The 116725-nt window shown below is 43.6% G+C and overlaps 1 protein-coding gene and 1 pseudogene across 8 annotated transcripts; both read right to left on the reverse strand.

The window, feature by feature from the left end:
• Positions 1-5689: 5689 nt before the first annotated feature.
• Positions 5690-109524, reverse strand: CRTC3 (CREB regulated transcription coactivator 3). Of its 8 annotated transcripts, none has more exons than XR_012330289.1 (18): positions 109171-109524; positions 101341-101439; positions 49305-49424; positions 41724-41785; positions 40342-40404; positions 38136-38236; positions 30735-30770; positions 27780-27865; positions 25831-25880; positions 20154-20371; positions 19390-19688; positions 15022-15222; positions 14854-14934; positions 13312-13414; positions 9182-9373; positions 7719-8041; positions 6926-7173; positions 5690-6034 (listed from the first exon to the last, which is right to left on the reverse strand). XR_012330289.1 is itself a non-coding variant. In XM_033852181.2 (15 exons), the coding sequence occupies exons 1-15, from the start codon at positions 109360-109362 to the stop codon at positions 12664-12666; spliced, it is 1857 nt and encodes a 618-aa protein (XP_033708072.1). In that variant the 5' UTR covers positions 109363-109524; the 3' UTR covers positions 9404-12663. The 8 variants fall into 8 exon arrangements, 5 of the variants coding, with proteins under 5 accessions (XP_033708072.1, XP_073657517.1, XP_073657516.1 ...); XR_012330287.1 differs by having other exon boundaries at positions 5690-6086; XR_012330288.1 differs by having other exon boundaries at positions 5690-6086; positions 6926-7233.
• Positions 49441-59632, reverse strand: LOC141278129 (cytochrome c oxidase subunit 7C, mitochondrial pseudogene; annotated as a pseudogene).
• Positions 109525-116725: the final 7201 nt, after the last annotated feature.

The following is a 116725-nucleotide window of genomic DNA, read 5'->3' on the forward strand; positions in this document are numbered from 1 at the left end:
TTGGTGCACCCCAAAGGCCAGCCCCTCCCTTTACAGAATCCTCTTCTGAACATTTATGGCTGGACTTTCACCTTCAACTCAATTCCAGCTATTTGCCTTTCACTCTTCAGCATCCTTTACTCCTCATAGTTTCTGATAATGAGGATATCCCTTTGTAGTTTCTAGCCCATGATAGATTTTAAAAATATATATATATGTAAAATTAATTAATTAATTAATTTTTGGCTGTGTTGGGTCTTCGTTGCTGCGCGCGGGCTTTCTCTAGTTGCAGTGAGTGCAGGCTACTCTTCGTTGCGGTGCTTAGGCTTCTCATTGCGTTGGCTTCTCTTGTGGAGCACGGGCTCTAGGAGCATGGGCTTCAGTAGTTGTGGTGCGCAGGCTCAGTAGTTATGGCTTGCGGGCTCTAGACCGCAGGCTCAGTACTTGTGGTGCACGGGCTTAGTTGCTCCATGGCATGTGGGATCTTCCCGTGGGATCGAACCCGTGTCCCCTGCATTGGCAGGTGGATTCTTAACCAACGCGCCACCAGGGAAGTCCTGATAGATTTTTTAAAAATACATATTTTTTCGATCGGGTTGAAACAGGTGCTCAGGCTGCCATCTTGATTCAATCTCTCCACCATTAATTCTTACCTAATCACATAACTGATTTCTCCTGTTGTTTCTTCTGGTTTTATTTATTTATTTATTTATTTATTTATTTATTTATCACAGGCTCTAGGCGCGTGGGCTTCAGTAGTTGTGGCTCGCGGGCTCTAGAGCGCAGACTCAGTAATTGTGGAACATGGGCTTAGTTGCTCCGCGGCATGTGGGATCTTCCTGGACCAGGGATCAAACCCATGTCCCCTGCATTGGCAGGCGGATTCTTAACCACTGCACCACCAGGGAAGTCTGTTTCTTCGGGTTTTAAACTGTATTTTCTCCAAGATTTCAGGTCTAAAATCATTTGGTAAAATGTTTATTTTACCCAAGACATTTTAACAAGCTTGCATTGTCAAGCCACACTCTCATTCACACAAACCAGATGACCACGGAGACGTTTTTGAATTGATAAATGAGTGAATGAATGAATGAATGAATGAAATCAGCTTCTAGACCAGAGGCTGCCAATCAACCTGTCCTGGGCTGGGCGCCCGGTAACCCTGACCACAAGGAGGTGGAAGAATGCCAGGGGGCGCTCTTTACAGGCCACAGCCCCTTCTCCAGTTAATACTAAAGTCTCAGGTGTGGCTTCTTGGGCAGTCATTTATTTGTATTAATATTGGCCATCAATAGATGTAATAATAATATCCCTGAATTGGTCAGAGGCAACTCTCAGGCTTCCTGGAGCCTGGGCCCACTGGATCTTCCATGTTGGAAACTCTGGGTGGCTTCTCATCCTTTTCTTGTGCTCTTTTCTGTGCTCCATCCTTTCCCTTCTCCTTCTTTGGTCCTCTCAAAATCTGATTCTCCTGCTCTCATCCATCTCTACCTGTCTCCATGCCTTTCCCAGTGTGTTCCACAGAACATCAGATTCACAAGATGGTCCTGACAAAAAGGACCCAGGGGTTGAACACATTTGAGCAATGCCGACTTAGTCAACCTCTTGGAGGTGGGTTGGCACGTGAGGGCCCCTTGCGAACTCCTTCAGTGAAGACAGCTTTTCACTGTGCTTAAGCAGCCAGTATTCCAGGCCTGCAGGAGCACTGCTCTGTGCACCCCTTATCAGCATTCTGCAGAACTAGCATTTGCCAGGCCTTGCCATGGGGAGCGCTGGTTCTCAGGCCCCCCGGGTGGGAAGTGATTAAACAGCGCTATTTGCAGTGGCTAGAGGGGTGTGCTGGTGTAACCATGGATGCCCAGGGAGTTCTTTCTTCAGAAAGAACCTGGAGCCAGAAGTGACACGTTTTACCAACTCCCACTGCTACCGGCTGATCTGAAAGAGAAGGCAGAGTCAGAAGCAGGAGCCCAGATGGCAGACCAGCCCCCCGGGCTGGGGAAGACACAGAGCTGCAGAGATTCCCAGGCTGCTTCTTGGGAAGTTCAGCCTCACAAGCTGGTGAACTGAAGCAACTCTTCGCTCCAGGGGACTTATGAGAAAGTTAGTGAGGCAGCACACAGCCTGGGAGAACTGCTGAACAACCAGGCCTCCCGATGGCAGAATAATGGCCACGCAGGGGCCTGGGGAACCTTCTCTCCAAGGCACTGCCATTAATGTGGCTCAGTTTCACTGACACTCCACCCCCACCCGGATCTCCCATTCAAGCTTCAAAGTCCTGGGAGGGAATATCTGATTGGCCAAGTGGATCAAGCAAACATGCCAGGGGGCCCTGTGTGCGCTGGCCTGGCTTCTGGGAGGGGAGGGCCCAGCAGCCTCCAGTTCGCCTGGCTCCTCCTGCAACCAGTAAATGGGCCCCTGGCAGTGTGCCAGGCTTGTTGGAGGGAAACCAAGGCCCTGCAGAAAGCAGTTGAGGAAGATCCAGTACTTACAAGGCCAGGTTTTGAGCAGGTGAGGAATAAGCATCATCTGAGGTTAGTCCTGAGGCTCCTGAATCAGGAAAGCTGGTGCGTCCAGAAGATCCAAGTTTGGCTGCAGGTGCCCTGGCCAGACTGGTCAGTGTCAGTCACACCAGCTCCTTAGAGAGGAGGGTGGAGGTACCACAGGAGCCCTCTGCGTGGCGAAAACTATTCAGGGCTCCTTTCAGAACGTGGGCTTGTTCTTCTCAAGAAATCCTTTTGTTGTGTTTCTGAGATCTAGCAATAAAGGACCCATTTAGTGAAAAGAGTAACAGTTAAAAGGATAGCTAACATTTAGGAAGTGCTTACCAGGAGCAGGCACAACCCCATCATCTCTGTTTTATAAATCAGGAAACTGAATCACACAGAGGCCACTCGCTTGCCCTGGCTTCAGAGCCACAAAGAGGCACATTTGAACCCAGGTCTCTTAACTCTGGAGCCTACACCCTTGGCCCCTGAGCAGTACTGCGTCTAGGTCTTGGTCCGATACACAGGCCTGACCATATGTCCCTGCTTATGCTGGTTGTCCTGGCACAATTATTAACAGTGTCTCCTTTCACTCACCAATGTGTTCTGGTTTGGATGACCAATTTTAAGGAAAGTAGGGTAGGTGGAACCAGGATTAGCATCGCAAGATGCTGATGGGCAGAGTTTGGAAAACCCAGTCCACAGCTGCTCTCCTTGTGCCAGAACCCTGGCTCTCCGTACTCATTCTCCCAGGGTGGGTCTGTATTATATTAGTGACATGGCCTTCACTGCCCCTGGATACTCGGGCACTTTGTAAGGAAGGCTTCCAGGATTTCCATACCCCAAGGCTCTTTGTTTCTATTTGGACAAAGAGCTTAGTTTTCTCCCACCCCCCTACATCTACTTACCAGGGTCTTCTCCCTGTTTTCATACACTACCTGGCTAGGAAAGCAGCCACTGTGGTCCCTGGTGCTCCCAGGTAAGAGCAGCTATGCCCTGAGTGTTTTCCCCAGCAGTGGGTACCGAAGATTAGGACTTTGGAACCTTCTTGTCCATACTTGCAGGTGAGTCCTGGAAGCAGAGGCCTGGGCTCTCCACTTGGACTTGGCTATCCTGGACAGAGTGCTGATGGAAAGAATGATATTGGGTGCCATCTAGCTGGGTACTGGGGAGTCAGAATTGAATGAGAGGCAGTCCTTTCTTCAAACTGTTCACAGGCCAGAGGGAGGGCAGACTCTGCTACAAAATCAGCCCTACAGTTAATAAGTAAAGCTGTGGGCACAAAGTGCATCTCAAGCACAAAAGAGGAAATGAACAGAGAACGTGTATCAGTCAACTATTGTCACAACAATGCTGCATAACAAATGACCCCATAATTCAATAACTTACTGTTACAAGCATTTATTTCTGGCTCATGTGTCTGCACACTGACTGGGGCAGCCCTGACAATTTCAGCTGGGCCTGGTTAGACTGGCTCCTGGGCATGGATTACATGGAGGTCTACCCTGCCTCTCATTCTCCTGGAACCACTAGGCCATGCAGGGAAAGGTGTGCTTGTGGCAATGGCAGAAACACGAGTGGGTGGGCTCTGCCACCAGCTCATGCCAAGGCTGTACTCCACGTTTTGTCTCCAAATATCTCATTGGCCAAAGCAAGTCACATAGCAGAGCCCAGGAGCAAAGGGGCCTGGAGGTATACCACTGCCAAAGTGGGAAGGCAGAGAAGTAAATATTTGCCAAGCAATAATCCAGAACATACAAAAGGCTTCACAGAGGAGGTGTCATTTGACCTTGGTCTTGAAGGAGAAGTTGGGTTTTTCCAGGTGAATATGGGATTAGGCACTGCTGTCAAAGGTATGAAGTGTGTGTGTGTGTGTGTGTGTGTGTGTGTGTGTGTGTTGGGGGCGGGTGCTGTTAGGGTAGTGGTGGTGGCCTGGTCACAGAGGCCCCCTGAGCCAGAAATCTGGCATGTCCTTTCTTTGAAAACAAGGCACTTCCCCGGTGGTCCAGTGGTTAAGACTCTGTGCTCCCAATGCAGGGGGCATGGGTTGGATCCCTGGCTGGGGAACTAAGATCCTACATGCTGCATGGTGCGGCCAAAAAAAAGAAAACAATACTCTCTGGGTTCCCCACCCTAGTCATTTTCTTTATTTCCAAATTCTAAGACTTCAACTATGTGCAACCAAATACAAGTTGAAGACTCTGTTCAGCAAGGAGTCACACTGGAAAGTATTAGTGCTTGTTCCTACATTGGGGATTTATGCCAGTTTCACTGGGCATAAATCAGCCGATTTTATAGCCCGCCCACCCCCTTTTCAGAATTGAGGCCTCCAACCTTGCTCCTAGCAGCCACCCCTCTTGGCTGTGACCACCAAAGCCCTCCCTGAACAGACTTCTTGGGGACAAGTCAAGTCAAACATGAGGTGAATCAAAGTCAAGAACTCAAGAATGGAGGGCTGGGAAACCCACTCTAAAAGGACTGGCAGTGAGCAGGGGACCCGCGCACGCACAGAGCAGGGGCCAAACAATGGTGGGAAGGATGGTTACAGGACAGGATGCAGGTAGTTACAAACCTTGACAATGTAAAAATAAGAACTCACAACATTTGGGAGGGGGGAAGAGATAGGAAGTGGGTGAGCTCATTTCCTCATCCTAAATCCACAGGCTGTCAAGAGATGCCATCTACAGTTGAAGCATATTTCAAGAATGAATTCAGTCCCTGGGTATTTTTCTTTCCTTTTAATTATTTGCAGCTTGGCAATTTCTTTAGTTACATTTAGGCTTCTTCTTTTTTTTTTTTTTTTTTCCTTTCTGTTAAACACTTTTCCCAAAAAGAGCACGTACCGTGTGAACACTTTTTGGTAAAAATTTCCATCAATCTACCTGTCCTTTTCTCTGAATAGGTGCATAGACAGATGTCTCCCTCGATGCTTCTGGGGGTGCTGGCCTTCCAGAGCACTTGAAAATTTTCTTTTTTGTGCTCTTCAGTGTTACTGGAAGTTCTTTCTTTTTATTTATTTGGCTGCTGCTGGGTCTTAGTTGCAGCACGCGGGATCTTTTAATTGCTGCATGTGGTCTCTTTTAGTTGCAGGGCTCTTTTAGTTGCAGCATGTGGGATCTAGTTCCCCCACCAGGGATCGAACCCGGGACCCCTGCATTGGGAGTCTTAACCACTGGACCACCAGGGAAGTCCCTTGAATTTCTTATAATGTGCGTTCACTATTATTGTAGAAGCAAAGCCTTTTATTTAAAAACTGAAAATACATTTCTGGAAAAGAGAAAATCGGGTGCTCCCTTCTGGCTCGTGCTTCCTGCGTGCGCTGCCGGACCGTCTGGTTCCCGGGTGGGTGAGGGGGTCAGTCCAGCCCCTGGGAGGCGTGGGTGCGTGGCCCGGGCACCGGAGGCCCGGCGGCGCCGCTTCCCCAGCTCCACCAGCACGTTTGAACCTTGGGGACCCGGCCGCGTGCAGGGTCTGTGCTCCATGTGTCGCCGGGTGACTCTGTGCTGCTCTGGGCCTGCTTCCTCATCCGGAAACCCGAGAAGCCGTCCTTGGCCTGCCTCACGTCCAGGCTGCTGTGAGGGATGTGTGATGTGCAGGGTCTGAGTGTTCACAGTGGAGCGGTCACTAGAGAGACATTAATACACTCTGCCATCATAGGATTCGATTCTAAGCCACGGTGCCGCCACCCCAGGCTAACGGTTAAATTGGAGAGGAGAGGGTCAGGTGGCACTGCCGGCTTTTTCCAGGTCCCAACAGCCACTCTATGCTGCAGCGCCATCTAGTGTCCACATGGGGACACAGGCCCATATAACTGGCTTAGGGTAAAATTTCCATACTTGCAAATGGTAAAGGGCTCATTAGGCAAACAGGACCTAAATACGACCAGTTTAAAACACTCCTCCCCATACAAAGGTTTGGTATTTCAAAGCAAGCATTATACAAATTCAGCACTTACAAAGATGTGTGCATCCTTTGTTTGAAAGGACAGCAAATTCGTGCAACAAGTGATATTTATAATAATTGACATTTCTTGAGTGTTTACGATGTGCTTGGCACAATTCTAAGTGCTTTCATTATGAGTTCATTGCACCCTCTACAAAGCTGTGAAACCAGGGTGGGGTTGGAGGTACTTATTGTTTCGCTTTAAGATAAGAACCCTGGGGCACACAAAGGTAAAAGTAAAACCTGTCACTCTGCTAATTTCTGAGGGGAGGCAGAGGCTGCCTAGTGGGCCAGGGAGGAGGAGGGAGCCAAATGGGAAGCTACTGCCAGGCTCAGGAGAGGGAGAATGGGGGCTGAGGCAGCCCTTAGGGACTCAGGCTGGATCTGAGGGGAGGAGGAGAGCTATGCGGAAGGGCTCGCTCTCCAGCTTGAGCATCAGGGTAGTTAGAGGCTGTGATCTGAGAGGGCGGACAGTAGTTAGCAGTTTGAACATATTTACAGTAAGTCCCCTACATACAAACCTGCAAATTGCGAACTTTCAAAGAGGCAAACATATATCTGGTTGCAGCAAGGAACCTGTGCCATCAGCGTCTGGTGTGAGTGAAATTGCAGCTTGCCCTTCGACTCCTATTGCTGACGATCCTTCAGCTCTACCGTCTCCCACCTCCTCTCCCTCCTCCAGTCAGTAACTCTTCTTTCTTGTTCACTCGATGCCAGCCCCTGGATGCCAGCTGTTGTACTGTACTACTGTACTTCTCAAGGTTCTGTACTGTAAGATTAAACATGTTTTCTTTGGGCTTCCCTGGTGGCGCAGTGGTTAAGAATCCGCCTGCCAATGCAGGGGGCACAGGTTCAAGCCCTTGTCTGGGAAGACCCCACAGGCCGCGGAGCAACTAAGCCCATGCGCCACAACTACTAAGCCTGCGCTCTAGAGCCTGCGAGCCACAACTACTGAGCCCGCGAACCACAACTACTGAGCCCATGCACCTAGAGCCCGTGCACCACAAGAGAAGCCACCGCAGTGAGAAGCCCGCGCACCTTGTGCACCGCAATGAAGAGTAGCCCCCACTCGCCGCAACTAGAGAAAGCCCGCACGCAGCAACAAAGACCCAAGGCAGCCAAAAATAAATAAAAATTTTTTTAAGTTCTATTGTTTGTTTTTGTTTTTTTATGTATTATTTGTGTGAAGAGTATGATAAACCTATTACAGTACAGTACGATATAGCTGATTGTGTTTGTTGTGTACCTAGGCTAACTTTGTTGGACTGCGAATCAGCTCTCGGAATGGAACTTGCTCGTATGTAGGGGACTTACTGTATTGAGCACCTACTACATGCCAGGCGCCGTGGCTGTAGAATTCAGGTAGAAGACACGGCCCCTGTCCTTGCAGAGTCGAGAGCCCCGTGGGGAAGGCCGGTGTCCCAGGTGATGATGAACGCTTGCCGGTGTCCACAGACCCGTGAAGGATGGTGCAGCGGGCCGCACGGGGTGGAGTGTGGGTGGGCCTGCGCTGACAGGCACGTGGGGTAGGAGGCTGGATGTGGGAAGTCATCAGCTTGGAGGTGACGGCCTGGGGACAGTGGGTCTGAGAGAGGAGATGGCAGGGGAGGAGGGTACACATCGGAGATGGATATGCCCTGAGAGAACAAGAGGAAAAGGATTTACTAGAGCTGGAGAGAGGATCTGGGGGGAAAGGGAGCGGCCTCAGGGCTCAAATGTCAGGGGAGGGCCAAGGAGGAGAGGGACTGGACAGGCCAGAGGAGTTGAGAAGGGAGCTGAGCATGAGCGACTCTTCCAGGAAGGGAGGGAGGGAGGCAGGGCCATGGTTGGAGGAGAGTGTTGTTTCATTGTTTGTTTTTAGCAAGGAGGAGACCATCTACAGGCTGAGGGGAAAGAGCCACTGGAGAGGATGAGAAGGAGGCCTGGCGGAGGGCAGGGAATCCTTGGAGGGAGCACAGATCAATCACACATGAAAAAGGAGAACCAGGTAAGGCAGAGGGGAAGGTGGGAAGGATGGGTATAGATTTGGGCAAGTTTACCAGGAAAAAGAATGGAGTGGGGAGCAGGTGGGAGCAGCTGGGACGAGGAGGGAGCTGCCCCCCGAGGGCTTGGAGTTCCTGCTCATGAGGAGAGCAGGGCCCTGATGAGGGCCTTGAGGAGAGGAGAGGTCTGGAGTGCCCCTGGATGGCAGGAGAGGGACGGGGTTAAGGGACAGTGTGTGGTGGTTGGTTCTGGCAGGACTCCTGGCAGAGAAATTTTCAGGATCAGAGCAGAGGAGGGCTGGTGAGGGTGTCATGAAGGCCTCTGACCCCGTGGGCTAGGCCGGGGAAGGAAGGGACAGGAGAGGACAGGCAGACTGAGAGGAGGGACAAGGAACAGAATCCTCGGTTGGGTCAAATAACAGGGTGTGTGTGGACCAGAGCAGAGATGGTGGCTCAGGAAGCTGGGGTCAGAGAAGGGATTTCTAGGATTTCAGAAGAGTCACCTTTATGACAAGCCCTGCATGTGGCTGGGGAAGTGGGTCTCTGAAGGCAGCCGAGGCTGTTTGCTGTTGGATAGGCTGGGGCTGTGGGCCCTGCTGGGACATGGGGAGGGGGTCTGGGGGTAGAAAACAGAGTCCAAGTCTTTGGTGAAACGGGAGAAAGGGCTAAAGACCCAGTACATGAGGCAGAGTAGCATCAGTGGCCTGAACCTCAGAAGGGGAGGGGTGTTAGGGGAGGGCAGGCGGGGGGTCTGGAAGGGGCACCAGCAGGGGGAGCAGAATCCTGAGCCCCTACAATGATGTCTCTGTCCTGGGTCCACGCGGCTTCAAAGGAACAGCGTGCCTCCACTTCCTTCTGAACTTCTCTCAGGACTGGGCGCAACAGCAAGTATTAAGCACACGTGAGAAGCGGGCCACGGACCAGAAATCTCTAACTGCAGGCTGAGCTGAGCGAGGAGGGCTCTCCGCCAGTTCACCTCACCCGAGGCTGAAGAAAAACACCAAATGCACAAACAACCTTATTGTGCTGCTTTTAATTACGAAAGATGTAAAATGACGCATTATAAAACTTGGAAGCTACTTTGTACAAATTCCAATCTTTAAATATTGTTTAACAAGGAACCTGGGAACTAGGATACTGGCGGGAAGTCTGATTAGTTGCTGTGATGGTTCCATCACGAAGCAGTGGAAGACACACGCTCGGAACCGTCTGTGCATGAATCAGAAGAGCGATGAGAGGCGGAGTTGGAAATGTCTTCAAATATGCAAATGGACTGGAATATAGATTTCAGCTCGGGTAATATACAGTAGACTTAGGAGAAATGAAACAGGACAATGGAGAATTCATGTTGATCTTGACATCATCAAAGTTTCTCCTGACACCGTATGTCCTGAAAACCACAAACGTACAGAAGGGAAAAATAGAAAATACAGATAGGTTTTTAGTGCTATGCTGTTTAACTGCTAGTAAATGAGAGTAGTACAACCATCGATTTCTTGTGAAAAACTAAATACTGAAAAATAGTTTACTCTGAAGTCTGCAGCCACTTCAGATGCCGAGGACCACGCCTGGTTTGTTGCGAAGGCAGCAGTGAGAAGGTCAGGGCGACTCCTGTCCATGGGTGTCCTTGACACCATGTAAGCAACGTGGGTTATATAATGCCCAAAACCTTTTCACAGGAAAAGATGGGATGGATGGACCTCAGGACAAATTGAATTCAGTGCTAAACCTCACTGTCATCATTATACTACCCCAAACAAGTCACTTTTCCCAGGAGCCTCCATTTCCACGAGTCCCTGGCGAATGCCCAGGGGGAGCACACTTCGTCCTGTACGTCTCAGGGTCTCCAGCTGTAAGACTGGGCTGCTGTGCAAAGAGAGTTGGGACCCTGACACTAGTGATCCCCGTGGGTAAGGCACTGTGTAAAGAGCAGATTATCCTGGAACCTCCATTGTTCAAAAAAAAACCTCTGAGAACATCAGCACTCCTCCCTGTCTGAAAGGCCAGATCGGATCTGGGGGGCTCTGACAAAGGAAGGCAGCCAGGATCTGGCTTCTTACGGCACACTGGGGTGCTGGGTACGATGAAAGGCCCTTTTAGTTTAACAAAAAGTCACTGCCCTCTGAGATTGGGAAGTTTAACTGGAAATATGGCTTCGAAGGGGAGGCCAACTGCCTCTCCCTGAGCCAGAGCTCAGGCAGGGAGGACTCTGGTTTGACTTCCTAATTCAGTAGCAGGGGTTCAGGGTGAACGTGAGGTGGGAAGACTTGGGCTCCACAGTGAAGATGGAGCAGTGCACGATCGAGGTTACTGGAAAGACTGGAGGGAAGGGATCCCCCTGAAGACAGAAGGAAATGGGACAAGGTCTAGAGAGGTTAACAGCCCAGGACGCTGTGACAGACCCCTCCGGCCACCAGGCACACGTGTCAGATTCAGACCCACAAGGTGCAGCCTTGCTTCTTTGGGTGGGAGCAGTCTGGACCCTTCAGCAACACCCCTGGTGTCTCCTGGAAGGACACCGGCTGTCTGGGCAAAGGCTCCGGCATCTTCATCCCTCCTTCAGTGTGTCTGTCCTCTCTGTGCTGTCTACCCATGCCCGCATTTGGCCCCGTTGCCCACCCTCCTCCCCAGACGGCTTCCAATCCCACCCATCATGTTTCTGGTCAAGGGCTGGCCTGGACTAAGTCAGAGGGGGCAGGTGGTGGTGGAAATACAGTAATACTGTTTTGTGCTAAGAAACTGATGACTAATGATGGTTTCATAAATTAGGCCTTCATTTTACTATAGACTATTTCTTCAACCTCAGAGAATGAATCTCTTCCTAACACAATCGAGAGCAAAACCTGGGTCTGAGAGGGAAGATCTTTTGAGATGGCCAGGACCCCCGAGGTCCCGGCAGGTGGGAGGCCTCAGTTTGCTGACCCACTGTGGATGCACTCAGAAGACAGTTTCCACCTACCTGCATACTCTGGAGGAGCACAGGGCGTGCAGTCTAACCGTGGATTTGGTCACCTAGTGTTAAAAGCATATTAAAGTGCGTGCTTAACTTAACCACAGGCACAAGTGTTAGAAAAGCTGAAGCTCTGAGAAGATTTGGTAAGGAACAGAAACAGTGAAAGATTAGACTGCCTCACAGCAAAGCAGATTCATTCATTCGTGCATTCATTCACTCATTCACGTGTGCATTCAACGCACGGTTCTGCAGCACCTGCCCAGCGCCAGGCACTTGTTAGGTGCTAGGGGTTCGATGATGACTAAGGCACAGTCCCTGCCCTCAAGGAGCTTACGGTCTAGTGGGGTTATATGAACCACCCCCATTCCAGAGAGAAACAGCTTCCCTTTGCTGCTGCGCAGCTGCTGGGTGGGCCCAATCCAGACCTCCAGCCACCCCCTCCAGCTGGTCTGTAGAGAGGGAGGCCTGTACGGTCCAGAACTTGTCTGGAGGACTTCGTGTGTCTCTGAGATAACTGCAGCCCCCTTTCTCTCTTCCCCAGCCTCTAAGAAGAAGCACCGTTCTCTTCAGGCTCATCTATCACCAGGGGACTTTTTTTTTTTTTTCAGTGACTGAATAAAATAGTCTTCCTTTTCCTCTTGTCCATAGGAAAAGGGGTTCTGAAGCAGCAGAAAAGAGATTACAAACTGAGGGGGGGGGGACAAATTAGAATTCAGTTTGCTTAACTCAAGTCTGTTCTTGGACTTGTGGTAAAAAGCCTTCTTCATGTTAGAATTGAGGCCTCTGAGAGAGCCCTGGCCCTCCGCTCTGCCCTGGAACATCCTGCCGCCGCTGAGGCACGATGGCTGGATCAGAGAAGGCATCGTGGGGCTGTGGTACCGTTGCTGGATGCTGAGCGAACTTCTGAAGGCCTGTGGCCCCTAACCGCCCCCCACTCCGGGTCCTTTCTTCAGTGTTGATTGAGATCAGTGGTTCTGAGCACTACACAAGGCTACTGAGGCCTCTCGCTATATTTTTACACATTGACCCATTAGATGGCCAGTAAAAGATGTAACGGTTGTGGTGACGACCAATTCATCGGAAGCCCCAGAGCAGCCTGCCCGCAGCAACAGGACCTGTGCCGCAGGCCTGAGGGGCGGCGCCCAGCTCTGTGGTCTAGAATGAGCCACGGCGTCTGAGATGGGACCTTGTCTGCGAGCTGGGAGCCAAGGAATTGGTTCTTTCCGTGTCAGAGCCCGTGATAACTAACGCCCAGGGCTGCAGCTGGCTCCGTCCTATTCCGTTCTGTCTCAGAAACAAGCCCTCCCGCCCCGTTCCTTTCTGTTCACAGTCGGTCAGCTCGAAGTGCCTCTTCAATAGAGGGGTCGAGCAGGCCCAGGCTGGAATCACTTAGCATGCTGAGTCCGTCCAGGCTCAGGGGTTCGATCTGGAGCTCTTCTTCCAATGGAAACGGAGTGTCCACGTTTAGGTTGACCTCGGGCATGCCTGCCAGAGCACTGCCGAGGTCTTTGAACAGGCTGGTGCTCGAGTCTTCTGGAAAGGGCAGCGGGAGGGGAAAACAATGCGGATTAGGAGGCGCGAGGGCCCAGGTCACTAAGAGGACACAACTGATGACAACCCCCAAAATGCCGTTCCTGTCATCTTCCCAACCAGGACAGTCATCACCTGTGTCCCAACCACTCCTGGGCCTACGGTTTTGCTCTGGAATCTATGTTCTTTTCAGTCAGTCCCACAACTCCCAGTTTTGCAGGTTTTCTCCCTTGGAACAGTTGTCAATCACAGGAAGTTACGTAGTTCGGAAAAGACTTGGGTCACCAGGCCCCTTCCCTACTGCCTCACAGTCTCTGAGGCTGGACACCTGCATCTCAGAAAGGTAAAGTTTCATTTTCTGCTTCATATAATGTTATGTTGTCTAAACTATCTTACAGTGGTATCTGTAGAAACACAGTGAAATAAAAGAAGCAGCACTCACCTGTCAGGATGGTGTTTGGGAAATTCCCGCAGTTGGAATACAGGTTTGGTCTCAAATGAAAGGAGTCCTGTGGTTCTCGGGGACACTGTTGCACCAGGGGCACCTGGAAGCAACAAAGGTCACGTTGTAAGGGACGGTCTCTGTTTCCAAGGACAGAACAGTGCAGTGTGCTCCCGGAGCAAAACCAGACGTGAACGCTCTCTTACAGTCCCTTCTCTCTAGGATCCCAGAGTGCCTGGCCGCTGTGACAGCCTACACAGAACATTCTGCTCAGGCAGGGGGATGCTGCGGTAGAGGAGGGGTCCCTGAGGGCCACACTTGTCCCTGTTTGCACACTGCCAGGCCCTCTATCCCATCCCAGGAGACACCACTGGCCATGGTTTCTGCGGGCCCTCTGGTCTCAGCCACCTCCCCTGCTCAGCACACAAAGGCCTCTGGAAACTACCACCTGTGGAGCCCTTCAAAGGCCCTGTCTGTAACCAAGGAAGTGATGGGCTCTTTTCCTCTCTGGTTTCTAGAAAAATGAGAAAGCAGAACCTTCTCCTTCTCTCACTCAGAGGGAGGAACCACAGGCAAGCCCCTCTTTGTGAGAAAGCCTCTATGAGGATGGGTTAGAACTGGCGCCTACTTTATTTTTTTTATTTTTATTTTTTTGTTAATGAAAATTTATTAACTATATAACCTTTGAGTACCAGAGAAACTTCAATATGTACAGATCACCATGAAGTTCCCAGTTTCTGGGGCCTACTTTAGGTGCCGTTCCTGAAATTAATTTTTAAACCATTTAAAAAAATCTTTCAAAAGTAGGAGTTTCCATCATTTTTTCAGAAACACATTGACTCACCTAGACTCAAATGGCTTCTTTAGAAATTGGGGAGGCAGGGACTATTGGTTCTTACCACGAGGCTTCCCCATGGCCTATTCAGGAAACATCTGTCTTTATTTATTTTACTGTTATTATTATTAAGTTCTGGAAAGTGCTCTTCCTTCTCTCCATAATATATCCTGGAGCCCAAACCATAATTATTGAATATTATAAAATCTAGGGATATTAAAAAATGGTCTGTGTTAGGGAGAAATTAAAAAGCAAAAGAAAAAGCCTGAATGAAAGTACCTTCAGGATTGACCCCTGCCCCAGCCAGGACGAGCTCCCAGGAGGCCACACACTGTGCAGGGCACAGCAACTCAGGCCGAGGCAAAGCCCCTCCCTGGGTCTGAGTCTCCTCAACATGATAGATAGATCTGTGAATTGCTACGGTTCCTTCCAGCATCAATGACTCTACAATTCTATGGCTAGAGTGTCATCACAAGTCTTCTACCACTTGTTCAAACAGGTCCTCTGCTGAGGCCTGACAATTAACTAAGGCAGCCAGCACCAGCCTCTAGGGCTCGGGGCGGTGCCAGGCTCTCCTAGCCGCTGAGCACACCTGAGGTCAGAGAAGTGCAGTACCAAGTCTGTTTGGTGTGGGTTCCACGCACGGAAGAGGCCTGACTGTGGCAGTTCCTGCTCCGAGGAAGAGGCAGGCCCTGGCGACCACTCACCTGCTGAGGAAAGGCTGGGCCTGGCCTCATGGACGGCTGGTCAAAGCTCACATCTGGGAAGAAGTTGGTCAAAGATGAGCCCTTCAGGAAAGAAGGAGGGGACCATTTAGCTTGGAACTTGGGGCGACCTAAGCGTTCCCTCCTCCTGGTGTTCCCGGTGGGACTCACCTGGGCCGCGAGGAGCTGGAAGTCTGACTGGGGCAGCGATGGGGCTGCCTGGGGCTGCTGAGCAGCGGGCTCCTGGGCGTGGGGCTGCTGCAGCAGAGGCTGGGGGAGGTCCTGGGGCGTGGGGTAAGGAGGCGGGGGTGACACTTGGGCTTGAGCTTCTGTGGGCAGGAAGGAGAGCGGGCTTCGATCTGAGGACACCATCTGAAAAACAAAGCCACCAACTACTTAGCTTCTGAGTTTCTAGCAGTAAGTCCTTTATGATTAGGAAATGTCAAAGTGAGGAAAAACCCTGAGATTTTCCTCACCCTGATAGTCTATACTATGCTCTGAGAAGCCCAGTTCTGTATCCTTCAAAGTATATCTCAAATCTCACTTCCCCACAAAACATTTTCCATTCAACGACAATTTCTATTGTCTTAAAAAACAAACAAAACAAAACCCAGCCAAGTTAACCAGTTTCATCTCAGTTTTCTCAGTGAAAATCATGTTTGTTTTTTCACAGCCAAAAGTTCTGGTTAAAAATGGAAGACTGAAAAAAGCATTTAGCTCTGCTGTCTCCCAAAACTCTCCTAAAACCCCTAAAACAACATTAAACAACCATAAACATTAATAAACAACACTAAAACATAAACAACATGAAAGGATAAGTAACAACACGAGGACAAAGATAATGAGAAAGAAGAAAATGGCAACAAAATTTGGAAAATGAAAAGCAGATGGACAAGTAGTAGCAGGCTGAGCAGAGCTGAGAAAGCCAAATGCTAAGCTGGCAGTGGGGAAAATCAAGAGACACTCTGGTTTACATCACAGAATCCCTAAAGGGGTCTGGAACCGGGGCAGCAGGCAGCAGCGGGTGAAGATGGAGCTAAACCTGGAGGAGCTCGTGGGCAGCAGTTAGGTTCCAGGACCCTTGCACGGCGGGAGACTGAGGGCTGTGCTCTGGAGAGAGTACAGCTCAGGGTCTCTGGCTGGGGTGCACCAGACCCTAGAAGGCGAGGCACTCCTGAAAACACAGGGCTTATGAGAAAGCCCACTATCGCATCTTGAGTCCTCCACCTCTCTTTCCCAACTCAGCTCTCAGAGTGCTGGGATCCAGGCACATGCCAGGAGCAAGATCGGGATAGCATCCTTTGGGGATCTGACCAGGCTGGGAGAAAATCCAACTTATGACACCAGAGGTTCCCTAAGGAAATGGCTGAGCTAGATCACTCTACCATGAAGACCATACTCAACAAGCCCACCCACCTACACAGAGCTTCCAATCAGTTTTTGTGTGTGTCTGTCCTGTTCATAAACACGAGCAGGGTGCCAAGGATCACCAGACCATGAGGAAAGCATGTGAATGAAAGTCAGAGACCCAAGCAGACAAACTGAGAAAAGAAACTTGGAGAAGTCTATGTAGGAAGAAGGAGTCATGAAAAACAACATTATCATTATAATATTTAGAGCTATTAAAAAATCCTTATCTGTTAGAAATACATATTAAACTATTTGTAATATGTACCTCCATATACATTTTTTTAAAGTAGGGATATGGAGGACTTCCCTGGTGGTCCAGTGGTTAAGACTCCACACTTCCAATGCAAGGGGCGTGGGCTCGATCCCTGGTTGGGGAACTTAGACTCCACGTGCCGTGCGGCACAGCCAAAACATATATACATATAAAAAAAAGTAGGGATAAGGATAAAACAAGATTATAAAAATGCTGATGATTGTTGAGGCTAGATGATGGGTAAGAGGATTCATTATATTATGTTCTCTACTTCTATGCAATTTGGAAAATTCGTATTACAAAAAATAAAAATAAAAGAAACTGGAATAAAAATTACCACTAAAAACCTCAAAGAGATCAAAGATGATATGGCGTCCATGGAATAAGTATGACGCTATAAAAAAGGAACATTCAGAGAAGAAGAACAAAAAAATTCTTGGCAATTTAAAAGTATGAGAGCAGACATGAAAACCTCAACATAAGCATGGAAAATAATGGTGAGAAACTCTTTCAGAAAGAAGAGAAAAAAGACAGAGAGAGAAAAGAGGAGAGAAAAATAAGACGTTAGAGGAAAAGTACAGGACATCCAACATTCATACATTCAAGAGAAAACAGAGAAAACTGAAGAGAAGAAATCGTTGAAGAAATAATTAAGGAAAATTTCCCAGAAATGAAGGCAATGAGTTTCCAGATTGAAGAAACTCACCAAAGAGCCAGACTCATATCAAGCCACATTATCTTCAAGTTTCAGAACACTAGGGACAAAAAGAAGATCCCACAAGCCTCTCGAGGGGAAAAAAAAGGAGATTTAATTCAAAGTATTAAGAATCAGAATGGAAAAAAAAAAAAGAAAAGAATCAGAATGTCATTGGAATTCTCAATAGCAGCTCTAGAAACTAAAAGGCAATGGATTAATACCTTCAAAATTTCAAGAGAAAATTATTTAAAATTTGAATTCTATGCTTAGCCAATTATTAGTTAAATGGTGGGCAGAATGAAGACATGGTGAAGTCACACCAGGTCACATGTACTCTTTCTTGTAAAGCTACTAGAGGATTCATATTTAACTGTATTGAGAGGAGATCTACCCAACCCTGAGAGTTTGGGATTGAATAAGTAATACATACAGAGAAAAAAGTAAGACATTTATTAACTCCCAGGAGAAAAAGATGTTCATTTTGTTATTTCACAGTAAACTATGGTTCAACTCTGATTGCATTATTATAACCATGAAAACACTAAACACTGAGTATTGCCCTAAACAAAACTATAATAAACCACATTGTGAAGATGAGGAGGGTGAGTAGGAAATACGTGTGGGGAGTGGGGAGTGAGGGGATTGGGGGAGTTGAAAGAGAACTAACCCCTAATCTTCCATGGTAGGATGTCATTAGATAGTACCTAACACTAAAAATCTAGAACAAAACAAGCATGAAATAATGCTGATATACCAAAGAGAGTAGCTAAAATGGTCAAAAGTAGCCATCTCCAGGCAGTGAGAAATATGGCTAGTCGGGGAGGGAGGGGAAGACAACTGTAATTTCACAACAAGCCCTTTAGAAGTATTTGACTTTTTAAATTATGTGCACGAATAACACTGATTTAAAAAAAAAAATTTTTAAATATTAAGCAAACAAAAATATCTTTAAAAGGATGCTTTTTATCTCTCCTTAAAATGTAACTAGAAAGAAGGAGTAATATTTTTTTTTTTTTGGTTTTTTTTTTTTTGTTTTTTGCGTTACACGGGCCTCTCACTGTTGTGGCCTCTCCCGTTGCGGAGCACAAGCTCCGGACGCGCAGGCCCAGCGGCCATGGCTCACGGGCCCAGTCGCTCCGCGGCACGTGGGATCTTCCCGGACCGGGGCACGAACCCGTGTCCCCTGCATCGGCAGGCGGACTCTCAACCACTGCGCCACCAGGGAAGCCCTGGAGTAATATTTTTATATCCTATAAAATAATCGTGCAAAATAGAACTAAAGGCAATCCAATAACATGAAAATAAGCACTAAAAAAACAATTATGAAATACCCTCTTACCCTCTCCCGAAAGGGATTACTCATATAATAAAAATCCCGTAGCTACTAATTGGTAAAGAGTGACTAATAACTGGACCTGCTAACTCCTTCTGCTGTGCTCTGTCAACTCTTTCTTGCTAAATCATTACTCATTTATAGTGAAGTGGTAAGTGATGTTATAATGTATCTAGAGAGTGACCAACAGGTTAAAAACATATTCATTCATGATGGTAGTAAGAGCCACCCTAAGAACTTAGAATAGAAACAAAGTCAACAAGTCAAAATATGACCTTCCCACCCTAAATTTCTGTAACAGGCTTGTGACTTCAAAATGTGCCTCTTTCTAAACAGATTTATTTGGGTCCTTTTACAGAGATATGATCCTATTGTACCTAGCATTTCATCAACAATAGAAGTATTGTTGATGAAATCTGTTGCTGTAATTAGGGAAGAGGTCTAATCCAATATCAAAGCTTCAGGAAGGTATTTAAATGTCTTCCGTGGCTTTCCTCTGTGGCTCAAAGTGCTCATAGAGTCAATTATTGATTTTCCATACCAAATTTAAAATCCCAACCTGGCTTCCCTTAGCTATTTCAGACATGCCTGGATTGCGCCCTCTACACCCGACCCTTCCCTCCAGCTCCAACTTCACCAGAGTACTGCAAACTGTTCAGCGTTTGCTTAAGAGCAATCAACACAACAAATCTGCTGTTGGAAAATCATTAGTGCGTTCTGAATCATTTGATTTCGCACAAAAGTGAGAACTGACCGCATTTCAGACCTCAACAGACAGCGCTCGGTGTGAGGACCTAATCCAATTCCTAACTGCTTCAGTCTGTTTCACTGTTCGTTTGCTTTTACCTGCGAGGCAGGATACGGCTTCAGTGGGCTGGTTGAAGAGAGCTGCCGGCTGAAACTTTGATGCGCTTCGGGGCCAGGAGAAAGCGTGAGAGGGCTGACGGGAGGCTGCCTACGCCGAGAGGGGCCACTCAGGTTTGTGGTGGAAAGAGACGGGTTGCTAAGGGAGAAGAGACGGAGCGAAGAGTGAAGCGCAGAGGCGTTGGGAGCAGATGCCTGTGGGCGGCTGTTTAGGGAAGAGGAAAGCGCTGTCTTATTGAGCGTGGCCTGGATGGAGGGGTTGCTTCGAGAACTCTGCAGACCTAGAAGACAACACATTCACAAGTTACTTGTCATAATTTCAGACCAAATCTTCTGTTTTCCAAAGATTAGAGAAAACTCGACTTCCTACTATTTGTATTTGATGATGATTCTGTATGAGAAGGAGCTCTGGGCAACTCTCCTACTGAAAATGGTACCAACGGCAAAGAAAAGGTACACTCAGACTGAGAGGGACGATGCCATCAAGATGAGAATGGCTTTTTCTCAGGAAGGAGACTGTGTAAATCACACTGGGAGAGCAGGACTAGGTAAGCGGGGTGGGGGCAGCAGAGGTGAATGTTCAGTGTACTCTGTTCCCACCCAAGGAATAGACCCCAGGGCTGGACAACCAGTTCCGCGCAGGGCCCCTGGAAGCCTCTGTCCAGTGTACCACCTGGCCAGGTACCACCTATGGTTAAGCCACCAGGGGACACAGACAAGGTCCTTATGGAGTGGGGAATACTTACCAGAAGAGCTTCTTATGCCCAGGTGAGTCATGGCAGCGGGAAGGTTGCCCACACTGTTCCCCACACTCATACTACCAAAGAGGTGGTCACTGGTGTCCAGGGAGGCAGGCAGGGGCACTGAGTAGTGGAGGTTGGTTAGATCTGGCAACGACCCCCCAGTGTTCAGGGTTCCCAGAAAGGGTGAGAGGCCCATGTTTTGACCACTGTGTGGAAAAGTGCTGAAAAAAGAAAGATAAGTATTACTTTCTAAAATGCATTCCGCTGCTCTGGGGAATAGGACATGTATGATACTTTTCCTTGTTCAATAAAAACAGTTGGAGCCAAAGATCTAAGTCCTTGTGTAGACTCTGCCTCTTCCTTGTCCCGAAAACTTGCATCCTTGGCTTAACCTCTCTGAAGTGCGATTTGCTTACCTGGTATGTTGGACTAAGGATGCCCACGTTACAGGAATATTTTCCGAGATAAGAGTAGATTATTGATGCAAAAGTACTCTGAAAATTATAAAGCACTACATAAAATGTGAGGCACTTCTTTCTATTTATTCCGTTCCTTTTGCTACATTGCTAAATTATCTTTCCTACCAAAAAAAGTATCTCTGTATCAACCAGATGCCTTCCAAGATATATTTTTTCAATTACAGTTTTCATAAACTTTAAAGTGAGAAAGAGATGTGACCATTCCTTTGTCAGAATCTGTTGGGTGGTCACTCTGTGCCCAGGCACTGGGCTAACTGCTGGAGGTGGGATGATGAATGAGCAGGGTGTGTGCAGGCCTGGAGCAAGAGTACAAACGGAGGCCTAGTACACCGTCTAGTTTAAATTTTTTAAAGTTATAAATCAAATCAATAAATCTTTAAATGAATTATGTTCTATGTTTCTGTCTTGACAAATTGTACCTTTGTAATAGCCTGGAAGGCCAGATTCAAGTTCAGAATTCTCTGACTCCTTGGAGCTCCACACTAGAACGTGCAGAGAGGCAGCCCCGACCCTCAGTCCATGCCACCATCTCTCCCCCCAGCCCTGTTCTGCACCGCAGGGCACGCTTATGGATATCCCAGCCTAGGGGCCAGCTCTGGCCAAGCTCCGCATCCCCTGTGGCTCCTTGGACTCCTTACTCCACGGGAGCAGAGACCTCTGAAGTGTGGGCCCAGGGAGGGGCTGCGTGGCCCAGGCTGAGGGGGCACTGCCCTTAGAGCTCACGGGCAGGCCAGAGACAGACCGGTAAGGCAAGCGATTGCAGTACGGCAGGAAGCTCGCTGGGCCAGGTCCGATACAAGTGACGCTGGGAACGCAGAAGCAGGAGTTGGGGTTGTGAGGATGGGTGGGGAAGGAAAGCCTTGACCAAGCACATGACCCTGTGCACATGGAACTGCAAGCAGCGCAGCACGGCCAAGGTGTCGGGGCAGAGTGGGGAACAGGGGACAGGAGATGAGGTGGGCGAGGCAGGTAAGGGAGAAAACAAGGGCATGATGACATGATGCTCTGAAGAGTCTGGGTCAGGGAAGGCAGGAGACAGGGAGCCCAGGATTAAGCTGGAGCATCAGAATCACATTTTAGAAACGCCACTGTGGTTGCAGCGTGGAGGATGGCTTAAGGGGGCAGAAAGAGAGGGGCGGGGAACCAGTCAGAAGTGCCTGTGTGGTTCAGGTATGATCTAGGAAGAGAACAAAGAGGCTAAAGAGGAGGAGAATGGTTGGAGGAAGTGCCGTTAGCCAGGAATGGGGCGGCAGGGAGAGATTATGAATTCGACTGAGGACACCGGACTCAATACAGCACACACCAGCAGAGCGCCTCCCGGGTGCCAGCCACTGGCATTAGGGCCTCAAGAGACTCGGACAGAGCAGAGAGAAAGAGCCATAAAGAAAACAACTTGCAACATAATACCATTCAGTAGTGCAGTAAGTCCCCTACGTACGAACGAGTTCCATCCTGAGAGCACGTTCATAAGTCCAATTTGTTTGTAAGTCCAACAAAGTTAGCCTAGATACCCAACTACCACGACTGGCTATATACCACTGCTTTTACGCTTGCTTCCGGACATGCTGGGCTTGAAGTAAAGACACTGTAGGACTGTACTCTAAACAGTACTGTAAAGAGCACAAAAGCACAACCACTTGTAGAGGATGCACGCACGTGACCATGTACACCAGATACGTGAACTAACTTACGTGACTGGACATGTGAACGCACGTTCATATCTTTGAGAGTTTGCAACTTGAAGGTTCGTGTGTAGGGGACTTACTGTACAGTGACAGAACCTGATGGTATAAGGTATGGAGGGAATGACCAGCAGGCTGGAGGGGGCTTCCTGGAGGACGTCTGAACTGAGTTGGAAGGCTCGAGAATTCAGACACTCTAAACAGGGAAATCATTTCAGGTAGAGTTCCCAGCACAGGCAAAGCAGAGAGGCACGTGACTATATTGTGTGCCCTAGGAACTTAGCTGCTGCAGGAAGGTCAAGTTTAGGAGGGGTGGATATGATGGGAGATGGGCCTGGAGGAGGAGGCAGAAAGCACATGAGGCTTACACTGATGCGTTGATGACAAGAAGCCAGTGGAAGGTTGAGAGCAGGGAAAAGACATCATCATTCTTAGGACAGACTTGGGGGAGGGAGGACAGGGTATGAGAAGCAGAGCCTGGAGGCAGAGAGGTGAGTTATGCTGCTGCTGAAAATCAGACTAGACATAATGAGGGCATGGAGGTGGAGAGACAGGGAGGGCTTCTGGAGATATTTAAGCAAGTACTCAAGAATGACTCCCGATTTTCTGCCATGGGGACTGGTGGAACCACCCCTACTAGGACAGGGAACACGGAGGCACACCAGTAGACTGGGGATAAGGGTAGGTGGTGGGGTCAGACAACGAATTCTGCTTTAGACACTGAGTTTCTGTAATACGGGAGGACCTGTCATGGGATGTCTCCTGAGGACAGCTCCATCGGAACAGTGGGGGTGGAAGCCCGGCCACAGTGGGTTGAGGAATAGACAAGCAGTGAGGGGGCCTCAAGAGTAAATACTCTTTCAGAAAGTGTGGCTGAGAATTCTGGAAATGAGGAGGAAGTAACTAAAAGGGAATGCAGGGTCACGGAAGGACTTTTTAGTGCAGAATCCTTAAGTATATTTAAACGCAGAGAGAAAACCTTGTAGAGAGGGAAAGGCTGAAAACATAGAAGAGGGAAGGATAAGCAGGAGAGAGAGGACTCAGGAAGGGTCAGGGACATGGGTGAGGCTAACAGTCTTGAACAGAGGGACACCTGTGTCCCTAAGACTAGAAACAAAAATGGATGGCGAGGGGGGAAGTAGGGGCGGGAGGGAAGCTGAGCATTCATTCCTGATGGTCTCTCTTTTCTTAGTAAAAGTAGGACTGGGATAACTGTGGAGGCTTGAAAAGAAATGGGGAAGCAGGAAAGGTGTCCGATTTGATGGATGAGGAAGAAGGATGATTTTGGTTGTAGAAAAACTGAATGTGATACTGTCTCTCGGATGGCTGGTTGCAGTGTTAAGGCCAAGGACTAGGAAATAAACTTGAGAACCCAGAGCTGCTTGCTATGAGGGCAGATGGGCTCTCTGATTGAGAGAAGAGAGCTCCATGGGTGCTTAGGTCGGAATGAAGGCAGAAGGAGGCGGGTGGGGGGGGAGGGGCGGGGAAGGCTGAACAGCGTCTAGCAGCACAGAGCAAGGATGGAGAAGGTAACTGTGACAAACACGGCCCAGGTCGTCAGTGACATTCAGAGCAATTTCTCTCCAATTGAGAGGAATACAATTTGTAACTTTCCAAATATAGTTGCGACCTGCTGGAGTCATCTCTTGGATCTGATATAAGGCAGATTATGTTCTCCCTCGTTCAAAACCCTCTGATGATTCTGACCTTACTCTGAGTCAGGCTACACCAGCCTCCATACTCTGCAGGCATGCTCCCGCCTCAGGGTCTTTGCACTCAGGGTCTTGCTGTCCCCTCCACTCAGGGTCTTGCCCTTCCCTCCTCTTCATCCAGGTTCTGGTGACATATCATCTTATCCCAGACACCCTTCATTGCCTCTCTCCTTACTGTGCTTTTTCTTCACTGCATTTACCAACGCATGACATATATTTATTTGCTTAATTGTTTTTGCCTATTTCGCTCCACTAGAGCATTAGCTTCTTGAAAGCAGAGACTTGATCTGTTTTGTTCACTGCTCTACCCCAGTGCCTAGAATTAGGGGGCCAATCAATACCTGAATGAACAGGAATCACTGAATAGAATTCTATCTCTAACATAAGAACAAGAAAGCAACTTTCCTTATCTAAGAAACAGCTCCTTCAAGATTCTCGGGGGTGGGGACAAGGGGTTTAAAGTACCGTAGCCCCCTTCTGAAATGTAGGCCTTCGGGGCCTCCATCACTCCTTTGTCTGAGGATTGAGCCAAAATGAGCCCTTGAGAAGAATCTCAGCCCTATCTGTGGGGACATCCTACACCTCTAGGGGTGCTGGTCTTCTCTCCAGTCACGTGTCCTGGCTGGCTTTTTGAATTTCCGATCATCGCGGCTCAGCGGGCTGTTAATTACATGCGTTTATATTTAACTAGCCAAAAAGAATGCCTGCACTCCAGCTACTGAGTATGGAGTGCCCTGAACTCACTGCAGTTAGATACCCAGAAAAGGCTTTACTGGGGAGAATGATAAATAGGATGGCCTGATGTAGATTTAGTTCCTCTGCAGACCCTCTGAAATGCGTGCTTGTACTCAGCTAGATCAGGCAAGGGTCCTGATTTCAAGCCACATGATCTTGGCCCCGGAAAGAGCTGCCGCTTCTGAGCGGGTTTTGGTTCCAAGCCCGCGGGGCAGCCCTGAGGGATGCTGTGGTCAACAGCCCCAGGTGGCTCCCCTGGTGCTCTCCGGACACCGCCTGTGCGTCCCAAGGGCTCGGTCCTCTCTGTGAAGACCCGCGCGAGAATCGCCCGGCGTCTGTGTCACTCAAGTGATGGCACTGATGGGCTCTGTCTTTGCGTCTTCACAGTGTCTGTCAACATGTGGGCTTCCTTAACTGTCGTCTCCGTGTTCTTCCTTGGTCCCAATTTCCTCAAGAACATCTTAATCTTTTAGTAGTACTACACATATTTTTGAAAGCTGTCTCAACTCTTTCAGGGAGTAAAGTTGTATACTCCTAAATACGTTAATTAATTGTTCCATAGAAATTTTTTATATTGCAAATTGTCCTATTTATGCATCTTCCATTAATTTAAAAAAATTGTGGTAAAACATACGTACATAAAATTTATCCCTTTTAAGTGTATGGTTCTGTGGCATTCAGTACATTTGTACAAACTCTCTTAGTGAACTTCTGTGTCAGCAAGTTGCCAGGGGCCCACAGCTGCCAAAGGTGCAAGGCTGGTGGGCCCCTCTCAATGCAGGCACGCTTCTGCTTCTACCCGTGGAGTTGTGTGTTTACTGAGAGTCAGCTGTGTTATTCTCTAATGTATTTATGGCGGTTTTATTTGTTATTGCAATTATGTAATATAATTACTTTAAATGATATATGAGTACCAAAAGGGAGCTGTTGTTTTGTGAAAATTCAGTTGACTTTCAACTTATGTATAACAAGTGAAATTTCTCAAGAGTTCTCTGATGAAGCAGTAAGACTTCCCTTTTGGGAAAACCTTCAGGATGCCCTCCGAGCCAAGAATTGAAAGAACATTACTTACCTGCCACCTCTGACATCACAGGATCGAGGGCGCCCTGACAGGGACTGGATCTGGGGAGAGACACAGAAAGCTGGGCTTACTCACTGTCAAGCCAAATTCAAGTTTTTAAAAAGCGTCTTTGCAGGTATCTTGGGACTCTAGTCAGTGCAAATGAGAGTCAGCACATATAAACAGCATCCCCACAAGGCAGCCATTTAAGCTTTTTTTTTTTTTGCGGTACGCGGGCCTCTCACTGTTGTGGCCTCTCCCGTTGCGGAGCACAGGATCCGGACGTGCAGGCTCAGCGGCCATGGCTCACGGGCCCAGCCGCTCCACGGCATGTGGGATCTTCCCAGACCGGGGCACGAACCCGCGTCCCCTGGATCGGCAGGCAGACCCTCAACCACTGCGCCACCAGGGAAGCCCGCCATTTAAGCTTTGACTAGACTTTTCCAGGCATAACGGAGGCATAATATTAACAAATTTTCTTAATTTGATGCTTTCTTAATTTATCTTCTAGATGAATATTATTTTCTTATAAAAGGCCAATGTTTTTCATACAGAGCTTTTAAATAAACATTCATTTTCCAGTTGGCCTGAGAGGAAAAGAAGAAAAGAGAAAAATAAAACAGGATGAAGAAAGAGGAAATTAATGTCAGAAGAAAAAAAATATTTCAACTAGAATCTAAATTCCAGGATGGGGGCGATTTTCATTTTGTTTATTGCTGTATCCCTGCACCCAGGATGCCTGGCAACAGGTGCTATACATATATATATATATATATAAAATGAATGAACCTATTGACTCAACTCTTCACCCAGAAATGATTTATGGAGAACTGCAAATCCATAAGAACTAAGAGAGATGAGGGAATTCCCTGGTGGTCCAGTGGTCAGGACTCGGCGCTATCACTACCATGGTCCTGGGTTCAACCCCTGGTCAGGGAATTAAGATCCTGCAAGCCGTGTGGTGTGGCAAAAAAAGAACTAAAAGAGGAGACGAACACCTCTTCCCAGAGAGAGCACATCTTCCCTGGTACTTGGGGAAGAGCGGATGCCACTGCCCCCTTTGTGGGGAAGATACAGTTGTCCTCCGATAAAAGCCTCCAAAACCGCCTGGGCCTCCATAGCCAAAGGCTGCTTCTCCTATGTTTAAGCATGTGAATTTTAAATCTCTTTTATTCCCCAAAAGACTAAACATCAAAACATCTTGCTTTTACAAAAGACCATTCAAGCCCACCCTAATGCTAATGATGACTTTGGTAGACTTGGCAGAAGAAATTGGAACTGACTAAAGGAAGCCTGAACAGGTGGCGATGGTCAAGCATGAGACAATACAAACAACTGCAACAGCACATCTCAGGGCCAGGGCAGACACACTGTTTTCTTTCAAAGGCAACAGCTTCTCTATGGGAAGAAAGGCCAACTCAGGTACTGCTGGGACCTCCCTCTCTTCCACAGCAGGTGAGTTTACAGAAAGAGCCATGGTGGAGACAGGGACAAGTACTCGAAGGCTCTTAGAAACCATTTAACAGAGCACTTCCTTTCTGACTTCTGGAGGACTCGGGTCAAATGGCCTTGATTAAAGAAAGTAGTATCTGGTAAACCAGCAATTCTGGACAGAAGCTGGTGACTGGAAGGCAGTGTTGGCTACAAAACAGAAAAATCTGCCTGTGACTTGTAACCAGGTTTCAGTGCTTCTTGTAATACAAATGAGATGTGAAGGACCAACAGGTTTTTCTGAATGAGTAAATTCAGAAAATTAGGAAGGCAAGAGATCGCTGTACTAGTTCATCAACAATGATAATTTTTATTTGAACCATCATTCCCTAGTACATTCTTCCTATCTCTGTCCCCAGACATCCGCTCCGCCTTTTCTCCCAACTCCTCTTGTTTTCTCCTCAGCAGAATTTGACGATGACCTCTGAAGTACAAATATTCAGTGATAACAAACATAGCTGTCCACCCACCTCCTTGGTCTCCCACAGCTGTTTTGGCAGTGGCTTGGGAATGTTTAGCAGATTCTCTTCCTTCAGTGGGCTGGGGAAAGACACAACTAAAAGGGAGAAGAAGCACATTCACTGTGTTAGAAGGAAGCCATCCCACCTTTGGCCGAACCAATTATCTTCGTAAAAATGATTGATTTAACACATATTTATTGCCTGTCTACTAGGGAAGGTGTTTTGAGCGTTACCATGGGTGTGGCATAGGTGAGTAAGACATGGATTCAGCCCTTGAGGACTTTATACTCTAGTCAGGGGAAAGGACAAAATGTGAATACCCATGTCCGGAAGGAGAAGCCGGGGGAGGCCCACAAGAGCGAAGGCTCAGTGCTGCTCAAGGGTAGACCAGGAAGAGCCCACGCTGGCCTCTGGGGCTCGGCACTGAGGCGAGCCCTTTAGAGACACAGGAAATGAACATCCCCAGAGAGGGAGGAATAAGAACAAAGGCCTAGAGAGAGAGGAAGTGGTGGACGACTACTGAGCAGAGCTGCTCTTTTCAACTGGAGTGTAGGGAAAGTAAAGGAGAAGGGTAGGAAGGTCGAGGCCAGATCAGGAAGGGCCCTCAAACTTGGCGAGGAGAGGATGGAAGAAAAGGGATGAGGAGAGACCCACAAAAATCCAGGAGAGAGGAAATGAGGAAGATAACAAAGAGAGAAGAGGAATATTACATGGAAGACATGGTGGCAGTAAAGCTACCTGGTCATAGGCTGGGAGTGGGGGATAAAGAGGAATTGAGAACCCAGAGGACTAAGGCTGGGCAGCTGAAGGGCCCTCTCCTGGCTTTGTATCAAGGGACCAATCCAGGACTTTCTGCCAGGTAAAACAGGAGTGCTGAGCCATAAAAAAGGGAAAACTTCTTGTTCTCAGAGAGAGACAAGAAGACAAAGGGCCAACCCTCAGGAATTAAGGGATCTGATGTTAGGAAGGGGATTCATTAGAGAGACGGGTGACGCTCAGAACTACGAGTGCTGTTAGGTTCTGGTGACCATGTAAGCTCCAGGGTGACTGTCATGACTGTCCTGTCTTAGCCCCACACAGGATGACAGACCCCAGAGAGAAGCCACTTCAAACAGACTGAAATTTCAGAGTAAATTCTGAGAATGAGGCAATGCTCTTTACAGGTGACCTACTCAGCACCACCACAACAGCAGTCATTTCTGCTCAAATATTCCAGGCTTTATCAATGATCCCAGGTGTGTCATAATTCTGATCGTCAAACCACTCTCTTTGGAAAAGCTTATTTTGTCAACCTTCTTGTTTTCTTCCTTTTCTTGGCTTCCTTGTTAACTTGTCTAACTGTCAACGTAAACTGCTTCAGAAATGTAAGTTCCATGATGGCAGGGCCTTTATTTTATGCACTGGTGGGCAGTGCTTAAAATAGTACCTGGTAAACACTGGCCCTACAGCCCTCTCCCAACAAACTGGAGGACAGGAATAATAGGTTTGAGAGCCTTTATAAAGCCATACAATGACTCAAGAATTAAAAAATGTCTCTGTAATGTACTGCTAGATGATAGGAAAAGTTTCAAGGGCTGAGTGAGGTAGCTTCATGACTCAAGGCTACTTCTTGTAAGAGTTTGGTCACAGGAGTACGGCTGGAGTGTATTCCAGCACCGCAAAGGGGATTGTTTCCTTAGAGTAGTTCATTGTTTTTAGTCTCTTCATATCCAAGATTGGTTGGGAATTCTTCAGAGAAGTCATTGGGGGAATGCAAACAACCTTGAAGCCATTTCTTTATCTCTGTCCTAGTGGATTAGATATTTATTGCTGTTTCAACTTTTCATGGTTTGACTCACGGCCTAAAATGGCTTGCCCAGAAACGAGTATATAAGACGATGAAAGAGAATTGTGCCTCTGGCGCAAGATGCTCCTCATTTATCATATTCCCCACGAGTCCTGACCGCTGCGATACATAAACCTAATTTAGTTGTTCACGTCTATATTATGAAAACTAAATTCCAGATTATAAAATTTTAGGGAAAAGAAAACAGTGCCTGGTACTGAATGAATAAACAAACTGTGTCAGACCCTCATTTGTCAATGGCTTCGAGAGTCATTTAGTAGATCTCTTTTTTTTTAAAAATTTATTTTATTTATTTATTTTTGGCTGCATTGGGTCTTTGTTGCTGCACGTGGGCTTTCTCTAGCTGCGGCGAGCAGGGGCTACTCTTTGTTGCGATGCATGGGCTTCTCATTACAGTGGCCTCTCTCATTGCGCAGCACAGGCTCTAGGCACGCAGGCTTCAGTAGTTGTGGCACGTGGGCTCAGTAGTTGTGGCTCGCGGGCTCTAGAGCGCAGGCTCAGTAGTTGTGGTGCACAGGCTTAGTTGCTCCGCGGCATGTGGGATCTTCCCGGACTAGGGCTTGAACCCATGTCCCCTGCATTGGCAGGCGGATTCCCAACTACTGCGGCACCAGGGAAGCCCTCCAACGTTACTTTAATCAGCTTTATGAAACTCATTATCTTCTGCAAGATTTGCAATTTCATTCTGCAATCAGTTTGCATTTTCCTCACATTATTTATATCTGTCAATTACTGACTCACAAAACTTTCTAAACAGGCAGAGAAAGACAGCTGAGGAAGGAAGGATATTGGAACAACTAATGGCTTAAGTGACCAATTTATTAATATTTTCACGTGATTACAACTTTTGCTTCCCTGCACAACCTTGTGACTGTGGGACTGTGGGACTCAGATGATGAGGAGCCTTGTAATCTAACCACACATTTCCTTTTTCGTGGCCTTGATCATGGCTAGCCTTAATTTTATAGAGCATCTCAGAAAATTAAACCCATCAGCAGTTGTCAGCATTTTGGGAAGTCCTGAAAACATGAGTATTAACTAGTTCAGATGTTGAAAGAAGGTTATGAATACTAAAGTCAGTATCTCACTCAGCACAGGTAGGTGAAATCAATTCATACCTTCCCCATGTACGTCGTTCTCACCATCACAGAAACCTAGTGGGAAAGAAAAAAAAACACTTTTATGTGGTGCTTTCACCTTTATTTATTCATGAATTAGTAAGTCTTTCTGATTCAAAATAGAATTTCGAAAATTCCAAGGCAATTTCGGTACACTGGTGGTCAAATCAGTGTACATTAGCATTTATAATAAAATTAAAATAGATATGGCTAATTTAAGTCTCAAGTTGGTGCCTATCTACTTTTATTTAAAATTATCTCCATCTTAAAATTTTTTACTGCCTCTGTCCTGAAAGAAGAACAATTTACAAAGTCTGAGAACCTCTAACCAAATCACAAAGAAAAGAAGTATACAGATCGAAACTCTCTTCCAAATGCTTTATTGTGGGGGGAAGGGGAGGTAACTAAAAAAGTCTACATCACTGTTTCACACTCACCATGCGTGTCTAGAGAAACAAACTGGAAGTTCCATGCTGTGTACTGTTATTTATATTTCTTACAAACAGTCATTTTAAAAAGAAACTTGGGACTTCCCTGGTGGTCCAGTGGTTAAGAATCCACCTTCCAATGTAGGGGACGTAGGTTTGATCCCTGGTCGGGGAACTAAGGTCCCACATGCCGTGGGGCAGCTAAGCCCGAGCGCCGCAGCTACTGTGCACGGGAGCCAGAACTAGAGACTGTGTGCTGCAAACTACAGGGCCCATGTGCTCTGAAGCCCACGTGCCACAACGAAGATCCCGCATGCCACAACTAAGACACCCCAATGCAGCCAAAAATTAAATAAATAAATATTTTTTTAAAAGAAACTTATCTGGAGTCTCAGTCAATTTAAATCGTATATATGATAGCTATTCACAAAGTTTTAAAAATTTGACTTGTAAGGAATTCTGATCCATAAAATATATTGCAGATGACAAGTAGAGTATATCCTATTGCTCTAAGCTAAAACCACAGAATCGTGCCAAGAATGTAATACGTCAGCATTCTCTGTGGAGCAATCAAATATACCATATGAGTTTTCAGTTAAGATCAGGACAAATTTTTAAGCTTTAAGCCTTTAAATATAACTTACTTCAGGTTTAAATATGTTTCTGAATAAGCTTAACCTATAAGTTAACCTGATTAGTCTATAAAACTTAAGCCAAATGTCTAATAACCATACACTGAACATAATTAAGTTCCTGCACTGACTGCTAGGTGTGGCCAGACGATACAGTGTGGGTGAGAAGATAGAACACGGAAGCAAATTCTATAACACAGGCAGAAGATATAAAATTTTAGTGGCACCCTGGGGCTGGACAATACTGAGAATCCCCAGAAGCACTAAAATTAAAAATTAAGAACACTCATAAAGACAGCATTTCTCTCAGGCCCACAGAACAGAATCCAAGTTAGTGATTTAAAACTCTGTTTAGTGCACATAAAGACTATTTGGGTAAGCTTGCTAAAATGCAAGTTCGTGGGTCCAAACTGCACAGATTTTGGTTCAGAAGCTGTGAGAATGGGCCCGGGAATCTACATTTTAAACAATCAGCTCAGAGGACTTTACTGCAGATGGTCTCTTAGAGAGACTTGGACTAGGCTGTAGCTTAGTCACGATCTAACACGCCTACTAAAGACAGGCAGTGTGAACAGAACACTAGGAGACAGGTGCGGAGAGACGGAAGGTGTGGCTCTAGGATCAGCACATCAGAAGGAGGGGGAGAAGCTTCTGATTCCTGGTTTGGTTTCCCTGGGACCCTCATATCGGGAACTTAACCACTGAGATCACTTAAAAAGTGACAATTCTATTACAGATAAAAAACGAAGTTTGACACAGCAATCTGGTATAGTATGTTGAAGCATCTCTTTATCATTAAGGCACCAGTCACTCTGGGTTTAATAAATAAGGCCAGTTTTCCATTTAAGTAGTAAGTCTGACCTGTCCCTGGAACAGACTCAACTGATGGCTACCTTGTGGAACTGCCTGAGTGGGGAGCAGACACCCCACATAATATCCTCTCAGACTGGGACAGAAAGAAAGCCTCGTGGAGGAGGTGGCACCTGAGTTAGCCACTGGAGGACAATGACGGGGATGATAATAACAAGAGCCACTGTGACTGCTCTCTTATTACGTGCCAGGCACTTACATGGATGATCTCAGGTCATCCCCACAGCAACCCCATGAGGCAGGGGCTATTATCACCCCCAAGATCACACGCTAGGAAGTCTGAAGCAGAACTCCGGCCTGTGTGCCTTCAGAATGTCCAACTTGCTTCACCTGGAGGAGTTTAGACACTCAGGAATGAGGATGAAGGGGATGCCCCAGTGTAAAGACAGGAGGAGAAGGAAGAGGGGGAGGGTACAGCAGGGGCAGAGAATGGTGTAGTCTTGCTGGAGCTCAGGATGGGAGGAAGGGGAGATGAGGCTGGACTGAAGGTGTCTGTGAGTAATCTGGCTTGATGCAGGGAATAGAAGGTTTTGGTTAGAGAAGTGACATGATTATAGCTAAGCTTTAGAGAGACTGTTCTTGCAGCAGTGTGAGATGGATTGAAAGGAGAAAGCCTAAAGGCAGGGAGACCAAGTGGAAAAACCACTGTAATAGTCCAGGCAAGAAGGAAAGAAGTAGGGTATTTATTGCCAGTGAGGACAGAAAAGAGGCGGCAGACCTGAGATACCCTGCAGGGAGAAGGAACACGGCCAGGCTACTGAATGGGTGCGAGGGGTATGGGAATGAGAGTAATTTAAAGACAACTAACTCCTGGTTTAGAGTTTAGGTAACTAGAAGGATGGTGGTGGCAATAACTGATATGTCAGCATCAAGCTAACGTATAACCAAAATATCCACAGCTGGATTTTTACTACTGGATAAGGAATATCATATGATACAACTATAAATAAAGGGATAAAAGTAAAAAGGAACGAGTTGTGGTTGGATATCTAGAAACAGAGGAAACTCATATCAGTTCCACAGGGGATCGAACAGCCATGACCAAGGCTGCATCTGTGTTCCAAGAAACCTCGAAGTCTCAGAGCCACTGAGGGCTGACCCAGTGTAACGGAGACCATGTTCCCTCTCCCTACTCCCATGCCTGACGAATCTAAAATAACTCCTAGCACAGCCTTGATTTGCTGAATAGAGGCAGAGGCAGGGGGTAGATCCCTCAACCAGCGTGTGTCCTTTAAGAAGCCTCTGGCTTCAGCCTCCCCATTCTGGGCCCTCCTGTCATCCGGGTGACACTCTTGCCCCGCTTTAGATCTGGGATGCTTTTGCCATCCCCCTCTTCCTCCTATCCGTGCAGTCAAGCTTCTTTCAGGGTTACTTGCATTTTAAACGTTAAATGAAACTGAGTTATTTGTAGTGAGGTGGATGGACCTAGAGTCTGTCATACAGAGTGAAGTAAGTCAGAAAGAGAAAAACAAATACCGTATGCTAACACATATACATGGAATCTAAGAAAAAAAAAAAAAGGTCATGAAGAACCTAGGAGCAAGACGGAAATAAAGACACAGACCTATTAGAGAATGGACTTGAGGATACGGGGAGGGGGAAGGGTAAGCTGGGACAAAGTGAGAGAGTGGCATGGACATATATACACTACCAAACGTAAAACAGATAGCTAGTGGGAAGCAGCTGCATAGCACAAGGAGATCAGCTCAGTGCTTTGTGACCACCTAGAGGGGTGGGATAGGGAGGGTGGGAGGGAGGGAGATGCAAGAGGGAAGAGATATGGGGACATATGTATATGTATAACTGATTCACTTTGTTATAAAGCAGAAACTAACACACCATTGTAAAGCAATTCTACTCCAATAAAGATGTTTAAAAAAAAAAAATGTTAACTGTGCTGGTCAAAGGTGTTGCCTCTGGCAAGGTCACTGAGGTGGGAGGCAGGCCTCTTTTCCTGGGGAGGAGCTCAGGGCTGTAGTTCTCAAAGCTGGTGACACTCAGCATCTACCGCTCTGGGTGCAAAGACGACAACCCTCATGCCCTCTTCTGCCCGTAGCTCTAGACTGTCCCCTGAAAGGACAGGGACCACCGCAGCCCCCTCCTCCACTCGCTGGTGAGGAGTGGAGGGGAGATAGGGACAGTCCCTAGGCTATGGGACAGGGAAACGGGGCAAGTGTCACAGAGTGCCCTCATGCTTACCCATTGGGGGTGTGTGCCTGTGAAACAATAACTATACTGCACATGCTGCCAGGGAAATGATCAATATTTCTCTTTATAAATTCTGGATAATTAAACAAGAAGAGAGAAATTATAAAAATCTTGTTTGGATGTATAAAAGTTTATTTCTAGAATTTACATCAACTGCTTACCATGGATGCCTAATTGCCGTGCAACCCAATAACCATTATGAAAATTACTAACTACGTATCAGTCTAATGGCTTTGTTTTCTTGGGACACAAACCTCTGCTCATGAATGTATCATAGTTTATTGTTTATGTAGTTAAGCTGTGAGCAGATGCTCCCTTATCATCTGCTCATAAAAAAAAAGCAAATAAATAATGGGAACATTAACTGAGGTTACATCATTATGCTCAGGAAAGATTCCCAGGGAAAGAGCAGTTATTGCTTCTGCTACGGAGCCTAATTCTGGGCTTCAATTATATTTTCCCATCACTTTTTAAATCTTTACTTTATTTGGTTGGTCCTATAATAAGAAATACCTTTTGGAAAGCTAGCCGATATTTTTAAAGTCCAAAAGGAAAGAAAATGAAAAACTTTAATGAATGACAGGGGGAAAAGTACATGAAACTATTTAAAACAGCTTCCACCAACAAATATAATTCTCCAGAAATAATTCCTATCCCTGGAGACTTGAATAATATTTTAAACACACTGGCTTTCCCATGTAAACACATCCATATTTGGATGTGTTTCTGAGTTCTGCTATACTTGCAAGGCAACTTTGCAGAAGGAGGCACACAGTTCAGACATCCAAGCTGGAGGTCGGCCCACCTTCCACGGTTGAGAGATATTGGGGCCCAACGGTTTCTAACTGCTGATGTGAAAAGGAGTGACCCAGGAATTCTGCTCCAGGATTTCTTTCTTTCTGCTTTTTGTATTGCTCTGTCTACTAGGATCAACACTGACATTCTTCTGCTTTTCTTATTCATCCTCACTCACACCTTCTGACATTTCTCACCTCTTCCCTCAGAGGCTACATCACTCTTGGCATAAATATTTCACTCAATTAATCACTTTCTTTATAGTTTTGTGTTTTTTTTTTTCTCTCTGCATGCAGGCCTCAAGATCTTGTTACCTTGTTCTCTGTAGGCCTTTGGCCCTTTCTAGAGAAGCGGAAACTTTAAACAGAGGGCAGGGCGACACGAATGAAGGAATGTCAGAAGCAGAAATGCAGCTCTTTTTGGGGAGTTCCAGGTTAAAGCCTATCAGTCTGTTTCCCTCCCAATCCAGGGAGACTAAGCGCTTGCTGCACCTTGTTTAGGCTTATACATGCCTATAGTCTACCTATAACCCTACCTATCTGGAAGCTAAACTACTCCATCTTCCCGTATATCCTACCTCTCTAAGTGGTAAGCAGTGGACCCATATCCAATTCCAACATAACTGCCAGCTTTACTCTCACATCCCCATGTGTGGAAACAGCTAGACCGTCCTAACCAATTCTATAAGAGCTCATACTTGACAAACTGTTCGGGTAAATGTAGCATCTCTGAATTTCACCAAGGGAACAAATGCAGCATTATTACAACAATATAGGGATTATTGAATCCCATCCCTACTATATGCAAGGACTTAAGACCTGGAATATTCTCCTCAGAAGGAAAAGAGACTATTTAGGGTTTAAACTACCTAAAAAGTAAAGAAAACTAGAAAAGCTAGCATTATCTTGGCCAAAGATTTATTTAATCCCATTTCAAGACCAAACACACAGCCCTATTTATGGACAAGAGTCAGTGTGCATAAGGAATGGATAGTTCAGGACCATTGTTCCTACTAGATTATAAACTCCAGAAAGGCAGGCTTGGTCTTTGTCTTAGTGAACCAGACTTGGTTCACATGCAGGTTAGATTCAGCAACTAGAGTGTGCTCTGTACACATAAGCCACTGAGTAATTTCTCCACACTCTCCGTCACTGCCAGGCACTGTGCGGAAGGTAAGACCATAAGACGCTGACCGTAAGAAACCTCCTGGGAGCAGAAGGAGAGAAGCACATCCACGAGAAAGGCAGTCAAGTGACACAGGTGCCGAGATGGCCATCAATAGGTAGGAGCTTTGGGATGTTAGAAGGACATGGGGAGCTCTGGGCTGGCAAAGGGAGGAAGGTCAAGGATGGCTCCACAGACGTGGGGACAAAGCTGAGGGCCCTGGTCAGGTGAGCCAGGAGTAAGTTAAGAGAGGAAGAGATGGGAAGAGGATGGAACATTAATAGAAACCGAAGTAGTTCACCCACTTGTGGGGAGGGGCTGGTGAGTGAGGAGAGAAGGGAGAGAGGTGGGCAAGGGCCAGATCCTGGAGTCTGCGTCATTCCAAACTGAGAGATTTGGACTCTCTCTGGGAGGTGAGGGGGTGGCACTGAGATTTTAAGCAGGAGAGGAATATGATCAGATGTGGGTTCATTCTGGAAGCAGACAGCATGAATCTTTTCCTCACTCCTGGTCCCCGCTGGCCTCTCTCCACCCCTTTACTCCCTCTGGCCCCAGGGAGGTGGAATGATGACCTGCAGCAAAGAGGGGAACAAGTGAGCGTGCGTGTGTGTGTGTGTGTGTGTGTGTGTGTGTGTGTGTGTGTGTCGGCTCCACTCTGACTCGCGCTCCTCCTGGCCAGGGGCGCACCTTCCCTCGGAGAGCAGCCTCCCTGCCGGCCCTGCCCTGCAGTCTGACCTCGATGCTCCTGCGGGGGGCGCCCTGGGCCAGTGCTGCTGGCCACTGGGGGAGTCAGTCTCCCTCTGGGGTTCAGTCTTAACAGCCACAGACCCACAGAGAGAAGTCACTTCCTCTTGTCAGGAAGAAAGGTGGTATTTACCTCCACCCATCACTTCTACTTTTATTTCTCAGTTTGTCCAGATTCTGGATGGGAAAAAAGGACTTTGAGAGAACCCAACATAAAACTGGATTGGGAGGACATAAGACTGGAAATAAGGAGACCAGTTAGCAAGTTGTTATGAGTCCCTATAAAAATGATGAGGGCCTGAAAATGGAAGAGTGTGGAGTAGAGGAAGCTGGAGGGTCAAGAGATGCCAAGAAGAGAGAATTTGCAGAGGAAGAGGCAGGAGAGAAGCTCCATTCTTATTTCATCGTGAGCACACACACATCTCCCCTGCCAGGAGTTTTTCCCTGAGGACCACGAATCGGGGAAATGCACTTGCGGTTTAAGCTTTTCTCTCTCCCGGTTCCCATAGGACAGAATGAGAAGGCACAGATGCTGTTAGCATCGGGCCTGCATGTCTTACCCATGTATGAGGCAGGCCAGGCCGACTGGCCCCCTCCTCCATAGGGGTCCTGGGGCTTGGTGCTCAGAGCACTCGTGTGAAGAGCAGAGTCAGAATTGGTCCTAATGGGGGGAGGAGAGAGTCTGGCTGAAAATCCATTTTTCCTTAGTGAAAATGCAATGTTCTTTGCTGAAAATTACCAACAGGAAAGAAGGCAAGAATAACAGATTTGCAATCATCCATAAAATGAGGGGTCTGGACCTACCTGAAGTCCCTTAGATCAGTAACAGCCTTTGAGGATGGCCCATACCCAAAAGACTGTAATTTGTACTTGTATGATCTTTTCCTTTGAAGCTAATGGCATAATGATCTGGTTCAACAAGGCAGACCCTGGATTCACGGCTTCCTCTAAGAAACTTCCCAGTTTTCCTCACAACTCAGAAGATCGCTGTGATCAGTATATTCTCTGTGGCTGCACTAGCCTTTCCCCATCTGAGAATAACTCCTCCTATACGAAGGATCACCGATAGCAGTGACTCTCAAACCCTTCCAGGGAGAATGCAAGGTCAAGACAACTTTCAAAATAACCCTAATGTGTCCTTTGCCCTTTCACTCTCGCTCTCTCATGAGCACAGTAGTTTTCCAGCAGCCTTGTGACCTGTGATGTCACCGCAGGCTGAATGCACAAGCGGAGAATTGAGCTATCTTCAAGAGATTTGTAAAAGGTACAACAATGCCACTCTTCTCAGTAAATTTTTTTTGTTTCAGAAAATATAACTGTGCTTCTTAAAAAAAGATATTTATCGACATGTAATGAGTTTATTATTGTTATTTTATTTCTAAATGCATTTAATAAGTATCTTCTATAAATCTCTCAATTTAATTTCCAATATCAATAGCGAAATACAAACAAATATACTCACACAAACACTGAGGGCCTCAATGGCTTTTAAGATTGCAAAGGAGTCTTAAGACAAACATTTTGGGAACCGTTGAACTATAGCAAATTTCTGGAATTCTCCCAGACAGCTCCAATTTATACTTAGCTTCGACTCTAAGAGATATTATTTACTTATCTCATCCAAGGGTCAAACTGTCTGCCATAAAAAGAACTTGTGAGAGACCTGAAATTAATCTAAAATGCTTCTTTGTGGGCTGTTCCAGGTGATGGCCTCCTGTGGCCACCAAGCCATGTGGCTTGACTGTGCACCATGGCTGTGTTGTGTTCAGACAAAGGGAGAGGCGGTTCAGAACCTACATGAAAAACAGGAAGAGTGTGGACTCTGGGATCAGAGAGCCCTGGGTTCAGATTCTAGCTCCTTTACAGATTCAAAAAGACTCAGGAGAATGTCAATCAAATGCAGAGAGACAACTGGGAAAATCTGAATACAGACTGGGTATTAAATAATGTTAGAAATTACTGTTAATTTTGTTAAGTGTAATAATGGCATTGTGGTTATGTTTTTTTAAAAAAGGTTCCTATCAGGTTTATACTGTTAGATATATTTACAGGTGAAATACTTTATCTGGCCGGTGCTGGGATGGGGGTGTGGGGGACGGCGGGGTAGAAATAGAAGCTGAAGGATGGGCACACGGAATTCTTATAACTATTTTCCTTTCCAACTCTTTTTTGTATATGTTAAAATTTTGCACTAATTTTTTTTTTTTTTAAATCCCAGTTCCATCACATATTAGCTAAGTGGCCTTGGAAAAGTCGTTTATAACCTCTGAGAACAGAAAATACTACTCATTCTTGTAGAATGTTATCAGGATCAAAAAAAATGACCTGTGTAGAACACTTACCACTGGGGTCCAGCTCAAAGTGATCATTTAATAGCTAATGTATATTGAATACTTACGATTCCCAAGTTCCTTATGTATCTTATTTAATCCTCACAACCACCCCTTGATATTGGCACTGTTATCTCCCTTTTCCAGATGAGTAAACTGAGGCATAAGGAAGCTACATAACTTGCTCAAGGTCACAGATTAAGAGAGGCAGACCCTGTTATCCACTCAGACCTCATGTTCTCACACTGCTGCAGTGTCCTGAGCAGACGTTCACGACCTGGTGGGAGATTTGGGTTCCTTTTTTTTTTTTTAAACACTTCATATAAACACAACTGATATAAACGTACTCTGGCAAATGGATGATATATTAGAAAACATCAGGACAATCAAGGCGACTGGCTTAAAGTTTATTTCTACTAGAAAACAAGTCATGTACCTGTTAAGTGCAGATGTTAGCCTGAACCCAGGGTGCTTCTCTTCCTTCCAAGGAGGCTGCTGCCTTTAAAAACCAGAATAACATAAAAAGAAAAAGAAGTTCAATCCACGGGGAGCAAAGGAGAACCTCCGGCCTGGGTTTGAGAACTGGCTCCTCTATTAACCCAGCTGCAAGGCTGACCTCTCCAGTTCCTGTGATTTCTGATTTCCATGATTAAAACTATCACAAATCCATGGGAACAGCAGGAGCAAATGAGATAGCTGGGCACATAACAAGGTTTTTTTTAAAAGGTCAAACAAGCACCTTTGAATGCCTTTTGAAATGTTTCAAATCTATGACCAGTTCCTCTCTGGGGATGTGAGGTCTTACTCCAGATGTGTGAAAAACTACCCCTTGTCACATACCCCGAGTGCGTGGAGTGTGTGCATGCGGGTGCCTGGCCGGACTGGAAGCAGAAATGCTGCAACCCCACACAGACTCCCATGAAGAGGAATATAACTGTTACAGTAGACCAGTTTATGAAACTATGAATCTGACTAATCCTCCCGCTCTGGAAAGCCTAAGACAATTTTTCTTGAATACAAATGTTTAGAATCTCAATTTGGAGGTATCCTTTTATGATTTAAAATAAAATATTGTGCTTATCCTACAACCGTGGATCCCAAGATTCTTAAGCGCTGCTGAAAACCTACTTGAGGTAGGGGCCAGCTGTCACTCATCTTCATATCGACCTTTTCCAGGTCCTGACTACATTATCCACAGGAAGTGCTGCCAGTGTTTGCCCCGAGAATGGATGGAGAATAGATCTCAACCGAGAGAGCTAAATTTTCTCAATACGTACATTTCAAATGCCTCTTAAATCTGACTAGGTGATCTGAAAATGATACCATGCATCCACCGGATGTAACAATCTTTTCAGTTAATTTTATATTCTGTCACCCTCAGTATTCAAAAACACTCAACTTTTTGGTATATATTCTCTATATACAAAAATACTCAGAGAGACCCTTGGTCAAATCCACTATGCAAATTAGTTTTAGGAGCTTACTAAAGTCTTATGTTTCTTTCAGTAGCTTACCAAGACACGTTATATATTCAAATATAAGAATAAAAAATCAGAGTAGTATGTTGGTAATTGTATTCCAAATGTGTTTCTATTTGGTCTTTAAAATGAAGATCTAGATTGATTTAAATAACTTAATTTTAGACTTTCATATAAGTCTATGATTATACATGGAAAGACTTAAGTTTTATAAGAGAAAACAAGAGCCTGTGCTTTAGATTAGAAATTTCTAAAACAACATTCAAGGTGGATACAATAAAGCGAAACCATCCAAAAATAGCACATGCCCCTCCTATCTTTGAAAATAAGGCTTGCTTACCTTGGCCAACTCTCATCCAGGGGCTGCGAGGCGTAATTAGCTCCAAATGTACTACCATCAAAGTAAAATTTTCAATAAAGGAAAAATTTAATGAATGGAAAGTTGAAGCAGAACTAAGAGGCTGGAATCGTGGGGAGTTCAACAACTTTTTTTGGTTCTTATCTTTATCTCTACACCCGACATCTCTTCCTCCATGCTTTGTCTTATCAACTTCCTCTGGAAAAATCTATTCTATCTTCTAACCAGTGCCATCTCTGCATGATTCACATGGGGTGTTTCTTTTTTTTTTTCTGCCTGCCCAACATCTTTTACTTTCAAGAACTGCTTCCACCCCGATCCGAAACCTGGTAAGGCTGTCATTCTGTGTGGTCCTGCCTGCCCCACAAAATGTACACAGACCCAATATTTCCAGTCAAGGTAACTTATCCCCCTGTGACTGGTTCAGGGATGGGCTCATGATACAAACAAGGGGGCAAAGGAGTGCCCCCAGCTGACGTGGTGAGCCCGAGGACCACATGGACCTGGGTTTCCCTCCCTGGAAGTCAATTCAGAGGTAGCCCCTCACAGATGCTGAATCTCGATGCTATTGTACAAACCCCTGGATCTAGCCCCTAGGGCTTCTAGTGACATAAGCCAATAAATTTCCTTTTTTCCAAGTTGAGGGTTTCTGTTTCTTATAACTAAAAGAGAACGGCATTAGGTTTGTGAACTTCCTTGGGTTGTCAGGGGCCCCGTTTTATAATTTCTGTATTCTTCACTGGGTCTAGCCTGCCTTAGAACATATTCCAGGTGAAATGGAAATACGGAAAAACAAATGTGATGCTACACTATACATGCTGAGCACAGTAGAGTCGTTTTGGTTAATTTAGTTAATTATACATATAGAATAGCCTTCTTAAAACATTTTAAATCATATTATTCTCCTGCTAAAAAATCTTCAATGATTCTGTATAAAGGAAGCCAGGGCTTCTGAGCTAGGGCTCAGAAGGAAATGGGAACCAACGGAGAAGGACCCTATCCTACAGGCAGAATCTGACATTAGTAAAACATGGGCACTAATGAACTCTTCATGAAATATTTCCTTTGCCAGAAGCATTAAGATCACAAGGTTCACTTCCTGTGTATTAGTTTTGTCATGTCTAGTTACCTTCTTTCTTAATCTGAATCTTAGTCAAAGCAATAAAACAGAGCTATTTTCAAAAGAGAGACCAGACATTTCTTCAACACCAAATATTAGGCTTAATGTATGCAAAGTACAGATGAGAACAGACTGCAGAAGGAGACAGAAGAGGAAGAGGTGATAAAGAAATAAGAAGGCCCTCTGAGAGGAAGCACAGCAGTATCTCAGTTGGCAGAGCCATTAGGGAGAAGGCATTGAGCCTTTCTCTTTCCTGCAGAGTTTGATGAATCTCTGTCCAGAAAAGATAAATTTCAGAAGCAGAAGTTTACCACTTCCCTCAGGACACTGCCACCCTTAAAGTCCTTAAGTCCACTTATCTGGAACCTGTAATACAAATTAGAATGCAGTGGTGTAATAGTAGTGCAATGATCAAACACCGATTATTTCAATGTTGAGATGTAAGTCAGCATTTTAGCCTTTCTGATGTGTATTAACAACATGGAAATGTAGTAAATTCCTGAAATTTTAATATGAGTAGGCTGAGGCTTCAAAAGTTAAAAAAGATGTGACCTCTGAGCTCTCCCAGTTCTCACCATTCACATCTCACTTCATGGATATTCGAAAACCCAACAATTATTGGCACCAAGAGAACCACTAATGTTAGTAACCACTAATGTCAATAGCTTACAGCTAAATTCAACAGAAGAAAACCTACAAAAGGTTTATTTGTTCTTCTGAAGATTTCAGAAAATTTTGTTCAGGTGGCTTTAATTACTCTACAACACTAATATGTCCTAAAGAACATCCTAAAGACAGACAAAATACCCTTATTTGTAAACTTGAATTTACCATTTAATTCAACAAACATTTCTAGAGTGCTTGCTAGCTGCCAGCAAACAAACAGAACAGCAGCAGAGGTGACAGGGTTTTTAACAAGCCAGATCAGCTCCTCACCCAGCACTACGTTAGTTAAGCCTAAGTCAAAAAACAGTCCCACAGGGACTTCCCTGGCGGTCCCATGGTTGAGACTTTGCCTTCTGGCGCAGGGGGTGCAGGTTCGATCCCTGGCTGGGGAGCCGGGATCCCACACGCCTCCCGGCCAAGGAGCCAAGGCATGGAATGGAGGCAGTATTGTAGCAAATTCCATGAAGACTTTAAAAATGGTCCACATTAAAAAAAAAAAATCCAAAAACGAACAATCCCACATTATAATGGGCCTTTTTATTTATCCCCCTGTGCACTCCTCTTCTGGCTCCTCCTCTTCTGCCTTCAACCCTGATGGTCCAGAGTTTCTGTGGCCTCACAGCCTCTCAGCCCACATCTGCTTACATTGCTCTCAAAAGGACAGGATGGGGAGAAGGGTCTCAGTATCATGCGTGCCATGTAGAGTGGGAGCAGGGCGAGAGGCTGGGGACTCCGGGCACAGCCACTTTGGGAAGAGTGTCCTGCCTTCCATGCTCACCTTGGTCAGTCCCACCCATGCCTCTGGCTCCATCCATCATCCACAGTCCAGTAACTCATAAATCCATACCTCCAGCTCCCAACAGTTCTCATGAACTTCAGGCTCAAATTTCCAACTGCCTACTCAGCTTCTCCACCAAAAGTACCTCAAATTCTACCTAAAACCCCACTCATCATCTTGCGTCTCGCCTGCTCGTCTTGTTAGGAGTCCATCGTATGTAATGGAGGGTGCCATCCACCCAGGTGCTCCAGGTGGAAATGCCAGTCATCTCGGGCTGCTCTCTCTCCCCAAGTCCCTGCAGTTCTGTAGCGGAGAATCCTTCCCCTCGTGTTCCTGCCTCAGTCCATCGACAAGGGGGCTCCTGCTCCTTCTCAGCTCGGGGAGGGTCAGAGGGAAAGTTCTCACGCACTCTTTCCCAGAGGAAGGGGAGTAGCCCTTCTGTTGATATGACAGGACACCTGCTGGCCCATTTCCCCATGGGTGGGGTCACTGAGCCTCAGAAGCTCCAAACAAGTCCGACCCTGTCTCTTTCTTGTGCTGCCTGCTCGTGGCTGGTGAGCACAGCCGGGTTCTTCTTTTGGCTTCCTGTTCCCATGAGGTAAGGGCACCCGGGGCAGGGCTCAGGAACTGCCTTCTTGAGCAGCCTAGGGGCGACCATGTTCTCCCCTGCCCTCTGCAACTCCGTGTTCCTCCAGGCACAGAGTTTGTGGGGCAGGTTCATGATGGTCCATGCAGCTGGTGGGGTAAGTGAACTCCAGGTCTGGTGGGTTAATAGAACCCACCCACCAAGACAAGTGCCAGGGTCAGATTTAACATATAAAACTGACCACAATTTGGTTCCTTCCTAATTTCTCAACCATGTCTTCACCATCGCTCAACTTCCTCTTGTCCTTTTACCTCCAACTATGTCCTGCCAGAATACATCTAAAAGTCAAACATGAAAGGAGGTACATGAGTGAGATCTTTTTTGAGTCCCTGTGTGTATGAAAATGTCCTCCTGTTTACCTCAGCACGCGAGTGACAAACAGGCGGCATGTGGGATTTTGAAGTCTGACTATTTTCCTCTTAAAACTCTAAAAACTAGCATTTCCTTATCCTCCGAGATGGAAATCCTTAATGGGTGGTAGGTAAAAACTGGATTTTGTGATCAACTAAGTTTTGGAAACCCTGGATTAAAGACAAGAAGTTTCTTAACTGCCAGGCTTCTCAGACCCCTAATATAAACTGTGAAGCTTCAAGAAGATACAGAGAACCTGACATTTCTCAAATATAATAGGCAGTGCATTTCAAAGAAACAGTGTTCTATAAACTGACATCCTAAAATTTTCATCTCATTGTATGAAAAGAATCAAAGCAAGGCCTATTCCAAAGAGGAAAGCCATTCCTAACTTTGGCGGGTCTTAAGGCATCTCTTCGTGACTGTTCACCCTAGTTTTCTGGACACAATATACTCTCAAACCTTGTTGGGAATGTAAATCAGAAAATTTCTAAACATTTGTTTTTCTTTCTTCCTAAAAACACATCTCTTTTAGAGGAAGGGGTTTCTTATGATTCTTAGGTGTGTCCCCCTTTTCTTCAATGTATTATCCACAGGTCTGAGATAATACTATATTTGCTGTAAATTTATGTTAATAGCTCAGAAATTCAACAGGATGGTGTTTGGGATACATGTTTGCTGCCTTTGAGGAGTGAGAAGGGCTGCTGAAGACACGAGCAGCTGCAGGAAGGTAGGAGAGCCTCTCCTCCGAGTTCTCAGGCCCAGGCCCCCAGCTGGGGACCAGGCAGTGCCTCTCTGCTGCCCTGAGTACAGCCCTGGGCCAGATCTCAGGTGGGCAGTGCCCTGGTCTCTGCTTGTGGCGGCCCCCATGCCAACAGCAGAGCCCAGAGCCCACTGTGCCAGCCTTCCCTGCTATGGTGGCCGCCCACTGCCCACCACGGGAGGAATGCCCTTGTGCCAGATCTCCACTGCTTGTGGTGCCCACACTGTTAACAATGTTCATTTGAGATCATAGGACTGAACCCTTCTCTAAGTCAGTGTGCGCGTTCTAAAATAACACCAAGCCAAGAAACAGCTGGAAGAAGAAAATTCTGAATACATTTCTTCTCTTTGTTCTAGCAAAGATTCAAACCAGTGTTAATACTTCCGAATAATAAAACTTCATTAAGGAAGTAACAGATCGGTGAGAAAGGCAACCATTTTAAGCAAATTATTGCAAAATCAAATGAATGCAGGCCAGGAAAGGAAAGGTGGAATTGCAGCCCTCTTCCCCATCTTCTCCTGAATATATTCATATCTTCGACATAAAATCATCCCACTTTTATATTTTACTAGGAGCTCAAGGTCCCTTGATTCTTCAAAAGAGACTCGCTGTTTATTCATGGGCAGGCCTACGCTAAAGAATTCTTTTGAGTCAGCAGATGTCAGTCCCAGGACCCCCGTTAGGTGCTTCAGAGAGACATCTCATGGTTGGTGAATCAGACTTGCACTGTCTGATGAACAACTTTAATTCATCTGTATATTTATTTGGTTCTTGCTTCTCCTGCCCTTAGGAGTTGATCTGCTTTGCTGCTGCTCTCATGAGTTGACCCGTATACACAGTCAAGTTCTAACCTATGACTTATTACCTGAAAAGAGACAGAGTCACCTGAACACACAGCTAAGTCTTTCCTCCGGCACTTTGCACAAGCTGTTCGCTCCGCCTGAAACATCTCCTCCCGGCTGTCTTCCTCCCTGCATATCACAACCACCTGAAGTTATTTTCCTTTAATAATTTTTTCTTTTTTTTTTTTTACCTGTTTGTTGTCTGTCATCTCCCACAGGACTGTAAACTCAAGTAGGCAGGGACACGTCTGTCTCATACACCTCTGAGTCCCCAGTGCTTAGAACAGTACCTTGTACAGAGAAGGGGCTCTGTGAATACCTGTTAAATAAATAAACATGCTATCCCCTCACTTGTTACCTGTACTTCAAGCCTCAGATTTTCCTCTGGGATGCCTTCTCCATCTCCCCAAGACTGGTGCAGGCTGTGCTACTCTGAGCTTGCACAGCCTCTAAGCTGCATCACCTGCAGCTCACCACACTGTGCTGACACCGTTCGCTTGGCCAGCTGCCTCTCCCACTGAACTACAAGCAACTTGAGGGCAGGGACTACGTTATGTTTCCCATGATATCTATAGTGTCTAAATGGTGCCTAACACTAACTGTTAAGTGAATGAACATTTTTCTCCGTTGCTTTTCTTCAATCTCCTCCTCTTCTAGACAGTCCTCTAGTTTAAAAAGCTGTGAGTATATGCATATATTTAGACTATACTTGCTGCAAAAAGGATTTGAAATAGCTATAAATATATCTATATGTATTATAATATTTAGAGAGAACACCTACAAGGGAAAGAGGGAATTGAGAAATTAGAAAAAGATACAATGTTAGTTACATCAAGAAACACTCTTTTACTTGAAAATTCCAAGCAATTTAGACAATGGTTCCAGGTACTACTCCACCCGCACACATGTGAATTAGCTGAAGTACTGCCTGAATTCTCCTTTCCTTTTGCATTCTATGTAAAAGTTACTACACATTCCAGAAAGGAATTTGAGGGGTATTGGTGGTTAAATGGTAGAATTCTCGCCTCCCAGAAAGAAATTGGAAAAATCAGTTATCAACTTCATTTTCCCAGATAATGGTCACATGATACACAAAATTAGAAGTCAAGGTATCTCAGTGGACCAAATGTGGTGTGTCCCCGGGGGTGGAAGAGAGGAGAAGTAAACATTCATTGGGGTCATTACCTCGCCTCACATTGACAGAAAACTGCAAGAAGCCCAAGGGCAAGAGAAGCAGTGGTTTCCTCTGTGCGACCCCCACCCCCACCCCCCCACCCCCCCCCCCGCAACTCCTCCCAGGGGGTCTCTCTTGAGTGTGGTCCTGGGGACCACTGAGTGCTGTAGCGAGGGAGGGGCTCAGGCTGGGGGGTCAGCTTGACCTGGGCTGAATCTGGGCCCCTCCAACCTCAGCAGTGGAATTTTGGGCAAGTTACTCTGACACTCAGTTTCCTCATTGGAAAATGGGGGTTAAAAAAAGTAAACTGCTCAGTAAGTATTGAGGACTAAATGACATATGAACTGCCCAGCACAGTGTCTGGCATGGGTAGGTGCTCAGTAAACATAAGCGTCCTCCCCCCACTTCCTGGTTTCTAGGCTGGTGAAGCGAACTCTACCATCACTGCCAGGAATCCAGCTCTGCAGTAAGACTTACCCCGCCTTTCTCGTCTTCCTCCACCCCTGCGGGTGAGAAGAGTGAAGTGAGAACGCAGGCCCTCCTCCCACAAAATCCAGCTCAGGTCTGTTTCCAAAAGCCCTGAGCACAATGCTGGACCCCGAGCAGCACTCCCCACTCTGGCCTCAAAAATAAAATTGTCAGATGAATTCACAATCTCCTTTTCTTTCTTCCTACTTAATAGCATAGGATTTGGTGTGAGTGAATATCACTACGTAAGATTTTCCTAAATACCAGCTTTATATTTTAGTTGTCATCTATTGAGTTTGAAACTCCATAAATAGAAAATCATATAAAATTTCTTCTGTAAGTTCTAGCAGCAGGTCAGTGGGTCAACAGAAATAAAATCAAATCACCTATCTGTCTGTTTGTTTTGGCTGGACAGATTAAATCTATCTAACCTGATTCAAAGTCACGTTTAATTCTGACTGCTGATTTCTGAAGAAAATGCTGAGAAGGCCTTGCAGTGGGGCTGAATTACATGTTGTTTATGTTCAGTTACTTCATTAAACTGAACTTTATTGGCACTTTCATAAAGTAAACATCTGCAATGATCCTTCCAATTTTTACCTGCGGAGATGTTTCTGGTTTCCAACTCACTTATTTTTCTTGCCTCTGTTCATCAGATAAAATGAAGATTTTGAGGCCAAAGGGGAATGACAGGGAAGATACATCCTGAAAACCTTTCAAAACTTATCCTCTCCTCAGACAATGAAAAAGGATATTTGTCGTCCTGGCTTGTCCCCAGACCGTCGGTGGAGGGGGTGGAAGCGGGTCCGGGACGGCCTCTCCACCAGCCCATGGTGGCGGGTTCCGCGCACGCTGTCAGCTGGGTGGAACGCCGGCTGTGGAGAGAAGGAAGAGAGTTGGCTTGTGACCGTGACATTGCCACTCACCCTCAAGAACACCAACCGATCACAACAACAGATGACAAGGCTGACTTTATAATTTTACTGGTGTCTATGACTGTGCCTTGAGTCAAGGTAAATAAAATGCAGCACATGGAGCTGTTTCTACATCATTACAGAACAATTTAAAATAGTCTTTAGTGTGTGAAGATGAAAGCTGAAAGAATGATATATTAAAAGTTGTCACAATTTGGAGACTATGGACTCATACATCAAATCCCAGGAATTAGGAGATAAGCATGAAATGTAAAAGAGGTATACTTAAGACAGAAGCGAACTGAGTACCTACAGCGTGCAGTGTGCAGAAACATAGATGTGGCATCCAGAAATAAAATGGGATACCTCCTGGGGACTGGGGACTACTTGCTCTATACGGTGTCTTTTTATATTTTTGATTGACTCGACAATGTTTAAAAATTCAGGTTTGGGGCTTCTAGTGAAAAATCTGAACATCTTGGCCACACTGGTCCCAAATTCCCACTTGGCAATGGGGACTGAAATTGAGAGTAGCTGCTCTCTGCAGGTGGGACACCGGACCACTCAAATGACTTCTTATGTTAGACATCTGAGTTTGTGACCCCTGAGTCAAGGCGAGAAAAAAGAATACTACCTGAATACAAGTGGGAAACACACAGCTCATTATCAACTCATTTATACCCCAAATGGCACAAATGAAAATACAAACAGATTCAAGATAAATCCATGGTCAATAAATACAAAATCTTTTATTAATGGAGGCTTGGGTGACATTCTTAACATTTTTGAGTTTGGCATGATAAAAGGCAACCTTTTTTTTTTAACATCTTTTTTGGAGTATAATTGCTTTACAGTGCTGTGTTAGTTTCTGCTGTATTACAAAGTGAATCAGCTATATGCATACGTATATCCCCATATCCCCTTCCTCTTGCGTCTCCCTCCCATCCTCTTTATCTCACCCCTCTAGGTGGTCACAAGCAAAAACCAAATCCTAGGCTGGACCATTCTACCTCACATAATGGGGCAATGTGTATACAATATTATGCCAGAGATGTTTGTGAAATACATGAAAACAGATTTTCTTTTATGTAAATTGAATCATATGTCAAATACCTAGCTTACTATGAAAGGAATCCTTTGACGGAGTATGTCTTTCTGGGGGAGCTTCTTTTAGTTAAGAATTGGTCGCTAATTTTTCTTTGTTATAAACACACAGATTTTCTTATATCGGATTTGGGAATGACTCCTATTTCTCCCGAGTGGACTGATAAAATGTCTGGACTAGTTTAGTTGAACAGTTCTGTCAGCAAAGGGTCCCAGGTCCCAGCCTGTCTCAGTTCTCTAGTTTTACAATCCAAATCTATTAACTCCTAAAATAAAGAGATCTTACTGAGGAACAACCTCTGGTACTGGAAGAAAAACATCCATTGTGATAGGTAAGATGGATGTTGATCTCAGACAAGACAGCACACTAATCTAGGGAGTGATAAGTTGAAACACCTTTGTTAATCAAGAGGATGAATACCCAAGGCACACTTTATCAGGACCTGCTTACACAGCAGACATAATTTTTAAGAGACAGATTGCTTTGTTCCAGGATAAAAGAAAAGGGAGGACTCTCTGGTAATAAAATCACACGAACGTTAACTGTACTTGAAAATAACATTTTCCTCTAGGAGTCGTAGAGCACAACTACTGCCAGACTGAGCTCCCAGAGGCCAGCCTACAGAAGGGGCACCGAGGGTCTTTAGAAGGGGATCCAAGGGGACTTCCCCGGCGGTGCAGTGGTTAAGACTCTGTGCTTCCACTGCAGGGGAACTGAGATCCCGCATGCCGCACGGCGTGGCCAAAATAATAAAATTAAAAATAAAGGGCGGGGGGATCCAAAAAGCAGAAAGCTCTTGGAATGTCTTCTGATCTTCCTACTACACATACATTTTCTATTTACACTTGCCTGTTTTGCCTTAACCCCTGCTGGCCCAGATCCTCTATTATTACTCGGACTCAGTGTGTGTGTGTGTGTGGAGGGGGAAATCTCTGGCCACATTTGAAATTTTCTTCTCTTCCTCACCATGGCACAAGTTCAACTCTCTGCCCCTGTAGTAGCTGATCTTCTTCCACACTATATTTGACTTTAGCCCTCTCAACTCACAGGGTCTTGCCCATCAAATGAATTAGAGCAGTTCAGCCCAGGAAGCTGGAACTGGAGGAGGTTTCACAGTGAAGGAGTCTGTTAAACACTATGGTGTTTGGTAGTTGGCCTAAGTCTCTGGATCCCAAAAAGCTAGGGACAAACAGACACACAGTTCTCCTGTTCCCACCAACTTCCAATCTCGTCCTTGATAAGAGCTAAAATTCTGTTATTTAAAAATGTATTTCTTAAGCTAACTTTAATACAGAAAAGAAATAAAACCCTACCACCTTGAAGGTCAAGTACTTCATTTTTTCTGTTCCTTTTCAAGTTTTATCCATAGTTTTTACATGGTGGTACCCATAGCACATTTATTTTTGTGATCTATTTTCCGTACTTAACATTTTGTAAACAATCTTCCATATATTATGTAATCCTTACAGTTATTAATTCAATAAGCATACAGTATTTCATTTCCAACATTCATAACACCAAAACTCCATTATACAGTTCAAAGAACTTGTGGTTTGGAATCAAAGAAAACAGTCTCAGTCCAGAATCTTCCACTTACTAACAAGTTACTTCGTTCGTCTTCCTTATCTGTAAAGTGGAAATGATCATCTGATAACTTCCTCACAGGCTTGTTGAGAAAACGAAATTAGATTATGTGTGTGAAAGCTGCCTTATCCCAAGGAAACTGGGTGTTACAGACTGAATTGTGTCCCCCAGAATTTGTGCATTAAAGCCCTAATCCCCAATGTGACTGTATTTGGAGATGGGGTCTTTAAGGAAGTAATTAAGCTTAAATGAGGTCATAAGGTAGGATCTAATTCATAGGACTGGTGTCTTCTTCTTTTTTTTTTTTTTTTTAGGACTGGTGTCCTTTTAAGAAGAGGAAGAGACACCAGGAGGACACGCACACAGATGAAAGGCCATGTGAGGACAAAGCAAGAAGGCAGCCATCTGCAAGCCAGGAAGAGAGTCCTCAATAGAAACCAAACTACCAACACCTTGATTTTGAACTTTGCAGCCTCCAGAACTATGAAAAAATAAATTTCTGTTGTTGAAGCCACCCAGTCTGTGGTATTCTATTAGGGAAGGTCAAGCAGGCCAATACACTGGGCACCAGAAGGAGGATGGATATCCAGGTGGTGGGACACTGGAGAGCATCTTGTTAAAGGTGAGGCCACCCTGCAGAGCCCTTCTGTGGACAGCAGGAGTGACATCATCGTTAGGGGCATCCTCTAGCATTCTGAGCCTCCCACACCCATCTGCTGCCCATGCCATGTCACCTCTGAAAGCTGCAATCTGGGATGAATGCCTAAAAAGAATGTTGGCAGGGCCTTGTGACTTGCTTTAATCAATGGATCATGAGCACACGTGATATACATCTTGTCCAAACAGAAACTCTCACACCCTTCCTTCTGCCATGAGAATGCCATGTCCCAAAGAGCGGATGCTGCTTCAACCTCAGTTGCAGAAGGGGAAGATACAGGGAGGAGAGCACAGCAGGGAATATGAGTGAAAAACAAAGGTTTGCTGAAAGTCCCAGAGTTTTTGAATTGGTTGGTACTGTAGCAAAGCTGACTGATACGGCAGTGATGGCAGAGAGACTGCAGTGAGATGGAGAGTCCTGCTTTTCACGAAGAGCAACGAGGGAAGTGTAAAGTCAAAAGAGCCTGCAAATTGGTGCCTACATGTTTTAAGGAGGGCCTCAGGCTCAGGTTCTGACAAGCACCACCCGATCTGAAAACGTGGGACCCAGACACTAAGTAGAGAAGACAGGACTCCTGCACACCCGTATACAAAAGCTCCTCCACACTGATATCTGGGATCCGGTGCTGGACTACCCATAGGTAGACCGAGCACATTCTTAGGATACAAGCAAGAAAAGGACAACACAGAAGAGGAAGACTCTATTTGAGAGACTGTCCAATAACATTCAAAGTATTCAGTGTGGGAAAAATCAGAATTTAGCTGGATTTTCTTATCTTTTTGTTTGTTTGTTTGTTCTGGATGGCTTAACAGTTTTTATTCTGAAATACATAGGGATGGGAGGTCCAATAACCGCTTCAAGGCCCGGGCCAGCATTGGTCTTACTGCAGGGCCCCAGGCACTAGAAAGCGGATGGGAACCGCACATGGGGAGTGGCAGTATCCTCGCTGGCTGCCTGAGGTAATGCAGGGGTGAGGGTTAGCACCAGGAGGCTCTCAGTAGGAAACTGAGCAGTGAAGGGGTGGCCAGAGAATTCTGTTTCACATTGTGACTGAATTGCCAGGGCCTGAGCATGGAGAGGAATGACTGAGTGGTAACCCAAGGCAGGGGAAAGGTGGTTTCTGGGCTTAGGTCCCCAAATCTGAGAGAGGGTAGACTAGGTGGAGCACAGACCAAACACCAAGGTTCCACGGACCTCAACAGTGAAGGACAATGAGGCCGGGGCGGGAGGGTACAGGTGCTTCCTGAGTTGGCAAGTAGCTAGCCATAGGCAATTCTTACTTAGTTTCTGTGGCTGGGCTTTGGGGGGAGGAGGCGAATTCAAAGCGGTTCAAGGTACTTCTGGGAATTGAATGTCCACTTGCAGAGAGTCCCCGTTTCAGGCTCTCCCCGCTTTGCAGAATTGCATGCTCCTGATTGCTTCTGAAAATACCTCTACGTGGATGGCAAATTGGTTCAGGTTTCCAGGTATTAGGGTGGCTGATAGGGCGGGGGCGACATGGCTAATGCTGATAGCGGAACTCTTTCCGAGATGAAACAGGACACGTGAATCCTCCAAAAGAAGCAGCGTTGTGGATTTGCAGGGCAACGGCAGACAGGACCACACTCCCAGAGCACTCCCCCCAAGGACCGAGACCTCACGCAGGTGTCTTTACATGCAGCACCATATGCAGTCACCTCACATCACCTGTGAAAGCTGCAGCCTGGGGTGAATGGCTGAACGTGGCAGCTGGATTTCCTTACCTTTCCTGGGAGGAAGATTACTTCCTCTAATTAGACACTATTGATCTATCAATGTGACCTACATTTGCATTGATTCTTTTAGCAGACGTACCGCATCACTGGCAGATCATTAAGTTTGTGGCTAATTAGAAACCCCAGATCTTACATGACTAACAAACCACAAGCAGATTCCTACTACTAAGCCCATGTTTAGTCATGGAATGAGCTGAAGTTTGAGAATTGGAGAGCTGCTTATTGCCAACTCAAGGAGACTGTCATTATTAAAGGTATATATGCTATAGCATATTCTTTATATGTGAATGACCAAGCCACACTTGTTTCTTGCAGCAAAATCAATTCTTACTTACAGCTGTATTTCTATACGATGTTATTAAAAAAAGGAGCAATGTAATTTGCAACTTCTCTCAAGTGAAATATAGATTTCTAAATGCTAGTAGGATGGCCAAGTACATTCCTGCACTGTAAGAAGTTCTACTGAGTTTTTAAAAATATATTTAAAACATTTGAGAAGACAGAGATTAAGCATATTAATGGTTCCTCTGAAAAGTCTTGATCCAGAATACCATAACCTCAGTATCTTTACAAGGGGATGCCCAATCACTATCTCAAACAGAAACAATTCCACATAAGACAACTCTCAGTAGCATCATTTGTAGACATTATGATAACTAAAGCGCAAGAAAAAAAAAATCCTGTCAGAGCAACAGATATTATTCTGGAATACCACTGTCAATACTAGAAACACATACTGACAGGAGTTGCACTGGATGTGATGATACCGTTATTTTACGGTATGAGGACAATGTGCTAGCCTGAACCAGGGGTCATTTATGTGACAACTTCACCCATCTCAGCAGCAAACCAGGAAGCAAAGAGAGTCTCTAAGCAACAAAAACAGAACCCTCCAGGAGAGCACTTGGAAGGGAGCCCCTCAGGTTCTCCATTACACCTTACCTGAGCCTAATAAACTGGACCACCTGGCTTTTCAGCCCAGAGCAGGTGAAAATAAGGTGGGGATGAGCAACACAAGGGAACAGGGCTGCTGGCTTATCAGAGTGATAAGCAAAAGGACTGCTGACCATAATGGAATCCAGCTCCGTGCTTTCCTTCTACAGATGAGAAACCAGGACCCAGAGAGATGAAGTGATTTTTTCTCACCGTCACACAGCCTGGCAACTTGAACTCAGGATTCTGAGTCTCCTTCAGGGTTCTCCTCACCTCACCATTTTGCCTCCTTTGCTCAGTCACCCACACAAAATCAGTTATTTTTGAGATTGTAAGTGGATTTTTGCTGACATATACGGAAAAAATAAAAAATATTTTTCCAGAAATGTTCCAGACAAAATTTTATTATGTTCTCATAAATCTACTGACGACCCAAGATTCAATTAAAGGGTAAGAGCCCTGCTAGGGTATCTGGCTATCCTGCAGTATAAACAGCATACTTATCTTTTATATTGGATCCAACAGTCTCATTTGGGGTAAGTGTCCAACAATATTTTATAAAGGTTAGCTACAAGTCCCAAGGCTATTTATTGACCTTCCCATGCTTCCTCCTATAGAATTAAAATGCTACATGGTGTCTGTCTAAATTACTCTATATATCTGAGCTCTCATCTGTTTCCCTCCTCCCCAGTAGAGCTAGAGGTGGAACAGGAGACTGGGTAGAAGTTTAACAGATCATAAAGGCACTGCTAGACGTGGTGTGTTAATGCTTGGCTCTGAGGTCACCCTCGCACTCACTAATTTGCTCTACAGGACCTCCAGCCCGCCCACAATGCTGTTTAGCTCTTCTTTCGATCATGAAAGACTAACCCCTGGTTCTGAATACATTTCTCTGGGGGGAAGACTGGAGACTTTAAAAGGGCAGGAAGGCAGATTCCCTGAGTTTGCAGCGCTTCTTATTTATATGCAGGCTATAGTTAATGGGCGACGTTATAGGTCCCCTCTTTTAAAAAAGAGTCTAACAAAGGGACAACTGTGCCTCTCTTGGGAACCCAGCCACATTCCAGGATCATTCCAGCCACAGCCAGGGCTTCCTTTGGTTCTCATGATGAAGGGAGGGAGGGAGTCAGGAAGACCTGCCCACTGCAAAGAAGAGGCTATTAATTCACTCCCTGGGGGCTAAATGGAGCATTTTAATTCTGCCTTACAAAACGAGCAGAATAAAAAGGATTTCATAGCTTGGTTAGAGACTCTATTATATCACCATCAAAACAAAACAAAACAAAACAACCTTAAAATATAATTCAAAATACTTTACAAATCTCCAGGATCAGACGTGCCAGCGCTCTGCCAGCCCTCCCTGACCTCAGCTCCCCAGCCTCTTCCTTTGCCCTCTGCGGCGTTAAAATTGGGCAGCAGCTGGTGCTCAGCCACGCCAGTGGGCTAGATCTTGAGTTCACAAAACTGTAAGGCTCCTAACTTCTGGGAATAAGGTAAGGCTTTTCTCCCAGCAGGTGGCCAGTGCTACACTATCTTCAGGCTGGTCTTAGTCCAGTTTTACAGGGTACTTTGACTCTCAGAGCCCCTGAATCACCTGAGTGGGTAGTTTTTATTTTATTTTTAACATTGAGACCATGCCTTTTTTGCCAACTGAATTTGGGATCCAATCTTCTCCCAAGGACCAAATGAGTCCTGCTGTGAGGATGAAAAGAAGCTACAAAGAGCAGAGCAGAGCAGAGAAGGTGCTGGCACCCAAACCTTCTAACCTGTGACATGGCCTGTCACCATATCTGTATCCCATGTGTTGCCCCTTCCTAGTCCTTATTTTTAAATGAAAGGTAAAAGGGAAGAAAAGTTAATAAGATAAACTAAGGATAAAGATTACTCTAAAATATGACTGATAAAACAGTTTGTTTTTTAAGGCAGCAAAGGTCCAAACAGAAAAAAAAAAATCAAAGCAGTCAAAATTATCTCAGAGGACCAGGAGGAATAATCTGTAAAAATAAGAAATAACCACAAAGCATAAAACATGCCCAGAGTGCAGGGTTTAGGGTTCATAGCGGGGCTCTTGTTCCCGGAAGAGGCAGTTGAGAAGGTCAATATCCCAGGTGGGGCTCGCACAGGCATCTCACCTGGAGAGGTTGGTGGGTGACATTCTGCTGACCTAGCGGACTGCAAGCGGTGAGACCTGTTATTCTGCCCCACACCTTCCCTCTCGGCCCCCACATGGTGTCTGTGACAGTGGGTTCCAACACACGTTTGATGAATTATTATTATGTTTCTAAATAATTAGGATCCAAAGCAGAGTGTGTGATGTATATAGGGTGTAGAGAAGATATTAGAAGCCCTGTTTCCACCACTCAGTTTTCTATTTTTTTTGTGTAATAATATAACAGTACAGGGGTATGTATATATAACTAACAAACAAAAACGTAACCAAATTGGGGATACAAAACTCTTTTTTACTACTAGGATGCATGATCAAAAAGTTTAAATGACAAAATGTTGAGAATTATTGAAACTGGTGATGGCTATATGGGAGCTTAGTATTCTATTCTTTCTACTTTGGGGGATAGCTAAAATTTTCCATAATAAAAAGAATTTCCACTTCAAATCCTCAGGGATGGGCATGGGCATGGCAGAGGTTAATGCAGACCCCAGGCCCCTGCAGGCATATTATACTGTCTTTCCAGGAAATACCACACAAGCACCCACAGAGGTAGAAGTTTTAAACTGTCCATTCCCATCCCCGCCTTCCTGCCTGGTGCAATGTCTTCAGTGGAAAGAGAGGCCTTCTGTTGAGTGCAGCTCCCCTTTGGCTCCTAATATGATCATGACTAGAGAAATCAGTTCTGGGTAAATTGGGTCTGCCCATTTATTTCCTCCAGAAGAAGCTGATTTGCTTCTTATGTGATGATGGAATGATGGAAAGGAACTGTGGAAGGGAGGAACTGGTTTTTGTGAGCTAAGACTTGAGCAGTGACAGGGCAGGGCAGCAGGTGCCTGGCCTAGAGGCAGGTTAAACAGGAAAGCAACTGGCCAGTAGAGTAAGGCCAATGGTGTCCTCAGAGGCCAGAGGGGTCAGATAGGTATTTTAGGTCCGGTAGGAAAGGAGTCAAAGCACCTGAACGTGGCTTTACCCCATCACCTGCCTCTTCCTGCCGTATGAGACAGAGGTGAGGAAGAGTCATGTGTAGGCACGGACTGCCCTTCTTCCCTCTCCTTTCAGTCTCGCTGCATCCTGAATCACGCCAGATACACCACCCTGATTAAACTTGGTAAGATACTTCACTGAGTTTAAAAGAGATCTGTAATTTGGAATTAAAAAAAAAAAAAGTAAGGGAGATAAATGCAACAAAATTGACAAAGTGTTGAAAATTATTGAGGGAAATGGGTGGAGGCAGTCAAAAGGCACAAACTTCCAGTTTTAAGATAAACAAGTTCTGAGGATGTAATGTATGGCATGGTGACTAGAGCTAATAATACCATAATACATATTTGAAAGTTGCTAAGATAGTAGATCTTAAAAGTTCCCATCAATGAAAAAAAAAAATGTGTAACTGTGTGTGGTGATGGACGTTAACTAGACTTATTGTGGTAATCATTTTTTTTAAAAATCACATACATATTTAATTAAGAAACTAATAATACAATATTACCCAAATAAAAGTAAGCACATGCTTAATTATCATGTTCTATATTTCAGAGAAGAGATATTAAGGATTTATGCCATAAGTTTATTTACAAACATATCTAGGATGCTGAGTTCAAGAGTTTGATCCTTTTTTCAAAGAGACAGCACATCTCAAAATGCTCCTCTTCATATCTGTCTCATGGATTATTTTTTAAGCAGTTGGTGTCTTACTATAAAGAAAGGTGCTGTAAATCCAGACGCAAAGTACAAAGTCATCATAGCTAGTATCCGCCACTTGTTTTCCACTGAAAATGCTAAATTCTTCCCTGGACCCTCCTCATAGCGGCTCCTACGGACCACTGAGGCTGTGAACCTCCGAATGCTCTGTCCCAACACGGTGCTGTTGGAAGCTCGGCGAAAGGCGCAGAGACTGAAGGTGGAAGAAATGGCAGCAGCACACCAAGCCCGCCTTTCCTCATGACCTTGTTCCCCTGTGTATTGTGGTAATCATTTTTTTGCAATATATACACAGAGCAAATCATTATGTTGTATACCTTAAACTAATACAATGTTATATGTCAATTATACCTCAATAAAACTGGAAAATATTAAGACTGGTGATGAGTATAAGGGGGTTCATTATTCTATTCTCTACTTTAGGGTATATTTTACATTTTCAAATAAAAAGTTTAATTTTTTAAAATTAAAATTGTGACACTATAGTAAATTAAGGGTGTCTTTTTTTCAGCTTTAACCCAATAACTTACAGACATGCAAAAAAAGAGATGAAAGCTAAGTGTTTTACCATATGGCCTGCAAAAATTATTACTAAAATACTTTTCTTCACATGACTTTAAAGGACAAAATAAGTGTATAATTTCACAAAGGAACTAGGAAGGTATATCATAAAAGAAAATGTTTCTAGAGGGAATAAAATAATCTGGAATATTTAGTTAGATATAACAGCACATGGCAATTCTAAACAAAGCATATTGAGTTTTAAAAAAGACAACGAAATGTACATCCTGTTTTTGATTTAAAAGAGCCTTGGGTACTTTTCCTCACCCGACTACTTGCTCATGAAGAGGCACACATAGTGTCCTGTTCCTCCTGGATTCATACAGTCAGTCACAAGAGTTAGGAACGCCCTTACAGGCCTATCAATCCCACTATGCAGCACCCTTGCCGCAGCCATCCAGCCTCTACTAGACCCCCACAGGAGATGGGACCCGATGACTTTCCCAGGCAGGCCACTCCTTTTTCATACAGCCCTGCTTCTGGTATATCTTCCCTTAGGCTGAGCTGTAAAGTATCCTTGGGGGAATCTCTTGGGGGAATCTGCCCAGATGAGAGGTTTCTAAAAATTCATCATTATAAGGTCATTCTTCTCCATGAGGAACCAAGTTACCAAAAGTAGGAGGATTTGTCTGTGGGACCAGGTTCTCCATTTAATTTGAGTTCAAACTGCAAATGAGTCTGGGTGCTTGTTTGGAGACTCCAGGTTAAGTGGGTTTGGCATTCCTTTTGTCACCTAATACAAAAACTGGCAGGGCTCATAAGGAGGGAGTCTTTTCTTCTCACCTGCAAGTGCTCCCCTCTGCCTACAGACAGGGGAGAGAAATCCAACCACTCAGACGTGAGCTGGTGAGAGCTGCCATCCTGAACCGGGCCCCTCCTTTGGATGGGTGAATGTGCTACCGACAGCTTCTTGGTTCCCAACAGTAGGGCAGGGTCTCTCCCTTACAAGGAAGGTGGGCCTTTCTCCAGCTCTGGCCTGTGACTGGTGAGGTAAGCCTGGTCAGCCCTGCCTACGCGGGCATGCAGGTGGCCTCACTTCCAGGAAGAGGGAGGCGTGAGGAGGGATGTCCCATTTTGATCCCAGAGCCCCGCCCAAAAGGGCTCTGGGAGCTACCCAGAAGCTAGTAATAAAGGTAATAAAGCTAATGATCTGATCCTCCATCGGCTCCCTGAGTCATCTACCCACCAGTGAGAACCCAGAAAAGGGAACGGCGATCAATCAGCTTCAACTGCCAGAATGTTATGGTTCAGCTTCTCCGATTAGGCACCATTAACACAGCCCTAACTAACTACTTTACCTGGTACCCTAAAAAATGGATAAGGAAAATTATCATCAGTGAACTTGGTTATTTTTGTGGGATTTCAAAGTTTTGAGGTGACTGTATTTCATCTGATGCTCCAACGGCGGAGGTGTGCAATCCGCATGGAGTATAAAACAGAGATTAAAAGTAAAATGGTTCATCAATGCCATAATTCAGATGTTTCCTCTAAAGCCACCAAGAAACTTATTGAGAAATGCTAAAAAAAATTTTTTTTTTCATTTTCTGTGTATTTCACTTGTTTGTGTTTAGGGAATTTTTGATATGTTTTGAAAAGTTTTGGAGTTTCTGGAAATAATTTGTGGTCATGGAGAGACTGACAAGTCATAGGATTAACTGTCAGTGGGATGTGCCACAGCTGGGAAGGGGACAACCAGTGGGAGACTTCTGCCTGTGTCAGGATGATGACTGCCCACTTTCTCCTTTCTCTTCCCTATAGACCAGCTTTACAGCTGTGGGGTTGTGACTTTTAATAAGGAAAACATATTTGGTCTTCCTCCTCATTTCTGGCACAGAGCTCCTTTGGAATTTCCTAAGTGATGAGAGCAGCAAAGGTGTTTTTTGTTATGTTAATCAGGTGACTTTTGGAACACACCTAACGGTAGGGGCTGGTTGTCTGGAGAACCAACCCTGTGATTAGAGGGTCGAAAGTTTTAGTGTCCCCCTCAGCACCACCAGAGAGGGGAGAGGGACTGGAAGTTGAAGCAATCGCCAATGGCCAATGATGTAATCAATCATGCTTCTGTAATGAAGCCTCCATAAAAACCCAAGAGGACAGGGTTTGCAGAACTTCTGGGTTGGTGAACACATGGAGATGTGAAGACAGTGGTGTGTCCTGGAGAGGGCACAGAAGCTCTGTGCCCCTTTCCCACATACCTTGCCCTACACATCTCTTACATCTGGATGTTCATCTGTATCCTTTATCATATTCTTTTATAATAAACTGGTAAGTGTAAGTAAATGTTTCCCTGAATTCTATGAGCTGTTCTATTAAATTAATTGAATCCAAAGGAGGAGGAGGAGGTCATGGGAACCTCCGATTTACAGCCAAGTTGGACAGAAGTTGTAGGTAACTCGGGGACCTAGACTTGTAACTGGTGTCTGAAGTGTAGAGGCGGGGCAGTCTTATATAGGACTGAGTCCTTAACCTGTGTAACCTGATGCTGTCTCTGGGAAGATGGTGTCAGAATTGAGTTGAATGGTAGGAGAATTGCTTGTTGGTGTCGGGAACCCCCTTCTGCCCATGGTGGAATTGGGTGCAGAACACTTAATAGCCCACTCAGTCGAACTATGGGTAGTAGGGCCAGGACATGCCAGGCCAGGGCACAGTCTTTTTCCCTAAACCAAAATCTAGGACTGCCCACTTCCCCAGCGCTGCTGTTCTCCAGTGGGGAAGAGTAGAGAAAAGGCAAAGGTCCACACCTCACAGGCATAAAGCAAGAACTTGCTTCTTGGTGGTTCTTAGATATGGAAGAACAGATGGACCCCACTTAGAGCCATCAGTAACTAAGAAAATTCAGGCTCTGCTGGAACCATTACTTTTAAAGACAACCAACCCGCTTAGATCAAATTATTTAAATAAGAAATATATTTACATTCTTAAATAAAAGATGGACAGTGAAGAGGCAACCTCCACCCCTTGTTCCCCTCTCTCCAGTCCCCACCTCCCAATGGGTAATTACATTATTAGTTTCTTGTGACTCCTTCCAACTACTGATTATGCATGTACAGCAAATACATATTATTTCTACCCCTACCCTTTTTTACACAAATGGTAGCACACTAATACACTGTTCTGTACCTTTTTAACTTAACTGCCAATTAAATTTCTAAACCTGATTCCAATTTCTTAGAAGTTCTTTCTCTAAATTCTCAAGATATAAAAATAGCCAAACAGGGACTTCCCTGGTGGTGCAGTGGTTAAGAATCCACCTGCCAATGCAGGGGACACGGGTTCGAGCCCTGGTCTGGGAGATCCCACATGCCACAGAGCAACTAATCCTGTGGGCCACAACTACTGGACCTGCGCTCTAGAGCCCGTGAGCCACAACTACTGAGCCCGTGTGTCACAACTACTGCAGCCCATGCACCTAGAGCCTGCACTCTGCAACATGAGAAGCCACCGCAATGAGAAGCCTGCGCACCGCAACAAAGGGTAGCCCCCGCTCGCCGCAACTAGAGAAAGTCCGCGCGCAGCAACAAAGACCCAACGCAGCCAAAAATAAATACAGTAATTAATTAATTAATTTTTAAAAAATAGCCAAACAAAAATATTAGAAAACTCAACAAAAGTAAAAACCATCAGAGAACATATACCAAGGCTATAACTGGATCACTCCCTTCTAGACAGTTCATCTTGGCCAATTTCTCTAAGCCCTTATATCTATCTCAGAATTACCTGGTCCTCAAAGCCTACGATCACTACCCTCTTCCCTTTCACTGCCTCCCTCTCGTCTCCATTTAACCACAGCCAAGCCTCTCCCCTGGGGGGTGGGGGTGGTGTTTGAAATAGAACTTAATGCTCTGTTCTTCTCCTCTCACCCCTGTGTCTCTTCCCTTCTCCACAGCTAAGTTTCCTGATGAAGGAGTTGCCTCAACTACCTCCTCAACTCCCACTCACCCCTCAGCCCCCGACCCCTCTACTACACTGAAACTTCTCTCCCCAAGATAACCATTGACTTTCCTTGTTACTAAATGCAACTGGACGTTTTTCAGCTCTTAAGTTACCTGACCTCTCAGAACCATCTGAAATTACTGACAATTCACTCTCTTTTGAAAATGTTCTTCTTCTGGCTTCTGCGACTCCATGCTCTCCAGTTTCCTTCCTACCACTGTGGTATTTCTTTCCAGTCTTCTGTGCTGACTCCTGAACTTCCCGACCATCCTTTAAGTGCTGGCCTTCTTCAGGACTCTGTCGTATAACTCTTTATCTTCAGCAGGGACCTCTCACCAAAGCTTCAGACTTGTAGTTCAACAGCCCACTGGACAACTCTTCTAGGACTACCTGGCAGGCATTTCAAACCCAGCATGTTTAGAAACGAATCTGCCATCTTCCTCCCATACCAGCTCTATCTCGTGTATTTCAAATGTCTGGGAATGGCACCACCCCACAGCCAAGCCCTGGAAGTTTGGGGTCCTCCTTGAGCACCTCCTCCCAGCCCCTCCCCATCCCAGGCATCTCCATGTCTGGTCACTCTGACCTTCCAAACATTTCTCAAACCTACTACTATCCTCAATTTCCCATCTACCCATTCCCCGGAATTACTGCAACAGCCTTATAATTGGTCTTTTTGTCTCTAATCTTGTTTCCTCCAATCTAGCTTTCACAATGCAGTCAGAGTAATCTTCCTAAAACACAAATCTGATCACATCATTCAACTACATAAAACCCATTAATGACAGGATTTTTAAAAATAGATCCTAGCAAGCCGATTTTAAAGTTCACCTGGAAAAATAACTATGCAAGAATAGCTTGGAAAAATCACTGAAAAGAAGCTTGAGAGTGAATAAATCCCACTAGAATTTTAAAATGTAATATAAAGCTACAGTAATCAGTTAAAACATTGTGATTCTGGTGTATGAATAGACACATAAATCAATAAAAGAGAACGGGAAGTCTTGAAATATAAGCAAACACATGTGGGAATTTAGTATATGATAAAAGTGGCATTTCAAATTAGTGGAGAAAAGATGATTATTCAATAAACAGTGTTGGGACAACTGGCTAGCAAACTGAAAAAAAATTAAGTCAGATTCACATTGCATACCCTATGTTAGCATAAGCTCCTGATGGATCAAAGATTTTAAATCTAAAGACGAAGGCACAAAGTATTAAAAGAAACAAAGAGAAGAAGACTTTTTACAAAGCCCTAGAAGCCATTGAAAAACATTAAAGTTTGATACATAAAAAAATGTAAATGTCTGCATGGAAAAACAAAATCCCATCATAAAAAAAGACAAATGGCAAACTGGGAAAATATTTACAACTTATAACACAGATAAATGTTTACTTTTTTAATATATAAAGAGCTCCTAAAAAGTCAATAAGAAAAAGATCAACCACCCTAAAGAATTAAGAGCAAAAGAAATGAACAGCTTGTTCACAGTAAAGGTAATACATAATACATAAACATAAGAAAAAATGTACCTCACTCATAGTAAGAGAAATGTAACTTAAAAGAACACAGAGACATGATTTTTCATCTATAAGACTGAAAAAGATCAGTTGATAAAACACTGAGCTGGGGAGGATGTGGGCAAACAGGCACTTTCATACATGGCAGGTAGGGATGTAAACTGGTGCAACTTCTATGGAGTGTGAACTGACACACCTATCAAAGCTATAAATGCATATACTCATTGCCCCAGCAATTCCACTCCTAGAAATTTTTCTCGCAGTTATATTTGCATGTGTATAAAATTATATGTGTATAAGGTTGTTCATTGAAACTTAGTTTGTAACTTTTTTTTAAAGTCTGTAACTTAAATGTTCATCATTGGAGAACTAATTGAACAAATTATGGTAAATCCATACAATAGAATACTGTGTACTCAGAAACAAACCAACCAAAACAAAATAAGAATAAGGATGCTCTTGGGGAGCTGATATAGAAAGATCTTTAAGATATATTAGTGAAAAATGCAATGTACAGGAATGTGTATGGTTAGCTACCTTCTGGGTAAAAGGGTGGGGTGAAGTGAATTATATATTCACATTTCCTAATACTGCATAAAATATCCCTGAAAGAATAAACAAACTTGATAACAGGGGTTGCCTGTAGGGAGTGAACTGGGTGACTAGGACAGAGATGGAAGCGGTATTTTCACTGCACACTCTTGATTATTTTTAATTCTGAACCACATGAATATAAATACATATATATTCAAAAAACAACTAAAATTAAAATTGAAGAGCATATTACAAAGCTACAGTAACTACACTGATATGGAAATGGACAGAGGAAATGGGCAGCCATATCAATGTAACCAAACAAACAGAAAGGGACTTCCCTGGTGGCGCAGTGGTTAAGAATCCGCCTGCCAACACAGGGAACACAGGTTCAATCCCTGGTCCGGGAAGATCCCACATGTCTCAGAGCAACTAAGTCCGTGCACCACAACTACTGAAACCTGCACACCTAGAGCCCATGCTTTGCAACAAGAAAAGCCACCACAATGAGAAGCCCGTGCACCGCAACGAAGGGTAGCCCCCGCTCGCCGCAACTAGAGAAAGCCCACACGCAGCAATGAAGACCCAGTGCAGCCAAAAATAAATAATAAATAAAATTAATTAATTTAAAAAAACAGAAAGAATCATATAAAAAATGAATTATTCAAGAACTGAGACAACAGGTTGGACACAGAAGAAAAAGGGTGGGATCTCTGTCTCAAGGCTCAAGACAAAATAAATCCCAAAGTAATAACAGTATTAGAGTATTAGTATTAATATGGGTTAAAAAAATTGGGTGAGTGTTTGAGAAATCTTGACATGATAAAGGCCATTCTAAACATACAGATTATAACACGGAAGTCACAAAAAGATCAATACATTTGCCTCATAAAAATCAGAACAGAAAACTCCCAAACAAAAAAAAATTACTAAATGGAGAAAATATTTGGAATATATATGGCAGATTGTGGTGGACAGACTCTAAGGTGTCTCCTGATGATCGCCACCTCCTGGTTCATGCCTTTGTGTAATTCCCTGCCCTTAAGTGTGGGCAGGATCTGTGACTTTTTTCTCACCAATAGGATATGGCAATGGAGTGATTCCGTTCTGATATTTGAAAGCCTCTGTCTTGCTAGCAGAGGCGTTGGAGAGACTCCTCTTCACTGGCCTGGAAAAAGTAAGCTGCCATGACATTAATGGCCATGCTGGAGAAGCCCACGTGCCAAGCAAGTGTGGGTGGCCTGTAGGAGCTGAGGGGAGTCGCAGGCAAGAAACTGGCGCCTCAGTCCTGCAACCACAAGGAAATAAACTCTGCCCAAGGGAGCTGGGAAGCGCATTCTTGGTTCAGCCTATGATGAGCCCACAGACTCATCCAGTATCTGCACTGCAGACTGGTGAGACGCTGAAGCAGAGAAACGAGATAACCCGTACCAGACTTCCCACCTACAGAAACTGTCAGATAATAAAATGCGTGTGGTTTTGAGCCAGAAGCTCATGGTAATTTGTTACACAGTAACAGAAACCCAATACACAAAAAGCCAATTTCCTTAATACATAATAAAGAAGTCTTAAAAACCAATGAAAGGATAGAGTACTCAACAGAAAAACAGGCAAAAGACTTAAAAACATAGTCTACAGAACAGGATATACAAACCGTCAAAGAAACATAGAGATGCTCAACCTGTCTTTTGTGTTATTGTCCTTAGCACCTTAGAACAGTGCCAGACAAGTAGGGGCTGCTCAATATTTATTTGTTGAATGAATGAATAAATTTCACTCATAATTAAAGGAATGTCAATTGAAACAATGAGATGCTATTTCTTACCCAATAGATTAGCCAAGATTAGAAAGATGGATATAATTTGAATAGATGTTTCTCCAAAGATAATATACAAGTGGCCAGTAAGTACATGAAAAGATGCTTAACATCACTTTTCATTAGAGAAATGCAAATCAACTACAATGAGATATCATCTCACACACATTAGGATGGCTACTATGAAATCCACAGAATGTAACAAGTGTTGGAGAGGATATGGAGAAATTAGAACTCTGTACACTGTTGGTGGGAATATAAAATGGTATAGACAGTATGGAAAACCATATGGCTGTTCCCCAAAATATAAAACAGAATTGCCAAAAGATCCAGCAATCCCACTTCTAAGAGTATATTGGAAAGAACTGAAAGTAGGATTTCAAAGAGATATTTGCACATCTACGTTTACAGCAGCATTATTCACAATAGCCAAGATGTGGAAGCAACCCAAGTGTCCTTCCCTGCATGAATGGGTAAACAAAATGTGTTATATACATACAATGGAATACTATTCAGCCTGTAAAAAGGAGATGATCTTGTCACATGATACAACATGGATGAACCTGGAGGACATTATGCTAAATAAAATAAGCCAGTCACAAAAAGACAAATACTGTAAGACTTCACTAATTTGACCTCGAGTGGTCAAATTCACACAGAGAGAAAGTAGAATGGTGGTTACCAGGGGCTGGGAGGAGAGGAAAATGGGGAGTTATTTAATGAGAACAGAGTTTCTATTTTGCAAGATGCAACAGTTCTGGCTACTGATTGCGCAACAGTGCAAATATACTTGACATTACTGAACTTATGGTTAAAAATGGTAAAGATGGTAAATTTTATGTTATGGTTTTTTTTTATTTTTTACCACAATTTTTTAAAGTAGGTATATTTTGTGGTGCAGACAATATGAAGAAACAGACACTCTCAAAATGCTGGTGGGAGCAGAAAGTGTAACTACCTCTATAGAGACTATTTCGTTAATATCTACCTTAATTGTAAATGTACACATCCTCTTACCCAGCTATTTTACTTCTAGGAACATACAGGTATTACCCTTACATAAATACCCAAAGATACATATAACAAGAACGTTCACTGCAGTTTGCTTTGTAATAGTGAAAAACTAGACAGTCTAGGTGTCTAGACCTCAATAAGAGACTGGTTAAGTGAATGATGGGATAGCTATGTGAAAGTATACCATGCAGCCACTGAAAAGAATACATATCTTTATGTACGGATATGATGTCCAAGACATTCAAGTTTTGCCTTCAAGGTGGAAGTTATTTATTATGGCATGGTTCCATTTGTGTAAAGATAAAGTGTGTGTATATATATATATGTATATATATATATATATATACACACACACACACACACACAATACATGCTTGCATATACACAGAAAACTCCTGGAAGGGTGCAAAAGGAACCCTTGGCAATAAGTACCTCTGGGGATTAGACTGGGGGAGAGTGTCAAGGAGAGAAAGGGAGACTTTTACTTTTCATTTTATATACTTCTATTTTATTTGAGTTTTTTAAACAAACATGTATTACTTTTACATAAAAATTAATTTGGAAGAATAAATAAGTGAGCAAGCAGACAAGCAAATAAAGAAATATTTCCCCAGTATCTTTACATTGCCCTTAGGACAAAATCTAAATCCCTTAAAAAGAAAGTAAAATCCTTCGCAATCTGGTCCCTGTTTTACCCTCCAGTCTCACCTCTCACCACCCCCACTTCACATGCAATCTATGCTCCAGTCTCACCAACCTCCAGTTCCTCAAACAGGACACGTTTTCTCTCGCCTCCAAGCTTTGCCAGATGCTGTTTCTTTTGCTTGGAACACTCCCCACTCCAACCTTCAGTCACATGGCCCTCAAGTCCCAGCTCAGACATCTCTTCCTCCAGGAAATCTTCCCTGGAGCTCCCCCTACCCCCAGTCTGGGGTAGGCACCCCTCAGATGTGTTCCAGACGCTCTCTAAACCCCTCCGCCCTGGGTTTATCACATGGTGTCACAATGACTTGTAAAATCATTTGCAATTTCCCACTGGACTGAAGTTTCTCCAAGCAGTGACCATGCCTGTCTGGGTCACTGCCCTATCTCTGGCATCAAGCACAATGTCTGGCACATAGATAGTGTTTGATACATATCTGTCAAGTTGGACTTTCATTACAAAAGAACTATAACCACTTTATAGACAAATTAGGAACACAGAAGAGGGGAGGTAGAATTATAATCCTACCACCCAAACACAAGCACTGTTTCCACTCAGTGTTTTTGTTCCCTGTGCATGTTTTTTCATAGCTGTATTCCCAAGCTGGACATTTTGACAAGACCCTCCTGACAGAGACATTTTGGTCAGGGAACGTTTTGCTACATCCTGTGGAAACATGAGACTTTTATCAGCCAAAGTAAAGATTGCTGTTTTTATAATCAAGTAATGTGCACAAGAGACCACAGACATCCCAGACTCTTTCTAATCACTAACCTACCTCTCATTTGCCAGGACTTTTACTTTGTATCCCATTAATTACTGGATTGTTTGAACTTGTATGAGGATGGATTACTATTATAAGTTTTTAAAAAGCAGTGATTTGGGATTTCTCTGGCAGTCCAGTGGTTGAGACTCTGCCCTTCCAGTGCAGGGGGCGTGGGTTCGATCCCTGGTTGGGGAACTGGGATCCCACATGCTGCTGCTGCTGCGGAGCAGCCAAAAATATAATAAATAAATTAATTAAATTAAAAATAAAAGTTAAAAAAAAAGGCAATGATTTATTTACAGCCTACTTGGTTAACTTCTAAAATTTAGTACTCCTTCTCCCAAATAATCACTATAAAGAAGTGTTAAAACATCAGTATAATGTATGTGTGGCTGAAGAAACTGTTAAGAACTTCACTGAGGATGTCCCTGACAGTGGTGAGGTCAAGAATAAGAAATCACACTAATGCCCACACACCCCTCTTCCCACCTCCCTCCCCAGGTCTATAAAGAGAAGTTTGAGAATCTGAGAAGAAGCCCATGTAAGACACAAGTGACTCCTCAGAGCATCTCTGAGCCCTGCCTCAACCCTCACTATCCTCCATCGTTTACCCTCAGCCTGAGATTAGAGGTTGGCAACAGGGAGAAGACTCAGACACGAGATTCGGTTCTGTATTTTGGTCATTACTTGACTTTTTTTTTTTTTTTTTTGCCACATTAAAAAAACAAAAACAAGAAAAACTGATGTCTCAGTGGGAGTGTCAAAAAGTCCCTAGGGAAAAACCAGTTATGTCCTAGCAGCTGTGTAGAAACTTCATATACTCCTCCAACCATCAGTGCATACAATTTTGTACCTCCTTTTAAATTGTTCCTTTAATATAGTAATACAAGTATTTTTCCATGTAGCTGCAGAGTCTTTAACTCATAATTTTAATACTGAGCAGATGTATCATATTTTATTCAAGTCAGTTATTCACTATGACAAATAATACTGCAGCATTATCAGACCTAAAGTTTTCTTTTCACACCTTGGATTACTTTCTTAGGCTAGAGTCCCAAAAGTAGAATTCATGAAAGAATATGAATATCTTAACACTTCATGCATATTCTTAAACTGCTTTCAAAAAGATATATACTGGGACTTCCCTGGTGGTGCAGTGGTTAAGAATCTGCCTGCTAATGCAGGGGACAAGGGTTCGATCCCTGGTCTGGGAAGATCCCACATGCCACGGAGCAACTAAGCCCGTGTGCCACAACTACTGAAGCCCGCGTGCCTAGACCCTGTGCTCTGCAACAAGAGAAGCCACCGCAATGAGAAGCCTGCACACCGCAACGAAGAGTAGCCCCTGCTCACCACAAGTAGAGAAAGCCCGCACACATCAACGAAGACCCAACACAGCCAGAAATAAATTTTTTTTTAAAATGATGTATAGCGATTTACAATGTCTGTAACAACATATACAAGAACAAATTTTATTATCCCCTCACCAACATTGAGTATTAACTCAAATTTTTTCCTAATTTAATGAACAAAAAGGCTAAATTATTACTTTGATAATAATTAACCTTTATTGGCATTTACAATGTTCCAGGCACAGTGCTATATGCTTCATATACATCATCTCATTTAATTTTACAACAACCTTTTGAGATGGTACTAATGTTATCCCCGTCTTATGGATGAGGAAACTGAGGCTTAGAAAGCTTATGTTCTTGAGTGCAAAGCTCAGCAAGGGTGAGCTGTCTAAAGCTGTCTAAAGCCTGAGTCCATATGCCAACCACTCCTGCCCATGGTATCTCATTACTGTTTTAATCTATGTATCATTGCTTATAGTGACAAACGCACTCCCAAAGATCTCTTTGCTGGGTGAATTTCCTATTTCCTGATTTTTCTATCCATGGCAAATACAAACAAGTCCAAAGGGTCAGAGGTAGCTTAAAAGTCAGGGTTTCAGAGCCAAAGTTTTGACAATGGGCAGGACAGGGTCTGTAGTAAAGTAGATCGGAATCAAGAGAAGACTGTCTACAGTTACTGCAGGGACTGGATGTGGGGCCTTTGCCATGTGCCTTTCCTCAGTGGCTGGGATGGTAAGGCTTCAAGGGCCGGATGTAGGGCAGAGAGAATCAAAGAGGCAGGTCGAGCTTCTGGCCATCCAAACAGGCTCAGAAGTTCCTAAAGAACTATCTCACTCCATTCTGGTGTGTGAAGGCAAGAGGGCGGCTAGTACCAGCCCTAATGATGTCACAGGGTTAACAAATGAAGAAATCAGGAAATGGTTTCTTTTTTCTTCAAAAAATACTCTGGTTGAATTTCCTCAACAGGTTTCAACTTCTGCATTTAGAGAAAACAGTTCTGTTTTAGTAATTCAACAAAAGAATAAAAAAACTGCCGGAAGGATTGCTAGTAGCTACAAGCACAAACTCCACAATCAAACAGCCAGGACTTGAAATCCGGTGCTACCATTTATGGCTGTGAGATCTAGGGAAGCTTCGTAATCCTTAGCCTCCTCTGTCCCCCGCTTAAATAGAGACAGTAACAGAACCTACCTTCGGGGTTATCGGGAAGAGTAAACAATGTATGCAAAGTACTTAGCAATAGTGCCTGATGCCTGGTACAAATTCGGTACATTTTCACCAGGAGAGGCAGTGGTAGAAGTGGTAGCACTAAAATACTAACAGTAGTAATCTTGTTTGGAAGGAAGGAAGGAAGGCAGGGAGGGAAGGAGGGAGGAAGTAAGGAGTAAATTTCCTTTTCCACTGCACTCAGAAATAAAGGGTAAATGTGCTGGTCAAATGGTATGGAGTGGCTAAAAAACTCTAGACAAAGTAAGAAGAATTTGATTCTGGTATCAGCTACCTACTAGATGAGAAACATTAAGCTAATCATCTACTTTTTCTTGCTTTCAAGTTTCTGACCTATAACATAAGAGTGTTGCATCAAAAGAGCTACAGGGTCTGTTCTGGTTCTAAAAATTCTGCTTCATCTGCCAGGGCAAGCAGTCAATATGGAAAGATCTCTGTTCCAAATTAGAGCCGTCCTTTATTGGCAGAAGCCCAGTCAAGGCTATGCTTTGCTTCCCATAAATGTTGCCCTTTTAATGTCCTCTCTGCTTTATTTTGAGTTACATTTTAATTTATAAGCCGCTTCAAACCTTTCAAATGATAGTTCTAAATTAATTAATTCTAAATTAACCCTGAAAACTACTTAGGGACCAACAGGCACAGACTGGTAGAAAGCATGTCGAGCAATTTCATGAACGACAAGATGGTGGGTGAGAGATACTGAGAAGAGATAAGCACAGCCTCTAATGCAACAGCAAGTCCCTGAGCTCTTTAGGTCATAGGCATCCTGGCAGATGTGGCAGCCACGGCAGCTGGGGAAGAGTTACGACCTGTGTGGCCATATCTGCTTTTGTTGACCACCCCTGCCCCCTTCCTCACTAGCTCCCTGATCTTTCGGACCCTGCTTGCCTTTGGTCTTGTGGTTTTTTTTGTTATCTGAGCCGCCTTTTTCTTTGTGGCTCTAGCATCCCAGTTTTAGCTTTTCCTGACCAAGTTCCAGTATGAAAATCTCAGTTCAGGGGAGACTTAAGACTAACCCAATGAGAGATTTCCTAGATAGTCAAGGGAAGGGCGGAAAGTAGGATTAAACTAGGCAAAAGACTTCTCAGGTGGCTGACAGGTGAACAAACAGATATAACCTAAGAGAAGGAACCAAGCAAAAGTCACATTGAAATGGGCGTCTGTTGGCCCCCGGGGACTAGAAAAAGGCATCTACCCAGATGAGAAAAAGAAAGAATAAAACACTTTCCTGGGCTTCCCTGGTGGCGCAGTGGTTGAGGGTCCGCCTGCCGATGCAGCGGATGCGGGTTCGTGACCCGGTCCAGGAAGATCCAACATGCCGCGGAGCGGCTGGGCCCGTGAGCCATGGCTGCTCAGCCTGTGCTCCGCAACGGGAGAGGCCACAACAATGAGAGGCCCGCGTACCGCAAAAAAAACCACAAAAAACCACTTTCCTAACTGAAAATGAATTGATTTAGTGTGTCCATACTTGTTTAATTTGCAAAATAAAAGCAAAAGCCTGGGACAGATAAACCTGGGTTTGAGTCCAGACTCCAACACTTAACACTTTGGTGACCTTGGGTACGGTTACTGTTTAAATGTCAGTAAGATGGGGATAATAATGCTTATCTCAGAGGGCTAATGAGAGGATTAAATGATACGGGGTTCACAAAGCATAGTCAGGTACTCAGTAACTGTACTCTTCTCCTCACCACCGCTAAACTTCTATCTAATTAACGCCTGTGGGGAAGTGTTTTCCCTTGTACTCAGGCAAACTAGCATAAAAGAAGGTAGTTACCACGGTGACTGTCTCTGCCAAGGTTCCAGGAGAACATGGATAGGGGAGAGCTTTCTGAGGTCACGTCCCCAAGAGGCTGGGGGTAAAGACAGAAGAGGGCTAATTTGTTAGTTAGCTAGCTGTTGCTGAGGCAGCCAATTTCTATACCCAGGGAGTTCCTTGAAGCACAGACTATTGTCTTTGAATGGGAAAACCACCTTGGTACCTGACATCAAGGCCTGTGTAGAATCTTCTACAGATGTTATCCTGACTCCTGGAAAACATCCAAAGTAATCATAAACAACTAAAGCTTCATTTTTAAAGTCTAAAGTATAAAAACTGGCTGTTTCATAACATAGGGACCAATTCTGACTCCTGACTATTGTGAAACTTTGCAGGAAATCAGAACAAAACTTTGGTTGTTTCTACTGCCAAAAAGTGTGAGAATTTAAGTTTAGTTAGAGACAATCACTGCTTTAAATGCAGTGCCTCTTCTCACTCTCTTTTATGATTCAGCAGTCAGAGGCTGGAACAAGGACAAAGGTAAGAAGATTATTTCATATTAATACGGTATGAACTTAACATGAAATCAAAATGCAAGGAAATCCAGAGACCTGGGCTCTGTCCTGGTGCTGGCTCTGACACCACCCAAGTCTGTCTTCTTTACGTGGATATTCCCTCTACCTTTCCTAGAAGCTGCACTGGGTCAGGGGATCAACACATAGCCTAGCTGACCCCACGAGAAGCCAATGAAGACTTTCCACAAAAGTGTTTTCATCTAGTCAGTGAAGAACGAGTAAGACGTAACTAGCCTGTCCAGAATTTAAGCAGCTTTATATAAACAGCAAAAATTCTTAGTTCTCTAGCCCTAGAAAGGGTACTTGCAATGAAAGAGGGAAAAATGATACCAACAATTTATTGAAGTTAAATTAGAAGGCTGGTATGCCTAGCTTCTAGTATTTCACTCAACAGGAGAGTTTGTACCAGGAACTTTGCAACATTTCTTGAGCAATAACTATGTGTTGGGCATTGTTCTAAAGACACCCGTGTACTAACTAATTTAATCCTCACAACGATGTTATAGTAGGTACTATTTTTTTATTTTATTGTTAATTTTTAATATTTATTTTATTTATTTGGTTGTGCCAGGTCTTGGTTGTGGCAGGCTGGCTCCTTAGTTGCGGCAGCCGTGCTCCTTAGTTGTGGCTCACCAGCTCCTTAGTTGCAGCATGCACGTGGGATCTAGTTCCCTGACCAGGGATCGAACCCGGGCCCCTGCACTGGGAGCGCGGAGTCTGAACCACTGAGCTACCAGGGAAGTCCCTTAGGTACTACTTAGTAGCCACATCACAGACTAGTGAACTGAGGCACAGAGAGGTTAGGGATCTTGTCTAAAGTCCCAGTGACAGTTAGTGGGGAAACTGGTAATCAGATTCCCAGACTGACTCCAAGGACTGCACTCTTGACCGCACGCTGAGATACCAAGACAGAGCGTGAAAATTGTGTTTATTTTGATGCACTGGATGGCAGGTTGTAGAGATTTATGGAAGAGATTTACTGAAGATGCTTTTTTTCAAAAAAAGGACTTTTGTATTATTAAAGGTTTCTGAGAGACCCATTTGTTTAACCCTCAAGAGGCTCACAAGACAGTTCTTGTATGAGACGTCTCCACAAACTAAACCTGGACTGGAGGGTGAAACCAGGAGCATTGGTGACTCATTCACGGGACATTTACTATTCAGACGTACCTAGACCTGCAGCTGGGGTGGGCGGTATGTGGCTGCTGCCCTCAGTCCCCACTGCTGCACCATGCTGACCTTCGAGGACCTGCAGAGCTGGCGGCCTGATACTATGTCACACGATTTCAGAAGAGCCTCCCAGGTTTTGACCATATGAACTATGCATCTAGTTTCTGACGCTGCCCTGAGCTCACCCCACAGGGCAAGTCTGAAGTCCTCGTTATCTGCTCTATTCATGCCGTGGAGTTGCAGGGGGAAAGAAGACTCTGCCCACGGAGAAGACAGTGTAGACCTGATCATTTGGAGCCACACCCACAAATTTCAAGACTCTTGAAATTTCTGATTATGTGGCCAAAGTCTGGGAAATGTTTGGGTCTACTTGACTCTGAGAAAACACATTCTCTTTCAAGAACCTGCTAAAACCAAAGCTGAGAGCCACCACCAGTGACACAAATTGAAAGGCAGGATTTAGAGCCATCCTAACTGAATTCCACAAAGTCCTAGCACTCAGTCAGCACTTGTTGAATGAATAAATCTGTATTCTCGTTAGCTTGATCAATCACTAACACTTGACCGCTAACTACAGGTACACCGTGCTTTTATTGTGCTTCGTGGATACTGCATTTTTTACAAATTGAAGGTTTGTGGCAACCCTGCATTGAGCAAGTCTACTGGTGCCATTTTTCCAACAGCGTTTGCTCGCTTGTGTCTTTGTGTTACATTTTGGTAATTCTTGCAATTTCAAACTTTTTCATTATGATTATATTGGTTGCAGTGATCTGTGATCAGTGATCTTTGACGTCACTATTGTAATTATTTTGGGGTACCATGGACCGTGCACATATAAGACAGTAAGCTTAAACAGTAAATGTTGTGCGTGTTCTGACTGCTCCACTGACCAGCCGTTCCCCCATCTCGCTCCCTCTCCTCAGCCTCCCCATTCCCTGATACACAGCAACATTGAAATTAGGCCAATTAATAACCCTACAATGGCCTCTAAGTGTTCAAGTGAAAGAAGAGTCTCATGTCTCTCACTTTAAATCAAGAGCTAGAAATGCTTAAGCTTAGTGAGGAACGCATGATGAAGGCCGGAAAAGGCAAAAAGCTTGGTTTCTTGCACCAGTTAGCCAAGTTGTGACTGCAAAAGAAAAGTTCTTGAAGGAAATTAAAGGTGCGACTCCTGTGAACACATGGATGATAAAAAACGAAATAGCCTTATGTGATATGGAGAAAGTTTCAGTGGTCTAGACAGAATATCAAACCATTCCCAACATTCCCTTAGGCCGAAGACTAAACCAGAGCAAGGCCCTAACTCTCTTCAATTCTATGAAGGCTGAGAGAGGTAAGGAAGCTGCAGAAGAAACTTTTGAAGCCAGCCGAGGTTAGTTCATGAGGTTTAAGGAAAGAAGCCACCTTCATAACATAAAAGTGCAAGGTGAAGCAGCCAGCAAGTGCTGATGGAGAAGCTGCAGCAGGTTATCCAGAAGATCAAGCTAAGATCATTAATGAAGGTGGCTACACCAAACAACAGATCTTCAGTGTAGCTGGAACAGCCTTCTGTTGGAAGACGATGCCATCTAGGACTTTCATAGCTAGAGAGAAATCAATGCTTGGCTTCAAAGCTTCAAAGGACAGGCTGACTTTCTTGTTAGGGGCTAATGCTGCTGGTGACTTGAAGTTGAAGCCAATGTTCATTTACCATTCTCGAAATCCTAGGGCCCTTAAGAATTATGCTAAATTTACTCTGCCTGTGATCTATAAATGGAACAACAAAGCCTGGATGACATCACATCTGTTGGCAACATGTTTGCTGAATATTTTAAGCCCACTGTTGAGACCTACTACTCAGAAAAAAAAATAATAAAAGATTCCATTCAAAATATTACTGCTCATTGACAAGGTAAATGGTCACCCAAGAGCTCTGATGGAGATGTACAATGAGATTAATGTTGTGTTTGCAGGTATGAACGTGCTAACACAACATCCATTCTGCAGCCCATAGATTAAGGAGGAACTTCAATTTTCAAGTCTTATTATTTAAGAAATACACTTCAGGGCTCCCCTGGTGGCACAGTGGATGAGAGTCTGCGTGCCGATGCAGGGGACATGGGTTTGTGCCCCGGTCCGGGACGATCCCATGTGCCACAGAGCGGCTGGGCCCATGAGCCATGGCCGTTGAGCCTGTGGGTCCGGAGCCTGTGCTCCGCAACGGGAGAGGCCACAACAGTGAGAGGCCCACATACCGCAAAAAAAAGAAAAAAAAAAGAAAAAAAGAAATACACTTCAGGGACTTCCCTGGTGGTCCAGTGGTTAAGACTCCATGCTTCCACTGCAGGGGGCACAGGTTCAATCCCTAGTTGGGGAGCTAAGATCTCGCATGGTGCACATGGTGCGGCCAAAAGAAAGAAAAAGAAAGAAAGAAATACACTTCATAAGGCTATAGCTGCCATAGATAGTGATTCCTCTAATGGATCTGGACAAAAGTCAATTGAAAACCTTTTGGAAAGGATTCACTATTCTAGATGCCATTAAGAATATTCATGATTCATGGGAAGAGGTCAAAATATCAATGTTAAAAGAAGTTGATTCCAACCCTCATGGATGCCTTTGGGAGATTCAAGACTTCAGTGGAGGAAGTAACTGCAGATATGGTGGAAATAGCAAGAGAACTAGAATTAGAAGTGGAGCTTGAAGATGTAACAGAATTGCTGCAACCTCATGATAAAACTTTAACATAAGTTGCTTCTTATGGATGAGCAAAGAAAGGGGTTTCTTGAGGTGGAATCTACTCCTGGTGAAGATGCTATGAAGACTATTGAAATAACAATGAAGGATCTGGAATATTACATAAACTTAGTTAATAAAACAGCAGCAGAGTTTGAGAGGATGGACTCCAATTCTGAAAGTTCTGCTGTGGGTAAAACGCTATCAAACAGCATTGCCTGCTACAGAGAAATCATTCGGGAAAGGAATAGTCAACTGATGCAGCAAACTTCACTTCTGTCTTCTCTTAGAAGTTGTCACAGTCTCCCAGCCTTCAGCAGCCACCACCCTGATCAGTCAGCAGCCATCAATACAGAGACCCTCCACAAGCAAAAAGATCACCACTTGCTGAAGGCTCAGATGATGGTTAGCATTTTTTAGCAATAAAGTATTTTTAATGAAGGTATGTACATTTTTTTTTAGACATAACGCTATTATACTTAATAGGCTACAATATAGTGTAAACATAACTTGTATATGCACTGGGAAACCAAACAATCTGTGTGAGTGCTTTATTAATATTTGCTTTATTGCAGTGGTCTGGAACTGAACCTGCAATATCTCTGACATATTCCTATATATGAATAAAAGAGTATTCCAAAAACATTATCAAAAGACAAATGACAGTGTGAGCAAAATTATTTGTAACACATGGGACAATGTGTATATCTAATATTCAAAGAACTCCTGCAACTTGATAAGGGGAAAAGAAGGAAAACTGGGCAAAGGTTATAAATAGGAAATTCCCAGAAGACATCTGAATGGCCAATAAATATATGAAAAAAGTGTCAACCTTACCAGCAATCAAGAAAATATGTTTGAAAATAACATACCCATGATCTCATGCAGTCCTTCTACCTGAGAAGTAGAATCATTGTCCATTTTTTATAACTGAGAAAAAAAGCTTGAAGAGGTTTTAACTCAACCAATAATTGGCAGAGCTGGGACTTGAATGCAGATTTGTCTAGTAAAAAAAGTCTATGTTTGTTCTAACATGCTGCCCTATCCAATTATTTGTGTGTGCTCACATCCTCTTGGTCAAGTCACTTAACCTCTCGAATTAGACTCACTTCTCTCATCAGCAAAATGGGATTCACAAAAGTACCATCACATAAGGTTATTGTGAGAATTAAATGCGATACTGCTTATAAAATGCTTAGAACAGTGCTTACACATGGCAAATATTCAACTACCTGATTCATTCATTCAGTAAATATTTAATGAACTCATACCATGGCTAGGCACTGTTCCAGACTTTAGAATTACAGCAGTGAACCAAAGTGCCCTTGACCTCATGGAGCTTACATTCCAATGGAGGAAACAGAATACAAATAAGATAAATAAATAGAAATATACAGTATGTTGGATAATGAGAAGGAGAAAAAAATAGAACAGGGAAGAGGGTGAGGGGTTATGATTTTAAAGAGGGAAGGCCTCACTGAAGGGAGATATTTGAATAAAGAGCTAAGAGAAGTGAGGAAGTAAGCCATTCAGATTTCTGGGGGGAGAGCATTCCTGGCAGCGAGATGCTAGGGAGGGTCCAAGGAGCAGAGGAAAAGGCCAGAGCAGAGCGAACGAGAAAGGGTGCTGGACAGATGTGCAGCAGGTAAGAGCAGAGAGGTAATGGGCCTTATGGGGCAGTGACTGCACTTTGCACTTTGGTTTTACACTGTGAGATGGGAAGCCACGGGAGGATTCTGAAAAGAGAAGTGATATAATCTGGCTCATCTTTTTAAAGGATCACTCAGATGGCAGTGTTGAGAATAACTGAAAGGGGATCAGGCAGAAGCCAGCACACCAGTCAGGAGGCTCTTTGTAAGAATGCAGGGCAGAGAAGACACTGGTTCAGACCAGGGCAGTCAGAGTCTGGCTATATTTTTAATGTAGAACCAAGAATTTGCTGATGGTTCAGATGTGGGATGTGAGAGAACGGGAGGAGCTAAGGATGAGTCCAAGGTTTTGGCCTGAGTGACTGGAAGAACACAGTTGCCATTTGCTGAGATAAGTGTCCAGAACAGAGGCTTCCTGACTGTAGGCACTGTAGAACAATGAGAAATCTAGGGCGCTCTGGAATCCAACCAGAAAGGCAGAATGGGTGGCTGACATCAGGAAAGTGCATCGGTCACTGTTTCAGGGCAGGACTTCAGTCCCTGGGAGAGAGGCTGATAAAAACAAGGCACAGGGATACAAGGCAGGTTACCATGGGATTCTGGCACTCAGGAACCAGACAAGAGTCCAGTTATCAGAACCGAGGCACAAGGCCAACAATGGTGACTTGAAGCCAAATTACAGAGTGTGAGGCAGCCTCAGTCCCTCTGCTCAGCTCCGGCTGTGTCTTAGAGACGGCAAGAGGCTGGCTAGCCAGAGGTCACGTGGCCCTCAGAGCCTGGGGAAGAAGGCTACACCAGAAGCCAGAAACCGGACAGATGTGACTCCATCTCTGTCCACAGCTGTATCATTAGGGAGATGTCGGCACGTTACAGACTGATTCCAGTCCTTTAACATACTGTGCAGGGCCACAAGGCCAGATCACTATATGAAAGGTGCAGAAACATGAGTCCCAACAAAGAGGGGGCCCCATTTCACATATGTCTGAGACCCTATCAGGGGAGGGAAGAAAAGGCAGGTCCTAGGATCGGAAAAGTTGGGGGTGACAGTTTGCCAAGGGACTGTGAAATAAAAGCAAGAAACATTTGGGGGGCCAGATAGGAAGCAACTGTAGCTACCACCACCTCCCTGTCACCGAAAGAAGAAAAAGCAACCTCAAGGGGAATAGTTCAAACAAAGTGGGTAGGCGGGGAGGCTGCTCTAGACTGTGATGCTGGGGGCTGGCAGGGTGGGTGGTTCCACTTAGAAGTACAAGATGAAACAGAGACTAACTTGTGAGTGGTCTAAGCAATGTCTCGTGTGTTCTCTGACTCCTTCCTAGACACTGGTTAAACTGTTTTCCACACACTTTCCTTCCTAGCTAGAGTAAGACATTCCCACCAAAATACAAAGAGCTTCTTTTAAAATTAATGCAAGTGGGGAAATATCTGTTGCAGCTCATTGTCTGATGACTTCATTAATGTACTTATTTTCATATTTTATTATAAAGATATATATAACCCTCACATGACTTATTATAAAGACAATAATTTCTTCAGCTGGCACTAAAAATGAAATTGTATTTATTTTCTAGAAGTGACAGGTTAATACAAGCTATCAAACAATTAGATAGTAAATCTTCAATTTTCTAATATGAAAATATCTGTACACACTTGTTTTTTCTTGAGTCACATTTCTCTGACAGTCACAGATTTTCTATGCATGTTTGTATACTATAAATTAATGGCTTTTTCAGTGTTCACAAGAGTTCTCTACATTTAAAAAAATTAATTTTTAAAGCAATATATGAGAGGTATTGCAGAAAGAACCATGAAGCCCCAGCGAAATGTGCTAGGCAGCCTTGGTCACTCACTAGTCAAGGGACTCAACTGTGTACACCAGCCTCAAGGCCCCTGTGATTAAATTTTGTGCTTCAGTAAATATGCAAACTACTTATGTCATGAACTTTGGAGTCATTCTTTTTTTTTTTAGTTTTTTTTTTAACCAAAGTATAGCTGATTTACAATGTTGTGCTAGTTTCTGGTGTACAGCAAAGTGATTCAGATACACACACACACACACACACACATATGTATATTTCCCCCCTCTCCTTTGGAGTCATTCTTGAATAGTCAATACTTGGGATGTTAGATCTGCAAAGGCTAAGGACCTAAGGTAATAAACATTCAGGCTAAGGCAATAAATATTCAAATCAGAGTCAAAATCTTTGTTAGGTTAAATATCTTTGCCAAAAAGCAACAAAGCCACATGTATTAATAACATTACAAATATTTCTACTCTTTGAATAATTCTACCTATGGGAATCTATGTTTCAGAAATACAGATGACTCACACACCAAGATTTTATTACTATATTATGTATAATAAAGAAAAATCAGAATCAACCAAAATATCCAACATATAGTGAGAGTGGTTATGAATTATAAGTCATATGTGAAGAAATATTATTAAACTATTAAAATTATACTTATAAAGTATCTTAACTTAGGGAAATAATGATATAATGGCTAAATTTTTTTTAAAGGATATAAATACAGATAATGATTTCACCCACATAAAAGATGAAAAATAACTAAAAACATTCAAATGGTTATTTCTAGTTGATGAAATATAGATAATGTTTTCTGTTCCTTTTTCATTTTTATATATTTTCTAAATTTTATACAATGAGTATGTATTACTTTTACACTGAACAACAAAGAATTAAGGACCAAGCTATAAACAATGTATTACTTTTCCTGAATGTAAAAGTTTAAAAATGGAAGCTAAAAAAGAAAAAGAACACTAGAACCAATGTTTTTCTGCTACAGTTCTGTGTACACAACCTGTCTCTCAAACTTGATTATAAGCTTCTTAAACGGACATTCTCTGAGTTATCTTCATAAGCCCAATAATAGCTTTCTCTTAACAGGCACTCAGTAGATATTTATTAATGGGTAAAGTCAGGGCAAGTCACAGTAGCTGTTTAATGTATAAGGAAAGTGATTTTAAGAGTAAAAACAAGTATTTCTTTGGTACCTACATATGCTTGGACAGGATAAAAATGGTTGGGTTTGGGGAGGGTGGCGCTTTGGTCTGACAAGCACAGGAACAGAAGTTTGCCATGAACATGGAAGACTGTGAACAGTACCCTCTATGGCAGAAAGGCCAGCACCCCCGGGCCAGTGGTTCTCACGCTTGCTTTCTGCCTCACACAAAGCACTCAACTTTCAAATGCAGGACCCGTGTTCCAGCAGTTATACCCGGGGTGTTCCCACCCTCCAAGCGCTTGCCCACTTCTCAATACAGAAGCCAACAGCAACGCTATGTCGGGATAACCTTGACTTAGTTCCAATTACCTTTTAAAAATAATACTCAAGCACTGACAGCTTATTAATAAGAACAAATTGCTTTTGACACAACTCACCACGGAGCCCAGTGCTCTGTGGGTGACACCTTGGCTGCGAGACACCGCAGTAACGATAAGACAGCAACAAGCACCGATGGCTCCAGGCACGGGCACAGTGCCCCACACGCACTATCCTGGTGTCACCTTCACCAGGACCCTGGGAAGCACACTATTAACACTGCTATTTTACAAATACAGACACGGAGACTTAGACTTAAATAGTCAGAGCTAGAACTCAACCCAAGCCGATGCCAAAACCCGAGAGGTAGTATGGCCGTAAGGTAGCCATAGACGAGTTGGTAAAAGTAATTAGAGTGGTGGTAGCGGCCCGATGGGGGTGGGGTAGGAACAAAACCAATAACAAGAGGAAAGACGTGCAACGTGCTCACCTTGTGCCAGACACTGCTCTAAGAGTGTTATATATATTAACTCACTTATTCCTCACGACAATGCTGATATCAGCATTACTGCCATCCTCACTTTACAGGTGAGGAAACTGAGGCTGAGATGGTAAGTGACTTGTCGCAGGTCACCAGGCTGGAAAGTGGCAGAGGCTGGATTTGAAATCAGAGTCCTACCTTTCGGCCATCATACCACGTAGCCTCTGTGTTGCGCTAAAGCTTTTACTCTAAAGCAAAATGTCCATTGGCACTTCAGTCCTCGTGGTATTTCTTTTCCAACAGACCTCTGATTTTATCCAATAGATGGACTTCTCAGGAGAAATTCCCATCTTTTCCTACCTTTCCGGCATAAAAAATTTAAATTGATGTAATACAGTTCAGTCTTTAAAGCACTATTTGGAGTATCCACGCTATTTCTGACCCTCCATTACATGAACACTTAGGAGCACGTGAAAGGCAGAATGAAAGTGGCAATATTCCAGGTCTCTTGTTCAAGTTCTCATGGATGCAGATGTTCCTAATTCAGTGTGTGGAGCCAATGTTCCCTTGCCCCTTATATAGTATCAAAGGCCTTTATTCTGGATGACTAGAGATTCATGAGTTGTCTACTTTACTCGTTCACTCTTAAGTTTTCTATTCAACACGTATGGTTAGATAAAAAGGGAAAAACAGGACTACTCAAATCTGTATTAAAAATACGACAACCATATTCTTGGTCACAGTTCCTATTTTGGGACAGATGCACATTCCAAAACTATTAAGTAAGCCCCTAACTTTCTGTGCTTCTCACTGTTTCCTTAGGCAGAAGAGGAGAACATCTCATTGGAAGTCAAAACCAAAGGTAAACCAGGGAGCAAATCAAGCACAGAGATAGATAGTAAAAAAAAAAAAAAAAAAATCACAGTTGTAAAGTGCACATAGTTTGGGAGGTACAGACTCCTAAATAGAGTTTAGGGACAAATTCAGAAAAATAACATTCGCTGAAAAAGAAACTAAGACATAACATAAAATAGATATTAGTAATCAGTGAAAATCTTTCCTGGAAATAACGTACGCTAAAATAACTAGTAAATGTGATCTTCTACATCTCACGCAGAAGCCCAAGGTCACGGCCCTATCTCATTTTACCTAATAGTATTTGGATAAAAGGGTATTGTTTTGGGGCTGACAGAGACCATGCTGTATCAAAGAGCAGGGCTGGCTAAGATTTATGACCTTGGGAACAAAATTCCCTCTCACTTTTAAGTTTTGAGCAGATGACTATGCCACAAACTCTGATGAAGGAGCATACATAAACAGAATTTAGTTAGTGGCTTGGGAAGGAGTCAGTTATCTTTACACCCTAGTTCTCTTAACTCACTCCAGCTCCCAAATCCCTTGGTCAGTGCTTCCATACCTCCCATTATCTCAGTTTATCTTATGGAAAATTATTATTATCCCTATTTTATATACCAAAAAAACAAACAAAAAAAACGCTTAGAGAGGTTGAGGGAAAGCCCAGGATCACAGATCAAAAGAGTGATGGAGCCAGGACTCAAGCCTAGGTCAGCCAGACACCCAAGCCATACTCCTCATCACACCACAGCCTCCTCCTGCGTGGTACCCAGAGGAAGCAGAGGCTTAGGGCAAGTTCACCTTGCAAGTCACTGCCAAAATTCCAGGAGAGAGAACTAGAGGAGAGATGGTCAGGAAATATGAGGAGCTGGGAGGGAGCTGAAGGTAGAGATAGACGGAATTTCTGAAGACCAATAGATGGCACAAGAGGCTGTTCTGAGGTCTCTGCAGAGACTCTTTCATCTGTGACCCAAGCCATAACCATTTTGGGATGGTCTCTGAGATTCCAGGATCACTCTTTTTTTTTTTTTTTTTTTTTTGGAATTTTGGAATTTTATTTATTTTTTATACAGCAGGTTCTTATTAGTTATCTATTTTATACATATTAGTGTGTATAGGTCAATTCCAATCTCCCAATTCACCCCATCACCACCGCCACCCCACTTTCCCTCCTTGGTGTCCATATGTCTGTTCTCTACATCTGTGTGTCCATTTCTCCCCTGCAAACTGATTCATCTGTACCATTTTCCTAGGTTCCACATATATGCGTTAATATACGATATTTGTTTTTCTCTTTCTGACTTACTTCACTCTGTATGACAGTCTCTAGATCCATCCACATCTCAACAAATGACCCAATTTCATTCTATTTTTATGGCTGAGTAATATTCCATTGTGTATATGTACCACATATTCTTTATCCGTTCATCTGTCGATGGGCATTTAGGTTGCTTCCATGACCTGGCTATTGTAAATAGTGCTGCAATGAACATTGGGGTGCATGTGTCTTTCTGAATTATGGTTTTCTCTGGGTATATGCCCAGTAGTGGGATTGCTGGGTCATATGGTAATTCTATTTTTAGTTTTTTAAGGAACCTCCATACTGTTCTCCATAGTGGCTGTATCAATTTACATTCCCACCAACAGTGCAAGAGGGTTCCCTTCCCTCCACACCCTCTCCAGCATTTGTTGTTTGTAGATTTTCTGATGATGCCCATTCTAACTGGTGTGAGGTGATACCTCATTGTAGTTTTGATTTGCATTTCTCCAATAATTAGTGATGTTGAGCAGCTTTTCATGTGCTTCTTGGCCATCTGTATGTCTTCTTTGGAGAAATGTCTATTTAGGTCTTCTGCCCATTTTGGGATTGGGTTGCTTGTTTTTTTAATATTGAGCTGTATGAGCTGTTTATATATTTTGGAGATTAATCCTTTGTCCATTGATTCATTTGCAAATATTTTCTCCCATTCTGAGGGTTGTCTTTTCATCTTGATTGTAGTTTCCTTTACTTTGCAAAAGCTTTTAAGTTTCATTAGGTCCCATTTGTTTATTTTTGTTTTTATTTCCCTTACTCTAGGAGGTGAGTCAAAAAAGATCTTGCTGTGATTTATGTCAAAGAGTTTCTTCCTATGTTTTCCTCTAAGAGTTTTAGAGTGTCTGGTCTTACATTTAGGTCTCTAATCCATTTTGAGTTTATTTTTGTGTATGGTGTTAGGAAGTGTTCTAATTTCATTCTTTTACATGTAGCTGTCCAGTTTTCCCAGCACCACTTATTGAAGAGACTGTCTTTTCTCCATTGTATGTCCTTGCCTCCTTTGTCATAGATTAGTTGACCATAGGTGCGTGGGTTTATCTCTGGGCTTTCTATCCTATTCCATTGATCTATATCTGTGTTTTCATGCCAGTATCATATTGTCTTGATTACTGTAGCTTTGTAGTATAGTCTGAAGTCAGGGAGTCTGATTCCTCCAGCTCTGTTTTTTACCCTCAAGACTGCTTTGGCTATTTGGGGTCTTTTGGGTCTCCATACAAACTTTAAGAATTTTTGTTCTAGTTCTGTAAAAAATGCCACTGGTAATTTGATAGTGATTGCACTGAATCTGTAGATTGCTTTGGGTAGTATAGTCATTTTCACAATATTGATTCTTCCAATCCAAGAACATGGTATATTGCTCCAACTGTTTGTATCATCTTTAATTTCTTTCATCAGTGTCTCATAGTTTTCTGAGTACAGGTCTTTTACCTCCTTAGGTAGGTTTATTCCTAGGTATTTTATTCTTTTTGTTGCAGTGGTGAATGGGAGTGTTTCCTTAATTTCTCTTTCTGATCTTTCATTGTTAGTGCATAGGAATGCAAGAGATTTCTGTGCATTAATTTTGTATCCTGCAACTTTACCAAATTCACTGATTAGCTCTAGTAGTTTTCTGGTGGCATTTTTAGGATTCTCTATGTATAGTATCATGTCATCTGCAAAAAGTGACAGTTTGACTTCTTCTTTTCCAATTTGTATTCCTTTTATTTCTTTTTCTTCATGATGATCACTCTTGGCTTAAGGCAGAGCAGCCCTACTTCCATGGGGGCAGTGGCCAAATGCAGTCTGCCCAGACTTCAGGACCACAGCTGAGGGGTGTTCAACAAGGACTAAACGGGCCACAATCTTCTTCCGTGGAGGGGCCAACTTACTCATTTCCATCTTTCTTCTGCTTCATACAGAAATATGTTTCTGCCACCACAGTAGGTGCTCAAGAAATTTTTGAATTTATTTATTGATTATCTATCAATTAATGAGAAGTGAAAAAGAAGAGTAGTTAATCCTCTCTTAGATGAAGTAAGGAACAGGAGAACACAAAGCCCTCCAAGGGTCAGTATGCTGATTCAGATGTCCACCTGCGTGTGCACACACACGTGTGTTTGTGTGTGTGTGTGTGTGTGTGGTGTGTGTGCATCCAGTTATTTAAGGATAAGCCCTTCCTCACAGCCTTTCAGATTAACTTCCATCATTTATTGGGTGGAATTCTGCCAACTGGAGACATGTGATTTTGCAGGCATCCTCTTTTGAAATATTGATAAATGTGCTTCAGAGTAGTGAAGTGGAAGCTAAAATTTTTTATTTTTTTTATTAAAATATAATGATTTACAATGTTGTGTTAGTTTCTGGTATACAGCAAAGTGATTCAGTTATACATATGTGCACATATTTTTTTTTTCATATTCTTTTCCCTTATGGTTATTACAGGATACTGAATATAGTTCCCTGTGCTATACAGTAGGACCTTGTTGTTTATCTATTTTATTTTATTTATTATTTTTAAAATAAATTTATTTGTTTATCTTTTTATTTTTGGCTGCGTTGGGTCTTTGTTGCTGCGCATGGGCTTTCTCTAGTTGCAGCAGCTTCTCTTGTTGCGGAGCATGGGCTCTAAGCACACGGGCTTCCTTAGTTGTGGCACGTTGGCTCAGTAGTTGTGGCTCACAAGCTCTAGGGCACAGGCTCAGGAGCTGTGGTACACGGGCTTAGTTGTTCCGAGGCATGTGGGACCTTCCCAGACCAGGGCTCAAACCCATGTCCCCTGCATTGGCAGGTGGATTCTTAACCACTGCGCCACCAGGGAAGTCCCTATGTATTTTATATATAGTAGTTTGTATCTGCTAATCCCAAACTCCTAATTTATCCCTCCCCACTCCCTCTCCCCTTTGGTAACCATAAGTTTGTTTTCTAAGTCTGTGAGTCTGTTTCTGTTTTGTAAATAGTTCATTTGTATCATAGTTTCGATTCTACATGTAAGTGATATCATATGGTATTTTTCTTTCTCCGTCTGACTTACTTCACTTAATATGATAATCTCTAGGTCCATCCTTAAATTTTTTATATGAAATTTAATCAGAATACTTTTCTTTCTTTCTTTTTTTTTTTGGCCGCACTGCGTGGCTCGTAGGATCTTAGTTCCCAGACCAGGGATTGAACCCGGGCCCTCAGCAGTGAAAGCATCGAGTCCTAACCACTGGACTGCCAGGGAATTCCCCCAGAAAACTGTTCTTGTAATCCAAACAAGCGCTTTAGCTAAGACACAAAAATCTCACTGACTGATGAAGGAAAGGAAGGAGGGGAAGATCATCTGAAAGCACTGGGTTTTTAGGGCCAGGTGAAGCCTTAACCCAGGGCTGAAATGGGGACTCGGGCACAGCATAAAGAGGGCCAACCGCAGGAGCAGCCACCCACCACGTGGCGCCTACTGAGACCTGAAGTGTGGCTAGTGTGAGTGAGAAACTGAATCTCTAATTTTATTTCATCTTAATTAAAGATGTAAATCTGGCTCATGACTACCATACTGGACAGCACAGGTTTCGGTGGGGTCGGGAGAATGGGAAGAGCAGAGGAAAAATAGAGGTAGAAAGTGATAAATACAAACTTCCGACTTCAAAATTGTTCCTGAGCACTATTTGTGTTAATAACTGATGGTTGTTTCACACTTGACAGTTTCCAAAGCTCTTCTGCATTTTATTCTGCATTCACTAGATGCTCATAACAACCCCATCAAGTGACTGTCATTATCATGATTCATAGATGAGGTTTAGAGAATTCCATGGTTTGCCTGAGGAGGCTCAGTAGGAGGATGGGCTGCAGGCCCACCGGTCATTTAACTCCAAGCTGACAAGGTAGCATCCAGGAACCTCAGCTCTTCCTTCAGAAAAAAAGAAGTACAAGATGGACAGATCCTGTCATCTCATCTTTCTGCCCTGCACAATCTGCAAGGATATTCAGTGAGAATCAGCCTCCCTTGTTTCACTACATAAGCTTCTCACCACCTTGGAATTCAGTTCCTTGAAGTTCAGAGTGTTCCCTGTGCTGTGTGGTGGGTGCACAGATCTCCACCCTTCATCCAAACCTGCTTCTGCTGCCCTTTCCCCCTTGTCAGGCCCCATAGCCCACAGTGAGGAGGACAAGGGCCTGGAGGAACTCTGAGAGATGCACTTCGACTACAGAAATTGGAGGAGTTTGGGATTATCACGGTGGAACATTTTTTTAACTTACTGAGAAATTCTTTGGCCTAGTATATGATCGATTTATACATACAACACACACACACACACACACACACATCCTATGAATAGTGAAAACAACCCAAATGTCCAACAATAAGGGAGCAGTTCAATAAATTGTGGTGCATCCGTGTGATAGAATATCATAAATCACTAGAAATAATGTTTTTGAAGACCATTTAAACATAAGAAATTGTTCATGACGTCAAAAAGATACAAAACTATACATGCAGTATGATGCCGATTTTGTTAAAAATATTTACAGTCACAACAAAACTACTGAAAGAAAACAGCCAAAATGTGAACAGGAATGTTATCTGTTTTCTATAATAAGCATCACTTTTACAATCAGGAAAAAAAATGTTGTTTTTAAAATTTGTCTATGAATATGTAAAAAAGGTTATCTTACCTTTTTAAAGAAAAAAATTATAGGAATAAATTTTTGAGCACAGGGAACTATACTCAATATCTTGTAATAACCTATAAGGGAAGAGAATGTAAAAACAGAATATATATATATATTTATTTATTTATATATATTTATATATGGGTAAATGAATCACTTTGCTGTATACCTGAAAGTAACATAACATTGTAAATCAACTATATTTCAACAAAAATTATAAAAAAGTATTTCAAGGACCAGGGCTTCACTGGCAGAAGGCTGAAGAAATGATATATGATTTTACATATTTTATACTGAGTAGAAAATAAAAGGGACTTTTATCAAAAAAACATTTTGTATATAGTAATCCTCATTTGCTAATGATATCACTCTATATTTTGGGTACTGACTCAACTGTTATAGTGAATTAAAAATCTACAATTGTGCTGTCACATTCTCCTAATTTTACTAGTTTTTGCTTTTTGCAATTTGTTGCTATGTTATTATATCACATACAACTCAAATAATGCTATGACAATTACCAAATACATATACCGAATGGGTTTTTGTGAAAATTAAATAATCTATGTAGTGAGCTTAATGCAGTGTCTGACACATAGCTCATACTCAACAAATGTTGGCTATTATTAGCAGCAGTATTTTGAGGTTAATATTGCTACTTCTGTTTTCCATTTGTTTGAATTTAACCAATGTACCTTGCCAATCTTTTTTTTTTTTTGGCTGCACTGTGAAGCTTGCGGGATCTTAGTTCCCTGACCAGAGATAGAACCCGCACCCTCGGCAGTGAAAGCGTGGAGTCCTAACCACTGGACCATCAGGGAATTCCCTGCCAGTCATTTTTTAAAGAATCTTATAAAACTTTTAAAGGAAATTCAGCAAAGGAAAGCCACTAAAATTGAACTAGGAGTCAAAGACTCGATTTTTAAGTTCTGCTTCTCCAACAATACTTGCTATGCAAACTCTGGGCCTCACTATACCCACTTGTATTGGTGGTGGGTCTCAGAAAAATCACCATTTTGCATCTGGCCAAGCCCTTCTGCTTGCAATAGGGCTTTCTCCCTTTGGCCGCCAGATTGCTCCCTAAATTATAAACTCTCAGTTATAAACAAGATGACCCAATTTTTAAAAAATGTAGCAGTCAGAAATGTAAAAAAGTGTGATTAGTTTTTAGTGATATAATTTGAAAGAACTAGGGAGGTTATGTGAAGGATGTGAAAGGCTACAACTGTACCCAGATAGCACTATACAAAGAGATGCCCTCTGTCCCTCTCTCTGTAGCTGCCTGACAATCAGGCTGCACAGCCAACAGGCGCCCTCGCTGTTACGCAGGCTGCAACGCACTGGAGAACGGCAGGCCCTCCCCTAACCAGAAGAGACAACCCTAGCCCTCAGAGAAGAAGATAATGCCCACTTCCTCTCTCTGCCTTCAGTGTACACAGGCCAGGCCCTGCCTAGAAATAGGAGGGCTGTAACCTTAGTCACCCCTGACCAATGACCTGTCCGTTGCTAAGGATTATCAGAAGTTAGCCTGAAAAGCTTACTTTGGTTTACTCATCTGGTAAGTTTGTGTTCTCTGAATAAGGGCCCAATGGGTTAGGTGAAAAGAATGTACTTTTAGATCCTCCATTAGGATAGAAAATTGGTCTTTAACCAATATTAATATAGTGCTATGCTTACCAACTAATGTATTAAGGATCAAGTAGAATAAGAGTTGTGAAAACATTCTGTAAACTCCAAAATGATCTATAAACATAAAAGGAAGTGGACTGTGTTTAAATAACTAATTATAAGCAACTTAACTTGAATCAAAAATCTCTGCTTCTGTTCCATGTTCATGGATAAGAAAACTCAGTATTAAAACATCAGTTCTCCCCAACCTGATCACAGATTCAGTGAAATCCCACTTAAAATCCCAACACGACTTTTTGTAGAAGTCAAAAAGCTGAGTCTAAAAATCTATGGAGGGGACTTCCCTGGTGGTCCAGTGGTAAAGAACCTGCCTTCTGGGCTTCCCTGGTGGGGCAGTGGTTGAGAGTCCGCCTGCCGATGCAGGGGACACGGGTTCGTGCCCCGGTCCAGGAAGATCCCACATGCCGCGGAGTGGCTAGGCCCGTGAGCCATGGCTGCTGAGCCTGCGTGTCCAGAGCCTGTGCTCCGCAATGGGAAAGGCCACAACAGTGAGAGGCCCGCGTACCGCAAAAAATAAATAAATAAATAAATAAAATAAAATAAAATAAAAACCTATGGGATGCAGCAAAAGCAGTTCTAAGAGGGAGGTTTACAAGCCTACCTCAAGAAACAAGAAAAATCTCAAGTAAACAATCTAACCTTACACCTAAAGGAACTAGAGAAAGAAGAAGAAACAAAACCCAAAGTTAGCAGAAGGAAAGAAATCATAACGATCAGAGCAGAAATAAATGAAATAGAAACAAAGAAAACAATAACAAAGATCAATAAAACTAAAAGCTGGTTCTTTGAGAAAATAAACAAAATTGATAAACCATTAGCCAGACTCACCAAGAAAAAGAGGGAGAGGACTAAAATCAATAAAATTAGAAATGAAAAAGGAGAAGTTACAACAGATACCACAGAAATACAAAGCATCCTAAGAGGCTACCAGAAGTAACTCTATGCCAATAAAATGGACAACCTGGAAGAAATGGACAAATTCTTAGAAAGGTATAATCTTCCAAGACTGAACCAGGAAGAAACAGAAAATATGGACAGACCAATCACAAGTAATGAAACTGAAACTGTGATTAAAAATCTTCCAACAAACAAAAGCACAGGACCGGATGGCTTCACAGGTGAATTCTATCAAACATTTAGAGAAGAGCTAACATCCATCCTTCTCAAACTCTTCCCAAAAATTGCAGAGGAAGGAACACTCCCAAACTCATTCTATGAGGCCACCATCACCCTGATACCAAAACCACACAAAGATACTACAAAAAAAGAAAATTACAGACCAATATCACTGATGAATATAGATGTAAAAACCCTCAACAAAATACTAGCAAACAGAATCCAGCAAAACATTAAAAGGATCATACACCATGATCAAGTGGAATTTATCCCAGGAATGCAAGGATTCTTCAATATATGCAAATCAATCAATGTGATACACCATATTAACAAACTGAAGAATAAAAACCATATGATCATCTCAATAGATGCAGAAAAAGCTTTTGACAAAATTCAACACCAATTTATGATAAAAGCTCTCCAGAAAGTGGGCATAGAGGGAAACTACCTCAACCTAATAAAGGCCATATATGACAAACCTACAGCAAACATCATTCTCAACGGTGAAAAACTGAAAGCATTTCCTCTAAGATCAGGAACGACACAAGGATGTCCACTCTCACCACTATTATTCAACATAGTTTTGGAAGTCCTAGCCACAGCAATCAAAGAAGAAAAAGAAATAAAAGGAATACAAATTGGAAAAGAAGAAGTCAAACTGTCACTGTTTGCAGATGACATGATACTATACATAGAGAATCATAAAAATGCCACCAGAAAACTACTAGAGCTAATCAATGAATTTGGTTAAGTTGCAGGATACAAAATTAATGCACAGAAATCTCTTGCATTCCTATACACTAATGATGAAAAATCTGAAGAGAAATTATGGAAACACTCCCATTTACCACTGCAACAAAAAGAATAAAATACCTAGGAATAAACCTACCTAGGGAAACAAAAGACCTGTATGCAGAAAACTATAAGACACTGATGAAAGAAATTAAAGATGATACCAACAGATGGAGAGATATACCATGTTCTTGGATTGGAAGACTCAATATTGTGAAAATGACTATACTACCCAAAGCAATCTACAGATTCAATGCGATCCCTATCAAATTACCAATGGCATTTTTTACGGAACTAGAACAAATCATCTTAAAATTTGTATGGAGACCCAAAAGATCCCAAATAGCTAAAGCAGTCTTGAGGGAAAAAAACGGAGCAGGAGGAATCAGACTCCCTGACTTCAGACTATACTACAAAGCTACAGTAATCAAGACAATATGGTACTGGCACAAAAACAGAAACATAGATCAATGGAACAAGATAGAAAGCCCAGATATAAACCCACACACCTATGGTCAACTAATCTATGACAAAGGAGGCAAAGATATACAATGGAGAAAAGACAGTCTCTTCAATAAGTGGTGCTGGGAAAACTGGACAGCTACATGTAAAAGAATGAAATTAGAACACTCCCTAACACAATACACAAAAATAAACTCAAAATGGATTAGAGACCTAAATGTAAGACCAGACACTCTAAAACTCTTAGAGGAAAACATAGGAAGAGCACTCTTTGACATAAATCACAGCAAGATCTTTTTTGATACACCTCCTAGAGTAATGGAAATAAAAACAAAAATAAACAAATGGGACCTAATGAAACTTAAAAGCTTTTGCACAGGAAAGGAAACCATAAATAAGACGAAAATACAACCCTCAGAATGGGAGAAAATATTCACAAACAAATCAACGGACAGTGGATTAATCTCCAAAATATATAAACAGCTCATGTAGCTCAATATTAAAGAAACAAGCAACCCAATCCAAAAATGGGCAGAAGACCTAAATAGACATTTCTCCAAAGAAGATATACAGATTGCCAACAAACACATGAAAAGACGCTCAACATCGCTAATTATTGGAGAAATTCAAATCAAAACTACAATGAGGTATCACCTCACACCAGTTAGAATGGGCATCATCAGAATATCTACAAACAACAAATGCTGGAGAGGGTGTGGAGGGAAGGGAACCCTCTTGCACTGTTGGTGGGAATGTAAATTGATACAGCCACTATGGAGAACAGTATGGAGGTTCCTTAAAAAACTAAAAATAGAATTACCATATGATCCAGCAATCCCACTACTGGGCATATACCCAGAGAAAACCATAATTCAAAAAGACACATGCACCCCAATGTTCATTGCAGCACTATTTACAATAGCCAGGTCATGGAAGCAACCTAAATGCCTATTGACAGATGAATGAATAAAGAAGTTGTGGTACATATATACAATGGAATATCACTCAGCCATAAAAAGGAACGAAATTGAGTCATTTGTTGAGATGTGGATGGATCTAGAGACTGTCATACGGAGTAAGTCAGAAAGAGAAAACCAAATATCGTATATTAACGCATGTATGTGGAACCTAGAAAAATGGTACAGATGAACCGGTTTGCAGGGCAGAAGGTGAGACACAGATGTAGAGAACACACGTATGCACACCAAGGGGGGAAAACTGTGGTGGGGTGGGGATGGTGGTGTGCTGAATTGGGCGATTGGGATTGACATGTATACACTGATGTGTATAAAATTGATGACTAATAAGAACCTGCAGTATAAAAAAACAAACAAAAAAAACAACTAATGCTAAACTTTCTTTGGGTTATTTATATGGAAATATGTTAATGTAAATGTTTCAGACATTACATGAAATTTCTAAAAATCTTATATGTTCTGGTATAATGTTATAAGTCATAATTCTAGTTATTACTTTAAAATGTATATCTCAGAAATAACTAAATTTCCTTGTCAATTGCATTATTATGAACTTTCACCAAATATTTAACCGTGGTCATTTTTAAGTCTTTTGTCATTCACAGACACTTCTGGGTATATTCTGAAGCTTTCGCAAAAATGTTTCTATAAAAGGGTTTCACCTTCAAGGAATTCATGGAGAAGACTCTGACAAGTACAGGTTTCTGGTAACTGACTATATTACTGAACTGAATGAATAAGCATTTTCAGAACTCTAATGGAAAACTGATGAATTCATAGAAGTGCTAACAAAAGATCAAGATGAAAAAGAAAATTAATTACATGGGACTGAGTGAACTGATGAGGATGATTATAATATTTGTGACTTACTGTTTGAATAAAAAAAATAATAATCCCACAAGGACTCAGAGGCAAAAAATATACAAATCAATTTTCACTGCAAAGTAAAGGCACTGTTACAGTGGAGGATTCCTGGAGTGAATGTCAATATTACGACATAGTGTGAGTGTGTTTCGTGTTTGGTAATTGCAATCATTGTTGTTTTTGTTGTGGTCATCCATTTACAATGCTTGGTGTCAGTTTATTTATCTCATAAAAATAAAATACAGTGTGTGTGTGTGAAAAAAATAAAATAAAACAAAAAGTCCAAAAAAATGGTTAAGATGATAAATTTTATGTTGTGTTTTTTTAACCACAATTTTAAAAAAAAGAAATGAAATACCAAGGGCTGGAGAGAATGCAGAGTCACTGGAACATTGCTGGAATGTGAAATGGTATAGCCACTTTGTAAAACAGTTTGGCAGTCTCTTACAAAGTTAAATATACACTTACATTTGATCCAGCAGTTCCACTACTAGGTGTTTACACAAAAACTGAATGTGAATATCTTTACTCACAATTGTCAAAAGGTGGAAACAATCCAAATGCTCATCAAGTGATGAATGGATAAACCAATTATAGTACCTCCATAAAATGGAATACTACTCAGCAATAAAGAGAGTCAACTACTGATAACTGCAACGTAGTGGGTTGAATCATGTTCCCCAAAAAAGATTTGTTCAAGTCCTAACACCAAGTACCCATGAATGTGACTTTATTTGGGAAGAGAATCTTTGCAGATGTAAACAAGTTAAGATGAGGTCATACTGGATTAGGGTGGGCCCTAAATCCAATGACTGGTGTCTTTATAAGAGAAGGAAGGGGGAGATTTGGACACAGACAAACAGGGAAGAAGGCCATATGGAATGGAGGCAGAGAGCAGAATGATGGAGCTACAAGCCAAGGGACACCAAGGACTGGAGGCAACCAAGAGAAGCTGGGAAGAGACGAGGAAGGATTCTTCCCTAGAGCCCCCAGAGAGCATGGCCCTATGGACACCCTGATTTCACAATTCCAGCCTCAGAACTGTGAGAGAATAAATTTCTGCTGTTCAAAACGTAAGCCACTCAGTTTGTGGTACTTTGTTACGGCAGCTCTAGGAAACTCATACATGCCACAACATGGATGAGTCTCAAATGCAATTGCTAAGTGAAAGAAGAACTCTACTTCTGATTCTGTTTATAGGATACATTGGAAAAGGCAAAACTACATATCAGTGGTTCCAGAGGCTGGAGGTAGGGGATGGGAATAGATTACAAAGGGATATTAAGGGAACTTCTGGGGGATGATGAAACTGTTCTGTATCTTGATTGTGGTGGTAATTATACAACATAACCTGTAAATCTAAAGAAGGTCAATTGTATTGCATATAAATTACACTTCAAAAGTGTTTGCTTAAAAAAAATTTATGCTTCTGGGATTCCCTTTTTTTCTGTTTGACAAGAATCCTGGGAAGGAGCTCCTATTGGCCTAATCAGGGATAATGTGAGGACCAAAATAACAATAATAGTTATAGATTATAAACCATGGAAAAAAATAAGAAATCACAAAACCACAAATATAGAAATAAATAAATAAATGTATAAATTGAAAGTTTGATGAGAATCAGGATAAAGTATCTCCTCACAAAATACCTATTAATTACAAAGGAGAAGAGTAACTTCAGAGTGGAGAAGACTGACAGACACCACCTTAACTACGTGATAAAAGTGAACATCATGAAAATGAAAAATCACCCACTTAATGGGATACAATAACAGAACCACCTTTGGCTATTCCTGCCAAAGATGCGTAATCTGAATCCAATCATGAAGAAACAGACAAACCCCAACAGAGAGATATTCTAAAAAAGAACTGGCCTGTGATCTTCAGAAGTGGCAAGGTCACAAAAGTCAAAAATAATTTCTTTAATGTCAAAAATAAAAGATTGAAAAATTGTTCTAGACTGAAGGAGACTAAAGACAATGTATGTGCTCTGAACTGGATCCTTTTGCTGTGCAGGACAGTAATGGGACATCTGGTGAAACCTGAATGGGGTCTCAGGATCAAATGGTAATAATGCATCACTGTTAATTTCCTGATTTTGATGGTTCTATTCAGATTATGTAGAACAACGGCCTTGCTTGTAGGAAATACACGGTGAAGTATTTTGGGTTGATAGGGCATTAGGTCAGCAACTTATTCTCAAGGGTAAAAATACAGTTATTTTTACTGTACATCCAACTTTTCTGTAAGTTTGTGATTGTTTCAAAGTTTAAAAATTACTCAGAGAAAGAATCCCGGGAAGCCCTGGGTCTGTCACTTCATCCCATCCCCCAATACACAAGGAAAAGGACACTACAGTACATTCTATATTCCTCTAAAGTTGACAGGAAAGTACCACAAAATCGGGATTTCAAACACAGCATATCTTGACAAAGTTCTATCTTCTGAAGCATGAAATCCAGCATAAAGCAGAGATCTACTTTATTTGGATACTGAATGACCCAATAGCCAACATGTAAGATAGTTTGATCTACAGAGGTAGATTTCTAATATAGGCAGTATTATAGTGAGATTCCAAACTCATTAAAGACAAGATTCCAGTGTACTAAGGTACAAATATGTTCATATAGTACTTTTTCTAATCACATTACATTTAAGAGTTCCTATTAGCACTCCCAAATGGAAGTATCCATTTAAATAATATTTCTGCTTTACGGGACATCATCAAACAAAGTGAACCAGATTTCACAACAAAGAAATTTAACACTGAACCTTAAATTGTATAATTAGAATGTCAGCCTCCTAATTATTCAAAGACTAGGATATCTAAATCTAATTCAGATCTTAAAAACAGTACCATATACCACTGTCTAAATCACCAATTCCACATTGTTTTGAACAAGGCTCTTCACTAATATGAATGATTAAAGCACCCTATGACACTGCACTAATCTAAATGCAATATAGGGACTTCCCTGGTGGTGCAATGGTTAAGAATCTGCCTGCCAATGTAGGGGACAGGGGTTCGATCCCTGGTCTGGGAAGATCCCACATGCCACGGAGCAACTAAGCCCGTGCGCCACAACTACTGACCCTGTGCTCTAGAGCCTGCAAGCCACAACTACTGAGCCCACGCACCACAACTACTGAGCCCACATACTGCAACTACTGAAGGTCATGCATCTAGAGCCTGTGCTCCACAACAAGAGAAGCTGCTGCAATGAGAAGACCACGCACCTCGACAAAGAGTAGCCCCTGCTCACCTCAGCTAGAGAAAGCCCACGCGCAGCAACGAAGACCCAACACAGCCAAAAAAAAATTTTTTTTTAATTTAAAAATAAGTGCAGTACAGACCACTTATCTATGCTGTAGATTTGTCCTGTCCAGCATGGTAGAAACTAGCCACATGAAGGTAGTGAAACATGGCTGGTACAAATTAAGATGTGCTTTAAGTGCAAAATACACACCAGATTTCAAAGACTTAATTGAAAAAAAAGAAAAAAAAGAATGTGAAATATCTCATTAATGTTTTTTAATATTGATTCTATGTTTAAACAATAATATTTTGGATAGATTGGGTCAAATAATTATTTAAATCATTTAAATAATATTAAAATTAATTATACTGGTTTCTTTTTCTTTAATGTGGCTACTAGAAATGTTTAAATGACATATGTGACTCACATTATATTTCCAATGGACAGTGCTGCCTTAGACCATTTGTGAAATAACACTATCTTATGCTGCAGTAACTAGGAAAAAGAATAACAATGGACTTCCCAGAAGAACACTGAACTGTATCTAAGCCCAGTTTATCTTCAAGATCTAATCTTTTTTTCTTTTATTTTTGGCTGCATTGGGTCTTCGTTGCTACACGCAGGCTTTTCTCTAGTTGTGGCGAGTGCACGGGCCCCTCATGGTGCTGGCCTCTCTTGCCGCGGAGCACAGGCTCTAAGCACGCGGGCTTCAGTAGTTGTGGCTCGTGGGCTCCACAGCGCAGACTCAGCAGCTGTGGCGCATGGACTCAGCTGCTCCGTGGCATGCGGGATCCTCCCGGACCAGGGCTCAAACCCATGTCCCCTGCACTGGCAGGTGGACTCCCGACCACTGCGCCACCAGGGAAGCCAAGATCTAATCTTTTCAAGGAAAATTTTTGCTTCTCTTTTACACTCCACTCAGCTCAAAGAAAGTAAGTATCTCAGGTACCTGAAACTCGGAGGCACTGCTCCGCAGCTGGCTCACATTGGGTAAGGATCCTCCATGGTACTGTGTAAGGCGCAGTTGCTGAAGCTTCTGAAATTGAACCTGGGAACAAAGACATTTCAAAGTTGTTGAGAGATGACAGCAAAGATCTGAAAGAAGCATCAAAGTATGGTGTTGTGTAGCGAAATGGTTCAAGAGTGAAAGTCTTGGCTTCAGTTTCTTCTCTACTTAAAACCTTCAGGTTTCCAGTGCTTTCTGGGTTTTGATTAGTCTATTTTTGGAAAGAATTTACCCCTGTGCTAAATGTCTCAGCCATGACAGTGAGGTACTCTTGCACGGTCTTTGAGTGTTATGTGTGTGGAGGCACAGCAACAAAAGAATTTCTTAAAAAAAACTAAGCCACTGTCCATGACTCTAACACACTGACTATCTTCCCTTCTCCATGCTCTTTTCCAGTCTCCTTTTACATTTATGTGTAATAACTGCACAGTGGTGACCACAACATAGGTACAATCTTGCATGCTTACATCATAACTCTTTTCTATGACGTTACATAAGCATTTTTAATGGCTATATGACATTTCTTCTTCTGAATTATTTCCTTAGAACACACTGCAAAGAGTGATTCCTAAGTCTCTGGGTTTGGGCCTTTTGATGGCTCTCCATACACACTGCCAAGATGTTTTCCCAGAGAGTATACCAATGTATATATGAGAAAACAGTTTGACCACAAACTCACTAACACTGGATATTATCATTAATTGGGGAAAAGAAGCAGGTCAACTGAACAGGTATAAAATGGTATCCCACTGTTTTAATATGCTTTTCTTCTGTAAGTTCTTCCTTGCTTCATTTTTCAAAAGGCAGTAAACTGGTTACAGTTCTTGTAAACCCCAGAGTGGTCCAATTTGGTCTTTAAGAGTTCTGCTTCTAAAATAATAAATTACCTCTGTGGTTATGTAACCCTTGGCACTTGTAATTCATGTAGGGAAGAAAGGGTAGATAGGAACTCCGAGGCAGGTTTTTACCCTTTCATTACTCTCTGTCTTTGTCTAACAATAATAAAAACTACCAGATATGAGCCCCTAAGATGAGCCAGATGCTGTCCTCAGACGCTCTGCCCACTTTATCCCTAACCCTCTCAGCAATCACCAAGGGAGACCACATGATCCTGCTTTTACGAACGTGGAGACCCAGACTCAGGGAAGTTCAGACACCTGCCCAAGGTCACACAGCTAGAGGAGGCTGAGCTATGGCTAACTCAAAACCCACATTCTTATTTCTGCCATGTACCTTTCCTTTGTTCCATTTCTCCCTCAATGATCATACTATTCACAAGCTCAGAGAAAAGTGAAGTTTGGTTGACCAAAAGCATCGCTGCACCTATGAAGCGCTCTGATTTTTTGTTTTTACATTTATTATGAAAATTTTCAAATACGTACAAAATAGAGACAAGTAAAATGAAACCCCATCTCTTCATCTTCCAGCTCCAACAATGATCAACTTACATCCAATCTTGATTCATCTTTACCTCCTCCATCACCCACTGCACTCCACTGAAAGAAATCCAGGCATCCTAGCATTCCATATTTCAATGTGCATCTCCAAAGATAAGGACTTGTATCTGTTTGGAAGTTTTAAAGGCATATAAAACCCTTTGGCAGCCTTAACTTCCTTATACCCACTGTACTTGATTTCTCAAACATACTGCACAGTAAAACTCTATTAATCAAAACCCAGATCTGAGAGCCAAATATGAGAAGGAAGCCATGATGAGCTTTTCCCATCTATCTGCTAAGTTATAAAGTCTCAGCTTTTGATCTTGACATTCTCAACCAGAAGCATTTGACTCTCTATCCTTGAAAGTCTCTCGACAAAATTCTCAGCCCCCTTGATCTAAAGCCTTTGATTCCTTCTTGCATGAATCCATCCACTTAGTCACTTACATAAAAACGTTTAACTGTGTGTCAGGTACTGTGCCAGACGCTAGCTTACTAAGATGAATACGTGCCAAAGTTCCTACCTGCAGGGAGTTCTCACAAAGGCTTCAACTCTTACCCAAAAGCCTTGACACTTCAACCAAGCTAAGTTCTAAATCTAGCTAGAGATTTGCCTTCAACTGAGCTTGAGGCTCTCTTAGCGGTCGTCCATATCTGCTGTCCCTACCAAACTGCCCATTTCTGGAGTCTTCAGAGACGGTTGTGCTACAGTAAAAAGAGCAATGGATTTGGAACAGGAAGACCTGACTTTGTAAACCGGAGCTCCCATGTGGTTGCACAGATTATTCTGCTGCCTACTTCACAAAGACGGTGGAAGGATTAAAACAGAGAACAGACATGACAGTGGTGTGTAAAGTGTACAGGTCTGGACAACTGCTCAAAATATTATCATTATTGTTGATAACCTCAACTACCTCCTAAACCCTTGAGTAATTCTGACACTTTTCTCTTTTGAAATTTAGAGCCATTGAGCTAGAAAGAACCTTAGAGACTGTCTTCAATACCGTCATGCTTACTGATGAGGAAAATGAGGACAAAAGGCTGATTAGCCTGAGGCAGAGGTCATGGACTGGCAGGCGACAGGACATGGTTAGCCTACAGAGTTCTGTCTGACCCACTCAATGTTTTAAATTTTTAAATTGCAAGAAGCCACAAACATCTGGATTTCCATCTTGTCTTGATTGAAAGATCTAATGACACTGACCCATATTCTTCATGGCAACAGTGTGTGGAGCTGAGAAATGCCTGCCCCCTTAGATAGGGCTTGGGTTCTCCAGTTTGCCCGTGTCCTCACTGTACCCTGTTACTCCTCCACTATGGCCCAAGATCAGCTACCATTTGCCATCTCATTCCGCGCCCCTCCACTCATTTTCCTGACCTGCCTCACCCAGTACCTTGAGTTAGCAACTTTTAGCCTATAGTCACACACTTTTAGTGGAATTTTCTCCAATGTCTATATGAAATGAGATCTAAGTCTCACTAATTCCTTTTTGAAAAAGTGTTGTAGTAGTCAACACAATCCCAGCAGCCCTTTTCACAGAAATTGATAATTCTAAAATCTGTAGATGTGTGAATGACCTAGAGTAGCCAAAGCAATTTTTAAGAACGGTAAAGGTGGAAGACTTAAGTTACCTTGTTTCAAGACTGACTATAAAGCTATCGTAATCCAGGCAATGTGCTGTTGTTCAAAAGAGAGATGAACAGATCAATAGAACAGGAGAGAGTCCAAAAATAGACCGATGTATACATGGCCAGTTGATTTTTGACAAAAGTGTCAGAGCAATTCAATGGAGAAAGAAAACCGTTTTCAACAAATGCCGCTGGTACAATTAGATATCCTAATGGGGGAGAAAAAGCAGTTCAGCATATAGACATTCAGTGTGACAACCATAATCAAACCCCAGCTCTGCCTCTTACCAGCGATGCAACCTTATGTCTCAAGTCTGTTTGCTCTCCCGCAAAATGAGGATCGCTCCAGATACACAGTCCACAGGGTTACTGTGAGAACTACATGAGATAATGAACGTAAAGTGATCAGCACAGTGGCTGGCAGAGATAACGCTCCATATTCAGCCCAAATCTAATCTTTCTAGTCTCCTCTATTCCTCTCTGAGGCCTCACTATGCCATAACATATCTATTGTTTGTTTTAATATAAAAGTAATAGTTTTCCCCAAATATTCCAGCAAAATTAACACTCCAGGTTGATGTGCTATTATTGATCGTGTGGTTTCTCCACATTACCAGTTGTCCTTCAAAGCCAAACTTCTTGTACAAGTTCCCAACCCTGTCCCACTTCCTCTATCCAAGGCCTCAGTGCCTCACAACCTCCCTTCCACCCAGCACACTGTGGACGTGGTGGCTCCCACCAAGGTTACCAACGACCTCCACATGACTGGACCAAAGAACGAGTCCTTATCACATCAGACCAAGTCAGCAGCACGGGGTTCGGCTGGTCCACATCCCCTCCTCTTAACCATAATCCTCCTGGCTCTCCTCCTACCTCTCTGGTTGCTCTTCAGTCTTCTTTGCTGGCTCCTCCTCCTCTATCTCCCCTTTAAATGGTGGAGCTCCTTGGGCTTCTCCTAGGCCCTTTCCATGTTTCACTCTATGTACAGCAGGGGTTACAAACTCAAAAGCCTACGGGTGCCAGGTATGGAAAATAAGTAAGCGAAGCAGCCTAGAATCACTGTGAGGAAACCATAGGGAGTGACGGGGACTGTGGCAAACTGAAGGACACACCGTGCCCTGTCTAAGGGGGGCAGCAGCTATTCAACTCCAGGCAATCGCTGCCATGAGGAAATGTAGGGTAAGTGTTGTTAGATGATCTCTCTTTTCAAAAGAAGCCAGAGTCCAGATTTTAATGTAAAATCACAATATTCACTGTTGGCCCTAATTGAAGAAAAAAAAAAATCAGAGGGCCAAATTAGAATTTAGGCCACCAATTTCTAAGATCTTTTCTAGAAATTCTTCCTAGGCAGCAGAATCTACTCCTGCTGCTACACACCAAAGATTCCCACTAGCCTAGACTTCTCTCCTGAGCTCCAGGACCACATATACAACTATCTGCTGGCCCATCTCTACTTAAATGCCTCACAGGCACCTCAAACTCAGCATCTCCTGACACTGAGTCAGCTCCCGCCTTGCTCCTGCCAGCGCTCCCTCTCTTAGCAGAGGATACCCTGGAATGGCTCAAGTCCAAAAGCTGGGGATCATCCTTGAGTCCTCCCTCTCCCTCATCTCCCTCATCCATTCACCAAGTCTGGTCCTTTCTACTTCCTAAGTATCAATCTGTTCACCTCTCTGCCTCCCTGTGGCTACCACCCTTGCCAATGCCACCATCATCACATCTCCTAGACTCCAAAGCATTTCCCTGCTACCTCTTCCTCCGATCTATCCTACGTTCTGGAGCTAGAGGCATTCTTTCAAAATGCAAATCTCGGGCTTCCCTGGTGGCGCAGTGGTTGGGAGTCCGCCTGCCGATGCAGGGGACGCGGGTTCGTGCCCCGGTCCGGGAGGATCCCGCGTGCCGCGGAGCGGCTGGGCCCGTGGGCCATGGCCGCTGGGCCTGCGCATCCGGAGCCTGTGCTCTGCACGGGAGAGGCCACAACAGTGACAGGCCCGCGTACCGCAAAAAATAAATAAATAAATAAAAAATAAAATAAAATAAAATAAAAATTGGCACGTTAAAAAAAAAAACTTAAAAAAAAATAAAAAAATAAAAAATAAATAAAAAAAATGCAAATCTCCCCTGGTTCAACCCCTTCAATGACTTTCCATTGTCCTTAGGATCAAGTCCCAAATCCCCATGAATGCCTCATCTCAAATTACCCTCCTCATCCACTTGCTGAACCTCTGTCCCCTGTGCCTAAAACACTCTCCCCTCCCTCAACACATGAGCATATACCCTCACATGCCTTCCCCACTCCTACTAACCCTTTATGCCACTAGAAGAGGTGAGGATTCCCTACCATACACTCCCAACTGTTCCCCTTTCGTACTATTCATCAAAATGTGTCCTGACTTGTCAAATGAATGTCTTCCCCATTAAACCCTAAAATCTATGACGAGACACTACATCCCCAGTGTCCATCCGAACCCCCAGCACGCACTAGAGACTCAAAAAGTATTTGCTAAACAAATTAATAAGATCTTTGAAGCAAGGTACCACGTCTTCACCTCCCCCCACCCCTACACCCCCACTGGGGACTCAAGTACCAACAAATTAATGAATGAACAAAGGAACAGCCTCTTTCCAGGCATATCTGCCTCCATTTTTTTCCCTCTCCTTATCATCCCAGGTACCACCATTGAACTGATCCTCCTAGCATTCTCTTCTCAAAAAATTTCCATTGCTTCCAGGTAAGGCTGCACCCCTAAAGCTAGAGTGAAAAATTCTCCATAATCTAATCTATCCCACCAACTAAACAAATAGGATTTAACTCCAACTCTGAAGGACTGACTCTGATTATATGGAGAAAAAGTCGAAGCCCAACAGACTCAGAAAGGAAAGAGTACCTAGATTGATTAGCGATGTCTGTTCCACTTATAAGCATGCCCACCATGGGCTAGTAATGGAAAATCAGTATGTCTGCCATCTGGTTATCAATAATGAACTGGATAGATTCTTCTCCATCTGAGATCTTTGGACCCTTGGAACATATGCTTGGGGATCTACGAGTTCTCTACAAGAAGTGTTTCAGTTTTATAATTTCATTATGAAAGTTACCCTTAAAATTTTAAATAAGCAAAGATTACTAGGCAAATTCAGTGTCATCGTTTGCCTTTGTGTGTATGAACACAGTGGAGCCAAGCAGTATTTATTATTTTACTTGCAATTGGTAGAGAGTAGAAAAGAACACAGGCAGAATTAACATGTAAATAATGCCCTGTACAAGGTGAAGGACAAAATGACATCATAATTTTATAGCAATTAGAATAGAGAAAAGTGGTGGCTGAATTGAGTTATCATATGGGGCAGAGTTGGTCAGGCTTGCTAAACTCTAGAGAATCTGAGCTATAGGGTTTAGCACTATCTATATATATTTCTTCTCATCATGATAGAAATGTAAGTACAAGAGATATTTCACTTTCTCCTTAACCTCGCTAAAAGAAAACACCATCAAAAATATGATAAATGGCAAGTGACACCTAGCCTCAGGAGTGGGGGACATGACAGGCTGTGGGGTGAACTGTGGCCAACCAGAGAATACATGCTCCATTTGAGGGGGCAGCCATCACCCAGCTCCAGCTAGCTAGCTGTCACATGGGAAATCAGGATGAGTGTTATCGGGTCTCCCAATTTTAAATGTATATAAATATATATATTTAAAATAGAGAGAAAGAACGAAATTTTGACTGTACATTAAAATCTCCAACTTTGATTTCTATGAAAAATCTCCCAATTCTGGCGACAGATTCCAGAAGTTTTCCCAAGCACCAATGGCCAAAAAATATCGCGTCTGTAGCTCAGCGAGCCAGGGACCACCAGTTTGCGACTCCCCTCTCAATTCTCCTTCAGGCTGCCCACAACCCCGCCCCCGCTTCTGTACATCCTCCCCCATCCTCCTGATGGTCCTTCAAGGTCAGCATTCAGGATCCTCAAGGCCTGCCTGCCCCGCTCACGCTGACCCTCGTTCTCTGCAGTTCTGCGCGGACACTCCTGTTGGCTCTCCATCCTCCACTGCCTCCCTCGACAGTTACCTAACCTCGCCGAGTGTTTGTCCAGGCTGGCGCCTTATTCCTCCTGGACCCTCCTCCGTCACCAGCAACGCGGTACACCTTCCCAGTTCTCATGAACCATCGGGGCTGAAGTCAGTAAACCGGACCGATACAGCACCTCCATGGAGGAAGAGTAGCGAAGTCCCACACTCGACATGGAATCACATCTCGATACCCAGACAGACCCCAAACCAGCCCGGGGCCGACCCTGGATTCACTGGTGCGCGGTGCTCTCCCGAAGGAGCGGGTGGGTGCCTCGGGCCCTCCACGCCGAGCAGTCCGGGAGGACTCGCGGGCGGTGGATGTTCGGAGCAGTCAGAAGCCGCACCGCCCGCCTCCGAGCTGTTTGTGATTTCCTCCCCGCGCTCCCGGTCACCCTCCCCCTTAGGCCGCCCTCACTCGGCGGCCCGCCTTCCCGGGCTCGGCCCCTTCCCATCTCCCCGTACACACTGCCCCGCGACTCTCCCACCTCCGCGGCGACAGCAAACCTCCAGCGGGTGTCGGAAGGCAGGCAAGCGCCGAGGCCGCGGCCGCGCCGGCCCCGCTCCCGGGTTCCACTCCGCGGGCGCGACCCCGCCCGGCCCCGCCATCGCCTCGGCCCCGCGACCTCTCACCCGCCGCGCGGGGCCCGCCCGCGGCCGTGGCCGCCCGCCCGCGCCGGCCCGGGCCCTCACCCGCGACAGGGTGAGGTCGGTCATGAGCTGCTCGAAGGCCCGCGTCTCCTCGGCCTGCCGCTGCGTGTGCAGCGCGATCTTCTCACTGAACTTCCGAGGGTTGGCGCTGCCCGAGCCCGGCGAGGCGGCCATGGCGCGGGCCCGGCGCCGGCAAGAGGGGGAGACGGCGGGCGCGGGCCCTGCGCCTCGGCCCACCCGTCCGTCCGCAGGCCGCCCCGGCCGCCGCCCGAAGCCCGTCCTCCGGCGCGACCCGGCAGAGGAGCCGCCGCGGCCCCACCGCCAGCGAGCGGCCGGGAGCGCGCCGAGGTCCGCCCCCGCGCGCCCGGCCCCGCCCTCGGCGCGGCCCGCCCGCCGCCCGGCCCCGACCCGGCTCGGCGCCAGCCACCGGAGGGCTTTCCCCGGCGTCCCGAGCTGGGCTTGCGACCCGCCACGCAGACACTGAGGAAACCCCGTCAGCAGAGCAAAACGCATCCGACGTGAGGGAGCAGCTAGGGTACCATTTTTCCAAAACGCTCCCTCGTAGGGACGTCCTGGCCTTTGGATTTACGTTACAACTTTAGAACAGTTTTAACATCCTTCTCGCCCGGCTTCCCTCCAGTTATGCTGATTTCCTTCAGGGGGTGAAAACGGGGCGACCTACGCTTGAGCAATCCTCTCCCTCAGTTCCCACACTCTGGGGCCTAACGTCTGCCCTCCGTCCTCCGCCTCCCAGCCCGCTTCCTCCCTCGATTTGTGTCGTTGACAGTCCGCTCAGGCCCACCCAAGAGAAAAGTTACTAAATCTGGATCTCAGTTTCTAAAACCATCTCCCGAGTTGCCCGAACTTGAACCGTGGGCACCCTCCTCGCTCCTCGGCCCCGGCCCTTTTTCCAGGCTCTTTCTGAGCATCCGTGGCCTCTGCAGACTCCAGCTCGTCAGACGTCAACTCCCCGTTTATAACTAGCTTCTCAGCCCCAACGGTTTTCTCCCTCTCTTGCAGCCCAGGAGCTCCTCTCCGTATAGATGTGGCTGTGTGTAAAGATGTCCTGGACGGCTCTAAGAGTGTGTCTGCGTTTTGTAAATTAGGAACTATTAGGGACACGCAGAAGAGTGCAGAAAATGATGTTAGCGACACCTACTCCCTCCACTATCAAGATTAAATGTATCAAAACATTTTGCTTCAGTTACTTGGTATTTATTAAAGAAATAGAAAATTAGACAGAAGTAAAACCCGACCCTTATTCTTTCTCCTTCCTCCCTAGAGATTATCACTGGGCTCAAGTTGGTACGTATCACTCACATTCATGTTTTTACTCTTTTACTACATACGATGTACGGCTCCACCAACTGCATATGAAATACCAAATTTGGCTTTAAAATTTACAAAAACAACATCATGCTGAATAACCTTTTGCAACCTTTTTCATTTACTATTGTTTTTGAAATTCATTTGCATTGATTCATTTGTTTTACTGTGTAGTATTTCATTGTAGTTTTCATATGTCTGAGATTTTTTTTAGAAAATTTAATATGAGAACATATCTCTATTAGCTAGAGGTTAGCTTGTTTTATTAAGCATAATTGGATTTATTTCTTCTGTTTTATTTTGTGCCATCTACCATCCTTTTTCTTTATATTTTATTTTCTGCTTTCCTGTTACATTGGGTTCAGTTTCAGAGAACAGAATTCATTCTAGATAGTTTAAGTATAAAAGGGTATAGGGTATAAAATGGCTTAAGGACTTGTTTGGAGGGCTGAGGAAGCAGACTCCAGGTTGAAAGGTTCAGAAATGACCTTGAGAGACATGCTGCAGAACCAGGGCACCAAAAGAGCCACTGCCTCTTCTAAAATCTGGAAGCCACCTACTGAATTGGAGAGCTGTCACTACACTTGCCACCTCCTGAACCACATGAGAAGAAGCCACTGTAGAAAAGTCCGACAGTCCTCACCAATAGAAACAGCACATACACAGTCTCAGCTTCACTGCCACCTTACAAATCCAATAAGAGAGAAAATTGGCTTGGAAGTGCCAAAACTGCATCCAGAATTCTAGCTGCAATAACATCTAGGAAACGTAGCCTTTCAGCTTCTGAAATATAGGTAGGCACAGGAGGACACTGGAATGGGTGTTGAGCTAAATCCTCCATTTTCATCCACCAATTCACCAATGCAAGGATCTATCATATCGAATTCTATTGCACTGAATGACTGTTTTTTATTTCCATGTTTCTGTTATCTAATTTGGAAGATAGTCATCCTACTTCTATTCTTATTATGGTTAATCTAATCTTTTTCTATTTAATTTTTTAATCAAATAAATACATGTGGATTTTTTTTTTTTTTTTTTTTTTTTTTTTTTTTTTTTTTTTTGCTGTAGGCGGGCCTCTCACTGTTGCGGCCTCTCCCGTGGTGGAGCACAGGCTCCGGACGCGCAGGCTCAGCGGCCATGGCTCACGGGCCTAGCCGCTCCGCGGCATGTGGGATCTTCCTGGACCGGGACACGAACCCCTGTCCCCTGCATCGGCAGGCAGACTCTCAACCACTGCGCCACCAGGGAAGCCCCATGTGGATTTTTTTAACAATTGTTTTACAAGGCATACAATTTTAAAAAGAAGTAATGCCCAATCCCACTGTAATAAGTTTTTCCTGCTGTTTTGTGATTATTTTTCAGTTTTAGATGTTGACTATTCATTTTCTATTATGGGAAAGGATGCTTTGGCTCTTTTGTGCCCCCCAACAAAAATATGATTTTCCCTGCTCCCATTCTTTCAATGTAGTTATATGATAATTCTTGGTAAGTCAATATTAAGTGTTTACACAGTGTACTATAGTTCCATTTTTATTCAACTTTTCTGAGTACTGCCTTTGTTTTTTATTTGCTTAGATTTCTCTCAACTCATTAGAAATGCTTTCCCAACTCTGATTTATAGTATTTGGATTTTCAGCCCTGTCCCTCCCCCTTTCTGGTGCCTCTGGTCTTCTTTCTAAAAAGTTCCCAGAACTGTGAAAGACATTACTGAACCCATGAATGATCAGTTTTGGGGGGGAACTTCTCTCCTAGAGCACTTTGCCTTCCTGCTGCATCCTGGACTGGTTGCTCTCCAGGCCTGCTGCACTGCTATCTGCTGGCTGACCTCACCATCATCCTGAGGGCTCCCTTCATCTCCTGTCTTCTGACCTCTGCCTCCTGCGTCCCAGGTTGTCCTCTTGCTCCGTGTACTGCTTCATGTTAGTGGAGGACATTCTCCAATAGTTTCCTGAGAAAGAAAGAATACATAAAAGATAAAATCCTTGAGAATTTGTGTGTATGCAGATGTTTTTATTTTTCCCTCAGACTTAATTGATATTTTGGCTAAGAATACTCTTCTTCATCGGAAATCCTTTTCATTTAGTTCTTTGAATGCGTTGCTTCACTGTTTTCTCATGTCCAGTGTTGCTATTGGGAAGGCCACTCACATTCTGTTTCCCTTTCCTTTGTAGATGACCTGTTTGTTTCGGTTTTTTTTTTTGAGGGCTGTTATTGTTTATTTATTTTCATTTCCCCCCCCCCCATTCTCTGAAGACTTTGTGTTCTGATATTTTATGATGCCGTGCCTTGGTGTGAGGACTTTGTTGTTTGTTGTTCATTGCACTGGCATTAGGTATGTGTGTGGAACCTGGACACTCATGCCCTTTAGTTCTGGGAAATTGTCTTATCTTTTTGATAATTTTCTTTATGTTCTTTCTTTCTGGAAATTCTGTTGGTCAGTTAATGGATCTCCTAGATTGCTCTTCTAATTTTCTCATCTTTTCTCTCCTATTTTCTATTTCTGTCTTTTGTTGTTGTTGTTCTATTTCCTGATAAATTTTCTCAACTTTGTCTTTCAACCCTTCTGTTAAACTTTTATTTCTGTTAGTGTATTTTTAATTACTGAATGCTCTTTCCTGATTTCTGAAATTAAAAAAAATAGCATCCTGTACTCATTTCATGGGTGTGCTATTAATTATAGGTTATTTCTGTTTTTACATTTTCTTCTACTCCTTGTATTTTCTGTCTCTGTTTTGTCTGAGTTTATTTTTCAGTTTGTTCATTTTGGTCTCCATCTAGAGGTTTTCCTCAAACCTCTGGTGATCCTGACTCCATTCATAATTAAGACAGAGACACTAAATATGTATAGATTCCTTGTTTCTGGAAATTAAAATGTTTTTAAATAAATATTTTATATATTCTGTAGCAGAGATTGCTGATTGTCTCCCCATATTCATTCTTCCCTCCTTCCTTTATTAAAAGAAATACTGAGCTTTAGCTGGGTGCTTCACTGCCCAGCGAAAGTCAGCTAAAGACTACATTTCCCATTCTCCCTTGCAACTAGGTATGGTCATGTGACTGTGTTCCACCCAACAGATGTTAGCAGAAGAAATATAGGCAACTTTGGGATCATGCTCTTAAATGTAAAGGAGAATGGCCTTTTTCCTCTTCTTCTCACTGGCTGGAATATGGATGTGGTAACTAGATCAAGGGCAGCTATCTTAGACCATTAGATGAAAACTATGTGTTGAGAATGACAGAATGATGGTAGCAAAGGCACCTGGGTTCCCAGCCCTGGGGAACCACAATGTTAGCTCTAAACTGCTTCTAGACTATAACATCACTGAGAGATAACCATTGGTTTTGTTTAAAGCCCTGTTATCTTGGTCTTTGTTACAGCAACCAAACCAGTACCTGTTATACTTAAATAGAAAAAATTTTGTAAACATATCAAGATATGGTTAACAACAGTTGTCTTTGGGGATGTAGGGACTACTGGGAAACTTACCTTCTACTTTACACATTTCTAAATTATATGCAATTCTAAAGACAAGTGTGTATTACTAGTAAAATCAGAAAAAAGAAAGATGGTACAAATATCAATTATTTTTATTTTTTAAAAAATATTTATCTATTTATTTTTGGCTGCTTTGGGTCTTCATTGCTGTACATGGGCTTTTTCTAGGTGCGGCAAGCGGGGGCCACTCTTTATTGCAGTGTGCGGGCTTCTCACTGTGGTGGCTTCTCTTGTTGCGGAGCATGGGCTCCAGGCGCATAGGCTTCAGTAGTTGTGGCATGTGGGCTCAGTAGTTGTGGCTTGCAGGCTCTAGAGCACAGGCTCAGCAGCTGTGGTGCATAGGCTTGGTTGCTCTGTGGCATGTGGGATCTTCCCAGACCAGGGTATGAACCCGTGTCCCCTGCATTGGCAGGCGGATTCTTAACCACTTCGCCACCAGGGAAGTCCCTGGGGAGTTTTTAAAATTTGTTTTGTTTTGTTTTTTCTCTTGGGCAGTTCAGTTTCTCCCGCCTAAAGAATCTTCCAGTTGACTATCCAGGAGTATAAATAAACTGCTGGCATTCTGAGAGTCATGTGGGAAAAAAGAAGAGCTAAGGGTCTCACTATTTGATGTGTTGACTTGCTGTTACTCTCTCTGTTTTCAGACAGCACCTCACTCTAGCTTTTTCTTTGCCTCACCCTGAGTCCAGAACATCTCTGGCTCTGCTTCCCCAGAGTTAACCTCCTGTTTACACTCCTGGTGGAAAGGAGTCATCAGGTTGCTTTGAGCAGTTGGGGAGGAGATCTGTGTGTCTAACTGCTCCTCGTATACACTTTTGACCAACATTTGTATTTTCAGCTCTATCCTTCCCCTCTTCTGGTGCCTCTAGTCCTCTTTCTGAAGTTCTTTGGTGTAAATCATCTTGCTTCTTATTAGTTTTTCCCCTTTCCCCTGGTTCTCAGGCACTTTGGTTTCAGCTTTTTATGTTCTGCTTTGTCAATTACCATTGGTCCATGGGATGGGGGGAGGGGAGCATGGCTAGGCCTGCTATGGGAAAGCCCCTAGCTGGACAAAACTTAAAAGTTATACATAGAAGTGCTGGGAGGGTTTAAAAAAAAAAATTAAAAGTAAAGGCACAGGCAAGGAGAGATTGCATAATTTGGACACACTAAGAATTTCAGGACCATGAACCTGGACCCAGAATCAGGACCCAAGTGACCTGGCTTGCAGAGTGGCAAAATTATTTCCCTATGTGCTACCGTAACCTAAGTTGGTTCCAAGCGCTGATATGGCAGCTCTGGCAGGAGTAGAATTTAAAACTGGGAGCTTTAAATTGAAGCTCCTCAGGCCTGTTGACCATTGCTACCGCCATCTGAGCATCCCCTAAGAGGAATAGAAGGGAAACTGGGAATCCACACTCACTGAGAGGTATAATTTGTCTAAGTCAGGGATTGGTAAACTTTTTGCTGTAAAGGGCCAGATAGTAAACATTTTAGGTTTTGCAGGTCATCTGGTCTTGTCCCCTTGTAACTACTCACCTTTGCCATCGTATCATGAAAGCAGCCATAGACAACACATACATAAATGGACATGGCTGAATTCTAATGAAACTTTATTTAACAGTGGGACAGATTTGGCCCATTGACTATAGTTTTCTGACCCCTAGTTGTCTAAGTTGTTCTCATACCTCTTCATTTTTCATAGAGATTGTAGGACTTCCCTGGTGGCCCAGTGGTTAAGAATCCGCCTGCCAATGCAGGGGACACAGTTTCGATCCCTGGTCTGGGAAGATCCCACATGCCATGGAGCAACTAAGTCTGTGCACCACAACTACTGAGCCCACACACCACAACTACTGAAGCCCACGCGCCCTAGGTCCTGCGTGCCGCAACTACTGAGCCTGTGTGCTGCAACTACTGAAGCCCATGCTTGTAGAGGCCATGCTCCGCAACAAGAGAAGCTACTGCAATGAGAAGGCCGCGCACCACAACAAACGGTAGCCCCTGCTCACCGCAACTAGGGAAAGCCTGTGTGCAGCAACAAAGACCCAACGCAACCAAAAAATAAAATAAAATAAAAAAATAAAGATTGTAAGAGAATTGCTCGTTATCTGTGAGTATCAGTTATTTTCAGGTCAAACTCAGAACTTAGAGTTGTTTTTTTTTTGGTCTTCTGGTCTCTTTTGTTGCTGTTGCTCTTAGCTTAATTTCTGTTCCTTTGTAGACAATCTGTCTCCTCTCCTTGGTTACTTTGCAGTTTTGTAACAATATGTCAAGATATGGATTTTTTGTTTATCTTGTTTGGAACTCAGTATATTTCAATCTGAATACCTATATCATTTAGAATTAGATTTAGCTGTAACAGAAAACCTCCCAAAAAGTAACCTTAGACAATACAAAAATTTATTTCTCTCTTGTGTAAAAGTCAAGGTACTATCCTGTTGCTCTGCCATTCACACCCTCACCTTCATGATACAAGATGGTAGTATCTCCACGCTAAGCAGCAATACACAGGAGGGTGAAAAGAAAGGGAGAAGGGCACATGCATTCTGTATCTTTAAGGAAGGTTCTCATAAGCTGCTACATGAACTTCCTTCTCTATCCATTCCATTGAACAGAACTTAGTTACATGGCCATACCTAGATACAAGGTAGACATGTCCAACTAAAAATCAGGATTCTATTATGATGGAACAGTGGTTCTCAAACTTTAGCATTCATCAGAATCACTGGG

This window comes from Tursiops truncatus, chromosome 2, assembly GCF_011762595.2.
Source record: "Tursiops truncatus isolate mTurTru1 chromosome 2, mTurTru1.mat.Y, whole genome shotgun sequence".
Taxonomy (NCBI): Eukaryota; Metazoa; Chordata; class Mammalia; order Artiodactyla; family Delphinidae; genus Tursiops; species Tursiops truncatus.

Excerpts from the sequence above, each read along its gene's own strand:
- CRTC3 (XM_073801414.1), bottom strand. The coding sequence starts at position 109,362 with ATGGCCGCCTCGCCGGGCTCGGGCAGCGCCAACCCTCGGAAGTTCAGT. Across the intron at positions 49,425-101,340 it reads GCAGTGCCTCCGAGTTTCAG|CCGGCGTTCCACCCAGCTGA; the intron begins GTACCTGAGATA and ends TTCTCTCCACAG. Across the intron at positions 12,873-13,311 it reads CCCAAACACCATCCTGACAG|AAGACTCGAGCACCAGCCTG; the intron begins GTGAGTGCTGCT and ends TGCCCTTTCCAG.